The sequence below is a fragment of the Eptesicus fuscus genome, chromosome 1 (assembly GCF_027574615.1).
Source record: "Eptesicus fuscus isolate TK198812 chromosome 1, DD_ASM_mEF_20220401, whole genome shotgun sequence".
NCBI lineage: Eukaryota > Metazoa > Chordata > Mammalia > Chiroptera > Vespertilionidae > Eptesicus > Eptesicus fuscus.
Genome location: NC_072473.1, coordinates 53814829 through 53959007, shown reverse-complemented (window position 1 = coordinate 53959007; position 144179 = coordinate 53814829). Strand labels below are relative to the sequence as shown.

Here is a 144179-nt window from a genome sequence, read left to right as displayed (position 1 = left end):
GAGCATTATGCTAAGCGAAATAAGCCAGTCAGAGAAAGATAAATATCACATGATCTCACTCATTTGTGGAATATAATGAACAACATAAACTGATGAACAAAAACAGATCCAGAGACAGAGAAGCATCGATCAGACCATCAAACCTCAGAGGGAAGGCAGGGGAGGGTGAGGGTAAGGAGGAGAGATCAACCAAAGGACTTGTATGCATGCATATAAGCCTAACCAATGGACACAGACACCGGGGGGGGGGGGGTGAGGGCATATGCAGGGGGGAGGGGCAATGGGGAGATAAGGACATATATGTAAAACCTTAATCAATCCTATCTAATAAAAGAATAATATGCAAATTGACCGCCACTCCAAGACACAAGATGGCCACCCCCATGTGGTCAAAGATGGCTGCCCCCATGTGGACACAAGATGGCCACCACAAGATGGCTGGCAGGGGAGGGCAGTTGTGGGCAGTTGGGGGTGACCAGACTGGTAGAAGAGGGTATTGGGGGAGACCAGGCCAGCAGGGGAGGGCAGTTGGGGGAGACCAGACCAGCAAGAAAGGGCATTTGGGGGGGACCCAGGCCTGCAGGGGAGGGCAGTTGGGGGTGATCAGGCAAGCAGGGAGGGCAGTTACGGTGACCGGGCCGGCAGAGGAGGGCAGTTGGGGGAGACCAGGTCAGCAGGGGAGGGCAGTTGGAGGAGAACCAGACTGCAGGGAAGGGCAGTTAGGGGGAGCACCAGGCCTGCAGTGGAGGACAGTTCGGGGGAACCCAGGTCTGCAGGGGAGGGCAGTTGAAGGGGACCAGGCCTGCAGGTGAGGGCAGTTGTGAGCAATCAGGCCAGCAGACAGGGTAGTTAGGGGTGACTGATCCAGCAGAGGAGGGCAGTTGGGGGAGACCAGGTCTGCAGAGTAGGGAAGTTGTGGGTGATCAGGCCAGCAGGGAGGGCAGTTAGGGGTGACCAGACCATCAGGGGAGGGCAGTTGGGGGAGACCAGGCCAGCAGGGGTGGGCAGTTGGGGGGACCAGGCTTGCAGGGGAGGGCAGTTGGGGGGCACCAGGCCTGCAGGAGAGGGCAGTTGTGGGCAATCAGGCAAGCAGGGAGGGTAGTTAGGGGTGACCGGGCTGGCAGAGGATGGCAGTTAGGGGAGACCAGGTCTGCAGGGGAGGGCAGTTGGAGGGGAACAGGACAGCAGGGAAGGGCAGTTGGGGGGGTGCACCAGGCCTGCAGTGGAGGACAGTTGGGGGGGACCCAGGCCTGCAAGGGAGGACAGTTGGGGGGGACCCAGGCCTGCAGGGGAGGGCAGTTGGTGGGTATCAGGCCTGCAGGGGAGGGCAGTTGTGGGCAATTGGGCCAGCAGGGAGGGTAGTTAGGGGTGACCAGTCCGGCAGAGGAGGGCAGTTGGAGGAGACCAGGTCTGCAGGGTAGGGCAGTTGTGGGCGATCAGGCCAGCAGGGAGGGCAGTTAGGGGTGACCAGACCAGCAGAGGAGGAAAGTTGGGGGAGACCAGGCCAGCAGGAGAGAGCAGTTGGGAGCAGGGGGGCCAGGCCTGCAGGGAAGGACAGTTAGGGGGTCCAGGCCTGCAGGGGAGGGCACTTGGGGGGACCAGGCCTGCAGGGGAGGGCAGTTGGGGGGACCAGGACTGCAGAGGAGGGCAGTTGTGGGCGATCAGGCAAGCAGGGAGGGCAGTTAGGGGTGACCAGGCCGTCAGAGGAGGGCAGTTGGGGGAGACCAGGTCTCCAGGGGAGGGCAGTTGGAGGGGAACAGGACTGCTGGGAAGGGCAGTTGCGGGGCGGGGCACCAGGCCTGCAGTGGAGGACAGTTGGGGGGGGGACCTAGGCCTGCAGGGGAGGGCAGTTGGGGGGGACCAAGCCTGCAGGGGAGAGCATTTGGAGGGGTACAGGACTGCAGGCAAGGGCAGTTGGGGGGTGGGGTACCAGGCCTGCAGTGGAGGACAGTTGGGGGGGACCCAGGCCTGCAGATGAGGGCAGTTGGGGGGTACCAGGCCTGCAGTGGAGGACAGTTGGGGGGGGGGGGACCCGGGCCTGCAGGGGAGGGCAGTTGGGGGGACCAGGACTGCAGGGGAGGGCAGTTGTGGGCGATCAGGCAAGCAGGGAGGGCAGTTAGGGGAGACCGGGCCGTCAGAGGAGGGCAGTTGGGGGAGACCAGGTCTCCAGGGGAGGGCAGTTGGAGGGGAACAGGACTGCAGGGAAGGGCAGTTGGGGGCGGGGCACCAGGCCTGCAGTGGAGGACAGTTGGGGGGGACCCAGGCCTGCAGGGGAGGGCAGTTGGGGGGGACCAGGCCTGCCGGTGAGGGCAGTTGGGGGGACCCAGCCTGCAGGGGAGGGCAGTTGTGGGTGATCAGACCAGCAGGGAGGGCAGTTAGGGGTGACCCGGCCAGCAGAGGATGGCAGTTGGGGGGGGGGGACCAGGCCTGCAGGGGAGAGCAGTTGAGGGGTACCAGGCCTGCAGGGAAGGACAGGTGGAGGGGACCCAGGCCTGTAGGGGATGGCAGTTGGGAGCGATCAGACCAGCAGGGAGGTCAGTTAGGGGTGACCAGGCCAGCAGAGGATGGCAGTTGGGGGGGACCCAGGCCTGCAGGTGAGGGCAGTTGGGGAGGAACCAGGCCTGCAGGTGAGGGCAGTTGGGGAGGACCAGGCCTGCAGGGGAGGGCAGTTGTGGGCGATCAGACCAGCAGGGAGGGCAGTTGGGGGTGACCAGGTCAGCAGAGGATGGCAGTTGGGGGGGGACCAGGCCTGCAGGGGAGAGCAGTTGGGGAGGGCCAGGCCTGCAGGGGAGGGCAGTTAGGGGCAATCGGGCCGGATGGGGAGCAATTAGGTGTCATTCAGGCTGGCTGTGGAGTGGTTAGGGGGTGATCAGGCTGGCAGGAAGAGGCGGTTAGGGGCAATCAGGCAGAGGCAGGCGAGCGGTTGGGAGCCAGCAGTCCTGGATTGTGAGAGGGATGTCCTAGATTGGAGAGGGTGCAGGACTGAGGGACACCCACCCCCCGCACGAATTTCGTGCACCTGGCCTCTAGTAAAGAAAACAAAAAAATAATGAGTTTAAATTAAATGACTCGAAACAAAGGATCTGATTCCATGTTGACATATAGTTCCTACTCCACCCCATATATGTGGGGGAGAAGGATGAGAGTCAGACATAAAATGTAACGAATACTGTATTCTTCCTGATTTATAATTATTCTAAGTAATCTAGAACTTTAAAGTTTATACAAAACAGTTTCAAAGACATATCCCATTTTATCCTTTCAGTATATTGAAATGATTTGGGATTTTGAGGTTAATGTGATGTTCTATATGTGAAGAGTACATTGCCTATCATAAACATGTATCTATGATTCATTGTCACCAAAAAAATGGTTAAAATGGTAAGTTTTATCTTTTTTTTTCTTTTTTCTTTTTTTTGGAGCAGGTTTTTATTTATTTATTTATTTTTTACAATTGAGCCTTTAAAATATGCAATTCACTAGAATCTTACATGTATTTGCCAACATTTTTTAATGAGGAAAAAATAACAATAATGCCTGCCTGGCTTATCTCCCCAGGGAGCTAGGGGGCTTCAGGAGACATGGATAAGAAAGCCCTAGATAAGACCCCATAGAGAAAGGAAGGAGGATTCCTTTTTGGAAGCTCCAACCTCAAAAAAAGAAAAAGGTTTAGTGCACCCTTTGTGAAGAAATCTCATATCAGTTAGCTTGAACCTCACATGTACATTTAATACTTTGGCACTAAAAGCATTCAGCCCAGCCTAAAGGCCAACTACTCTATCCATCAGAGAGTCAGCAGAGTTCCAAAAACACCCCTCCCTCTGGCCACACTCTGGCATCAGCACTCATGGCAGGATTGTCCCATCCTGCTGGGCCAGAAGGGAGTAGATGCCACTGACCAATGGGCCAAGACCAATGGCTTTTCCCTCTTTTATTCAATGAACAACACCTTCTCTTTCTTCCTGGCAACTCTTGGCAGCTCTTTGCTGGTTCCCTATGTCCCCCCCAGCTCTGGCCCTGCAGCCTCCATCTGGGGGCTGAGGCTCTTGTACATCACTGGCTCCAGAGATGCTCTCTGCACCTCCCACTTGCTAAGCATCCCCCACCCCACCTCCTGTAGGTAATCAGTGTTCCTGACACTTCTACATTTATTTTCATCTCACTGAGTTGGTCAAGAGGGTTAATTATTGATGTCAGCATTATGAACTTTGTTGCTACTCTGAAAGAGAATGCTCATGCTGTATTTTGAAATTCTCACTGCCTCAACACTATTATCTAGTGGTTTTCCACTCTTACTATGCATTACAATTACCTGAAGAGCTCTTGAAAACCATCCATACCCAGACACCCTCTGTGGCCTAATTAAATGAGAAGCACAGAGCAGTCGCTACTCTCCATCAAGTGTAATTACCTCTCCATGTCTTTGTACCAGTGGGGCCCAGTCTTGACACAAAAAGAATCAGCAGGAGAGTTTAGTCAATATTCATCCCATCTTGAGGAGGGCCTGACAAATGTAGCACCTTTTAAATTTTCAAGAAGTTGTTTCTTTCTATACTCTACTCCCATGTCCACCCCCATTCTTTCTAAAAGCTCATTTTTCTCAAATCACCATTTTTCAAAGTATACTCTGTAGTGATAGTAGGGGGGCTGTGAAAAATAGAGTAGTAATTGTGGTTGGCTGATAATGGCTCCCAAAGATCTAGCCCAGTGGTCGGCAAACTCAGTCAACAGAGCCAAATATCAACAGTACAACGATTGAAATTTCTTTTGAGAGCCGAAAACCGACTTCTGCGCATGGGCCACGAAGTTTCAATCGCACTGTATGTGCGCGTCTGCACGTGGTATTTTGTGGAAGAGCCACACTCAAGGGGCCAAAGATCCGCATGTGGCTCGCGAGCCGCGGTTTGCCGACCACTGATCTAGCCGGTCCTAGACCCCAGAACCTGTGAATATTATCTTATTTGGAACACGGTCTTTACAGGTATGATTAACGTAAAGATCTTGAGCTGAGGAAACTACCCTGGATTACTTGGGGAGGGCCCCTAAATGCCATCACAAATATCCTTATAAGACAGAGACAGAAGGAGACTGGACACACAAAAGCAGGGGGAAGTCATATGAAGAAGGAGGCAGAAATTGGAGTGATATGGCCACAAGCCAAGGCATGCCAGCCAGCAGCCACCAAAAGCTGGAAGAGGCAAAGAATGGATTCTCCCCTAGAGTTCTGGAGGGAGTATGGCCCAGCCAACACCATGATTTTGGACTTTTGGCCTTCAGAACTGTGAGAGGATAAATTTCTGTTGTTTAAGCCACACAGCAAGTAATTTGTTATGGCAGCCTTAGGAAGCTGATACAGTGACCAAATGAGTTTGGTAACTGTTGTCTTTACAACAGAACTTCCCGAAACCTTTCCTATGCTGATGGACATTGTTTCCTAAACACAGGCCCTGAACAGTTACTCTCTAGAACCCATCCAATGCTAGGTCTATACGCTAGCCAACAGCTATGACCCAAACAGCATTGAAAGTTGTATGCATACAAAGCCTTTATGCGTGAAAGTTACATATGTGTGTGTGTGTGTGTGTGTGTGTGTATGTAACTCATATATATATATATATATATATATATATATATATGTCATGTATCTACCCCTTCAGAACTTACTATCAATTCATTTGTTAACTCATTCAGTAAATATTTATGAGTACCTACTATGTATCAAAAATTATTCAATGCATTGGGTATAGAGTGATTTAAAAAACTAAAATCATATTTCTTGTGAAAAGTATACTCTAATGGCATATTCAATAAACAAATAAGCAAATAAACAGCATACTCTGAAGAATATAAAACAAGCTAAAGGTATAGAGAAGGATGGGGGTGGCTACATTCAAGTGGGTGTCAGAGAAGGCCAAGCGTTGCACCAGGCGATTTACCTAAATTAATCTCATGTAATCCTTCCAATAACAATTTCATCCTTATCATATTTCCACTTGTCAGATGAGGAAACTGAGGCTCATAGAATCAAAGTGATTTTCCCAAATTATACAGCTATTAAGTGGCTAACATAGGATTGAAACCCAGCCCTGTCAGGCACCAAGCAAAGCCCATTTACTACCATACTACACAGTTCCTGCACTCAGTCACTCCCATTGAGGTCCTGCCTTGGCCTTTCTATACTTGTTTGATGATTCTCAGTGGAATGAATAGTTCCAAGGGTGAGAAGGTTGGAGGCAGGAGATCAGATGGCAAAAGATACTTGTAGGCAGAGACCTGCCCTGCAGAATTATTCCAACCTATTTGGGAAGGTAGGCATAGGGTACTGAAACTTTCTGCTTCCTCTTCTAGGTCTTCTCACATCTCCTTTCTGCCCTGCCCCATCTCCTTGGACCCTCAGTGCAGAGCCATGGTGTCTACCCAAAGGGACTTTTCTTTTTTTTTTTTAAATATTTTTATTGAGGTATTATATGTGTACATATCTTACTATTACCCCCCCACCCCACACCCACACATGCCCTCCCCCCCCAGAGTTTTGTGTCCATTGTTTATGCTTATATGCATGCATACAAGTCCTTCGTTTGATTTCATAACTCCCCCACCTTTCCCAAACTTTCCCCCTGTACTTTGAAAGTCTGTTTGATGCTTTACTGTCTCTGTATCTATCTTTTTGTTCACCACTTTATAATGTTCTTTACTATCCCTAAATGAGTGAGATCATGTGGTATTGTTCTTTCATTGACTGGCTTATTTCACTTAGCATAATGTTCTCCAATTCCATCCAGGTTGCTGCAAATGATGAGAATTCCTTCTTTTGTATGGCAGCATAGTATTCCATTGTGTAGATGTACCACAGTTTTCCGATCCAGTCATCTGCTGATGGGCACCTAGGCTGTTTCCAAATCTTAGCTATTGTAAATTGTGCTGCTATGAACATAGTGGTGCATATATCCTTTCTGATTGGTGTTTCTAGTTTCTTCGGATATATTCCCAGGAGTGGGATTACTGGGTCAAATGGGAGTTCCAGTTTCAGTTTTTTGAGGAAACTCCATACTGTTCTCCACAGTGGCTGCACCAGTCTGCATTCCCACCAGCAGTGCACGAGGGTTCCTTTTTCTCCGCATCCTCGCCAACACTTGTTGTTTGTTGATTTGTTGATGATAGCCATTCTGACAGGTGTGAGATGGTACCTCATTGTTGTTTTGATTTGCATCTCTCGGATAATAAGTGACTTTGAACATGTTTTCATGTGTCTCTTGGCCTTCCTTCTGTCTTCTTTTGAAAATATTCTGTTTAGGTCTGTTGCCCATTTTTTTATTGGATCATTTATCTTCCTCTTATTGAGTTGCATAAGCTGCCTGTAGATGTTGGAGATTAAACCTTTATCAGTGATAGCATTTGCAAATATGTTTTCCCATGCAGTGGGTTTTCTTGTTGTTTTGTTGATGGTTTCTTTTGCTGTAAAAAAGCTTTTTATTTTGATGTAGTCCCATTTGTTAATTTTCTCTTTAGCTTCCATTGCCCTAGGGGCAGTGTCAGTGAAGAAGTTCTTGTGGCATATGTCTGAGATTTTGTTGCCTGTGGATTCCTCTAGTATTTTTATGGTTTCCCGTCTTATGTTTAAGTCCTGTATCCATTTTGAGTTTATTTTTGTGTATGGTGTAAGTTGGTGATCTAGTTTCATTTTTTTGCATGTATCTGTCCAGTTTTCCCAACACCATTTATTGAAGAGACTGTCTTGACTCCATTGTATGTTCATGCCTCCTTTGTCAAATATTAATTGAGCATAGTGGTTTGGGTCGATATCTGGGTTCTCTATTCTGTTCCATTGATCAATATGTCTGTTCTTGTGCCAGTACCAGGCTGTTTTGAGAACAGTGGCATTGTAATACAGCTTGAAATCTGGTATTGATATCCCACCTACTTTATTCTTCTTTCTCAGGATTGCTGTGGCTATTCAGGGTCTTTTTTTATTCCAGATGTATTTTTGGAGAGTTCTTTCTAGGTCTGTGAAATATGCTGTTGGTATTTTGATGGGAAGTGCATTGAATCTGTAGATTGCTTTGGGTAGTATGGACATTTTAATGATGTTGATTCTACCAATCCATGAACATGGTATGTTCTTCCATCTGTTTACGTCTTCCTCTATCTCTTTTTTCAGTGTCCTGTAGTTTTCTGCGTATAGGTCTTTTACCTCCTTAGTTAAGTTTATTCCTAGGTATCTTAATTTTTTTGGTGCGATGGTAAATGGGATTGCTTTTTTAGTCTCTCTTTCTGTAAGTTCATTATTGGTGTATAGAAAAGCCATAGATTTCTTGGCGTTAATTTTGTATCCCGCTACATTGCCGAATTCATTTATTAAGTCTATTAGTTTTTTGATGGAATCTTTTGGGTTTTTTATGTACAATATCATGTCATCTGCAAATAAGGACAGCTTCACTTCTTCTTTTCCAATTTGGATGCCTCTTATTTCTTCTTCTTGCCTAATTGCGATAGCTAATACTTCCAGTACTATGTCAAACAGGAGTGGTGAGGGTGGGCATCCCTGTCTTGTTCCTGTTCTTAGGGGAAATGGTTTTAGTTTTTGCCCATTGAGTATGATGTTTGCTGTGGGTTTATCATATATAGCTTTTATTATGTTGAGGTATGATCCTTCTATTCCCACCTTGTTGAGAGTTTTTATCAAGAAAGGGTGTTGGATTTTGTCAAATGCTTTTTCTGCATCTATTGATATGACTATGTGATTTTTATCTCTCAGTTTGTTTATGTGATGTATCACGTTTATTGATTTGCGGATATTGTACCATCCTTGCATTCCTGGGATAAATCCTACTTGGTCATGGTGTATGATCTTTCTGATGTACTGCTGGAGCCAATTTGCTAGAATTTTGTTGAGGATTTTGGCATCTATGTTCATGAGGGATATTGGCCTGTAATTCTCTTTCATTGAGTTGTCTTTATCTGGTTTTGGTATTAGGGTGATGCTGGCTTCATAGAAGGAGCCTGGGAGTGTTCCTTCCTCTTGAATTTTTTGGAATAGTCTGAGGAGGATAGGTTTTAGTTCTTCCTTGAAAGTTTGGTAAAACTCTCCAGTGAAGCCATCTGGCCCCGGGCTTTTGTTTGCCGGAAGCTTTTTGATGACTGCTTCTATTTCTTCCATAGTTACTGGCATGTTGAGCTGCTTAGATTCTTCCTGATTGAGTTTTGGAAGGTTGTATTTTTCTAGGAATATGTCTATTTCCTCTAGGTTGTCCAGTTTGTTGGAATAGAGTTGTTCATAGTATTTTGTAACAATCCTTTGTATTTCGTCGGGGTCTGTTGTTATTTCACCTCTTTCATTTCTGATTTTGTTTATTTGGGTCCTCTCTCTTTGCTTCTTGGTGAGCCTGGCTAGAGGTTCATCAATCTTGTTTATCCTTTCAAAGAACCAGCTCTTGGTTTTGTTGATCTTTTGTATTGTTTCTTTGGTCTCTATGTCGTTTATCTCCGCTCTGATCTTTATTATTTCTTTCCTTCTGCTTACACTGGGCTTATCTTGTTGCTCTCTCTCTAACTCTTTGAGTTGTTGGGTTAGGTAATTTATTACCATTGTTTCTTGTTTTTTGCAGTAGGCTTGTAGAGCTATGAACTTCCCTCTCAGGACTGCTTTCGCTGTGTCCCATAGATTTTGGATTGTTGTGTTTTCATTGTCGTTTGTTGCCATGATGTTTTTTATTTCTTCCTTGATGTCTTTGGTAACCCAGTCATGGTTTAATAGCATGCTGTTTAGTCTCCAAGTGTTTGATTTCTTTGGGTTGTTTTTATTGTAGTTGATTTCCAGTTTTATGCCACTGTGATCTGAGAAGATACTTGATATGATTTCTATCTTCTTGAATTTGGAGAGACTTTGCCTATGTCCTAACATATGGTCTATCTTTGAAAATGACCCATGTGCACTTGAGAAGAATGTATATTCTGTGGCTTTGGGGTGAAATGTTCTGAAGATGTCAATGAATTCCATCTGTTCTAGTGAGTCATTTAGGATTGATGTTTCTTTGCTGATTTTTTGTTTAGAGGATTTGTCCAATGGTGATAGTGGGGTATTAAAGTCCCCTACTATGATTGTATTGCTGTCAATCTCTCCTTTGATATCTTCCAGGAGTTTTTTAATGTATCTTGGTGCTCCTGTATTGGGTGCATATATGTTTACCAGAGTTATTTCTTCCTGTTGGATTTCTCCCTTTAGTATTATGAAGTGGACTTCATTATCTCTTGTTATGTCCTTCACTTTGAGATCTAATTTGTCAGATATAAGTATTGCTACCCCAGCTTTTTTTTCATTTCCATTCGCCTGGAAAACCTTTTTCCATCCCTTTACTCTCAGTCTGTATGCATCCTTTTTTTTGAGGTGGTTTTCCTGTAGAAAATATATCTGGGTTTTGATATATTATATTAGCAGATATCTGGGTTTTGTTTTCTTATCCAGTCTGTTACCCTGTGTCTTTTGATTGGGGCATTCAATCCATTTACATTTAAAGTTATTATTGATAGGTACTTATTTGACGCAATTTTTATTCTATACCCCTGTGTTCCTTCTTTGCTTCCTATTTCTTTCTTTTTTTTTTTTTACAGCAGACCCTTTAGCATTTCTTTCATTGCTGGTTTGGTGGTGATAAACTCCCTTAGTCCTTTTTTGTCTGTGAAGCTCCTGATTTCACCTTCAATTTTAATTTATAGCCTTGCTGGGTACAGTATTCTTGGATTTAGACCCTTCCTTTGCATGACTTTGTATATTTCATTCCATTCCCTTCTGGCCTGATGAGTTTCTGTTGAGAAATCAGTTGCTAGTCTGATGGGGGTTCCTTTGTATGTAACTGTCTGTCTCTCTCTGGCCGCTTTTAAGATTCTTACTTTGTCGTTGGTGTTTGCCAACTTAATTATAATGTGCCTTGGCGTCGGTCTTTTGGGGTTCATTTTGCTTGGAACTCTGTGAGCTTCTTGGATTTGTATGGGTTTTTTCTTCCCTATATCAGGGAAGTTTTCTGTTATTATTTCTTCAAACAGGTTTTCTATTCCTTGCTCAGTTTCCTTTCCTTCTGGCACCCCTATTATCCTGATGTTGTTTTGTTTTGTGTTGTCCCGAAGTTCCCTTAGGCTCTCCTCAATCTTTCTAATTTTTGTTTCTAGAAGCTGTTGTACTTGGGTATTTTTTTCCATCTTGTCTTCTAGCTAACTTATGCGGTCCTCTGCTTCGTCTAGTCTACTCTTGATGCTTTCTATTGAGTTCTTTACAGCAGCGATGTCATTTTTCATTTCTTCTTTGTTCTTCTTCATTTCTTCTTGGTTCTTCTTCATTTCTTCTTGGTTCTTACTCATATTGTCGAATTTGTCTTCCATCCTTTTCAGCCACTTTATGACCATTTCTCTGAATTCTTTCTCTGATAGGTTGTTTGCCTCTAAATCGTTTACTTCCTTTTCTGGTGATGCCTGTTTCTCTTTCCTGTGGGGGCTGTTTCTTTGTCTCCCCATGGTCTCTCTTCTCCGGATGTCTGGTTATATAGATTTCTCTCTCTGGCGTTGATTTAAAGGTATAAAATACAACACAACCAGGCACAACAGACAAGGCACTGAACAGAATTGTATTCATGATATTAATAATCTCCAATAAAGGTAACCACCAGAGAAAGACAAATTAGTGAATAGGAGTGGAAGAGGGAGAGTAAAAAGAAAGAACAAAAAAAAAAAAACAAAGAGTGTGAATCTGAACTTGGGAAAAGAGCAGAAAGAAAGAAAAGAAAAGGAAAAAAAGAAAAGAAAAAGAAAAGAAAAAAAAGTAAGAGAGACAAGAACGATACTAAGAGAGAAAAGGGGAACAAACTATATATATGGGGAGTAAACTCCACTAGAACAACCACTATTCCCAGCAAATTCCAGCAACACGAGCCTGGAGATTAATACAAACTGCAACACCAGCTATTATCAAGTGAGGCAAAGGAAACAAAAGTAAAAAACAAACAAAAACAAAGCAAACAAAAGAACCAACCAAACCAACAAAAAGAATAATCAAAACAATCTCATAAAAAAGCATAAAAATTCAATCTAATCAACATTCAAGCAAACAACAACAAAAGGCCAGAGAGAAAAATAATTTTTTTTTTTTTTTTTTTTTTTTTTTTAGGTAGCGTAGAGAGAGGTTTGTATGGATTTGGAGCAGGGGGTTGGGAATTAGATATATAAGTAGGGTGAAGTTTTAGCAGAGAGTAAACTGAAAAAGTAGGGAAAATCTAAAGCCAGAAAGGGTTAAGATAAACTGGGGACCAAAAGGGGAAAGGTTAGGAGGAGAGTGATGGCATAATGTTAGCTTTGAGATAGGGTAAAACGATTGTAAGGGAAAGATGCAAATCGAATGTAGGACACTAATCCAAAAATAAAAGAAAGAGAAAATCAAATGACATTTAAAAAAAAAAGTAAAATAATAGTAATAATAATGCTGATTGAAAATAAAAATGTAATAATTAAAAAGGTGAAAATCGAGTGAGGAAAAAGAAAAAAATTTAGTTTCTTAAGTAAAAGATGCAAAAAATGAAAATAAAAAATATGAGAATAAAAAATTTAAAAAATTTAAAAAAGAATTGAAAATTAAAAAATAGGAAGACTAAAATGTGCAGTAGCGGCTGTCATTCACTTCCTCTATTATTCTGTTTGGTACGCCTGTTTCCCAGTCTGGACGGTATTTCAGTTCAGCTTCATTCCAGGGCTCCTCAGTGTTGGAAGCCAGTCCTGCTTTTTAAGCCAGCCGTGTCTTAATTTCTCATATTTATTTTTGATTACACCAGAGACAATTAGCGTTTCAGCCCCTGGGTGGCAGTGTTTCTGAATTGACTTCCTGGCCTCTCTAGCTCTTTTTTTTTTTCTCCCCTCTATGGCACTCACTACCGGTTTGTGGAGGTGTGTGCCTCAGAGCTTGTGGAGGTGTGCGCCTCAGAGCTGCCTCTCTGATGGTCACACGCAGCTCTGCTCCCCAGGTTCCGAAAAAACAACTTCCCCCCCCCCGCAGTCTTTCAGGGCCCCTCCACCTGGGTTTTTCTATGTATTGGGCTTAGCAATCAGAGTCGGAAAGAGCCCAAGTGTGCGGACAGTGGGTCTGGGCGCCAGACTGAGGATACTGCACTCCTTTGAAAATTCTTAGTCTGACCCTCCTCGTCAGATTAAAATGAGTTGCTTTCAAGCGGTCACTTCTGTTAGCAGCTCAGAAGACCCCCCTCCACATTCACGGATCACGGCAGTTCCAACTGCCGCCGATTTTTCTAGGCACAGACCTCCCGGCTCCTGCAGGTCCTGCGGCTGCCGTGCTTCCCTCACCCAGCGCTTCCCTCACCCACCGCGGGGATTAGAAACCGCACCTTATTTCAGGCGAAATCTGACCTTTCTGTGGTGCAGTGAAGAGTTCCTTTGAATCCGAATGTTTGCGCTGATAGGGGACCGGTGGTCTGGTGATCGCAGCAGTTCAGTGTTTGCAGTTGTCGCAGAAAGTCAGGTTTCCAATAAAATCATCCTTTCCTTGCAAGATGGCGAGGCGCCCGGTGAGCCCGCAGCTCCGGGAGGGGACCCAGCCCCTGTGGGTGCTGCGCGGTCAGGGGAACACTGCCCAGCACTCCCCCGCCTTCTCCTGGAGTTTAGCTGTCCCTTGGCTAGCCCACATACACTCCCTCTGCGAGCCTCTGTTTCTCCTACACTCCGCCCCAGGAACAGACTCCAAACCCGACTCTATTCCGTCGCCATTTTTTCCCCTCCCCCACCATGTGTGTTTTTCATGGGTGTCTTGCTGTTAGCATTACAAATGAAAGTTAATTTTCTAAAGTAAAAATTTTCTAGATGTAATTTACTTACAGGATATTTTTCCTTACATGATATTCTTCTACTATTCCCCCTTTTTTATTTAAATATTAGGAGGCTTTTGGAAATTTTATAATGCAGTCTTGATAACTTTTAAATTTTAATTTTTTGCACTTAAATATGACTGCTTTAGGTTCATTGCATGTTACGCAATTTTACCATGAGATGAACTACCAATAAAAATTTTAGGTAACATTTCAGGAACAGCTTTTTGTCCAGTACAATTAATTTTTCTAGAATATTCGCTTATTTCAATTAGCCAATTTAAATTAGTCTGAAAACTTGACTACTATTTTACTGTCAAAGTTAATACTCTAATAACAATCTTATTTTACCCTGTAAATATTAGTGGAAAGGATTATTTGCATTCTTGAGTAGGCCCTGAGCATTCCTGGTGCTAGGCTGGATTTAGATATCAAAAACCCACTTCCCCACCCCATGGGCATAAGACAACTCAAACAAGTCTTGTTGCAGTGAGAGGGCAGCTGCTGTCGGCCAAGTCTCTGTCTGTTACCTGGGTCCTGATTTGAGCTGGGCATTGGAAGCGAAGCAGCCATGGGGGCAGGAGACCTCCCTCAGAAGGGGTGAGGGTTCAGGCCCCTGCAAAGTTGGGGGGTGAGGGTCTGTGCCCCACCTCTGTTGATCCCCAAGTTCTCTCCTGATGGCCCCTCTGCGACTGTGCCTGCCAAAGGGACTTTTCTTGTCTTCATAGTTCTGAGCTGCACCTCTGAGTCCTGAAGGATATATAGAAGTCAGGCAGAGACCAGCCAAGCAGTGGAAACTTGGGTATGCTTGCAATAGCATGTGGCCCAGTTTGGCTGGAATATAAGATTTACAAAGCAGAATGGAGAATCAGGCTGGGCAGGAGGCTGGGCCAGACTTTGGAAGGCCTTGAAGGCAGACCAGGAAAACAGCCTCCGTCCTCTGAGCTGGTATTTGCCAAAGTGTGTCCTGAAAACAACTCGTGTTTTGGAATAATAATAGTAGTAATAGGAAGGCAGATTGTGTGAAAAGATAAAGGCTCCTTGTCAATAAGTTGGAGTTGAAAGAGGCTAAACAGAACCCTTTTATGCCGGACTTCCCAGACCTGACATGCGGGCAGAGGAAGACCCAAGAGGCCATGGTGGATGCCATTCTCACAGCGAAGATAGATGGAGACTCATTAGGGCTGGGGGTAGACCATCAGTGCTGTGAATTCCATCTCTAAGTCATCTTCTCTCTCCCCTCCCTACCATCCCAGCCACCCACACTTCAGCTAACACTGTCCCTCCTAACTTGTCTCCCTGTACCGACCTGCCCCCTAACTATCTGCCTTCTTCCAGCTCCTTCCCTAACTCCACTCGCCCCCCCCCATCCTCCTCAACCATCCCACCCTGTGCTTCTCCATATGCAAGCACTTCTCTAGCTACACTACAAGCTACAGTAATTTCTAAATACTTTGGATAGTTATGTGAAAGACCACTATTCACTAGCAAATATTCCCAAAACAAAATCATCTGAGTTCCACAGAGGGTTTGTCCTAAGCCATCCTTCGCAAAACTCTAGAATCTTTTAAAATATCATTTGGGGATTTTTTTAGACCCAGACAGGCTCAGCTTTGAGCTTTACTGCACTGTTGGTTTCCATGGTAACTACACCTAGTTCCTGACTCCTGTCCTCCCTCTTCTGTCCTGGCACCCAACTGAGCCTAAAGAGCTCCCTTGTTCCAGGAAGGGGCCAAGCCCCTGCACCTCAGCCCCTCTGAGCCTGGCTTGGGGATTTGAATAATGAGCAGCACCATGCCAGGGGTTGGAGGGGGACAGCTTCAGACTCCTCTGTTCCTCTTAAATTCACATGATGGCCTTTTCAAACCCACACAGTAGCGCAGGGTGGTTAAGAGTGTGGACTTTAAGCCAGACTGCTCAGTTTGAACCAGACTCTGTCACGTATTAGCTGTTTAACTGTGGGCAAGTTACTTAACATATTTAAGTCTGTCTCTTCACCTTTAAAATAGGAATAAAAATAAAACCTATCTCAAAGACTTGTTAGGGGGATAAGTATGTGTAAATGTGCTTCCAACGGCACCTGGCACATAGTGAGTGCTTACGTGTTACTGATTAAGATTATTGTTGTTGTTGCCCATCTGACAGATCATCAACAGACATTCTGGCTGAGTCAGCAGTCACTATAGCACTCTGTGAGTGAGGAACTTATGGGTATCACAGGGGAAAGCATGTTTTCAATTCGGAGTCTCCTCGAGCTTCTATTAGGCCCAGCTTCTAGGCCCAGACCCTTTGGCAACTGCAGCACAGAGGGCACAGCCCAGCCAGCTGAGCTCAGCATCCAGAAGGGACCCACACACACACACCCATTACCCCTGACCACCTGGCACAGGACTCAAACTGGCAGTCAGGCCCCACAGCCAAAGGCAGCAGTGCTTTAATGAATTCTGCCACTCAGGCAGGGCTCAGGCTCTCCAGTCAAGGTGTGCTCCCTCAGGGCCCAGCCTTGGAAGGACCTCGGCAGCCACAGTGAAGAGGGTAGCTGAACACCTTTACATATATGGTGTATTGACTCTTCATCCAGAGAGGGAGACATCACCTGGGCATGGTCAAACAGCTAGTGACATTTCAGAGTCATGGATGCTTTCTGGACAGCCTGCTGCAGATTTCATGTGCTTCTCCTCTGTGCTGCTGTTCTGCGTGGCCCGGCTCAACTCTGGCCAGACAAGCACCTCTGCCTGTGCCTGTGCAGTTGACACAGTGCCTAGTTGGGGAAATGTGGGCTCGACATGAACAGGAGGCAGACTGAGTCTGGTTCAAACTGAGCTAGCCATGGCAGCCCAGCACAAGACATGTGGACAAAGCCTCCAAAGCCAATCCAACACCCTTTCTTGATAAAAACTCTCAGCAAAGTGGGAATAGAGGGATCATACCTCAACATAATAAAAGCCATATATGACAAACCCACAGCCAACATCATACTCAATGGGCAAAAGCTAAAACCATTTCCCCTAAGAACAGAAACAAGACAGGGATGCCCACTCTCACCACTCCTGTTCAATATAGTAATGGAAGTGCTAGCCATAGCGATCAGACAAGAAGAAGAAATAAAAGGCATCCAAATTGGAAAAGAAGAAGTAAAACTGTCCTTATTCGCAGATGACATGATATTGTACATAGAAAACCCCAAAGACTCCATAAAAAAAACTACTAGAATTAATAAATGAACTCGGCAATGTAACAGGATACAAAATTAATGCCAAGAAATCTATGGCATTTCTATACACCAATAGTGAACTCACAGAAAGAGAAACTAAAAAAACAATCCCATTTACTATTGCACCAAAAAAAATTAAGATACCTAGGAATAAACTTAACTAAGGAGGTAAAAGACCTGTACTCAGAAAACTACAGGACACTGAAAAACGAGGTAGAGGAAGACATAAACAGATGGAAGAACATACTGTGTTCATGGATTGGTAGAATCAACAAAATTAAAATGTCCATACTACTCAAAGCAATCTATAGATTCAATGCACTCCCCATTAAAATACCAATGGCATATTTCACAGACATAGAACAAACTCTCCAAAAACTCATCTGGCATAAAAAAAGACCCCGAATAGCCACAGCAATCCTGAGAAAGAAGAACAAAGTTGGAGGGATCACAATACCAGATATCAAGCTACTATATTACAGAACCCAGAAATCGACCCAAGCCATTATGCTCAATTAATATTTGACAAAGGTGGCAAGAGACAATCTCTTCAATAAATAGTGCTGGGCCCTAACCAGTTTGGTTCAGTGGATAGAGCATCCGCCTGCGGACTAAAGGGTCCCAGGTTCGATTCCGGTCAAGGGCATATACCTTGGTTGCGGGCACATCCCCAGTAGGGAGTGTGCAGGAGGCAGCTGATAGATGTTTCTCTCTCATCGATGTTTCTAACTCTCTATCCCTCTCCCTTCCTCTCTGTAAAAAAATCAATAAAATATATTTTTAAAATAAATAAAAATAAATAAATAAATGGTGCTGGGAAAATTGGTCAGATACATGCAAAAAAAATGAAACTAGATCACCAACTTACACCATACAAAAAATAAACTCAAAATGGTTAAAGGATTTAAATGTAAGATGGGAAACCATAAAAAATCTTAGAAGACTCCATAGGCAGCAAAATATCAGACATATGTTGTAGCAATATCTTTACCAATACAGCTCCTAGAGCAATGGAAACTAAGGAGAAAATAAACAAATGGGACTACATCAAAATAAAAAGCTTCTGCACAGCAAAAGAAACCACCAACAAAACAACAAGAAAGCCCACTGCATGGGAGAACATATTTGCCAATGTTATCTCCGATAAGGGTTTAATCTCCAAAATTTACAGGGAACTCATACAACTTAACAAAAGGATGATAAACAATCCAATCCAAAAATGGGCAAAGGACCTAAATAGACACTTTTTGAAAGTGGACATACAGAAGGCCGAGAGACATATGAAAACATTCTCAAAGTTACTAATCACCTGAGAGATGCAAATCAAAACAACAATGTGGTAGCATCTCACACCTGTCAGAATGGCTATGATCAACAAATCAACAAATGACAAGTGCTGGCGAGGATGCGGAGAAAAAGGAACCCTCGTGCACTGCTGGTGGGAATGCAGACCGGTGCAGCCACTGTGTAGAACAGTATGGACTTTCCTCAAAAAACTAAAAATGGAACTCCCATTTGACCCAGTAATCCCACTTCTGGGAATATATCCCAAGAAACCAGAAACACCAATCAGAAAGGACATATGCACCGCTATGTTCATAGCAGTACAATTTACCATAGCTAAGATTTGGAAACAGCCTAAGTGCCCATCAGCAAATGAGTGGATTAAAAAACTGTGGTACATCTACACAATGAAATCTACGCTGCTATAAAAAAGAAGGAACTTTTACCATTTGCAACAGCATGGATGGATCTGGAGAGAATTATGCTAAGCAAAATAAGCCAGTCGGAGAAAGATAAATATCACATGACCTCACTCATATGTGGGATATAATGAACAACATAAACTGATGAACAAAAACAGATCCAGAGACTAAGAAACACTGATAAGACAGTCCAACCTCAGAGAGAAGGCAGGGGAGGGGGGCGGGGTAAGAGATCAAGCAAAGGACTTGTATGATTGCATATAAGCATAACCAATGGACATGGACACTGGGGCGGTGGGGGCTTGACCTGGGGGCAGGAGTGGTGGTGGGGCGGTCAATCAGGGAAAAAAAGGATACATGTAATACTTTAAACAATAAAATAAATAAATAAATAAATAAATAGCCCTCAAGGCCAACATCGCATGCTGGTAGGATTTTAGGCAATGTGTTTTGCTGGCAGAGAAATTTTCCAGAAGGCTGGAGAGTCCAGGAAGATGGACTGGAGTCAGGCCTATCATCACCAAGGGGCCTCATGCAGAATCCCTGGAGGGCACTTCCCAGCAGCTTTTGCTCAGTGGAGTGCCTTTGGGGTGGGTTTCCAGGATGTGCCTTTTCTTCTCCATGGGAACCCAGCTGCAGCCAAGGAACCCATTGCAAACTGCCTGCCTCCCCAGCTCTGCAGGCCCACTTCTGCTTGGGAAAAAAAAAACTCCAGGCTCTCAGCTGGTGACACCCTCTAAAGGACACAAGCCTCAATCTCTTCTCTTCAGCCAGTCTGGGCCAAGGATGGTGTCTTTCTGAGAGCCTCAGACACAGTCTATATTCTTTCAGGGGCTCAGAGTGGCTCTGAGAAGGAGCTCTTGGGCTGCTAATGCTTTCCACCTGGTGAGCAGGCGGCACTTTCCTTCCAGGTTCAAAGTCTGCAGGGAGTGAAATAAGCCAATCTGAGAAAGACAAATATATATGACCTCACTTATTTGTGGAATCTAATGAGCAGAATGAATTGACCAACAAAATAAGAACTAAAGCATAGAGGCATGGAACAGACAGACATACCTCAATGTGGGGTTTGGAGGATGAGAAGAGTTAAAGCCGAGAACTTATATACTTACTAGAGGCCTGGTGCATGAAACTCATGCATGGGTAGGGTCCCTAGGCCTGGCCGGAGATCAGGGACAATTGGGGCCTTCTGGCTGCTGGCCAGGGCCTTCCTTCGTTCAGCGCTGCCCCCTGGTGGTCAGCACACATCATAGCAAGTGATCGAACTCCCAGTCTCCCAGTCGAACTCCCGAGGGAACACTTTGCATATTAGCCTTTTATATATATACTAGAGGCCCGGTGCACGAAATTCGTGCACTGGGGGTGGGGGTGGGGGGGTGTGCCCCTCAGCCCAATCTGCACCCTCTTCAATCTGGGACCCCTCAGGGGATGTCCAACTTCCAGCAGTCGGACATCCCTCTCACAATCCGGAACCGCTGGCTCCTAACCACTCACCTGCCTGCCTGCGTGATTGTCCCTAACCCCACTGCCTGCCTGCCTGCTTGCCCCTACCTTGATCTCCTGCCAGCCTGATTGCCCCTACCTTGTCCTCCCCTATCAGCCTGATCACCCCAAACTGCCTGTGCCTTGGCCCCCAGTCTGGCCTCCCTCTGGAGGCACCACCCCCATAACCCCAATGCTGCTGCCACTGCAGCTGGTTATGGCTGCCTGAGCCTTGGCCTTTGTAGCCACTGCGGCTTTGTCTGGAAAGATGTACGGAAGACAACCACTCTAATTAGCATATTATCCTTTTATTAGTATAGATTTGGGGACCATTAAAACCACGCAGAACTTGAAGAAAACACATGGCCCTGGTCAGTTTGGCTTAATGGAGAGAGCATCGGCCTGTGGACTGAAGAGTCCAGGTTTGATTCTGATCAGGGGCACACATGCCTGGGTTTTGGGCTCAATCCCCAGTAGGGGGCCTGTGGGCGGCAGCTGATCAGTGATTCTTTTTTTTTTTTTTTAATATATTTTATTGATTTTTCACAGAGAGGAAGGGAGAGGGATAGAGAGCTAGAAACATCGATGAGAGAGAAACATCGACCAGCTGCTTCCTGCACACCCCCCACCAGGATATGGGCCAGCAACCAATGTACATGCCCTTAACCGGAATCGAACCTGGGACCTTCCAGTCCGCAGACCGACGCTCTATCCACTGAGCCAAACCAGTTTCGGCTGATCAGTGATTCTTATCATTGATGTTTCTATCTCTCTCTCCCTCTCCCTTTCTGACATTTTAAAAATATATATTTTTTAAAGAAAACACATGAGCTTCACTTTGGGCTTTGTCATCTTACAATATCCTTTGTGCAGTGTTTTAACTTCCCTCAACTTTCCTTTACCCACCTTTAAAGTGCAATCTATTTTGGGGAAGATGATCAGGAAAGTGATTCCAATGGGTAGAAGTTTTTTTTGGAGGGGATGGGTCATGAAGATATTTAAAAATTGAGCATGGTGATGGTTGTACCACTCTGAATTTACTTTAAAAAACCAGTTCATTGTACACTTTAGGTGACATGTACAGTATATGGATATTTCTCAACAAAGCTGTTCTTTTATTTCTTTTTAAATAAAGACCAGTCTTATAATCAATTGCAGATGTTTACAGAGGCCCCTCAAGATTTGCTCAACATGTCCCAAATCACGGCTGTGATTCCCAGTTGCCTCCAGTCCTGGTGGATCTGGATGGTGTGGTTTGCAAAGGAGAAGGTGGCAAGAGGCTTATGGAATTTCGGCAACCCCATTCCCCCGGTCTCCTCATAGGGCACCAGGGCCATTCCCACTGTGCCAGCTCTGCTCCCTTTAACCTGTTGGGCAAAAGAATCCTGCGTGCTCTGGCCAGAAAGTGCATTCTTTCTTAGGTGGCCCGGATGCTTTTTTTAAGGTCGTTTTATGGATTCAAAAGAATAAACAGAGATGTGGAAAGCTTTTGTCAAAATCCTTTTACATGGTTCTTCCAGTGTCATGGGAAATGAGATGTGGCTCTGAATTCATCCCAAAGTGTGTCTTTGGGCAAAAGCACCCAGAACGGCACAACTCCTGCAGAATGCCCCACACACTTTGCTGTCAGGACTCAGGGGGGCTTGAGGGTGAGCGAGGCGGCGGTGCCAGCACAGGACCTGGGAGAAGGTAGCGCTTTCTACACTGCCCAGGCCACGTGGACTACAGCAGTACCCGCCCAGGTGAGCAGGGTGTTTCTGCTGTTTTGTTTTGGTCTGGCCTCCACCCCGTCAGCCACAGACCTGTGCCTGCACTGAGACTGAATGCTTTGATGGCCCTACTTTTTGGTGGACAGTGGATGCACTCCCAGAGACTGGCAGTTAGACTCTGGTGGCTTCTGAGTCCCTTGTGGGGAGAGTCCGGCCCTAGGTCAAGAACAGACTCAGGCGTCCTCGGCCAGGAGGCCTCCTTGGGCTAGGGGCCGCCACAGTTTGAAGGCTGGCCATGACCCCAATCCTGGCAGGGGTCTCCTCTGGGGTGCTGGCAGGCCTGGGCTAGGGCTGCGGGAGGTTTAGAGGCTGGTCACGCCCCCGATCCTGGTGGGGATCTCCTCTGGGGGGCTGGCAGGCCTGGGTTAGGGTCACTGGCGGTTTGGAGGCCGGTCACGCCCCCGATCCTGGTGGGGGTCTTCTCTGGGGTGCTGGCAGGCCTAGGCTAATGGCCACCCTGGTTTAGAGACTGGTCACGCCCCCGATCCTGGTGGGGGTCTCCTCTGGGGTGCTGGCAGGCCTGAGCTCTGGCGCCGCAAAGGGAGAGGTTCCTGAATCTGCTTCCCACACACCTAGGCTAGGATACATCTTGTAGGAGGCGGCTTTAATGCCCGGGGTCGGTGACCAGATCCTCTGGAGCCTCGCTTTCTGGGCTGCAGTCCCACGTCTCCCAGTGCCCCAGCCTCGGATGCGCCCATGCAGTTGCCCCCACCACCAGCCACCTCAGCGCAGGCCACAGCAGCTGAAGCCAGCCTCTTGGAAGCCAGGCCACCACACCCACCACCTCTAGTAGCTCTCTGCTGCTTGCTCTCTGTGCCCTGTCCACTGGGGTGGGGGAGTGCTCCCAGCCCAGAGGCCCTCCCTCCCTCCGCAGCCTGGCTTGGGAAGCTGGCCTCATGCTGGGGCTACTATGCCAGCATGCCCACTCGGCTACTATGGGTGCGACTCGGGCCCCACGGAGGCCAACCTGGAGAACGTGGACCCCAGCTCTGCATCCGGCTGCTGCAGATGGCCTCGGTGGTCAACTACCACCTGCTCCTTCCACTGGCCCCATTGATCCCTCTCAGCACCAGCCATTTAGGCGAGGGTGGCGATTGCCCAGGGACATCACCCCTGGAGCGGCTGGCTGGGCCCGGCCACGCCCCCCGGGTCGCGATGGGTCCCGGTACCCCCGGGAGGCTGCTGGCCGTGCCCGGCCACACCCCCCCCACCCACGGGTCGCGATGGGTCCCGGGACCCCCGGGAGGCTGCTGGCCGTGCCCGGCCACGCCCCCCCGGTCGCGATGGGTCCCGGGAGGCTGCTGGCCGTGCACGGCCACACCCCCCCCACCCACGGGTCGCGATGGGTCCCGGGACCCCCGGGAGGCTGCTGGCCGTGCCCGGCCACGCCCCCCCGGTTCGCGATGGGTCCCGGCACCCCAGGGAGGCTGCTGGCCGTGCCCGGCCAAGCCCCCCCGGGTCGCGATGGGTCCCGGGACCCCCGGGAGGCTGCTGGCCGTGCCCGGCCACGCCCCCCCGGGTCGCGATGGGTCCCGGGACCCCCGGGAGGCTGCTGGCCATGCCCGGCCACGGCCCCCCGGGTCGCGATGGGTCCTGGGACCCCACGGAGGCTGCTGGCCGTGCCCGGCCACGCTCCCCGGGTCGCCATTGAACCTGGGACCCCCGGGAGGCTGCTGGCCGTGCCCGGCCACGCCCCCCCGGGTCACGATGGGTCCTGGGACCCCCGGGAGGCTGCTGGCTGTGCATACCACGCCCCTCTAGGGTTGCCATCACTCACCAGGACCCCCGGAACTAAGAGGATTTGGCGCCCCCATCTTGGTTTTCTCAATGGCCAGTTAGGCCACCCGGAGTCCCGCCCCCAGCCTCTGGCAGGCCCAATCATGGGCATAGCGGAGGTGCGATCAATTTGCATGTTTCTCTATTATAATGTAGGATATATATATATAAGATATGCATAGCCCATGGACACAGGAAATAGGGTAGTGAAGACATGGAGGGTGGGTAGGGCTGGGAGGAGGGGGGTAAAGGGGAGATAAAGGGGAGACATCTGTAATACTATCAACAATAAAAAGTATATTTTTTAAAAGAAAATTATAATTTGTCACTCAAAAAAAAACCACACACAAAATCTGCAGAGAGTCAGGAGGAACTCAAGGCTGAGAGGTTGGGGGTAGCTATAGAGTGGGAAAAGTAAATCAGCCCTGGAATCTAGAAACAAAGTGAGCCTGCTGGGAGGAGGGGTAGAGACTGAACTGTCCCCAGAGGCTACAGAGGGGACCATGTGTTCCAGGCAGCCTTGACCCCAGCTTCTTCTCACAAGGCCTCTAAGCTGGTCCTGGAAATAGCATCTGACAACAAATACATTGTGCTTGTGCATGAGAGATAGTCTTTCAGTAACTTTTATTTTTATATAATTTCAAATTCACAGAAAAGTTGCAAGAATAGTACAAAGAACTTTGTTATGCCCTTTTACCATATCATCAACTATTAGCATGTTTTCCCATTTACTTTATTCTTTGTACACCCTCCCACTGCAGATTTTCCTAGTCATATGAAAGTTGCCAATGTGATAGCCATTTACCCCTAAGTACCTCAGTGTGTATTTCCTACAAAGAAACACATTATTTTACGTTGTCAAAATTAGCAAAATACCGGGTGAAGCTGGATCCCGGGTCCGGGTGAGGCCGTGCACCCCTGGATCCGGGTGAGGCTGGGTCCCGGGTCCGGGGGAGACCACACCCCTGGGTCCGGGAGAGGCCACGCACCCCTGGGTCCGGGTGAGGCCGTGCGCCCCTGGATCCGGGTGAGGCTGGGTCCCGGGTCCGGGTGAGGCCACGCGCCCCTGAGTCCGGGTGAAGCCATGCCCCTGGGTCCGGGCGAGACCAAACCAGAGGGAGTCGGACCTGCATTACCACCATTTGTCCACCATCCAGAGCTGAAAAGTCAGTGCCGACATGTACACATAAGGAACTGGAGGACATTGAAATTGGGTCTCAAAAGAACTGTTGGTCCAGAAAGAAACTCACTACAGACTGATTCATTTGCCTGTCAGCATAACTATTATTGCTCGTCTCACATTCAGTTCTTATAAGTATATCTCTAGTGACATATGATCTCGCTCATCTAGGGGAAATGATGAACAACATAGACTGATGAACAAGAACAGACCCAGAAACAAGGAGGCATCGATCGGACTGTCGGGCCTCAGAGGGAGGGTAGGGGAAGGTGGGGGTAGGGGGGAGAGATCAACCAAAGGACTTGTGTGCATGCTTATGAGCCTATCCAATGGTTAAGGACAACAGGGGAGTGGGAGCATCCATGGGGAGGGGTGTGGGATGGGAATGAAAGGATGAGGACAAATATATGACACCTTAATCAATAATTTTTTTAAAAAAATTAGCAAAATAGCATGGATATAGGGTTTTTATCTAATTCCCAGGCTATACTCAAATTTCATCAGTTGTCACGGGGTTTTATTTTTAAGATTTTTAAATTGATTTTTAGAGAAAGAGGAAGGGAGAGGGAGAGAGAGAAATATTGATGTGAGAGTGAAACATCATGCATGCCTTCCCCCCACCACCACCGCCCCCCCCCCCCCCGACACACACACACATCAGGAATTCACCCCAGGCATGTGCCTTGACAAGGAATTTAACCAGTAACCTTTCGGTGCACCGGACAACGTCCAACCAACTGAGCAGTGGTCAGGGCTGTCCCAGTTTTTAGCTTAATTTTAATTTCCTTTTTGATGGCTTTTTAGTCATACAATGAATACATAAATACAGTCTCCATGTAAAATATTACACATAAGGCCAAACTAGTCCTCTCTGAACACCACCCTCCACCCTGGTCCCTCTAACCTTAACAGGCATTGCAGTGTACTGGGGAGAACATGAGGTCTCTGCCACTTGCTGTCTGTGTGGCTTTTAGCAAGTTCCTTAAACTTCCTGTGTTTCTGTCATCTATAAAATAGGAATAAATGATAATAGTAACAAGTCATAGCCACTACATAGTTGTGGGTATTAAATTAATTCATCCCAGTAAAGCTCTTAGAGTAGTGCCCAGCACATAGTTAAGTAATCAATGTCAGCTGTTATTATCCTCTTTGACTTCAGTTTGTGGAGCAACCCAAGGGAATGCAAGAAGCGAATGTTGGGCCTGATGATGACTTCATTTCAAGGGGTGGCCCAGCTGAGCAGTGCATGGGGGCAGCCTCCACCTGTTCACTGAGGGAGCAACTGGGAATCCTTCAAGGTCAGGCTTCCATAATCAGATTTTCATGCACTGGCAATGTTGCCACCTCCCCCTCTGGAGAGTCTGGACAGGCCTGAGCTGAGATGGAGTCCCAGGTGTAGGGTGGACTGGGAACAGATCCACCACCCCAGAGGTGGAGCAGCTCCCCAGTCAGGCCTGCAGGAGCCGGCCTGCGCTGGGCTGGAGATGGCTGGGCGCATTTACAGACTTTCCTGGGGGCATTGCAAAAGGGCTCTGGCGCTTGATAGATTTTTGCTTGATCCTCCAGGCCCCTCATTCTGGAGAAAAATGGGGATGTGGTGAGGTTTACCAAAGCTCCCGCTGTGGCATTAATGCTGGGTGAGCACCTGCCCTCACACAAGATGCCCGGTTGAGCCCTGTGGTGAGTCAGGCGTGGCTCCTGAAAGAACCAGTCCTTGGGCCACAGTATTTTTTGGGGGGGGGGGGGTGAGACAGGGGTCTCCCACCCTAACAGTGAGTATAGCACATTAGAAAGCAACCTGGATAGGAATCTTGGCAGAAATCCTACTGGCTGACTAGCCTGGGACAAGTCACTTTAGCACGCTGAACTTCTATTTCCATTCTGCAAAATGGATACAGTACCCTCTGCCTCCCCAGGTGGCTGAAGAGTTTAAAAGTGTACGAAAGTTAGGGCTTGCTGGATGAAAGCTATTTTTTATTTAGCAGTTTCTCAGCCCTTCTGGGGACAGAATTACAGGAAGGTCATTGTGCTTGGTGGCAGAGCTTGGGTCCTGAACTACTCTCCAACCCCCCCCCCTACCCTCCTGCTCTCACATGTACCTTCTTTTCCAACAAGACTGGCTGCCCCTGGGCTGACAAGCTATTCCATACTTCCTTGCCTTGACATCTGCTGGTCCCACAGCCTGAATTGCCTTGTTTCCCTTTGCCACCTGACATATGGCAGCAACATCCACCCTCCCTGGCCCCAAAAAGAATAAGTACCCCATAGCTTAGGAACTCACCCTCACAGGCCTGGACTAGCTAGGCCCACCCCATGGCCCCAGCACTTAGAAAGGGCTTGTCTCCCAGTAGGGCTCAGAGCTGCCAAAGGAGGGGCAGAGGAGGGAGAGGTCCCTGGCCCCTGGGCCTTCCTTCTCCTTCCCTTGGGAAATTCAGGACAAGTAGAAGGAGGCCTGCAGTCCCAGCATAGTGTGGGGCAGACCCCCGCTCCTTCTGGGGGCTAGGACTCTTGTTAATTTCATGAAAGAAAGGCTCTGCCTCAGCTGGGGTCACTGCCTGAGCCCACGGAAGCTTGGGCCTCACTGAGCTAGCTCCTCGGACAGCCTGGGGCTGGTGGCTGAGTCCCAGGGGTTTTAGAGCAGGCTCTGAGAGGCATTCTGAAGGGCTGTGAGGCAGCAGACACTGAGAGGGAGGAGGAGGAAATGGCCCCCTTCCCTGGCTGTTCTGACAGACAGCTGTGGAGGCCCTCCTTCCTGTGAGGGACTGGGCCCAGAGCTCAGACCTCTGAGCCTCCCATCTCCCCAAACCACAGCCCAAAGGTGTGAAAGAAAGAAAAAAAACAGGGGGAGGGGTGGCGGAGAAGAGACAGGTGCACATTTCACACCTTGACCACAGGCGGGGCCCAGAGCAGCTTCACTCTGACTAACTTCCTCCTCAAGCTTCCCCACTTGCTTGGGAGAGCAGAACTCAGAGCAAAGGCTCCCTGCTAGGGTGTCTCCCCAAGGGCTGGCCCTTCCTTTGACCTGGTCTGGAGGCTACTTGGGACAGGAAAGGACCAATTTAGAGGGCAAGACAAGGGCTTGGCTCAGTACCATGACTCAGGCACCTTCCAAGGCACCTGGGCTGTGAAAGACCATAGAAGCCCAGCACACACCTGCTGTTTTGAGGCCTGGGAAGGCAGGAAACTGCTGCTAACTGGGACCTACCCTGTGTCAGACGCATTCCACAGTAGCACTTGCAGTCCACAGAGCAAGCCAATCACACATGTACTATCTTTATCCCTTTTTTCAGATTGAGGAAACTGAGGCAGAGATGTGAAATGACTTGCCTGAGATTACAAGGCTGGGAAGCCAGAGCATTAGGCTAGGGCTGGCCAAACTTGCCCACCTAAGGGGAGGGGCAGCCTTTCTGGAGGATCCACCCTCTGACAAACACACGCCTGCCCACCCCATGTGGTAGCACACTGTCTCCGAGGGCTCCCCCAACACGAAGACTCACAGTAACTCTAGGTCTGTAGCCACTGCCTCCCACTCAGCATTCTCAACTGTGTGCCTACAAAGTGCGGGGCCCTGTGCCCAGGGCCTTACAGCCTTGGTTATCTCAGTTTATCTTGTAACAACCCTGCTGAGACCAGCTCAAAACAGTTACGTCATTTGTCTCAAGGTCATACAGCTCGAACAGGGTGGATTTAGGGCTGGAGCCAGACAAGTTCAATGTTCTTGACCACACAGGGAGCAGGGAGAGCAGCCTGCCCCCAGGCTGGCCTATCAGGATGTGACCCTGAAACTCAGAAAGGAAAGCTAGCTGCACTTTTGCAAAGCTCTTGTCTGACATGCTTGTGCTGTCATTTCTTCTTCCCAGCAGTCCAGGAAGGTGAGGATCATTGTCCCCATGTGACAGATTAGGAGACTGGGGCACAGGAAGGACACCAGGGTCCCTAGACTTTGAAATTCCACATGGACCAGTAACATTCCAACATATATTTAGAGGACCCACAGTGGGTTGTCAACTTCTGACAACAGGCGATACTTCCAAAACCATCAGCTATTTCTACTATCATCTCATAAAGAAAAAAATCATTTTAATACCACAAAGGTGATGGACAAACTTGCAGAATAGAAGACCTTCCATTAAGTTGAACAAATAGAGTGGACTGGCGATGCCACAAATTCGTGAGAGCAGTTGCTCCTGGGGCAAGCAGAAGTGGAATAGAGTTGGGGAAGAGTACCTGGGGATCTCCTGGTTTTAAAGAAAATCTGTAAACAGCGTTTTTGTTGTCCCTTTTCATTGTCCTCATTTCTCTCATGTGTAGAAGCCCACTGAATGGAAATTCTTCCTGCACCAGCATCACGAAACTGGTCCTGGCTCCCACTTCTCTTCCTCACCTGGCAGGCAGTTCCTTACCAAGTCAATCCTACTTCCATGTCTTCTAGAACCCTCCCAGTCCCCTCTACTTACACTGCTCCTGACCTCCTCCAGGCCCTCAGTTCCTTCTGGCCTGGAGCTTCCAGGTGACAAGCTGCTTGGAGCAGGGATAGTCACATCTTCTGTCCACAGGAGGCAAGGAAGGGCCTTGGGGCTTATCAAGTGTGCATCTTGTCAATCAGTGTGAACTGAATCCCAGGCCCTGGGCTGGAGGCTCTGGTGAAGTGCTCTGGCTGAAAACTGGACCCCAAGACCATGGGCTAGCATTGCCTATGTCTCTCCTTTTCATCTGGGGGGAGAGAGAAAAAGAGGAAATGCTTGGGAAAGGCAAGTTAATGGCCACCTTTGCCAGCTGCTAATGAGAACAAGGTGACAGGGAGGGGAGCAGAGGACAGGAGAGAGCTGAGGGCAGGGTGGGAGTGGAACTCCCCCACAGTGGGCAGCCGAAAAGGACTGATTGGCTCCACAAACGCTGTTTACAGATGTTCCTTAAAATCAGGAGACCCCCAGGTACTCTTCCACAACTCTATTCCCCTTCTGCTTGCCCCAGGAGCAACTGCTCTCACGAATTTGTGACATCTCCAGTCCCTCTTTCAAACTCTAGAACAAACAGCTGTATCCAGAGCAACACAGTGTTTTTTTTGTGTGTGTGTGGTTTTTAGAATTTACGTAAGTGGTGGCAAACTATACACATATTCTATAACTTGCCTCTTCCACCATGTGATCATTGGCTTTTCCAGATGCACCCACATTAAAATATAGAACTCTAGTTCACTTGGTTTTAACAGCATTAATATGTCATAGTTTCTCCATTTATAAAAACTGAAGGCGGTGTGATATGTGGCAAAAGGAGAGTCAACAGCCATGGGTCCAGCCTTAGCACGCACCCTTACTTGCTGTGTCTGCTGAAGACCTTTCTCCTTTCTGGGTTAGTCATAAGGATAACCCCCACCTGACGAGGGAGTTGTGTGGTTGGAATGAGGTGGTGACAGAGAAAGCACCTAAAACAACATCTGGCACATAGCAATTCCTTTTCCTTGCCCCCCCCCCCCCCGCCCCGTTGATTAGCACATAGGGGCAATAGTAAAGGATTAGATTTACTAGTAGTGTAGTCAATTTCTTTTTAAATATCTTGATTTTTAAAAGAAGTTTAATCTCCTTTTATAGACATAACATGTTTAGCGAACCAGTCTATAATCAGGCAAAAATTGACTCCCGCCCAGGACAGATGAGCACACGTTCTCATTTATTTGAGTGTCGACACACCAGTGCAAGAGAAGCAGTTCTTTCCCTGGCAGCAGGCACGGCTTCACTCCCCACCTGCCCTGCTTCTCCTTCAGGCCTCTCCCCTTGGAGGACCTGCCTCTACCCTTCCCTAGGACTCAGCCATTCTGGCCCCAGGCTTGTGTCAGATCCTTCAGAGCAGCTTCCCTGGCCAGGGGAATGGCATTGGGTCTAGGAACGTCTGGTGTAGATAACCCCATGGAAGAGGCAGCTGGCGAGAACCACATGAAACCCTTACTTCCTCTGTATAGTGCAGGTTCGCAACCACAAGCACCAAAGCAGAGGGGCAGGCAGCACGCGCCAGGCAGCCGGAGCACCAACCCAGCCATGCTCCCTGAGGTAAGTGTGCTGCCCAGCCAGGCCAGACCACTCTTTGAGTGGAGAGCCCAGGACACTAGGGGACCGGCAGGGCTGGCCCATGAGCCAGCACCACCAGAGGGTTGGGTGAGTACGTAGAGAATGCAGGGGTTGTGTAGAAGGGTCACTGGACGGGGAATTGAGAACCCACCTTGGCCATTGATTAGTGTGAATGACCACCGGCGACTCACTTCCCTTCTCTGGCTGGTGCCTCATCTGCAAAATGCAGGAGGTGGTGGCTCACCCCCAAGAGCTTGCAAGACTTGGAACTTTGGCTCCTCTGTGCCGGACTGAATTGGCACTGGGGAGGCCTGCAGCTCTGGGGTGGTTCATGGGAGAAGGCTGGAAGAACTATTTCTGCTAAAGCTTGGTGGAGGAGCCCCCAGTGGGTGGCAGTCCTTGGTGTAAGGGAGGAAAAGAATGGCAGAAAGCATGCACAGGGGCACAGTGATTTGTAGAGACACCCCATGGGGAGCAGAAAGTAGGGGTTCCCAGATAAGGGCTGAGGAGTGAAGAGAAGGGCCAGTAACTGGAAGAGGGGATGGTGAGGTGCTGCCTGGGGAGGAAGGTGGTAGAATTAAGTGTGGCCAGGACACAAAGAACAACAAGCCTTGAAGGAAGAGAAAGGTGAAAGGGGAGAGGGGCAGAGAAGGCTCTTGGCACAGGGCAAATTTCCTCCAGCCCATAATCCCTGGGCTGAAAGGATGGCCCCAAAGGGTGCGTGAGAATCAGCCTTTGAGAAGGAAAGTTACATACCAGCACCAAGGCTGGGCAGGTGCAGTTCAGGAAGTGTGGCCTTGGAAGAAAGGTGGGGACAATTACAGCGTGTGGCCCAGGCCTCAAGGCCTGCCTTACCGTGGAGGGGCTCCCAGAAAGGCTCCTCAGACTACATCTCTGAAGGAGTCTGTTTACAGGGTCTGTTCCTTCCTCTCCTCCCTCCCTCCACAGATCAGTGACCGCCTAGAGCTTCTAGGCTCTGACCCTGCCTATCTCCTGGAAAACTATAGCTCTTCCTTTGACTATGGAGGAGAAAACGAGAGTGACTTCTGCTGTAATTCCCCACCCTGCCCACAAGACGTCAGCCTGAACTTTGACCGAGCCTTCCTGCCAGCCCTCTATGGCCTCCTCTTTGTGCTGGGGCTGCTGGGCAATGGCGCTGTGGTGGCAGTGCTGCTGAGCCAACGAGCAGCCCTGAGTAGCACCGACACCTTCCTGCTTCACCTGGCCGTGGCTGATGCCCTTCTGGTGCTAACCCTCCCCCTCTGGGCAGTGGACGCTGCAATCCAGTGGGTTTTCGGCTCTGGGCTCTGCAAAGTGGCAGGTGCCCTCTTCAACATCAACTTCTATGCAGGGGCCCTCCTGCTGGCCTGCATCAGCTTTGACCGGTACCTGAGCATAGTGCATGCCACTCAGCTCTACCGCCGGGGCCCCCCGGCTCGTGTGACCCTCACTTGTGTAGTTGTCTGGGGGCAATGTCTACTCTTTGCCCTTCCTGACTTCATTTTCCTGTCGGCCCACCATGACGCACGCCTCAATGCCACCCACTGCCAGTACAACTTCCCACAGGTGGGCCGCACGGCACTGCGCCTACTGCAACTGGTGGCTGGCTTCCTGCTGCCCCTGATGGTCATGGCCTACTGCTATGTCCGCATCCTAGCTGTGCTGCTGGTCTCCAGGGGCCAGCGGCGACTGCGAGCCATGCGGCTGGTGGTAGTGGTAGTGGTGGCCTTTGCCCTCTGCTGGACCCCCTACCACCTGGTGGTGATGGTGGACACCCTCATGGACATGGGGGCTTTGGCCCGCAACTGTGGCCGAGAAAGCCATGTGGACGTGGCCAAGTCTGTCACCTCAGGCCTGGGCTATATGCACTGCTGCCTCAACCCGTTGCTCTATGCCTTCGTGGGTGTCAAGTTCCGAGAGCGGATGTGGACGCTACTTCTGCGCCTGGGCTGCCCTGGCCAGAGTGGGCACCAGCGGCAGCTGCCATCTTCCCGCCGGGATTCATCCTGGTCTGAGACCACAGAGGCCTCCTACTCGGGCTTGTGAGGCTGGGCTTGAGGGTGACGCCTTTGCCACGCAGCCTGACTCCCCCCCCCCCGCCCCCCACATTCCAGGTTCCTTTCTCCCTCGCTCTCCCCTGGTCCTGGCTCCCCAGATGCACACTCCTGGGATTTCCTGGGAGCCCCAGAACCACCAGGTCTACCATGGAGCCACCCTCCTGGCTCTTGGGACTTCGCCATTGCTGCTCCTTAGTTACCAAGCCCTATCCTGCTGATTCAGAGTTGGCTGCCTTCAGGCCTTTCTTTCTTTGGCTGCATGGAACCCCACCACCCTCTTAATTCAGTAACTAGACTGTGGCCCTCCCCATGTGCAAAGAGCATGAAGCAAGCAAGCATGGTGGAAGCTGTCCCTATGGGGTCTTAGCCCAGGCCTCCAGCCCAGCAGTGACTAGCTATTGTCCCCAACACCTCTCTATTTGCTCATTTTTATGTCTAAAATTCTGCTTGAAACTTTTCAATAAACAAGATAATGAGGACCAAGGTGTGGTAGTAGTGCCTCATTCCAGCCGGCCCTGCCCAGGCTCTAGGATGCACTTCCTGCTTCTCCTTGCCTGTCCCTGGGACTGGGCCAACCAGCGCTGCCTGTTCATGTTTATGTCTGGCCTCCTCTCTGTCCTCCTGGGCACTCCTGTCACTTGCAGGGAAGCACCTAGGTACATGGGTGCAGGATAAGCAGTCAACTGGCTGGCTGGACACTGTATAGGTATACTTTAGGGAAAGGGCCTACAGACATAAATAAGGCATAGTCCTGCACTCCAAAAGCTTAGGCCCGCACGGAAGATGTGATGAGAAGTAACAATACTAAACAGTCTAGGCCCGTGGTCGGCAAACTGCGGCTCGCGAGCCACATGCGGCTCTTTGGCCCCTTGAGTGTGGCTCTTCCACAAAATACCACGGCCTGGGCGAGTCTATTTTGAAGAAGTGGCGTTAGAAGAAGTTTAAGTTTAAAAAATTTGGCTCTCAAAAGAAATTTCAATCGTTGTACTGTTGATATTTGGCTCTGTTGACTAGTGAGTTTGCCGACCACTGGTCTAGGCCATGAAGCAAACATGTGGCTCACACGGTGAACCTGGGGCTCAAAGCACTGTGGCTGGAGCCATTTGGGATGGCTTCATGAAGACAGAAATGAGCAGACCTTAAAGGGCAAGTAGTATTTCCCAGGACAAGAAGGAAAAAGGGCATTTCCAGGAAGGGAGGGCCGAAGCAAAGCTGGGAAGGCTAAAAACAGCAATGCTTATTGGAGGAATTATAAGTGGTATTATCTGGCTAGAGTTAAGGATTCATGTAGAAGGGTTGAAAATAAGACCAAGTTAGTTTGGGGTCAGGTGATGGTATTCTAGAGACCAATGGAGAAGGCTGTCATGGTTAGTCAGGTGAGGCAGGCTTTTCCTTGGGAAATGGCAGTGGGATGGAAGACAAGCAATGCGATCAGATGATTAGCCGACAGTCATTAGCACAAAGGCCATCTGGAGGCACAGGTGGGCTGTGAGGAGCTTTGTCCCATGCTATAGCTAGGGCGGAAGTGAATGGGAGAAACGACCAGGGCTCCCCAAAATGGTGGCTGACTAGGTTACTGAGTTAAGGGAGAGGCCAGAACCCTCCCTTTGTAGGGGCAGAATCACCACAGTCAGCTCCTCCTAAATCCCCAGGGTGTCATGATCCAGTTTCACAGGCCAGCGGGGCCTTTCCTGAGACCACAGATATGGCTGGAGGTGGGACTGGAGAGAAGGGACTGAAGGATACAGCTGGGGAAGCTCATGCCATGCTTTGTGTAGTTGTGTAGTTGTCTGGGGGCAACCAATCCCATCTAGACTGGTGGCGAGGCTTCCGTCTATGGCCACTGAAAGAACACTAAGTACCTGCTGAATGAAGGAATGACAGAGCACATGCAGCCTCTAAACAGGAACAGTGATGCCAGACTAGTAAAGATGTGTGTGGCAGGCTGAATAATGAGTCCCCAGAGATGGCCACACTCCAATCCCCAGAATTTTGGAATATGTTACCTTACGTGGCAAAGGGAACTAAGGCTGTTAATCAGTTGACCTTAAAATAAGCTTCTCCTGGATTATCCAGGTGGGCCCACTGTCATCACCTGGGTCCTTAAAAGCGAAAGAGGGAGGCAAAAGGGGAGTCAGAAAAGCAGACACTGCCAGCTTTAAAGACTTAAAGTCGGAGGAAGACTTAAAGTTGGGATTGCAACAGCCTCCAGAAGCTGGGAAAAGACAAAGAAATGGTTCCCTGAGCCTCCAGAGAGGAATGCAGCCCCACCGACACCTGAATTACAGTTCAGTGAGGCCTGTGCCACACTTCCAACCCACAGAGTGGTAAGATAACAATGTCACTAAGCTTGTGGTAATTTGTTATAGCAGCAATCTGGAACAAATGCAACATTGGTTCCATCTACATCCCAGATAGCTCCCAGATGTGGGGAGGCTGCTGACATACTTGTGAGCAGTCACAAGAATCAGAGAAAAACCCAGAACAAAGAATGCTCTTCCCAGCACATCCAGGAGAGCTTCATGTATCCGGGGGCTTGTTCTGCTCTTGGCACAGGTTGTCAATAAACAGACTTTGCTAACAAGTGAATTTCAGAAAACATTTTATTTATTTTTATTTTATGAACAATTGGCAAGAGAAACTAAATTCATGAAACATGCTTTTTATTTCTGGGTAGGTATTACAGGTTACATCTGCCAGCAGTCCTTGCTGCCTTTAAAATCAGATGATTAGCATTACTCACATTCTCTTTCAGCATTACTCACATTCTCTCTGCTGACCACTCTCAAAAATGTATTTTGCTTTTGCATTTAATTCTACAAGTTACAACTCTGGAGTGTAAGTAAGACACAAGGTGGGCCCAAAGGGCTTCTGAGCACTGTCAAGGGCACAAAGTGCTGAGTAATATAATCTTTGGTTAAAGAACAATTATCAACAATAAAAGCTTTATAAAAAGGTTTTAAATTCCATTATTCATAACTTTATAGAAATAAAGATATTTTTCTAAAACTTCTTCACAGTAGAGGACTCGGCTCACACAGATACCTTCTCACATAACCTCAAAGTTTTTTCTTTTCTTTACAGATAAAGTAATCCTTGCTGAGCGTTCTCATCACATCCCCATGGGTGATGCCTGCCATCTGCTCCCTGACTAATCTGTAATGCAGCTTCACATATTTGGCAAAGGGTCTCACATGCGGCTTTATGGGGGTCCCATCTTTCCGAGTTAACGGCAGCAGGACCAAAGGTCCCTTGCATTCAGCACAGACAAAGCGCCCAACGTCCAACGATCTGGTGTAGCGGCCAACCCTAAGAAGAAAAGACATACCACACAACAAAGGGTTTGTTACTGTAACTCAGCCTCTTCTCTGTGCTGGCCTTGGGCCCAAAGCCAGATTTTCTGGGGATTCTCAGAGAGTGGGACACCAAGCAGCAGCAGTGGTCAGGCTGGCTCAAAGTAGGGAAGATTGGAGAAAAGAGGACACAGAAAGGAGTAAAGAGGTCTTACTCCTCAAGTCAGTCAGCCATGTACTTACTAATGTAATCACTGAAGAGCCACTTGGAGGCCTTAGTAAAAACATAATTGGAAAAAGTCTGAGGAGAAGGATCTTACCTGGTTTTGCATTGAGCACACTCATAATAAATCTTGTAGTTAATCTTGTAGTTATGGCAACGGGTGACCAAGGGCAGCTCTGGGTGCACCATATTACATTTTCTGGCATAATATCTCCATGCTTGGCCATGAGAATCACGGATGCCATCAAGCAGCCAGGAGGCTGCATGGCATAGCTCATGGATCAAAGTATCCCGGATTCGGTCTTAGAAAAGGAATAAAAAGAAACCATGAGCACTCAAACCGATTCCCTTCTGATCACTACCCAAGCAGCCCTGGACTCTCAACCCCACCACACAAAATACCACCTTATATAAACATGTGCAGGTGAGCATGAGTGTTATCTTCCCAGGGTTCTGAAAGGGAAATTTCTATCCACTTCAACCCAATATGGTAAATGGCAGAGCCTTGAGTGATGAATCTTTTGGAGCAGCTCAATCCTCCTTATCTTTCCGAGGGGCGCTGCCAGAAATACACCTGGCCAAGACCTGGTTTCCGCCCTCCAGGAATAGAAGTGGACAAGGTGGGGAACAATCACCAGAGCTGTGCCATTTGGTCAGAAGCAGCACCATGGAGAAACTGAGATCTGAGCTGGGCCCTTAACAATTGACTGGATTTGCAAAATTAGAAAAGCCATTCTAGGTGTGAAAACGTGTGAGCAAAGATTGAAGCCAGGAAAGCCTGTGGTCCATTCTGAAAGCCAATGGGAAACCAGCCTTGCTGGAGCACAGACTAGTGGTGGAGCAGTGGGAGCCAAGACAACGACAGCCTTGAAAGCCGGGCTCCAGGCACTGGCAAGCCCTAGGTTTCTTAGCAGAGAGAAGAGTGAGGTGATGAGGGCCCATACCTGGGCAGAAGCAAAGATAGAGAAGGAACAACAGGAGAGTGATTATGAAGATCTGGTGATTGGCTAGATGTAGGGAACCTTGACCCTCAGTTACGGGGAGAATAAAGATGCTGCTGCTGGATTCAGAGGCAGAGAAGCATCGAACAGACTGTCAAACTACAGCGGGAAGGCTGGGGAGGGTTGGGGGTGGTAAGAGATCAACCGAAGGACTTGTATGCATGCATATAAGCATAACCAATGGATGCAAGACACTGCGGTGGGGGGGTGAGGGCATGTGCTGGGGGATAGGGGAGGCCGGGGGAAGGTAAATGGGGAAAAAAGGAGACATATGTACTACTATTTGTAATACTTTAAACCATAAAAAATAAATAAATAAAAGAAAAAGATGCTGCTGCTGCCAACAGGAAGCTGCAGAGAGAAAGCTAGGCTTACTAGAAAGATGGACAAGTGGGACTCTCAAGGATGGTGAGACATCCAATAATAATGTCCTCTAAGCAACACACAGTAGCCCTGTCCACCCTGGAATGACAGGTAAGGCTGTGACACAGTATGCCAGAGAATATCAGCACCTAAAAGTAACTTAACAGGCACTGTGTCACAAGAAAAAAGCCCAGAGGGAAAGCTGCCAAGCTGCTGCTGTCACCTGCAGAATCGCAGACTTTCAGAGAAATCTCAATCTTAGTATAACGCTCCCTCGGGTAATGAAACAGGCCAGAGCTGCACAAGCCAGCAGTTCTCAGCATCTTATTATTCCAGCAGATATCCAGTCTCTCTGGCAGCTGAGAAAGACAAGCAAACAGTGAATCAGAAAGCAATTCTAAACAGACCGGAAAATATTATCTCAAAAGTTTTTGCAAATCTAAACATTCTGGGTAGAATAAAAGGCAAGTCAAAGCTCAGGCAAAGACCATTAACAGGCCATCAGGATGCAAGGGAGACTCTGAGAGCGTGGGAGTGCAGGGGCTGTGCTCCCTCGCATGGAGACCAAGTCAGGGGCGGCCAGGAGAGGACAAACCAGCTGAGGTAGATGTGACCTGTGTGAAAGGGTGAGGCACAAATGAAAATGCAACTCAGGACTTAAGGTTCCACTAATCAGTCATCTGATGTGGCATCAGGAAGGGCACCAAAGAATGGGGAACCTTTAGAATGACAGAACTTTCCCTGCAGAGACAATAAAGTCTGAAAAACCTAATGGCCAATGGGTCTGTCTCTCTGCCCCCAGATTCCTCCAAATCTAGTCTGCACCCCTGCTTCTGACAGATTTGTTTCTTTCAGCAGCTGCTTCATAGCACATCCCTGTGCAGTGGTGCCTACTGATTTCAATTTAAGCTCCCCCAACCTGATTCCCAAGGCTGTCCATTATCTAGTCCTACACTATCAAAAAATAGCTAACATGTATTACTGACTATGCTATAAGTCTTGTTCTAATACACTTCAGGTGTATTAACTTACCTAGGCCAAACAATAATTCCATGAAGTAGGAGGAACAGTACTATGATTGTCCCTATTTTATAGATGAGGAAAAAGAGGCAAAGAGAACTCAAGTAACTTGCCCGAGGTCACATTATTCTTCAACACAAACCCTCTCTTCCAGATAGTCCAACCCAAAATATGCCCTCTCTCCCATCACTGATTTATCTCCACTTACCATCCTTCATTAACCAGAACAAGTCTCACTTCCTCCAGGCAATCTTATTTCCTGACCATTGAGGTCTTAGTGATTTCTCCTTCTCTTGATCTCCTGTGGTAGTAACAGTCTGTACCGTATATTATAATCCACAAACATTCTCTATTTCTTTCACATAAGCATGTTTCATCTCCCCATCTAAATTGACACTTCTTAAGGACAGGAAATATACCATTAGCACATCTGCACACCTCACAGCACCCAAGAGTGCCAGGCATACATCAGATATTCAATCAGTGCTTCTTCATTGATTTTACCTTGTTTTCAAAGACAGTGTTGTTCATCAGGGTGTACAATTTCTGAACCAGTTCATCCTTATTTCTCTTGAATTTCCTTCCAGAATACTGCTTTAACTTTTCAATGTCACCCAAGAAACATCCAGGTATATTACAGTCAGTGTTCCTGCAAAAGGAAATTCAACTGAGTCTTGTATAGCTAAACAAATAAATAGAAGAAATACATACATGTCAAGAGAGACTTGGAAAACTTGCTGGTCCCTCCTCCTTCCAGCTCCTTATATGAGGGCATTTCCCAAGGTTCCATTCATAGCCTTTTCCTCTTCACTCCTTGCATATCCTCAGATATGTGAAGCCCACGGTTTCAATCTCAACAGGAGTGATCCTATACCTATATCTTCAGTCTCGATTTCTCTCCTAAGATGTAGTTCTACGTTTACTATTAATTGTCCAATGCAAATTACCAACTGGCTCGCATGAGCATGTCTCCAGCTCAATATGTTTAATTATCCAACTTCTGTTATATACAAGCTGAAAACCTCAAAGACATTTCTTGATTAATTTATCCCTTACCCTATATCCAATTAGACACAACGACAGACCGCTATCTCTTTCCCACCACCTCTTCTGTCCTTGCCACCTCACTGTCACCACCCTAGTTCCTCACCTCCCTTTTACACATTGATATTACAGCATCCCTTTGTGTTCCTTGCCTCCAAGCTCTTTTTTCTAATGTAACTCACAAACATACCTCCAGATTAATTTTCCTAGGCCATGTTCCAATTATGTCCCACTGACTTCTTGGCCGAGGTCAAGCTAGTCCTGACTGCTATTGCTTTTTTTAAAGATTTTTAAAACTGATTTTTAGAGAAAGAGGAAGGGAAAGAGAGAAACATCAATAAGCTGCTTCCTGCATGCCCCCTACTGGGGATCAAACCCACAAGCTGGGCATGTGCCCTGACCAGGAATCCAACTGGCAACCTTTCGGTGTATGGGATGGCTTTCAACCAACTGAGCCACACCAGCCAGGGCTCCTGACTTCTATTTCTAACTGCCATTCCCATTCTGGCCAAAGTGAGCAATTTAAATATTCCCTTGATGGGAACTGTGATTTCCCAGTTCATTCATGCCTCAGTATGACCTATTTGCCCATGGCTTAGAATGGCCACATCTCCACTGAAAACAACCTCCTGAGTAACACTTTATAATTTGCCAAGAACTTCCTTTTGCATTATCATAGCTCATTCACACAACTACCCTCCAAAAAAACTATTACCAGTCTTACGATCTCCACTTTGCAGATAAGAAAACTGAACCTCAAAGGTTTTAACTTACCCAAAATTCAGAGACCCAAATCAATGACCACTATTGCTGCCCCATCTTTCAAGGCCTAATTCAAATGTACAAACAACAGTGCTAAATACATAAAGGCCTCACACTTGTAATAACTATTTATTGAAACTAAAGCATTTTTATCTTGGCTGGAACAATCCACAAGTCCAAAGAGACAAGCCCACAGAGCTGGAAAGATAAAACAGGAGCAAACACAGGGAAGTGAGTTTCTGACTTAACAGGGCACTCGTTAACCCTAAAGTCACGTAATAAACCCTATGTGAGGTGGCTGGGGTTAGGGAGAGGGAAAAAAGTACCAGACCAGGCAAATGCAGCTAAAGTAAGGTTCTTCATCCCAAAGCCTGATATGACTAACATTCCTGCCTCAAATTACTTAGTTCTGAAAGCAAATTTACATCAGAAAAGGTGGCAGATGAAGACCAGAACCATCTGCAGACCTCAGCAGAGAATGTGACCCTGTTTGTATTTGTGCTCACAACAAGCAGGCCTTGTGGCTTAGCATACCTTCACCTCAATGCCTGTGCCATTTTACTGCAGGCTAGGTGTCTCCACATCAGAGGAGTCAACAAGACCCAAAATGGGTACATCAGACACCTTGACCAGTAAGCAGCATGCACAGGAACAATGCTAAGCACAATAGGAAGCCAACAGACTGAAACAGGAAGTACCAAGGCAACACTGAGGAGTCCAAACAGACTAGTCTCCTTTGCATGAAGCAGAAGACAATGACAAAGGGGCAGCTTCTTTCTTCTTTGGTCACACTGTCCAGCCAAGCAACCTTGGAGCAACCAAAAACACCCGTTCCTATAGGCAAAGCAGCTTGGATATTTATCTAGGAATCCAAAGAAGAAACTTTGCTGGGAGGGGGCCTTCTAGTACAGAACAAGCCAGACTGCTGTCAGCTGCCTCACCCAGTGAGAAGTGTGGAAACAGAATCTCTCTGCTCAGGCCCAAGTCACTGTGTTGCCCAATGCCTGATACATCACTCCTCTTCTCCCCTTAAGATGCACTTATTGCCCCAGAACACAAGTAAAAAAAATAAACATACAATCCTTCAAATATATGCCTTCTATCATAAGATAATTCAGATGTAAGTATATACTGTTCCTGAATGCAAGTAAAAACAAAGACATTATGCATACTGCATCATATTATTAAAGAAAAAAGTGAGAAGTCCCAGAATCTAAATGAGAAAATGTATTCATTCTTTGCTTCCTTTAAGTATTAGCATGTCTTTGGTCAGAATGGCCTATTGCTTTCAATGATCAATAAAAATAAAGGAACTATAAGCAATCTATTTAACCCCAATGTTTAATAAATATTGAAAATTATTCAAGAATATATAGAAGTAGTAAGAGTAACCGAGTTCATGAAAAACCTGGAAGACAATCCTGCCTGCCCTCCCCCTGATACCAGCAGACTGGAACATGTCAATACTGCCTTCTCACCATTTCCACTGCATTTGCTTTGGTTTAGTGCAAACTAGTGGCCATGAGGCTGGGGAAAAAAACAGTATCTTGTTTGGTTACATATAATTCTTTCATCTGAGTTAAAGGGCAAAGGAAACCTCAGAGGCCAGAGCTGCTACAGGGGCAAAAGGGTCCTAGTTGCCTGGAAACTGCAGGGGTCTTTGCAGAGTGCCAACCCCGTTCTGTTGGGGGAAAGGGAGGAGGGGAGCGGCCAGAACCTGGGCCTCTCCCTCCTGCTTATGCCTTCCCAGTTCAGGGATGGAAACTTTTGTCCCTCTCCTCCACCAGACTCCTTCACCCACCTTGAATTCTCCAACACGTGCCCAGTGAGCTGCTTAACATCTGACATTTATGCAATCAATTCCTGGTTGGTTGAACTTGAGCAGTACGTACCTAGGCTTACGCTTCTTAGGTCGCGCTGCTCTGCGTTTCTTCTTTGAAGGCTGTACCCACTTTTGTCCTCTAATAGCTGAAAAGATAATAGCTCATTTGTACCCCGAAAACTGGTACCATCAAGCAACTGGCAGAAACCTAGAAGGACCACCCCCCATAGTCATGCCCAGATCAACATCTATAAGCAACAACTGTCTGCCTGAAGGCTGCATACTGTTCCATCAGTCAGCATGAAATATTTACACACTGACTCAGAGCTGCCTGCAGAAAAAGCTGTGTAGGACTCTGTCACAAGCACTGAGACTTATAATGATGTCACAGGAGCAAGTGCTAAGGTTGGACTGTGAGGGCAACTGAGGTGTTAGCAGTACAAGGAGTGGCATGGCATATCTCACAACTTGCTCTAAGGAAAATGGCTCATATCTCAGGAAGCATCTTCACTCTATATGAAAGCCAAATCTTTCCACCATTGTCTAGCTCCCATACTGCTGGTGGCTCTAGCCAGAGACTTATGTATCAGGAGCGTCATTCATTCACTTAAAATATTTATTAAGCATCTGTTATGTGCCAAACACAAGGTTAGAACCTGGGAGAGACTGAAAGGTAAGAGTCCTCCAATAAATAGGCTCAGTGTCTACTGGGGGGACAGATTCAGATGTGAGTGCTTTAACAGAGGTGGGGTCTAAAAACCTGGGAACCCAGGAGGAGGAGCAACTATGACTTATAGCTTCCTGGAAGTGACAACTGGGCTGGGTCCTAAGAAATATTGGGTAGCCTCAGGACAAAAAGCTCAGGGACAGCTCTAGTTAGCTTGACTCAGGGGTTAGAGTGTTGGCCTTGGACGGAAGGGTCCCGGGTTTGATTCCGGTTGCAGGCTCGATCCCTGATCCCCGGCCCTGATGGGGCTGTGTGTGGAAGGAAACCAATCAATGTGTCTCTCTCATATAGATGTTTCTCTCTCTCTCTCTGTCTCTCCCGCTCCCTTCCACTCTCTTTAAAAATCAATGGTGGGGGGCAAGATAGCCTCAGGTGAGGATTAACAACAAAAAAGCTCAGGGAGAAAGCACTCCAGGCAGATAGGATTGTTAATACTAAGACTTGGGTACTCCTCCTGCATTCCTAGAAAGATCCTGTTCATTGGGATGGTGGCCTCCCTTGGCCACTAAGCAGCTGTTGAAATGGCACAGGGTTGATCAGAGAACCAAGATGGCGGCATAGATAAACACCTATATTTGCTGCCTCTTGCAACCACATCAAAATTACAACTAAAAGGCAGAACAACTACCACCAGGAACCGTGGGAAAGCTGGCTGACTGGTAGTTCCACAACTAGAGAGGTGAAGAAAGCACATTGAGACTGGTAAGAGGTACGGAGGCACGGAAAGTGCTGGCACCTGGATGTGCTGCTCTTTCAATCGGGAGGGAGATATAAGCTCCCGCTTGCTCTGAACTCCAGTTCCAGGTGAGACTCTGGGGGACCCAGACACATACGGGGAGAAACTGCACTGTCTGGCATCGGGACAGGAACACAAGGGTGGCTTTCTCTCAAAGGTGCTCGCAGCAATCATTGTTCCTGCACGGGGGTGCAGGACGCAGAGACCCGGGGACCACCCTGGTGCGGGGCTGACTGGCAGCCATTGCTGTTTGCTCCACCCTGGTGATTCCCAGAGACCCCGCCCCACCCAATTTACAACCCCACCCAAGCTGTGCACAGTGGCTTTTGCATATGAATGGCCTGTCCTTTCTCAGCCTAAAACCTGTCAAACAAGCTGCAGCTGGGTCAGGGAACCCCAAAGCTATCAATAAAAGGCCCAAGGCCTGGCAGCAGCAGCCTGCCTTGTGTCACAGCTGGGCTTTGTCTGGGCACTTCCAAACCCCTACAAAGAGGAGGAATCTGCAGATCTCTCTATAGCTCCTGCTGGGCAACCCCAGACAGTGGCTGACCTTGCACTTCCTTGGAGATCCAAAAGCCAATGTACCCAGTGTCAGAGTGAGACCATACCAGATTACAACTCTTCACATCCATAGGAGACACACTCAAGAGGCAGACTCAGTGAGCACCAAAGCCCCACTGAAGCAAGTCCTGCCCCATAAGGGTGTCTCCTGCACAACAGACCTTCCAGTGTAGACACAGCTGGTCATCACAGCCAGTTGGCCTGGAGATCAAATCCTCCCAGTGATACCAACAGCAATCAAGGGTTAACTAAAACAAGACTGTGCACACAGCCCACAAAGGGGTGCACCAAGAGCGTCCACTCAGGTGACTGGGGAGGCTGAGCCACTGGGCCCTATAGGACACCAACCACACAAGGCCACTCTATCAACTCAAGGAGACATAGCAGCTACCCAGTACATAGAAACAAACACAGGGAAGCAGCCAAAATGTGGAGACAAAGAAACAAATCACAATTGAAAGAAATGGATTAAAGCAAAATACCTGATATAGCATTCAAAACCATGGTTATAAGGACACTCAAGAATCTTCTAGAAACCTCCAAGAAATTTAGTGAGACCTTCAAGGATATGGAAAATGACCAATCAGAAATTAAGCATACACTGACTGAAATAAAGAATAATATACAGAGATCCAACAGCAGACTAGAGGATCCCAAGAATCAAGTCAAAGATTTGAAATACGAGGAAGCAAAAAACACCCAACTGGAAAAGAAAAAAGAATGCAAAAATATGAAGATGGTGTAAGGAGCCTCTGGGACAACTTCAAGCGTACCAACATCCGAATTATGGGGGTGCCAGAAGAAGAGAGAGAGCAAGATATTAAAAACCTATTTGAAGAAATAATGACAGAAAACTTCCCCTACCTGGTGAAAGAAATAGACTTACAAGTCCAGGAAGCGCAGAGATCCCCAAATAAAAGGAATCCAAAGAGGACCACACCAAGACACATCATAATTAAAATGCCAAGAGCAAAAGACAAAGAGAGAATATTAAAAGCAGCAAGAGAAAAACAGTTACTTACCTACAAGGGAGTACCCATACCACTGTCAGCTGATTTCTCAACAGAAATTATGCAGGCCAGAAGGGAGTGGCAAGAAATATTCAAAGTGATGAGTAGCAAGAACCTACAACCAAGATTTCTCTACCCAGCAAAGCTATCATTCAGAATTGAAGGTCAGATAAAGAGCTTCACAGACAAGAAAAAGCTCAAGGAGTTCATCACCACCAAACCAGTATTATATGAAATGCTGAAGTGTATTCTCTAAGAAGAGGAAGAAGAAGAAAAAGGTAAAGATAAAAATATTATGAACAACAAAGTGACAACAAATACATATCTATCAACAAGTGAATCAAATGAATAAAAAACCTGATGAACAGAACAGACTGGTGAATGTAATAGAATCAGGGGTATGGAAAGGGAGCAGACTGACAATTCTCATCGGGAAGGGGATGTGTGGGGTGCGGGAAGAGATTGGACAAAGAGCTTACACCTATAGACGAGGTCAGCAGTGGGGGGGTGGTGGCCTGGAGTGGGGTGAGAACTGGGTGGAGGGGCGCTATGGTGGGAAAAAAGAGGACCATCTGTAATAATCTGAACAATAAAGTTGTTGTTTTTTTTTTTTTAAAAAAAGAGTAGAGATCAAAAAAAAAAAAGAAGAAAGAAAAGAAATGGCACAGGGTTGGCAGGTAGGAAAGGCAGACCCAACAAGACACATATCTAGGGGAAAGGGCAAGGCAGGCATGGCTGGCACACTGGGAAGGCTACTTGGGGGAACAGGGGTACTTGGCTTGACTGGCTTACCAGGTGTCACACATATATTTTTGGTTTTACATTTCCTTTTCCTTGGTACAGGTACAAGCTCTCCATCAGTTGACATATTTATATCTGAAATCTCTACTTCAACCTCAGCAGCATTTGGTAGTTGGCAGAGATTTTCATGAGATGAATTGCATGGGGAGAGAGCACACTGCTCCATCTCCTTTTCAATTGAGGCCATTTGGCCCTCATCAGCTGCATCCTCTTCTGTTGTCACAGGGCCCTCCACATTACTATCATCATCATCACTGATAATTATTGGAAACTCCTGGATCATAATGTCATCAATATCAGATAACACTTCCAGAATCTCATCTGAAATTCAAGAGGCACATTCACATATAAGCAGACTTTCTCCACCCTATGCTCCCACCCTGAGACACTCAACTTCCGATTATTGAGCAGAAATTAAACAAGCAGGAAACTGTGACATTATGAATCACAGTTAAGAATCAGTTATTCTAAAAAAAAGAATCAGTTATTCTAGATTATTTCCCCTCTATTACTTTTTTATTTTACAGAGAACAGTTACAGATAAAACCAATCCAAGTCCAGTGGAAATCTTCAAATCACATTCTCTAAATAGCACGATGTAGGTGATCAGCGGTTCCCAAATACAGGTCTATAGACTTGTATATTCTCACTGGTCCATAGACAAATAAGAGACAATAGAATAATACAGTTGGTTTTTTCCCATCAAGTTCAATTTCTATAATTTAAAGGACTACCCTTTATTTTGAGATTATGTCCTCACTAAACTTTTGGGGCTCTTTACTTTATGAAATCATGGTGATAGCAGATAGTAGTTGGAGTGTATTTCCATCAACAGACAAATTAAAAATTGGCAATTCTATACTTGCCACCAAAATTTAATTTTCTAACCACTGATGTAAGAGTGAGGAGAAGTCCTGATGTCAGCACTGAGAGGCCTTGTGAGCATTCAGAATGTCATCACCCTCAGTTGAAAGAGCCCTTCACCTGATTAGAAGTGTGGCATGTCTAACACCACATGCGCTCTGCAGTCTGTTCAGAGCTCAGCTTCTAGGTTTCTGATTCTGGATGTAAAAATGTAAACCAGAGCAGAGGCAAGATGTGAAACATATCCATGGCACAAAAAATCTTTATCGTAAAATTTCAGATTTGGGAAAATGTATATTGAGACTCTCATCTATTATTTGAATTAATTACCAAACAACTTTAGATATGCAATAAGGAAAGAGAAAGGAGTGGACATTCCTATTGTAAAAAGCATGCTTCCCAGAAAATTTAAAGATTTCCCACTTCAACTGAAACTTTTAAAACAAAACAGTGGGGACGCACTGCTCACAATCCATAAAGCATGACCCCGTCCACTGACAAAGGTTAGAAGTGAGGTTGGAAGTGTGTTAAAATTCCTCGGGCCTCTTTTTCTGTAAAATTACCAAAATTCATGTGGAGAACAGTAAAGAGACAAAGACAGTCCTTTGGAGCCTTCTTCATCCCTCCATGACTAAAATGGATGCCCACAGTTACAGCCCACTGGTCAGACAGGTAAGAGCAGCCTGAGTTGGAAGTTCACCCTCAAAAGACTACGGATCTTCTGACTCAAGGAGTCAGCAGCTAGTGGCCTATGGGCTCTGTCACCCGTGCTCTACTCTGCAGCTACCTCCCAGGGACCCCTTTGCATTACAGCACCTGGACCCCTGTGGACAGGTGCTAGAACAGGAGACTAGGTTTCTAAGCCACCTCTCTTTTCCTTGCTCTCATATCCCAGGTTAGCTAGGAAATGCTAGCCAATGGTAGTTCTTGTGTAGTTACCAAAGAAGTAACCAGTACCTTAACTAAGCACCTATGTATCATGCCCTACACCTTGTACTAAGCGAACAAAAATAAATAAAATACTACCCCGAATGCTTAAGAAGCTCCTAGTCTTCCTACATTTCAGACCCACTGAGCAGGTTCTGACCTGGGAGTAAAGCTCCACGCCTCCCACAAGGTTAAAAGGTCCTCTGAGTCTAAAGAGGCAAGGTCATGCTGTAGGAAACAGGTGGTGAGAAAAACAGGAATCTCTAGAAAACATACAAAGAGTAGCAAAAGGCAAAGACAAAGAGCTAGATGAAGAAAGCATGGATTCCCCTGCAGGCCCATGATCATCACCCACTCAAGTCTCCATCAGGCAGAAAGAAGGAACCCATGCCTCTCTCACTCCTCTTTGTTACTCCCACACAGAGAGAAGGAAGAAGGGTGTCCTTGGCGTGCTTCCCTCTGCTCCCTTAAAGCAGTCCTACGTAGGTGAGAACTCCATTGAGAGAAATGCCCAGGGTCTCAGGCAGCAGCAGGAGCAGTTGCTGCTGTGTTAGGAAACCTACCAAGAGGTGTAGGGAATCCAGCCATATCCACATCCGGCACATACGAGGAAAGAAATGGTGGCACTCACTACTAAGTGACTCAGAATAGAACTTTGGATGACTTATCCTGCAACGCTTGTGTGTGATGAGCTTGCAGAGCTCGGCTGCTTCTCTAAGTTTATGGTATACTTGCCTCTGCCACCTTTGGAGTCCTTACTTCCATCTTCCTCAGGGAAGTATTCATCATCAGAATCCGAGTCAATCACTATGTAGCTGAGTGATAAGATAGGGAAACACCAAAGAAAAGTGTGAACACAACATTCTTTCCATGACATTTCCAATCTTTTCTACAATAAACAGGGTCACTTTGTTATCCCCTTGACCATTCCATCCTTAAAATTATCTTGTTTCTTGATTTCCAGGATACTGTTCTGTTTCCATTCTCTTCTCACTTTTCCATCCACTCCTCACTCACTTTTTAACCTCATAACAGCCCTTTCCTACCAATCTAATCAATTCCTTGGGATTGAGTAAGCATTATCTATCTGCCCACCCAATCTATCCTATCCAGTCCAATTTTGCCTCTGACTTCTGTCTCCTCAATTCCAAATTTCTGCCTGAATGTCCTGTGTGGCGAGACAATTTTTAGTCAGCATGCATAGGAATAGCTTTCCCAACTGCTGATTGATAGTGTCTGTTCCGACCACTCAGGCAGCCATGCTAATTCCTATCTGTACTCTATTGGTCATTAAATGTTTTGAATATCAGCCCTGGTCATTGGCCCCTTAATTTTAACATGCCCCAAACTGAACTCATCACTTCCCTCCCCAAATCCACCCTTCCTACAGTATCCCACAGAGAGAGACCACCTGGTACTGAACCAGGATCTGTGGGCACTCCTGACAGGCCCCTTAAAATGGATTTTCTTTACATATTTAGTCTATCAGAGGCAGGAAGAAACCAATTTTTCTATTTAAAAATTAAATAATTTTTAATTGATCAAATAAAGATTTTATTATGTATAATACTAGAGGCCCGGTGCATGAAATTTGTGCACAGAAGGGGGCATTCCCTCAGCCCAGCCTGCACCCTCTCCAATTGGGGACCCCTTGGGGGATGTCTGACTGCCAGTTTAGGCCCGATCCCACAATCTGGGACCGCTGGCTCCTAACTGCTCACCTGCCTGCCTGCCTGACCGCCCCTAACTGCCTCTGCCTGCCAGGCTGATCACCCCCAACTGCCCTCCCCTTCTGACCTGGTTGCCCCCAACTGCCCTCCCCTGCTGGCCTGATGTCGCCCCCAACTGCCCTCCCCTTCCAGCCTGATCTCGCCCCTAATGCCCTCCCCTGCCGGCCTGATCTTGCCCCCAACTGCCCTCCTCTGCTGGCCAATTTGGTTCTGATTGGTCAGTTTCTATGCCAGTCAGCATCAAAAGCTCTGCCTCCTAGGCAGCTCCCCACAGCACCCAGATTTGGTTCTGATTGGTCGGTTTCTATTCTAGTCAGCGTCAAAAGCTCTGCCTCCTAGGCAGCCATTGGCTCCCCACAGCACCAAGATTTGGTTCTGATTAGTCGGTTTCTATGCCAGTCAGCGTCAGAAGCTCCACCTCCCAGGCAGCCATTGGCTCCCCACAGCACCCATATTTGGTTCTGATTGGTCAGTTCCTATGCAAGTCAGCATCTCTGGGCCTATCAATGGGGCCTGATCAGAAAGGTGGGGCTGATGAGCAGCCCCGGTGGAGGCCTGGAGAGAAATGGAGGCGTGGCTGCTGGCCAGACTGGGAGAGAAAGGGAGAGGCAAGTGCTGATCAAAAGCTGCCACAGAGACAACGGATCAGTCCCTGCTTCTCTTCAGGCCTCTCTCTGGCCCTGATTCGCAGCCCCTGCAGCAGTCAGTGCTGGGGCACCACGCCTGCAGCTGAAGCAGTCAGCACTGGGTTGGTGGCAACCCAGCGCTGACTGCAGGATTGACTTCTGGTTGGTCGAGCCTTGGTCATTACTGGTCATTACAACCCAGGGTTTTTATATATTAGGATTATAAACCAGACTACTTTTAAGGATTCATGATAAACCATTTAAAATGAAAATGACAGTCATGGAAATATTCTGCATCTTTGATCGTGGTGATGGTTGCACCACCAGTATATGAGTTTTGTCAAAATTCATCAAACTGTACATTGAAAAAGTGTGAATTTTGCTGTGTGTAAATCAAACCTCAATAAACCTGCCTTAAGTATAAATAATAAAACTGATCATTTCCAATAAATAGCTTCATAGAATGCATTATTTGGTTCCAGAATTACAGCTGACTGCAACTGCTGACTTTAAATCACTTTTCACACACTGATGGCAGGCTTTATGGCTTACATGTTGCAAAATAATCAACAGAGATAAATCAGAGCTAACTAGAAAAAATTTTCCCACTTGACAAAACTATTTGGATTGGAGGGGGGGGAGGGCAGAAATGACCAATTAACATTTCTACAGAAATGTAAGGAGTATATGTGGAAACCATAGTCATCTAGCACAATATTTCAGATTTATTACAATAATTGTAACATCTCCTATAGTTTGGCACCTGGGCAGCACCTGTTCATCTAGCTCTGGCTAGAATAGAAGGCTCCTTAATAGAAATAGAAGATAATGCTGAAAGATGGAAGAGGGTGAGACCACAGAGGACTTTAACTACTGGACTAGACAGCTTGATTTTCCTATGACAAGCTATTGAAATAGGGGATCAATATGGCCAAAGCAGTCTCTCTGGAGATGAATCTGGAAGTGGGATGCAGACTGGATCAGAGGGATGAGCCACTTAAAAAACACTCTTACACTAACACAAGAGTGAAAACTGATCAAGGCCTGTGTAGTGGAGACTGGAAGTTAAGAGATGGTTCACAGCAACATTCTGAAAAAGAATCTGACTAATTAGATAATGGACCGGAATTAAGAAATCTAATATTTTGAACCTGGTTGTGAGATCAAGCACCCATTATGACCCTGAACATGGTGTTCACAGAGGAAAAGTGATGTCTATTCTGAAATCTTACCCAGAACATTGTTCCTTTAAAAATGTCAAATATGCCCTGGCTGGTGTTGCTCATTTGGTTGGAGCATCATCCTGTGTACCAAAAGATTGCGCGTTCAATTCTCAGTCAGGGCACATATCTAGATTGTGGGTTCGATACCCAGGTAGGGCACGTACAGAAGGAAACCAATTCATGTACTCTTTCACATCGATGTCTCTCTCTCTCTCTCTCTCTCTCTCTCTCTCTCTCTCTCTCTCTTTCTCTCTCTCTCTTTCTCTCTCTCTCTCTCTCTCTCCCTCTCTCTCTCTCTCTCTCTCTCTCTCTCTCTCTCTCTCTCTCCTCCTCCCCTTCCCTCCCCCTCTCTCTAAAATCTGTAAGGAGAGAGAAGAGAAAGATGGCTGCCGATGGGAAGGCAGACTGCAAGATAGTGTGTGAGTGAGAGAACAAACGGAGAGTGTGTGGAGTACGGCGAGTGTATATTTGTGGGTGAGGGTCGGCTATACTCCAAGGGACTGTTGGGAGTGCCGGACCGGGCTTCCCTGACCAGGCAGCCTACACTGCTGCAGAAATCTCTCCCAGAGCAACGGGCTCTACCGTGGAGACCGTGCCATCTTGAAGGGGAGAGTCCCTGTTATCAGAAGCCTATACATCCCGTGACGCTACAAACAGAACACCCAGGGACCAACTGCGAAGCCAGGAACACTGGATCTCAGGCTGCGCAAATACACTGATTCGGAGGAGCTCTGCACCTTCTCAAGGAAAGGTCAGATTACGCCAAGGAAAAGGAGAGAGAATTACATAACCAGACACCCGGAGAAGAGAGATCATGGGGAGACAAAGAAACAGCCCACATATGAAAGAAAAGCAGGCATCACCAGAAAAGGAAGTAAATGAAATGGAGGCAAGCAACCTGTCAGAGAAAGAATTCAGAGAAATGGTTATAAGATGGCTGAAAACAATGGAAGACAAATTCAACAATATGTGTAAGAACCAAGAGGAAATGAAGAAGAACCAAGAAGAAATGAAAAATGACATTGTTGCTATAAAGAAATCAACAGAAAGCATCAACAGTAGACTACAATAATCAGAGGACCGCATCAGTGAGCTAGAAGACAAGGTAGGAAAAAATACCTAAGCAGAGCAGCATCTAGAAAAAAAATTAAAAAACAGGAGAGCCTAAGGGAACTTTGAGACAACACGAAACGAAACAACATCCGCATAATAGGGGTTCCAGAAGGAGAGGAAACTGAGCAAGGAATAGAAAACCTGTTTGAAGAAATAATGACAGAAAACTTCCCTGATATAGTGAAGAAAAAACTCACACAAATCCAAGAAGCTCACAGAGTCCCAAACAAAATGAACCCCAAAAGACCAACATGAAGGCACATTATAATTAATTTGGCAAACACCAACAACAAAGTAAGAATCTTAAAAGCGGCCAGAGAGAGACAGAAAGTTATCTACAAAGGATGCCCCATCAGACTAGCAACTGATTTCTCAACAGAAACACATCAGGCCAGAAGGGAATGGAATGAAATATATAAAGTCATGCAAAGGAAGGGTCTGAATCCAAGAATACTGTACCCAGCAAAGCTATCAATCAAAATTGAGGGTGAAATCAGGAGCTTCACAGACAAAAAAGGACTAAGGGAGTTTATTATCACCAAACCAGCAATGCAAGAAATGCTAAAGGGTCTGCTGTAAAAAGAAGAAATAGGAAGCGAAGAAGGAACACAGGGGTATAGAATAAAAATGGCATCAAACAAGTACCAATCAATAATAACTTTAAATGTAAATGGAATAAATGCCCCAATCAAAAGACATAAGGTAACTGAGTGGATAAGAAAACATGACCCATATATCTGCTGTCTACAGGAAACCTACCTCAGAAAAAAAAGATGCACACAGACTGATGGTGAAGGGACGGAAAAAGGTCTTTCAGGCGAATGGAAATGAAAAAAAAGCTGGGGTAGCAATACTTATATCTGATAAATTAGATCTCAAAGAGAAGGACATAAAAAGAGATAAGGAAGGCCACTTCATAATACTAAAGGGAGGGATCCAACAAGAAGAAATAACTCTGGTAAACATATATGCACCCAATACAGGAGCACCCAAATACATTAAAAAAAAAAAAAACTTCTGAGGATATCAAGGGAGAGAGTGACAGCAATACAATCAGAGTAGGGGACTTTAATACCACACTATCATCATTGGACAAATCCTCTAAACAAAAAATCAGCAAAGAAACATCAATCCTAAATGACTCACTAGACCAGATGGAATTAATTGACATCTTCAGAACATTTCACCCCAAAGCCACAGAATATACATTCTTCGCAAGTGCACATGGGTCATTTTCAGAGATAGACCATATATTGGGTCACAGGAAAAGTCTCTTCAAATTCAAGAAGTTAGAAATCATATCAAGCATCTTCTCACATCACAGTGGCATAAAACTGGTAATCAACTACAATAAAAACATTCCAAAAAAATCAAACACATGGAGACTAAATAGCATGCTATTAGATATTGACTGGGTTACCAGAGAGATCAAAGAAGAAATAAAAAAACATCCTGGCAACAAATGAAAATGAAAACAAAACAATCCAAAAACTAAGGAACACAGCAAAAGCAGTCTTGAGAGGGAAGTTCATAGTTCTACAAGCCTACTGCAAAAACACAAGAAACAATGGTAATAAATTATCTAACTCTACAACTCAAAGAGTTAGAAATAGAGCAACGGGAAAAGCCCAGTGTAAGCAGAAGGAAGGAAATAATAAAGATCAGAGCGGAGATAAACAACCTAGAGACAAAAATAACAATACAAAAGATCAACAAAACCAAGAGCTGGTTCTTTAAAAGGATAAACAAGATTGATGAACCTCTAGCCAGGCTCACCAAGAAGCAAAGAGAGGACCCAAATAAACAAAATCAGAAATGAAAGAGGAGAAATAACAACAGACCCCACAGAAATAAAAAGGATTGTTAAAAAATATATATTATGAACAACTCTATTCCAACAAATTGGACAACCTAGAGGAAATGGACATATTCCTAGAAAAATACAACCTTCCAAAACTCAGTCAGGAAGAATCTAAACATCTCAATAGGCCAATAACTATGGAAGAAATTGAAGCAGTCATCAAAAAGCTTTCAGCAAACAAAAGCCTGGAGCCAGATGGCTTCACAGGGGAGTTTACAAAACATTCAAGGAGAACTAAAACCTATCCTCCTCAGACTATTTCAAAAAATTCAAGAGGAAGGAATACTTCCAAGCTCCTTCTATGAAGCCAGCATCACCCTAATACCAAAACTAGATAAAGACAACACAAAGAAAGAGAATTACAGGCCAATATCCCTCATGAACATAGATGCCAAAATCCTCAACAAAATTCTAGCAAATCGGATTCAGCAGTACATCAGAAAGATCATACACCATGACCAAGTAGGATTTATCCCAGGGATGCAAGGATGGTACGATATCCACAAATCAATAAACGGGATACATCACATAAACAAATTGAGAGATAAAAATCACATAGTCATATCAATTGATGCAGAAAAAGCACTGGACAAAATCCAACACCCTTTCTTGATAAAAACTCTCAGCAAGGTGGGAATAGAAGGATCATTCCTCAACATAATAAAAGCTATATATGACAAACCCACAACCAACATCATACTCAATGGGCAAAAACTAAAACCATTTCCCCTAAGAACAGGAACAAGACAGGGATGCCCACTCTCACCACTACTGTTTGACATAGTACTGGAAGTATAAGCCATTGCGATTACACAAGAAGAAGAAATAAAAGGCATTCAAATTGGAAAAGAAGAAGTAAAATTGTCCCTATTTGCATATGACATGATATTGTACATAAAAAACCCTAAAGACTCCATCAAAAAACTATTAGACTTAATAAATGAATTCAGCAATGTAGCAGGATAGAAATTAACGCCAAGAAATCTATGGCATTTCTATACCCCAATAGTGAACTTACAGAAAGAGAGACTAAAAAAGCAATCCCATTTACCATCGCACCAAAAAAATTAAGATACCTAGGAATAAACCTAATTAAGGAGGTAAAAACCTATACGCGGAAAACTACAGGACACTGAAAAAAGAGATAGAGGAAGACATAAACAGATGGAAGAACATACCACATTCATGGATTGGTAGAATCAACATCATTAAAATGTCCCTACTACCCAATGCAATCTATAGATTCAATGCACTCCCCATAAAATACCAATGGCATGTTTCACAGACCAAGAAAGAACTCTCCAAAAATTCATCTGGAATAAAAAAGGACCCCAAATAGCTGCAGGAATTCTGAGAAAGAATAACAAAGTAGGTGGGATCTCAATACCAGATTTCAAGCTGTATTACAAAGCCACTGTTCTCAAAACAGCCTGGTACTGGCACAAGAACAAACATATAGACCAATGGAATAGAATAGAGAACCCAGATATCGACCCAAACCACTATGCTCAATTAATATTTGACAAAGGAGGCATGAACATACAATGGAGTCAAGACAGTCTCTTCAACAAATGGTGTTGGGAAAATTGGACAGATACATGCAAAAAAATGAAACTAGACCACCAACTTACACCATACACAAAAATAAACTCAAAATGGATAAAGGACTTAAACATAAGACGGGAAACTATAAAAATACTAGAGGAATCCAAAGGCAGCAAAATCTCAGACATATGCCGAAGCAATTTCTTCACCGATACCGCTCCTAGGGCAATGGAAACTAAAGAGAAAATAAACAAATGGGACTACATCAAAATAAAAAGCTTTTGCACAGCAAAAGAAACCATCAACAAAACAACAAGAAAGCCCACTGTATGGGAGAACATATTTGCCAATGTTATCACCGATAAAGGTTTAATCTTCAACATTTACAGGGAACTCATACAACTTAACAAAAGGAAGATAAATGACCAATAAAAAAAATGGGCAATGGACCTAAATACTTTTTGAAAGAAGACAGAAGGAAGGCCAAGAGACATATGAAAACATGCTCAAAGTCCCTAATTATCCGAGAGATGCAAATCAAAACGACAATGCGGTACCATCTCACACCTGTCAGAATGGCTATCATCAACAAATCAACAAACGACAAGTGTTGGCGAGGATGCAGAGAAAAAGGGACCCTCATGCACTGCTGGTGGGAATGCAGACTGGTGCAGCCACTGTGGAGAACAGTATGGAGTTTCCTCAAAAAACTAAAAATGGAACTCCCATTTGACCCAGTGATCCCACTCCTAGGAATATATCCCAAGAAACTAGAAACACCAGTCAGAAGGGATATATGCACCCCTATGTTCATAGCAGCACAATTCACCATAGCTAAGCTTTGGAAACAGCCTAAATGCCCATCAGCAGATGAGTGGATTAGAAAACTATGGTACATCTACACAATGGAATACTATGCTGCTATAAAAAAGAATTAATTCTTACCATTTGCAGCAGCATGGATGGAACTGGAGAGCATTATGCTAAGTGAAATTTTCCAGGCAATGAAAGAAAAATACCACATGATTTCACTCATTTATGGAAAATAAAGAACATTATAACCTGATAAATAAAAAGATAGATACAGAGGCAGTGAAGCATTGAGCAGACTGTCAAACTACAGCGGGAAGGCTGGGGAGTGTTGGGGAGTGGGGGAAAGAGATCAACTGAAGGACTTGTATGCATGCGTATAAGCACAACCAATGGACACAAGACACTGGGGTGGGGGAGATGAGGGCATGTGCCAGGGGGTAGGGGAGCCTGGGGGAAGGTCAATGGGGGGGGGGAGGAGATATATGTACTACTATTTGTAGTACTTTAAACAATAAAGTAAAATTAGAAAAATAAATATAAATAAATAAATAAATAAAATCAGTAAGCATATCCTTGCGTGAGGATTTTTTAAAATGTCAAATTTCACTAATTCTCCTACTTACTCCACGTTCCTATTCTGTGTGCTCATTCTGGCCATACCTAAATTAGAGAAAGAAAGAGGGTATTAGAAAGCATCTGAATCATGACAAAATCTGGTGACCTGTGTTTTTAACTCCCTAAAACTAAAGTCCATAAATTGGAACTGGTTAAAAATTTATGGTGGACTCTTTTCTTACATTTCCCATGAGAGATAGAGAGGAAATAAAAGTAAGGAGACCTAGAATGAACGAGGTAAAAGCAGCAAATTAGAAAAGGAGCATAGCACAGGGAACTTCTTTTGCTCTTAGCAGCAAGGACATTAACTTTGCTTCCCCAATCTAGAGAGAGCCTAGAAGAGACAAACCCAGGACCAGCTCACACCAAATGTCCCAAATCACATTTCAGTCATCTCTACAAAGACATGGTTAAATTACTGCTTTGAATGGGCTGTACTTACAGGGCTCAAATTCTTCATCACTGCTTGAGTCCACAATAAGAATGCTATTGGAGAAATAAAATACATGTTGTTTTAAAGGAAGGCTACCAACATCATGTCAAAAATCTCCAATGAAGAGAACCCCCCAAATCATAGTTTCTGAAATGCAAATTGGTTTTAAAGGCTTATGAAATTAGGATCACAATAAGGGAGTGAAGGAAAATTAGAAGCAACTTAGTCTTTACTACAGAATCAAAGTTAGGGGAAGAATGTTAGTTGAGTATCATTAGCTATCAGGGCCTGTTTCCTGCCAAATGTTTTCTTTCTATTTAAAGATATAAAAGTGAATTCTGATAAAGGAGCCACAGGGGAAAAGACTGAAGGATGAAGAGAATACAGTTAAAATTAAAAAGGTCAAAACGGCAAAGGGGACATCCCTTGGGGCTTTACTGCTTGAAGAGGGCCTGTTTATAGGGACTGCTATCTAGATAAACAGACAAATGCTGGAGTCCATTTCTTGGGGAGCAAACAACAGATGATTTTAAAGCTGCAACTGGTCCCTGCCCTGAGCTATGATGTTAGGGCCTCTTGCTTCTCTGCCTCACAATTTCCTTGGGCACTCATATTCATTCCTCCCTGCCCCATGGCAGCCTGAGGTGAGGCCACAGCACATTCTGGCTCAGGATCCCTCAGCTCACCAGATAGCAGCTGACTGTCGTCAGCCATGCATGATACAGATCCCAAATGCAGCTTAGAGAAGTCATGCTGCAATAAGCATCACTTCAGCACTGAAACTAGCTACATCCTAGGACCTAATCATAGGTCATCTTACCATTAGTTATTGTGACAGAGCTCACAGAGGATACCACAGGTGCTAAAAAAGGTGGACGTTTAATAGCTGTAAGGGTTTACATATATTTATTTGGTTTTACATAATAGTTATAAGGTTTTACATATAAAAAAGGTAGCCTTAACCACTTCTTGAGGACTTTCATTTTAGCCTTGAGGTTGATTACTGGGAAGACATGCTGGCTCACTCCCTTGATTAAATTTCCTATACATTTATCCATCACTATACACTAGACTTACTGAGTAGTAGACTTCAAGTTGTTCTGTTTTGTCTTTTAAATCAAGAAAGAAAATTCTTGCTAGGTATAAGGTTTCTAAGGAATGGATCAAAATGTGACCTTGGTTATCTTGAAACTTATTATCAATAAATAGTACTGTATACAAACTAAACTATACTTCATCTATTTTCTTACATGTTTTTGTGTTAGATACAGAGAGCAGACTGATGGTTGCCAGAGGGGAGGGGGTTTGGGGGACTGGGTGAAAAAGGTGAAGGGATTAAGAAGTACAGACTGGTAGACACAAAATAGTCACAGGGGTGTGAGGTACAGCATAGGGAATATAGTCAATAATATTGTATTAACTATGTATGGTGCCAGGTGGGTACTGGAAATATTAAGGAGAACACTATCCTATCTAATAAAAGAGTAATATGCAAATTAACCACCACTCCGCTACACCCACAAGCCACGCCCACCAGCCAATCAGGAGCAAGTATGCAAATTAACCCAACCAAGATGGCTGCGGCCACGGAGCGAGCAGGAGGCTTGGGTTTCCCTGGCAATGGAGGAAGCCAAGCTTTCCGCACACCCTGGCCGGCCCAGGACTCCATTTAAGGCTACAAAGTTTCAATTATAGAAGATAAATAAATCCCAACAAAAATGGCTGCAGCCACGGAGCAAGCAGGAGGCTTGGCTCCGCTCAAGGCTACAAAGTTTCAATTATAGAAGATAAATAAATCCCAGATACCAGGGCCTCTGCTTGGGTCGCTGGGGGGCGTGGCCAGCCTGCAAACCACCACAGGCCTCTAGCCCAGGCTGCCCCACACCCCAAGGGAACCCCCACCCTGACCCAGGACACTCTTCAGGGCAAACCAGCTGGCCCCCACCCATGCACCAGGCCTCTATCCTATCTAATAAAAGAGTAATATGCAAATTGACCATCACTCCAACACACAAGATGGCTGCCCCCATGTGGTCAAAGATGGCTGCCCCCATGTGGACACAAGATGTCCACCACAAGATGGCCAGCAGGGGAGGGCAGTTGGGAGGGACCAGGTCTGCAAGGGAGGGTAGTTGTGGATGATCAGGCCAGCAGGGGAGGGCAGTTGGGAGGGACCAGGCCTACAAGGGATGGCAGTTGGGGGCAATCAAGCCTGCAGGGGAGGGCAGTTAGGGGTGACCAGGCCTGCAGGGGAGGGCAGTTAGGGGTGACCAGGCCTGCAGGGGAGGGTAGTTAGGGGCAAACAGTCTGGCAGGGGAGCAGTTAGGCATCAATCAGGCTGGCAGGGGAGTGGTTAGGGGATGATCAGGCTGGCAGGCAGAAGTGGTTAGGGGAAATCAGGAAGGCAGGCAGGCGAGCAGTTGGGAGCCAGCAGTTCTGGATTGTGAGAGGGATGTCCCAGAGTGGAGAGGGTGCAGGCTGGGCTGAGGGAACCCCCCCCCCATGCATGAATTTCGTGCACCGGGCCTCTAGTGTAAAGTATATGATTGTCTAACCACTGTGTACACCTGAAACTAACACAAAATAATATTGAATGTAAACTGTAATTGAAAAATGAAATTTAAACTTCTTTTTAAAAAAATAAAACAAAAAAATAAATAAAACAAAGAATCTTGGGCTAAAAAATTAAAGTTCTAATTAGGCTTTGATTGATCAATGAAAACCAGTCCCCTGCCCTTTGCATTATGTATTTCAGTAGCACTTCTGCCCAAACTGCCAAAAACCCCTTTACTCTTTTTTTATTGATTTTTTTACAGAGAGGAAGGGAGAGGGATAGAGAGTTAGAAACATCGATGAGAGAGAAACATCAATCAGCTGCCTCCTGCACACCTCCTACTGGACATATGCCCACAACCAAGGTACATGCCCTTGACCGGAATCGAACCTGGGACCTTCCAGTCCGCAGACCGACGCTCTATCCACTGAGCCAAACCGGTTTCGGCCTAAGATCCATTTTTATACTTCTCATTTTATAACTAACCAAGTTATACACTCTGCAGACTTTAAATAAAGCAAATGTACTTTTTGAGAAAGTTGTTTTGCCAACAAAGTAGGGCTAAACCAAGAGAAAATAGAATTTTTCAAATCTCACCAATCATCATCATGAATCTTCGATTGGCCAGCCTTTTCTTTGGACATGTCCTCACCTATAGTCAAGACAAAGATATGCATTTTAAGAAAACAAGAAGCCAGAACCAATAACACATTTCTATATTGTGCATTAATTTTTCAGCAGCTTCTTCACCCTAATTTAAAGGCAAAACTTCACTCTGTGAAATGAGAAGTATTTAAAATTCCTTATTGCAGACTGCCTCAATGTAGAAAACTATTCCCATTTGCCCTGATGAGTCAGAAAACCCAAAGCACCTTACTTCCACCTCACACCTCAAGGAAGTCTACCTATCAGGCTTCAAACCCTCTGTCTCCCCCGACCCCTCCACCTCCCTACTGCTGCTCCCAGCCAGTCTTACACAGACCAGGCCACCACATACCTCTATCCAACCACCACCCTCCCAATCCCCCTATCCCACCTCCTGCTGGTCTTACACCAATCAGGCTACCCTCCCTCCACACTTCCATCTTCCTACTACTGCCTTCTGCCCCAACCAATCTTGCAGCACTCAGGCCTCCACTCCTCCACTGACTCCACCCATGCACCCCCCTCCCCCCTCACGGCATCCCTCCACTCCTCCTCAGGTCTTTACACTGGCAAGCCTAGAGCCCTCCCCCTACTCCTGCTTCCTCCAGCCAGTCAGGCCACAACTCCTTCACTTACTGGGCCCATGCCACTCCCTCTCCCTCTGCCTCTCCTCAGGTCTTACACTGGGGGGCCTATACCCCTGCCCCCACTCCCACCTCCAGCCAGTCAGGCCTCAACTCCTCCACTCACATCGGCACCTAACATCCACCCCTTCCATGCCCCTGTGCCCCCCTCCCACCTCTTCTGCAGCCAATCAGGTCTTGGCTCCTCCACTCACCCCCCCTTCTCCTCAGGAGGTCTTATATTGGCTGGCCTCCAACCTCCCCCACACCCGCTTCCTACCTCCAGCAGGGTTATTCCACTCCCCCCACACCTGCTTCCCACCTCCAGGCAATCAGGCCTGGACTCCTCCACTCATACACATCCCCCATGTCCTGTGCCCCCAATCCCACCTCTTCTCCTCAGGAGATCTTATAGCCTCTTCTCAGGAGGTGTTATACCAGCAGGCATAAAGCCCTCCCTCTACTCCTGCTTCCCACCTCCAGCCAATCAGGCCTCAACTCCTCCATTCACCCTCCATCCCCCTCTCCTTTTCTCAGGAGGTCTTACTCAAGCAGGCCTATATCCCTCCCCGCACTCCTGCTTCCAACTCCAACCAATCAGGCCTGAACTCCTCCATTCACACACACACACACACACACACACACACACACACACACACACACGCCATGTCCTGTGGGCCCCACTCCTACCTCTTTTCCTCAGGAGATCTTACAGCTTCTTCTCCTTAGGAGGTCTTATACCAGCAGGCCTAAAGCCCTGCCCCCACTCACACTTTCCGCCTGCAGCCAATCAGGCCTCGACTCCTCCACTCACCCCCTCTTTTCCTCAGGATGTCTTACTCTAGCAGGCCTATACCCTTCCTCCCACTCCTGCTTCCTGCTTCCAGCCAATCAGGTCACCACTCCTCCACCCACCCTCCATTCCCCTTTCCCCCACTTCTCCTCAGGATGTCTTATTCTGTGGCAGGTCTACATCCCTCCACACACACCCACTTCCAGCCAATCAGGCCTCGAGGTCCCCATTCAACCCCCCTTCCCCCTCTTCTCCTCAGGTCTTAACACAAGCAGGCCTACACACCTTCCCCCACACCTACTTCCTGCCCCCTCTTCTCCTCAGGATATCCTTTTCTGGCAGGCCTACATCCCTCCCCCCACTCCGGCTTCCTGCCTCCAGGCCTATACCCCTCCCCCCATATCCACTTCCGGCCTCCAGCCAATCAGGCCTTGACTCCTCCATTAACCTGCTTATTATCCCCCTGCCCTCCCCCCCACCCGCACTTCTGAGGATGTCTTACTCCAGCAGGCCTACACCCTTCCCCCACACCCGCTTCCCGCCTCCAACCAATCAGGCCTCCATTCCTCTAATCATTGCCCCCCCTACTACCTCTTCTTAGGATGTCTTATTCCGGCAGGCCTCCCCCTCCCCCACTCCCACTTCCTGCCTCCAACCAATCAGGCTTTGAGTCCTCTACTCACCCCCCCCCCCACACCCCCGCCACTCCCTATTCTCCTCAGGATGTCTTATTCCGGCAGGCCTACACCCCTCCCCCACTCCCACTTCCTGCCTCCAACCAATCAGGTCTCGGCTCTACTCACTCTCCACCCCCCCACTCCCTCTTCTCCTCAGGATGTCTTATTCGGGCAGGCCTACACCCCTCCCCCACTCCCACTTCCTGCCTCCAACCAATCAGGTCTCGGCTCTACTCACTCTCCACCCCCCCAATCCCTCTTCTCCTCAGGATGTCTTATTCCGGCAGGCCTACATCCCTCCCCCACTCCCACTTCCTGCCTCCAACCAATCAGGCTTCGACTCCTCTACTCCCCGCCCCTCCCCGCCCCCCGCCACTCCCTATTCTCCTCAGGATGTCTTATTCCGGCAGGCCTACACCCCTCCCCCACTCCCACTTCCTGCCTCCAACCAATCAAGCCTCGGCTCTACTCACTCTCTACCTCCCACCCCCCACTCCCTCTTCTCCTCAGGATGTCTTATTCGGGCAGGCCTACACCCCTCCCCCACTTCCACTCTCTGCCTCCAACCAATCAGGCCTCAGCTCTACTCACTCTCCACCACCACCCCCCCTCAGGTCTTAACACAGGCAGGCCTACACCCCTCCCCCCATGCCCGCTTCCGCCTCCAGCCAATCAGGCTTTGACTCCTCTACTCACCTCCCACCCACCCCAATCCCTCTTCTCCTCAGAATGTCTTATTCCAGCAGGCCTACACCCCTTTCCCCCATACCCACTTCCCGCCTCCAGTCAATCAGGCCTTGATTCCAATACTCACACCCCTCCCCACCCCCTCTTCTCCTCAGGATGTCTTATTCTGGCAGGTCTACATCCTTCCCACCACACCTGCTTCCCGCCTCCAACCTGGCCTCCAGCCAATCAGGCCTCGACTCTTTCACTAACCCCCTCCCACGCCCCTCCTGCTCCTGCTGCCACCTGTTCTCAAGATGTCTTACTCCAGCAGGCCAACATCCCTTTCCCCCATACCCACATCCTGCCTCCAGCCTCCAGCTAGTCTTGCACCATTCAGGCCTTGACTCCTGCACTTATCCTCCTCCTCACACGCGCCTCTTACCCCCAACCAAATCAGGCATCGACACCCCCCCCCCATGCCTCCACTTCTATCCCCTATTCCCCTTAACCAGCCAGCCAGCCTTCCACAGATCAGGCATCAATCTTCCCCCACCCCCTACACACCCTCCACCTTCACCCTCACTCACACCTCACTCCCACAGTTGTTCTTCCACCATTCAGCCCTAGACCCTCCCACAAAACTCATGCCACCTCCCTAACCTCGACTCTCTCATACTCCCACTGCAACCTCCATGTCCCACCTTCATTCCCCATCTTTGATTTAGCAGTTAATATCACTAACAAAACAAAAAAAAATCCTTTCTTCTGAAAAGTCCATTTTGAAAAGTGGAAACAGGCAAAATATTTTACCAGAATCTCAGTCCCAAGGTTCGTGGACAATAAGTGTCCAGGGCATACAGCGTCCTGAATTAAGTCTGCTTAACTAAGAGGAGCTTTCAAAACTGTGCCCACTTCAGTACCCACCGCTGCGGTCACCTACCTGCTTCTGTAGTGGCTGAATGCCGCTCAGCTCCCACCTCGGTTGGAAGGCAAGATCCTGAGCAACTGTGAGGTTCGCCGGCAGGTGCGGACCAGCTTTTATAGAGTCCAGGATCAGCGGAAGGTAGGACCTAAAGTGTTCCCGCCCTCTCTATACCCACCTATCACAGCCCTCCCTGTGTCCACCTATCACAGCTTGGTTGTGAGGCGGATTTATACTTTGCGGGTATGAACTGAAATTTGGCGCCCGGCCTTAGTGCTTCTGGAATCAAATCGCTTCCACGGTGTATTGCTTATCTGTCCTGAAAGCACCATTTCCTGCAGAGTTCATAGTTTAGCAATCCCTAAATTAACTTTTTGGGTGACCGGGAAAAACTGAGCTGAATCCTCCCAAAGTTCCATCCTTGTAAGGACTTAGATAAGCGAGCTCTGTTCCCTGTTCATTCCTTGCTTTAAACTGCCCAAACCTCTAAGGCTATTTGCCTGCTCTCCAAAGTACTCCGAGCTGGAGGGAGGACACCTAGACCCCTAGATAAGAGCAAAGCAGCAACCCGACAGTGCTTGGCAACACTGACGTTCGCTTCCAAAACCCTTCGAACCAGGGAGATAAAAGGGGTTGGTTACTTGAAGCTTTTTGGCACTCCAAACACACTGAGAAAAACGAGGGAAACAAATGCTTTCTAGATTGTGCCCATTTCTCTATACATATCATAATTTAACCATTTGGCAAACAGAATACAAATAACACGTCCCTGCATGTAAATATATTAATAACACTGTTTATTTCATGCAAGGCACTGTTCCAATTGTTTTATGTAGGTTTAATCCTTATAACACTTTAAAAAGTAGGCAATGTTGGCACTCACTTAACAGCGATCACATACATGGCTAGAAAGTGGCAGAGCTGGGATTAAACTCCAGAAGCACTAGTTCCAAAACCTAAACTCTTAAGCACCAAACTGTCTACATACAAGGATAAGCAAAAGTAGGTTTACAGTTGTTCATATGAAAATACAATAATAATACAAGAATAAACTATTTTGAGTACTCACAACTGCAAACCTACTTTTTGCTCATCTGTCTATAAAGGTACTTTGAGTTGATAGGGAATTGGATAAAAGACATTATAGTCTTATCTCTATAACAAACTTGTAAGTTTACTGCTTTACAAGCCTCTTCTTTTAAAATGGGGGTGGGGTTATGGAACTGTGTGCCTCAGAGGTTTTGGGGAAGAACCTGAATGTTAGCTGTAGTTAATATGAAGAGCCATATGCTTCAAGTTGACAAGTGGGTTAGAATTGGAATCAAATGTTAAGTTACACCAGTTTATTCAAGGTGCACAAGCACTTCCTTTAATAACTGATGCAGATTTCTAACAAATAGGAAAGGGTGGGAATGAGAACTTTTATGAGTACGCTTCTTCCCCCACTATCTTTTAGGAAACAAACTAATCCACATTAGGGCTTTGAGGGTCACAACCCACAGAAGTTATGAGGTAAATTACCTGAAATTTTATTGCAAAAGATTCTCATTTATATCTCTGAGAAAGCAGGCAGCTAAGCAACGTGTTCTGGTCCCTGATGCATTGCTATTTGTTTTGGTCCCTCCCTCATACCACCCTTCAGAGCAGAAAGGAATAGTCCACATAAAGAATGAGACCACAAGTGTAGTGAAGCCACAGCAGTCCTAAGCAAAACAGGAACAAACATGAATGGATGTGCTGGGAGATGCAGGCTTTGTCATCTGTTCAAATGTAGGTTTCATCATTGGATGACCAAATTACTCTGTCCAACACTCAATCTAACAGAACACAAACTACATCAGCCATATTAAGGACAAATCATTCATTTATTAATTATTTTAAAGACCACAAGACAACATCTGATTTCTGTAGCACAATTTAAATGTTTTACTTTTTTGATAAAGCAGAGCATAATAGAAAAAAACAATTTGTTTCCAGTGATCTCTATATCTCTATTCATAATTAAGTCTTCCATAGACATATTACCTGGAAACCAAAGCCTGTTACAATAAGCAAAGCTTTAACCAGAGCGGCTACTTTCGTGCCAGGAAAAAGTTCATCCCTATAGGAGAAATGATGTGCTATGTAAAATGACTAAGGTCACAACCTTGAGGGCACTAGAAGTATATCATCTTATTCCACATTAAGTAGTTTGGTGAATTTCAAACATCAGTTTATCTGCAACCATGCTGGCAACCTTTAATATTTCAATCATGTAAAAAATAAATTAAGAAATCCCTAAACTGATGTTCCTTGATTTACACTGTTAAAAGATACAGTTCATTCACATGTAATTCTGGCTAAAAATTATATTTGAGACTCCTGCTCAGATTTTGGTTAACAGTAAGACTTTCAGAAATTCAAGTTCTTATTAATCAATAATTTGTCAGCTAGGACACATTCAAGCATCAGCTGCAACTACAGAATAGGTACACTGCCTTAGTGCTTTGAAAAGACACTATAATCTAGAACACTACTAGCAGACAAAAAAATTATCTGTTACTGTTACTGAATAGCATAAGTGCAGTATAGCAAGACAAAAACATATATTCATATGTTGGTTTGTTTGAGCCTCAAGTCCTCAATCATTTGTTGAAATTCAATAATTTTATTCCTATGGTTTTTAATACCAAGAACTCAAGCTCCAGGTGGCCTAAAGTCTAATTTGTAACTCCAAACCAAATAGCAGTACAGTTTGCTACTATGGCTGAACCCACAGAGACTTCAAGACCAAGTCCAGAAGACAGTTATTATATAATACCCTAGAAGGTCTGAAAAATAATTATTCATATACATAGCTGGTCCTTCAGAGCTTTTCACCCATAACATGTTTTTGATCAAAGATATTTAATGTATTTGTAATAACTTTAACTTAGTGATCAAATATTTGAATACTTATACTTACCTGGGATTTCATTTCTGCTGACAGAAATAGGAAGAACAGGACTCACTTAAAAAAAAAAAAACCTTAGAAAGGAAGGTAAAAATCTTATCACACACTATTACTTCGGGAAGCAGCATAGAGGGGCAGTTGAAGGTAAAACACTGATGAAATAGATGAAAACTAGGCCAAAAAAATCATTATCATCATCAATGATAGTATCACAACTGTGCCCTTCATAATTAATAATCATTCCTAAGAAGTTTCATTTGGCACTAGATGATGTGTTTTAGTGAAACACTCTGGGATGTTTTGAAACAGACTTGGTTTTGTTAGTTGAGTTACAGGAGAAATTTTAAAGTAGGGGGAGGGGAAGGAAATGGGCCAGAAAAAAAAAATTCTGAATCATCATCTAAATCAAAAAGCACTGATAGCTCCATTCATTAGGTCAGACACTCAAACGACTGATATAGGCTTAAGTGGTTTATAAAACCTATAAAAAGACTACACCAGCAAAGTTCCCATTAATCTGTAGAGTTCAGAAACTAAAACAAGAAGCAACATTTTAGTTTAAAACCTTATCACAAGAGAATCATATACACTTCACATGAATAAAATCACCTGAAACCAAACATTTTTAAAAGCTCCAATACCAAAAATATAAAGAAAAAATTAATTCAGAAGACTCTATCAAGCAATGGAATCACAAAACGGCTGGACAATCTAGATCTCCCCTCCACTAACCATCCCATGGAAGACCAAGGGAGAGCAGACCTTCCAGATCTATGCACCACCTGGTTGCTGCAAAATTCTAGAGAGATTCCTTGTAGAACAGCAGTTTCCCATCTCTTGTGTCTCTTCCTATCATGCACAAAGCAACCCTGGCTGTGCTATTCTATTATCATTATTTGTCACCCATCTGTAATATGACACTATACAGATAAGTAAAAAGTACATTATCTAGTTCCCTTTCCCCTGAAGGTTGAGGCTCAGGTAGAGGGGTAATCCTCCTGTGCAGAGTCTTTATTTAGGCTGACTCAGTGACTTCGACAGGCTTAATCATGTGATCAGGTTTGTTGCCAGCTGCATAATGCTCCCACATCTGTAGATAGAGCCGCTCTAGTTCCATTGTGTATTGTTTGGTGTTGAACAGAGGGCTAGATATTCTCTGCTTCCAGACTTTGCCACGAATTTTCTTCAAGCTAATTTAAAAAGAGAGAGAGAAAGGGAGCCAAGTTTACAAACAGAGCAGGAACTCAGAACTAGCCTCCCCCTAAATACCTAGTCATCTTTGATAAAATACAGGATGAAACTTCACCTTCCCTCAATGCTAAAAAAGGGAAAGATCACATCTAACATAATGCTAACACTTATAATCAAATTCACATCCTCTAAAAAAAAATTAGTTCTTAAACAAATATATCCAAGATACCATGCTTTCTCCATTCCATCTCATTATCACCTTTAAAATGATACCTGTCTATTCCTACATACCACTGGTTAGAACATAAACTGCTTACCCTTTTAGTAAGCAGTTTATGTTCTAACCAGTAATATGTACATTAAGAACTTTAAATGTTCATTACCCTCTGGCAATCAGAAACACTTTAAAATCTATTCAAAAGGAATTAATCAGAGATGCAGGCACACCTAGTCATGCAAAGATGTTCACTGAAGCACCATTTACAACAGCTAAGGCACGTACATAATACTAAATGTAAACTATAATTGAAAAAAAATTTTTTTTTTTTAAGAACCAACAGGCCCAGCCGGCTTGACTCAGTGGTTGAGTGTCAACCTAGGAACCAGGAGGTTTCAGTTCAATTCCCAGTCAGGGCGCATGCCTGGGTTGCAGGCTCAATTCCCAGCGCGGGGCGTGCAGGAGGCAGCCAATCAATGATTCTCTAACATTGATGTTTCTCTCTATATATATCCCTCTCTCTTCCTCTCTGAAATAAATACAAGTATTTAAGAAAAAGAAAAAAATAAGAAACATCAAACTGTAATTAATGATGTCCACATCTAAAGTGTTTAGGGAGAAGAGTACTGATATCTGCAATTTACTTCAAAATGTATCAAATAAGATGGATTGCTAGATGCTAGAGGAATAAACAGATGGACAGATAGCAAGCATAATAAATTTAGTGGTGGAATCTAGATGGCAGGTATATAAGTGTTCATTATAAAATTAATAGTTTTCATTACAAAACACTGTATGAAATCAACTAAGTTCCAAAGAGTAAAATAAAAAAAGACACTAAATTATTTGCTGTGGTTATCTCTGGGATGATGGACATGAATATTAATTTTTTAATGCCAAGACTAAAAATTTTCACTCATTTTCCTTAAATATATATGATATTCAATGGAGAAAATTATGAAAATACTTAACCTCTGTTGAATGCTTACTATATACCAAGAACTGTTGTGTTTTACACAGAACACCTTTTTTTCCTTTTTTTTAAAAATATATTTTTATTGATTTCAAAGGAGAAGGGAGAGGGAGAGATAAAAACATCAATGATGAGAGAGAATCATTGATTGGCTGCCTCCTGCACGCCCTACAGTGGGGACCTAGCCTGAAACCTGGGCATGTGTCCCAATCAGGAATCGAACCATGACCTCCTGGTTCATAGGTTGTCGCTCAACCACTGAGCCATGCCAGACAGGCCAGAACACCTTTTTTAATTGTCACAACATCTCTGCAAAGTAAGTACTATCAGTCATCCCTGTTTTTGCAGATGGAAAAACCAAGGCACATAGAAACTAATTTGCCTAAAGTCACAAGCTTGTAAGTGGGAGAGCCTGGATTCAAACCCAGGCAATCTGACTTAAAGAGGGAGCTTCTTTAAACTTCCATTTAATGCTACTTCTTAGAAAAATACAAAGGGAAAAAAATATCCCATAATGCACAAAGAAAAACCACAGTTAACAGATAAACACTTTTTCATTGTATGGATAAAGAATCACTTATCTAAGCATCACTCCTCTAATTCCCACCTACTTGGGGCATTTAAGTTATGGTTGTTGTTTTTTTCTTATGCTATAGTGAAGATGTGGCATTAGGGTCAAAGCTCTGTGTATTGTTGTTGTTTTTAAGGATCTTATAACTTTGAGGAAGGGTTGTACCAATTTACTCACCAATATATGAAAAGGCCAGCACCTCAATACTCCCTCATCATGGGTATCATATAAATCTTCTGTTTGCCCCACCTGCATGGCTCAGAGGTTGAGCATCGACCCATGAAACATGTCATGGTTCGATTCCCAGTCAGGGCACATGCCCAGCTTGTGAGCTCGATCCCCAGTGTGGGCTGTGCAGGAGGCAGCTGATCAATGATTGTTCACTCTCACCATTGATGTTTCTCTCTCTTCCTCTCCCTTCCTCTCTGAAATCAATAAAAATGTGTTTTAAAAATATTTTGTTTTAGCCCTAGCCGGTTTGCCTCAGTGGATAGAATGTTGGCCTGTAGACTGAAGGGTCCCAGGTTCCAAATCTGTTCAAGGGCACATGCCTGGGTTGTGGGCTCAATCCCCAGTAGGTGGCGTGCAGGAGGCAGCCAATCAGTGATCCTCTCTCATCATTGATGTTTCTATCTCTCTCCCTCTCCCTTTCCCTCTGAAATAAATAAAAAAATTTTTTTAAAAAAAGAAAGTAGAGTAAGGTTAAAAAAAGGTTTTTTGTTTTATAGGCAAAAAATGGTTATGCCTCAATGTTATTTTAATTTATATTTCTACTATGGAGGTTGAAACTTTGTCTTATTAACCATTTTATTTCTACTTCTGTGAGTTGTCTGGTCATTTCCCAGTTTATGTTCCTATTAAGGGACTTAAAATGTAAATGTGCTTCAGTCTTTATATAGCCAGGCTATTAATATTAGGATTTTTTCCCTCTTATTCGTCTTTTAATTTTTTTTACTTACTTTCATTCAGTCATTTACTCTTTGCACAGTAAAACCTATCAACCACTTCATTTATGAAAGTTTAGAAAGTTCCTCTCCAATCCAGAGATAATACAACTAATCCACCTATTTTATATTACCCTTATTTTATTATTTCATTTTATAGCACCTATACCAGTATTCTCTCTAAATTTTCCTCATTCCCTTCACTCTATCATGATTTATTCATGGAAAAGTTTACTTACTATTCTAGATCAGTTCCCAGTTTCACAGCTATATCTTCATATTCCTGTCTATTTTTAGCAATAAGCTCAAGACAACCTAAACAAGTGAGCTGGGAAGCCGCAACTCGAGAAGCAAGAGTCTCTCCTGTAATAAGAAAGATAACAATTACTCACGAGAATGCAACTAGCATATGGTTATTAATGTTATTTATGTTAAGTATCCACACTATGCAGATAGATTATAGAGATAAGTGCTCAGAACAAGTCTTGTTTTTTTACCATCCTCCCCTAAATGTTGCTTCTAGTATACACAATTTCACCTGGAATTATCTTCCATAAAAGGGATCCTAAAAAGAACAAGATTCCAATGATTTATCAGTAGCTTACCTGGCATAGTCACCATCGGTGTCCCAGCCCACAGGACATCCATTCCTGTGGTGTGCCCATTACAGAGCGGAGTGTCCAGGCAGACATCAGCCAGCTGGCCTCTCCTGACATGTTCTTCTTTAGGAGCAACAGGTGAAAAAATTATACGGTTCTGGGGAAGACCCATGTTTTGTGCATACTGTTGAATATTAGGTTCTCCTACTGCTGGAAAACGCAACAGCCACAGCACACTATTGGGAACACGCTTCAGAATCTAAAATAGGGAAAATAGTAATTATTAATAGCAGCTCTGCCCTTCTCCAGAAAGGTTCCTATAGAGCTCTAATAATTCAACCACACTCTACCCTTTTCACCCAGATAGCAGCCTACTGTGAACTTATAAGTCTTTCCTTCACATAGATGAATTAGATAAACTGAACTATAGGTTCCTGTTCTGCTCAGCTGTCCCCAAAGAGAGTTCAAAGAAAGAGGAGACTGATGTAAGAAGATACAAAACAAGATACTAACTGGCAAAATCTCAGGCAGTGATTTTGTAAAGGACATAGCAATTTCCCACTTCAAATTTTAAATCTCCCACCATGACACAACAGTTAGTTCACACTTTCCTAACTTTATTTACCTAATCTAGATCAGATGTCAGCAGACTTTTTGTAAAGGTCCAGAGAGCAAATATTTTGAACTTTGCAACCACATGGACTCTGTCCTAACTTTAGGCTCAATTCTCCCTTGTCACTGGAAAGCAGCCACAGACAATATGTAAACAAGTAGATATGGCTGTGTGTCAATAAAATTTTATTTGCAAAAGCAGGCAGTGGGCTGAATTTGACCCACAGTCCAATTTGCCAATGCCCGATTTAAATCTACATCTACTCAATGTACCTTACGAGTTGACCATCCCCTCTGAAAGCCATAGGAAGAGATGAGTTTCAGAAAACAGAGTATTTCAAATTTTTAAAAAGTGTACAATGCATGTATATTACATTAGAGTCTCAGCAGCAATTTCCTGTAAATAAACACATCAGCACCTCTGCATCGAGATGTCAGAATATGCACACTAAATGGAATAAGAGACCATTAATAGAGTAGTTCAGGTAAATGTGCTGCCAAATAAATTTACCACAAACATATGACAAAACTTATTAGTTATCAGATTTTTTTAATATTGGGAAATGAAGATTAAGGAATAGTAAACCTGTACTCATCTGCTTCCTCTTCTCCTCCACCCTCCCCTCTCCAAAGGGGGAAAAAAACAGATATTAATAAGAAAAGCAAGCAACCAAGAATCATCTCCATTTTAGCTCCATGGAATAAGAACAAATTACGAAGGGCCCTGATCAAGTAGCTCAGTTGGTTAGAACGTTGTCCAATATGCCAAGGTTGTGGGCTCCATCCCCAGTCAGAGCACATGCAAGAATCAACTAATGAATGCATAAATAAGTAGAACAACAAATCAGTATCTCTCTCTCTCTCTCTCTCTCTCTCTCTCTCTCTCTCTCTCTCTCTCTCCTCTCTCTAAGTTAATTTAAAAAAAAAATAAAATGCCCTAGCTGGTTTGACTCAGTGGATAAAACGTCAGCTGCAGACTGAAGGGTCCTGGGTTTGATTCCGGTCAAGGGCACATACCTTGGTTGGAGCCTTGACCCTCAGCCCTGGTCAGGGAGCATGCAGGAGGCAACCAATCGATGTATCTCTCTCACATCAATGTTTCTCTCTGTCTCTCCCTCTCCCTTATATCATCCTTGGGTGAGGATTAACAAAAAAATGAAAAAATATGAAATTATGGATAACAAAAGTTGGAACCTTCAGAAATCCTTCTTATGCAAACTGGTCTGATGAGCTGACTAAAAGGTAATGGCATAAACTGAATCCTTCCTGGTTATATCTCTACAATATTGCAAGAATGTTAAACATGGGTGAATAAGCATGACGTCTGCTATTCGTTTAGACAATAAAATTATTTTTGTTGCTATTTCATAACTGTAATTTTACTAATGTTATGCCTCATAATGTAAATATCTGTGTTTTCCGATGGTCTTAGGCTCTACAGCAGCGGTTCTCAACCTGTGGATTGCGACCCACAGGTTGAGAACTGCTAGCAGGGTCGCCTAAGACCATCGGAAAACACAGATATTTACATTACGAGTCATAACAGTAGCAAAATTACAGTTATGAAGTAGCAACGAAAATAATTTTATGGTTGGGGGTCACAACATGAGGAACTGTATTAAAGGGTCGCGGCATTAGAAAGGTTGAGAACCACTGGGCCAGATTATTATGATCTCTGAAGGCATAATAAGCAGGCCACTCAGTGTGTGTGTGTGTGTGTGTATGTATGTATGTATGTATGTGTGTGTGTGTGTGTGTGTTTGTGTGTGTATATATATATATATATATATATATATATATATATATATTAGAGGCCCAGTGCATGAATTCATGCATGGGTGGGGTCCAGCCAGCCTGGCCAGGGGGAGGGGACATGGGCGGTTGGCCAGCCTGCCTGCTGGTTGAACTCCTGGTGGAGGGGACAATTTGCATATTAGCCTTTTATTATATAGGACAGTGGTCAGCAAACTCATTAATCAACAGAGCCAAATATCAACAGTACAACGATTGAAATTTCTTTTGAGAGCCAAATTTTTTAAACTTAACCTTTTGCACTCGGATGTCGAGTGTAACTCGACCCGGTTAGCATTAGAATAAAGGAATCGAGAAAAAAGCAAGTGAGTGCAAAGGGTTAAACTTCTTCTAACGCCACTTCTTCAAAATAGACTCGCCCAGGCCGTGGTATTTTGTGGAAGAGCCACACTCAAGGTGCCAAAGAGCCGCATGTGGCTCGCGAGCTGCAGTTTGCCGACCACGGATATAGGATATACACTCAGTGGCCAGAGTATTATGCGTTCAGAGATCATAATAATCTGGCCACTCAGTGTATACGGCTTGTACACTCCCCACCCCTGGTTTAGACTATGGGTTGACAAACTACAGTCTGTAAGCCAAATCTCGCATGTTGCCTGTTTTTTTGTCAAATTTTTTTGAAACACACCTATGTTCATCCATTTACATAACCTTTTATGGTGTTGTCCTGATCCAATGGCAAAGATGAACAGAGGTGAGAGAGAGTATGGACTGTAAAACTAAAAATTTTAACCATACAAGCAGCAGCTGGCCTTGGCATAAATTGCAACTTCTGCCAAGCAGCCTGAAACCCTGCACAATGGCAGCCATCCTTGGCCTGAACCAGAGCCCCTTCCAATAGGCTCCAGTAATGTGCTGCCAAATAAATTTACATACTCAGTGTCCTGCTTCAGAGTGCCATTAAATTCCCACCCAACCAACTCCAGAACCAAAACACCCAAAGTGCGGACTCAGCTAGAATAAGACTCAGGCAAAAGCGACTCCCGCTCTCAGGGGTCAGTCCCCACAACAGCTCAACCAAGGTAGGCACAGCTAGCCCTCACAATCAGTCAGCCTGAGTGAAGGTCAATTCCACCTATTGACATGCCAGCACCAACCGAAGCATAACTACACAACCCACACAAGGGATACCCCTGGAGGACCCAGCTCAGGTGATTAGAGAGACTGTGCAACTGAGCCCTACAAGACACTTTCTGTATTATATAAGACCACTCTGTCACTATCAGGAGACAGAACAGATTGACCTCATAAATAGAAACAAACACAGGGAGGTGGCCAAAATGAGGGTTAAAGATAAAGAGAGAACCTTAAAAGTAGCAAGACAAAATCAGTTAATAACCTACAAGAGAGCTCCCATAAGCCTGTCAAGTGATTTTTCCACAGAAACTTTGTAGGCCAGACGACACTGGCACAAAATATTCAAAGTGATGAAAAGAGAATGATCCAAGATGTAAGTGGATGTTACACTGATCGCCTCCCACAACCAAACTGGAATTACAAATAAAATATAGAACAATCAGCCTGAATAACCAATTGGAGACTAGCTGAATCTTATAACCAAGGATTTACAGAAGAAGTAGTCACAGTGATACTGGGAGGAAGGGCAGAGACACGAAAAGGGTTGTCCCTGCTTCCACAGGCAGCAGCTGAGATTCAGGATGGATATTTCAGCTGCAAAGGTTCCCCCTGCAGAGATGGGTTTTCTGGGAATATATGTGAAGAAACCCAAAACACTATTGCAAAAGAATTTATGCAACTGTATGTTCACTGCAGCATTATTTACAATAGCCAAGATTTGGAAGAAGCCCAAGTGTCCATCAGTAGATGAGTGGCTAAAAAAGCTGTGGTACATTTACACAATGAAACACTACTCAGACATAAAAAAAGAAGGAAATCCTACCTTTCATGACAGCATGGATGGACCTGGAGAGTATTATGTAAGTGAACTAAGCCAGTCAGAGAAAGACAAATACCATATGATTTTACTTATATGTGGAATCTAATGAACAAAATAAACTAACAAAATAGAAACAGACTCATAATTACAGAGAATAGATTTACAGCTGTCAGAGGGGAAGGGGGATGGGAGGATGGTTGAAATTAGGTGCAGGAATTAAGCAAACATCAGTATGGTGATTACCAGAGGGAAAGAGGGGTGGGGAAATGTAGAAGAGGGTAAAGGGGACTAGATGATGGAAGGAGACTTGACTTTGGGTGGTGAACACATAATACAACATACAGATGATTATAGAATTGTACACTTTAAACCTATATAATTTCATTAACCAATATCACCCCAGTATATTCAATAATTTTTTTTAAAAAAAGAGAAAGTAGAGAGAACCAAGATGGCGGCATAGGTAAATACCTATACTTGCTGCCTCTCACAACCACATCAAAATTACAACTAAAAGGCAGAACAACTACCACCCAGAACCAAGGGAAAGCTGGCTGAGTGGAAGTTCCACATCTAGAGATGTGAAAAAAGAGCATTAAGACTGGTAAGAGGTACGGAGGCACTGAATGTGCTGCACCTGGATGTGCTGCTCTTTTAATCGGGAGGGAGATACAAGCTCCCACTTGCTCTGAACTCCAGTTCCAGGTGAGACTCTGGGGGACCCAGACATACGGGGAGAAACTGGACTGTCTGGCATCGGGACAGGAACACAAGGGTGGCTTTCTCTCAAAGGTGCTCACAGCAATCATTGTTCCTGCATGGGGGCGTGGGACGCAGAGACCCAGGGACCTCTCTGGTGCAGGGCTGACTGGCAGCCATTGCTGTTTGCTCCACCCTGGTGATTCCCAGAGACCCCGCCCCACCCAATTTACAACCCCACCCAAGTTATGCAGAGTGGCTTTTGCATATGAATGGCCTGTCCTTTCTCAGCCTAAAACCTGTCAAACAAGCTGCAGCTGGGTCAGGGAACCCCAAAGCTATCAATAAAAGGCCCAAGGCTGGCACCAGCAACCTGCCTTGATTCACAGCTGGGCCTCAGCTGGGCACTTCCAAACCCATACAAAGAGGAGGAATCTGCAGATCTCTTTGTAGCTCCTGCTGGGCGACCCCAGACAGTGCTGACCTTGCCACTTCCTTGGAGATCCAAGAGCCAGTGTACCCAGTGGTCAGAGTGAGACCATACCGGATTACAACTCTTCACATCCATAAGAGACACACTCAAGAGGCAGACTCAGCCGAACCAGTTTGGCTCAGTGGATAGAGCGTCAGCCTGCAGACTCAAGGGTCCCAGGCTTGATTCCGGTCAAGGGCATGTACCTTGGTTGCGGGCACATCCCCAGTAGGGGGTGTGCAAGAGGCAGCTGATCGATGTTTCTAACTCTCTATCCCTCTCTCTTCCTCTCTGTAAAAAATCAATAAAATACATTAAAAAAAAAAAAAGAGGCAAACTCAGTGAGCACCAAAGCCCCACTGAAGCAAGTCCTGCCCCATAAGGGTGTCTCCTGCACAACAGACCTTCCAGTGTAGACACAGATGGTCATCACAGCCAATTGGCCTGGAGGTCAATTCCTCCCAGTGATACCAACAGTAATCAAGGGTTAACTACAACAAGACTGTGCACCCAGCCCACAAAGGGGTGCACCAAGAGCATCCACCTCAGGTGACTGGGGAGGCTGAGCCACTGGGCCCTATAGGACACCTACCACACAAAGCCACTCTATCAACTCAAGGAGACATAGCAGCTACCCAGTACATAGAAACAAACACAGGGAAGCAGCCAAAATGCAGAGACAAAGAAACATGTCACAAATGAAAGAAATGGAGGAAAGCAAAATACTGGATATAGAGTTCAAAACCACAGTTATAAGGTTACTCAAGAATCTTCTAGAAACCTCCAAGAAATTTAGTGAGACCTTCAAGGATGTGGAAAAGGACCAATCAGAAATTAAGCATACACTAACTGAAATAAAGAATAATATACAGAGATTCAACAGTAGACTAGAGGACCCCAAGAATCAAGTCAATGATTTGAAATATGAAGAAGCAAAAACACCCAACTGGAAAAGAAAAAAGAATCCAAAAATATGAAGATAGTGTAAGGAGCCTCTGGGACTTCAAGCGTACCAACATTCGCATTATGGGGGTGCCAGAAGAAGAGAGAGAGCAAGATACTGAAAACTTATTTGAGGAAATAATGACAGAAAACTTCCCCTACCTGGTGAAAGAAATAGACTTACAAGTCCAGGAAGCACAGAGATCCCCAAACAAAAGGAATCCAAAGATGGCCACACCAAGACACATCATAATTAAAATGCCAATGGCAAAAGACAAAGAGAATCTTAAAAGCAGCAAGAGAAAAAGTTACCTACAAGAGAGTACCCATATGACTGTCAGCTGATTTCTCAACAGAAACTATGCAGGCCAGAAGGGAGTGGCAAGAAATATTCCAAGTGATGAATAGCAAGAATCTACAACCAAGATTACTCTACCCAGCAAAGCTATCATTTAGAATTGAAGGTCAGATAAAGAGCTTCACAGACAAGAAAAAGCTCAAGGAGTTCATCACCACCAAATCAGTATTATATGAAATGCTGAAGGACATTCTTTAAGAAGAGGAAGAAGAAAAAGGTAAAGATAAAAATGTTATGAACCAAGTGACAACAAATACATATCTATCAACAAGTGAACCTAAAAATCAAATGAATAAAAAACCTGATGAACAGAACAGACTGGTGAATGTAATAGAAACAGGGGCATGGAAAGTGAGCAGTCTGATAATTCTCAGAGGGAAGGCGTTGTGGGGTGTGCGGGAATTGGACAAAGAGCTTATACCTATGGACGAGGTGGGGGGGGGGGGGGCTGGAGTGGGGTGGGAACCGGGTGGAGGGGAGCAAGGCAGGAGAGGAACATCTGTAATAATCTGAATAAAGACTTTTTTTTAAAAAAAGAGAAATTTAAAAAAGAGAGAAAGTAAAATACATGACACTAAAAAAAAATGTTTTTGAAATAAAGGACCTACAATCAAGTCTATTCTACCCAGCAAGGCTATAATTTAGAACTGAAGGTGAGAGAAAACAGTTTTCCTACAAGAAAAAGCTAAAGGAGTTCATCACCACTAAACAAGTATTACAAGAAAAGTTAGAGACTTCAAGTAGAAAATAAGAGATCAAATAAGAAAACATAGAAAAGAAAAAAATCTTACTGACAAAGGCAAACACTTAGTAAAAGCAGTGCATTAACCAATTATCAAGTTAGTACCAAGGTTAAAAGACAAAAGAAGAAAGATCACGTGTAATTACAATAAATTAAGATACACATAAACACAGACATACAAAAAAAAAAAGTAAAAAAAAAATGACAAAAGCATAAAAGGGGTGGAAGGGGTGAGTAAAAATTGCAGTGAGTTTACAATGTGTTGGAAATTACCCATCAACTTAAAATAGACTGCTATAAGCACAGCTTGCTATATTATCAAGAGCATGGTAACCACAAACCAAAAATCTGTTAAGATTTTAAAAAATTTAAGAGAAAGGAATCCAAACATAAACTATTTAAAGTCATCAACACTGCCCTAGCCAATCTGACTCAATGAATAGAACGTCAGCCTGCAGACTGAAGGGTCCCAGGTTCGATTCTGGTCAAGGGCACATGTCCAGGTTGCGGGCTCGATCTCCAGTAGGGCGTGTGCAGGAAGACAGCTGATCAATTATTCTCTCTCATAATTGATGTTTCTATCTCTCTCTCCCTCTCCCTTCCTCTCTGAAATCAATAAAAATATTAAAAATAATAATAGTAAGGTCATCAACATCAAAGAGAGCAAGAGAATTACAAAAACAATCCAAAAACAATATACCATTTGCAACAGCATCAATGGACCTAGAGCATATTATACTAAGTGAAATAAGTCTGTCAAAGAAAGACAAATACCATATGATTTCACTTATATGTGGAATCTAAAGCAGACCTAGATGCAGAGAACAGAGGGGAGAGTTTAGGGGACTGGGTGAAAATAGGTGAAGAGATTAAGAAGTACAAATTGGTAGTTACAGAATAGTCACAAAGATGTAAATTACACGATAGGGAATACAGTCAATAATATTGCAATAATTATGTATGGGGCCAGGTGGGTATTTGAAATACCAGGGGATCACTCTATAAAGTACATGATTGTCTAACATAATATTGAATGTATACTGAAACTCAAAAATGAAAACAATAAAATGACAACTACTATATACTTGTCAATAATTACTTTATATGTAAATAGATAAATGATCCAATAAAAAGACATAGGGTGGCTGAGTAAAAAAATAAGACCTGTATATATGCTCCCCCCAAAAAACCAACATTTCAGACTGAAAGACACACAGATTAAAAATAAAGATATGACCCTGGCCAGTGTGGCTCGGCTGGTTGGTCATCCTGTGCAACAAAAGGTTGCTGATTCAATACCCAGGGAGGGTACATGCCCAGGTTGCAGGCTCAATTCCCAGTACAGAGTGTGCAGAAGGCAGCCGATCAATGTTTCACTCTCATATCTCTCTCTCTCTCTCTCTCTCTCTCTCTCTCTCTCTCTCTCTCTCTGTAAAAGCCAATAAAAGCATATCCTCAAGTGAGGAGCATTAAAAAAAAAAAAGTGAAGGGATGGGAAAAATAATTCATGTAAACTGAAATTAAAAAAAGTTGGGATAACAATACTTATAGCAGATAAAATAGACTTTAAAACAAGGAATGTAATAAATAAGACACAAAGAAAGGCATTTCATAATGATAAATGGATCAACCCAACAACAGGACAGAACTCTCATAAACATCTGTGCACCCAATGTAGGAGGACCTAAATATATAAAGCAAACATTGATGGAAATAGAGATTGACATTAACATGGCATTAGTAGGGGACTTGAACATCCCATTGACATCAATGGATCGATCATGCAGACAGAAAATGACACATTAGACCAGATGAACATAATTGTTATTTTTAGGACATTTCACCCCAAAGAATAGTATAGGATGTCCCCAAAAATGTATGAATAATTATAAAGACAGTGTTTATTAAAATACATTTCATTTTCAAAACTGAACTATCAGCTGTTAAAAATCTGTATACATTTTTGGGGAATATCCTGTACATTCTTTTCAAGTGAACATGGAACATTTTCCAGGATAGACCATATGTTAGGTCATAAAAATGTCTCAATACGTTTAAGAAGATTTAAATCATCTCAAGCATCTTCTGTGATCACAACAGTATGAAACTAGAAATCAATTACAAGAAGAAAACTGAAAAATACACAAGGCTAAATAACATGCTACTAAACAATGATTGGGTTAACAATGAGATCAAGGAGGAAATCACAAAAAACCTCGTCAAATGTAAATAAAAACACAAGAACCCCAAATCTATGGGACACAGCCAAAGCAATTCTATGAGGGAAGTTCACAGAAATACAGGCCTACCTCAAGAAATAAAAATCTCAAATAAACAATCTAACCTTCACCCCTGGGTCTGGGAGAGGCCACGCGCCCCCGGGTCCGGGTGAGGCCACGCGCACCTAGCTCCGGGTGAGGCCACGCGCCCCTGGGTCTGGGAGAGGCCACGCGCCCCCGGGTCCGGGTGAGGCCATGTGTCCCTGGATCCGGGTGAGGTCTCGCGCACCTAGGTCCGGGTGAGGCCACGCGCCCCTGGGTCTGGGAGAGGCCACGTGCCCCTGAGTCCGGGTGAAGCTGTGCCCCTGGGTCCGGCCGAGACCAAACCAGAGGGAGTTGGACCTCCATTACCACCATTTGTCCACCATCCAGAGCTGAGGGGTCAGTGCTGACATGTACACATAAGGAACTGGTGGACATTGAAATTGGGTCTCTAAAGAACTGTTGGTCCAGAAAGAAACTCACTACAGACTGATTCATTTGCCTGTCAGCATAACTATTATTGCTCGTCTCACATTCAGTTCTTATATCTCTAGTGACACATGATCTCGCTCATCTAGGGGAAATGATGAACAACATAGACTGATGAACAAGAACAGAACCAGAAACAAGGAGGCATCGATCGGACTATCGGGCCTCAGAGGGAGGATAGGGGAGGTTGGGGGGAGGGGGGAGAGATCAACCAAAGGACTTGTGTGCATGCATATGAGCCTATCCAACGGTTAAGTTCAACAGGGGGTTGGGGCATCCGTGGGGAGGGGTGTGGGATGGGAATGGGGGGATGAGGACAAATATGTGACACCTTAATCAATAAAGAAATTTAAAAAATTTAAAAAAATTAAAAATAAATAAATAAATAAATAAACAATCTAACCTTACACCTACCAAAACCAGAAAAAGAACTGAGGCCAAAGTGGGTAATGGAAGAAAATAATAAAGATCAGAGAGGAAATAAACAAAATACAGTAAAAAACAAAACAAAAAACGATCAGCAAAACCAAAAGCTGGTTGTTTGAAAAGATAAAAAGATGGATATACCTTTAAACAGACTCATCAAGAAAAAGAAGAACCAAATAAATGGACAAGATGAACAAGGGAGATAAACTGTAAAGAAACTAGCAGCATCGATCAGACCCTCAAACCTCAGAGGGAAGGTAGGGGAGGGTGGGGGTAAGGGGGAAAGGTTAACCAAAGGACTTTTATGCCTGTATATAAGCCTAACCAATGGACACAGACACCAGGGGGGGTGAGGGCATGAGTGGGGAGGGGGTGGGGGGGGAAATGGGGGGGATAAGGACACATATGTAATACCTTAATCAATAAAGAAAAAAAGAGAAACTAGCAAAAGTGATTATATAAAAGCCAGGTGAAATGGTTACTTTTGGGAGGAGGGTGACAGGGGGTTGTGATTGGGATGGGACACATGGAAAGACTTCTATGCTGGCTAGCAGAGTTCTAGTCGTTGACCTGGGTGGTGACTGCAAGGATGTTTGCCTCGTAATAATTCACCAGTCTATATATTTGTTTTGTGTGGTTTCCTGTACCTGTTTTATTTTACAATAAAAAGCATGACAAGCCCGGCCAGTGTGGCTCAGCAGCTGAGAATCAACCTAGGAACCAAGAGTTCGCTGGTTTGATTCCTGCTCAGGGCACATGCCCAGGTTGAGGGCTCAATCCCCAGTAGGGGGCCTACAGGAGGCAGCCGATCCATGATGTTCGTCTCTCATTGATGTTTCTATATATTGATCCCTCCCTCTTTCTCTCTCTCTAAAAATCAATTAAAAATATTTTTAAAAAAGTATGACAAGTACTCCTTTACCTGGAATAAACAGCAAAAAAAAAAAAAAGAAAGAAAGAAAAGTGACAACCGACACCACAGAAATACAAAAGATTATAAGAATACTAGAGGCCCAGTGCACGGATTTGTGCACCAGTGGGGTCCCGCCTGACCTGTGCCCTCTCGCAATCCAGGACCCCTCAGGGGATCTTGGACTGCCAGTTTCAGCCCAATTCTCATAGCCCAGGATGAGGGACCCTACCGGTGCAAGAATCCATGCACTGGGCCGGTTTCAGTCCAATCCCCACAGGCCAGGCGAGGGATTCCACCGGTGCACGGGCCTCTAGTATGCATATAAGATCTTTGGTTAATCTTTTCCCGCCCTCCCCCTGAGATTCATTAGTCTGTCCCATGTTTCCATGCCTGTGGGTTGAGCATCTGCCCCCTGGTGGTCAGTGCACGTTATAGCTACCGGTCAAACAGTCAGACAGTCGCTTAGGCTTTTAAATATATAGATGCCAACAAATTGGATAACCTGGAAGAAATGGATAAATTCCTAGAAACATACAGTCTTCCAAGGCTGAATCCAGAAGAAACAGAAAATCTGAACATACCAATAACTACTAACAAAACGAAGTAAGTGTCAAAAAACTCCCCGCAAACAAAACCCTGGACCAGATAGATGACTTTGGATGTAAATTTTACTAAACATTTCTTAACACCTATGCTTCTCAAACTATTCTAAAGAAGGGATGGCTCCCCCCAAATTTTACAAGGCCAGCATTACTCTAATATCAAAACCAGACAAAGACACTACAAAAAAAAAAAAAGGAAATTATGGGCCAATATCCCTGATGAACATAGATGTAAAAATCTTTGACAGAATATTAGCAACTGAATTCAATGATCCATTAAAAAGATCAGAGTCCATGATCAAGTGGGATTTATTCTCAGTACACAAAGTTGGTTCAATACTACAAATCAATTGTGACACAACACATAAAATAAAGATAAAAATTATATGATCATATCAATAGATACAAGGTGGGAATAGAGTGAACATTCCTCAACATAACAAAGGCATATATGACAAAACCACAGATAACATCATACTCAATGGTAAAAAGCTGAAAGCTTTTTCTTTTAAGATTAAGAACAAGCCGAAACCGGTTTGGCTCAGTGGATAGAGCATCAGCCTGCAGACTGAAAGGTCCCGGGTTCGATTCCGGTCAAGGGCATGTACCTTGGTTGTGGGCACATCCCCAGTAGGGGGTGTGCAGGAGGCAGCTGATTGATGTTTCTAACTCTCTATCCCTCTCTCTTCCTATCTGTAAAAAGTCAATAAAATATATTTAAAAAAAAAAAAAGATTAAGAACAAGACAAGGATGCCCAATTTCACCACTTTTATTCAATACTAGAGGCCCAGTGCACAAAATTCATGCACGGAGGGGGGGGTGTCCCTCAGGCCGGCCTGCACCCTCTTGCAGTCCAGGGGCCCTCCAGGGATGTCCAACTGCTGCGGAGGCAGGAGAGGCTCCCGCTACCACCGCTGCACTTTCCAGCCATGAGCCCGGCTTCTGGCTGAGTGGCGCTCCCCCTGTGGGAGTACAATGACCACCAGGGGGCAGCTCCTGCATTGAGCATCTGCCCCCTGGTGGTCAGTGCATGTCATAGAACCGGTCATTCCGCCATTTGGTCGATTTGCATATTAGCCTTTTATTATGTAGGATAGTATTGGAAGACCTAGGCATAACAATAAGAAAAAAATAAAAGCATCCGAATTGCAAAGGAAGACACAAAACTGTCATTATTTTCAGATGAGATGATACTATATGGAGAGATCCCTAAAGAGTCCACCAAAAAAACTATTGGAATTGATGAATGAATTCAGTAAAATAGCAGGATACAAAGTTAATATTCAGCAATCAGTTGCATTTTCATGCACCAATAACAAACTATCAGAAGGAGAAATTAAGAAGATAATCCCATTTACAATTGCATAAAGAATAAAATACCTAGGAATAAATTTTTTTGTTGCATTTTTTTGTTCTGTTTTGTTTTTTTGTTAATCCTCACCCAAGGATATGTTTCCCATTGATTTTTAGAGCGAGTGGGAGGGAGAGGGAGAGACAGAGAGATACATCGATATGAGAGAGACACAATGATTGGTTGTCCCCCACACCCACCCCAACAAGGGCCGGGGAACCTGCAACCAAGGTACGTGCCCTTGACCGGAATCGAACCTGGTACCTGTCAGTCTGCGAGCTGACGCTCTATCCACTGAGCCAAACCAGGTAAGGCTTGTATTTTTTTATCTTTTTTGTTCTTGTATTTTTAAAATTTATCTTTATCTTTAATTTATCTTTATTACAGATGTCCCATTTTTTCCTCATTGACCCCCTTCACCCTGTACCTGGAACCCCCCCCCCACCCACAGGCCTTCACCACACTATTGTCTGTGTCCATGGGTTATGCATATCTATAACAAAAGCATAATATGCTAATTAGACCAGATGACATTCCGGAGGAAGCCCGGGTGCCAGGTGCCAGAGGGAAGCCGGTGCCAGCAGCCAGGGGAAGGAAGGCCTACTCTTTCACGAATTTCATGCAACGGGCCTCTAATATGCATGTGAGTTCTTTGGTTAATCTCTCTCCACCCAACCTTGCTTTCCCTCTGAGATTCATCAGTCGGTTCCATACTTCTATGTCTCTGGATCTATTTTGTTCATCAGTTTATTTTGTTCATTGGTTCCACATATGAGTTAGATCATGTGATACTTGTCTTTCTCTGACTGGCTTATTTCACTTAGCATAATACACTCCAGGTCCCTCCATGCTGTCTCAAAGGGTAAGAGATCCTTCTTTCTCATAGCCTAGGAATAAATTTAACCTAGGAGGTGAAGAACCTATCCTTGTGCCCTAGCTAATTTGGCTCTGTGGAGAGAGCATCGACCAGCAGACTGAAGAGTCCCAAGTTCGATTCGGGCAAAGGGCACATACCTTGGCTTGCAGGCTCAATGCCCGGCCCTGGTAGGGTACATATACAGGAGGCAACAAATCCAATGTGTCTCTCTCACATCAATGTTTCTGTCTCTTCCCCCTCCCTTTCACTATCTTTAAAAATCAATGGAAAAATAATATCCTCGGGTGAGGATTAACAACAACAAAAAAGAACCTATACTCGGAAAACTGTGTCATTGAAGAAAGGTACTGAAGAAGACAAATAAATTGAAGCATATACCGTGCTCATGGATAGGAACATTTCACATTATTAAAATGTCCATATTTCCCAAAGCATCCTACAGAGCCAAAGCAATACTTACAGGGTAAAGAAAGTTTCTTAAAAAATGGTGTGGGGGGCACTGCACAGATACATGCACAAAAAAAAAAAAATGAAACTACATCACCTGCTATACAAGATACAAGAATAAACTCAAAATGGATTAAAGACTTAAATGAGCCCTGACCTGTTTGGCTCAGTGGACAGAGCATCAGCCTGCGGACTGAAGGGTCCCAGGTTCGATTCCAGTCAAGGGCATGTACCTAGGTTGCGGGCACATCCCCACTAGGAGGTGTGCAAGAGGCAGCTGATCGATGTTTCTCTCTCATCGATGTTTCTAACTCTCTATCCCTCTCCCTTCCTCTCTGTAAAAAAATCAATAAAATATATATTTTTTAAAAAGACTTAAATGAAACAATAAAACTCCTAGAGGAAAACACATGCAGTCAATCCCATGACACTGCTTGTAGCAATGTTTTTTAATGTCTCCTTAGGCACAGGAAACAAAGGAAAAAATAAACATGGGACCACATCAAATTAAAAGGTTTTTGCATAGAGAAGGAAACCATCAACAAAAATACAATGTACTGAATGAGAGATATTTACCAATGATACATCCAATAAGAAGTTAATATCTAGCCCTAGCAGATTTGGCTCAGTATACAGAGCATCAGCCTGTGGACTAAAGGGTCCCGGGTTCGATTCCAGTCAAGGGCACATGCCCAGGTTGTGGGCTCAATCCCCAATATGGGGCATGCAGGAGGCAGCGATCAATGATTCTCTCTCATCATCGATGTTTTTAATCTCTCTTTCCCTCTCCCTTCCTCTCTGAAATCAATAAAAATATATTTTTTAAAAAGAAGTTAATATCTAAAATATGTAAGGAACTCATATAACTTAACACCAAAAAACAAGAAATCCAATTGAAAACTGGGCAAAGGACCTAAACAGCTATTTCTTCAAAGAGAACATACAGATGGCCAACAAACATATAAAAAGATGCTCAATATCACTAATCATTGGGGAAATGCAAATTAAAACCACAATGAGTTATCACCTTACACCTGTTATAATGGCTATATCAATAAATCAACTAACAACAAGTGCTGGCAAGGATGTGGAGAAAAGGGAACCCTCATGCACTGTGGTGGGATTACAAATTGGTACGCAGTTATTATAAAAAATAGTATGGAGGGTCCTTAAAATTTTTAAAATAGAATTACCATATGACTCAGCAATTCCACTTCTGGGTATTTATCAGAAGAAATCCAAAACACTAACTTGAAAATATATATGTACCCCTATGTTCACTGCAGCACTAATAGCCAAGATATGGAAGCAGCCTAAGTGGCCATCAATAGGAGACTGGATAAAGATACCATACATATCTAAAATGGAATATTACCTGGCCATTAAAAAGGAATGCAATCTTACCATTTGTGACAACATTGCTAGACCTAGAGAGTATTATGCTAAGTAAAATAAGTCAGAGAAAGAGAATTTCATGACTTCACTTATATGTGGAATCTAAATAACAAAATAAATGAAAACAGAAACAAACTCATAGATACAGAGAACAAGCTGATGGTCACCAGATCGGAAGGGGATGGGGGAATGGGTGAAAAAATTATGAAAGGGGTTAAGTAGTACAAATTGCCAGTTACAAAAATAGCCATGTGGGTGTAAATCACAACACAGGGAATATAGTCAATAGATGAGTACTCAACTTATTGGGGCAATCGCTTTGTAAGGTATATAAACGACTAATTACTATGTTTTACACCTGAAATAATATAATATTGCATGCCAACTGTAACTGGAAATAAATTTTTTTTAAGAAGAAGAAATGAGCACAGCCACCCATGAATGGGGGTCAGAGGCAGTCTCAGCAAGATGACCTGTATACCAAATCTTTCCCAGTCTCTACATATTAATAACGAATTTACATAAACTCACATTTGCCCACATTTGCAAAGTAGAAGGGTCAATTTTATATAACTGATTGAAGTTACAATAGACAATGGCATCTTCTGGTAAACCATATTGAGAACGTGTAGTTACAATAATGGTACGGGGAACCTCCTCTCCAGTGGCAGCCTTATTGTTGATCTAGAACAAGAAAAAGAATACAATGATTATACTTAAAGTCAACACAGTCCGATATTTTTTTAATCAGTGAAGAATGTGAAAAATGGTATAGCCGTCAAGAACTATAAAATATTCATGACATATTAAGTTAAAAAGAAAAAAGTTATAACATTATCTTAATTTGGTGTGTGTGTGTGTGGGGGGTAATGCACTATAAAAACTTTTCATTCTGGTCAAAAAGTTACCTTCAAAACCCTATTAATCCAACAGCCATGTTTTGCTTACTCTTTTCTTCATGAATGAAATGTCCTTTTCTAAATGAAACACACCTTTAAGACTAAACTTATTCCTCCATTCTCTACTAAGACTGCCTCTCCCCACAGTGATCATTACTGGGTATCTATATACCCAATTATAACCTTATCTTGTAATTCCCACATGTGAGTACTGCCTTACATTGTTATGTAACTTATTCCTTGTGTGTAAGGTCATTTCATAGATATGGGCATTGTGTTCTACACTCAAAATTCTGTCTCTGTGCATTTCAACTATATTTTAGTGTGGTGATTGCAAGGGGGGTGGAGATGGAAGAGGGATTAGAAGGGATAAATGGGCCAAAACCGGTTTGGCTCAGTGGATAGAGCGTCGGCCTGCGGACTGAAAGGTCCCAGGTTCGATTCCGGTCAAAGGCATGTACCTTGGTTGCGGGCACATCCCCAGTAGGGGGTGTGCAAGAGGCAGCTGATCGATGTTTCTCTATCATCGATGTTTCTAACTCTCTATCCCTCTCTCTTCCTCTCTGTGAAAAATCAATAAAATATATATATATTTTTTTTAAAAAAAAAAAAAGAAGGGATAAATGGTTATGGGAAAAAAATGAAATACAAAAAAAAAAAAAAAAAAACAAAAAAAAAACCCAACTATACTTTAAGTCAAACATGTCTGCTCTAGTGTTTCCAATACCAGGTAACCAGAGGGGAAAAGAACACAACACTGTCTTTTTAGCCCAATAGACACAGTGAGTGATTATTAATTCCTTTACCTCCTATTAAGGAGCTGGCCTGTGAGCAAAGAGTTCATTTTGAGCACCCTTAGTATAAAATGATGTACAAGTAAAAATTTTTAACTCCTAAGAGGTCAGAGATCTTTGCCTTATGATCTTGTGACAGAGCTCCATATTCACTTATTCAAGTATGCATTATATATTTATTGAGCATATTTTGCATTATTGTTGCTAAAACACAAGTCTTCAATTCAGTGGAGAATACAAAACTAGGGAATTATGTCACACTGGATATAAAGATATATCCAAATATTACAGAAGTTACAGTATACAATGGGGTCAGGGAAGTACAAATTAAAACCAAAATGAGAGATCACGTCACACCTGCCAGAAGGGCTATTATCAATAAATCAACAAACAAGTGTTGGTGAAGATGTAGAGAAAAGGGAACACACATGCACTGTTGGTAGAATTGGAAATTTGTGTACCCACTGTGGAAAACAGTATAGAGGCTCCTCAAAAAATTAAAAATAGAACTACCATATGACCCAGCAATCCCTCTTCTGGATATTTATCCAAAGAAATCTGAGGATAAAGACAGGAACAGATTCTTGGAGGAGCTCTTTGAACTGAAAGTCTTAAAGATGAGTAAGAATTAACTAGGTAAAGGATAAGTTAGTTACTCAAGTTCATCATTGTTAAGAGTAAAGCCACAGAAGGAAATAACAAGATATGAACACAATAGACTCTCACTAGTATAACCTACTGGCTGAATCCAGGCAATTTTAAAATTGAACAAACCTATTTAAGATGCCAATTTCCACTGGTTTCATTTCCTCATCTATAAAACAGGGATAATTATGCTTACCTGCTAGAGTTATTATGAGATTTCAATGAGGTGAATGTATACCTGGTGGAACATATTATGCACTATTATTCTCTTCTCACCTGGGTAGTTGCCAGTCCATTGCTAATACTGAATCCATTAATTGTTATCTGAATTTGTCCTCTGTTAATCATTTCAATAACTGCTTCTGCAATAGTATTCATTGGAATAACTGGCATATTAAGAGCTGTATTACTGCTGTCTGCATTATCTCCTCCATCAGGACATTTCATCTTTAAAAAAAATGGCACAAAATGTATCATTAGGGAAAAGATCCCAAATGCAGATAAGTTTATTTCAATGACAATATTGACCAGGTTCTGACCTTGACAATTTTCACATCCGGTAAACTATCAAGAAATGCTTTCAGGTCGATGCCATTCAGAACAATCCGATTGTCATAAATGTGCCCATTGGACTTAAAATCGATGACTGCCTTTTTCTAATCAGAAAAAAAAAGTTTCAGACATGTCTTTTAGGATGCATAGGGACACTAGCAAGAAAATAAATTACTACAGTTCTTTGCAATTCCCCAGAGCACTGTTTTTCTACCTACCTTCAGATGAGGAAACATATTAGCATGATCACCAATAAAGAAAGTATGTGGCATATAAGCCAGTTTTTCAGAATACTGTTCAGCAACTTCAGCTGGTGAAGTTTCCTGATCAGTGATGATATAATCCATGAAAAGCGCCCCACTAGTCCCAGGGTATCCGAGCCACATTGCCTAAGGGGGGAAAAAACAGACTAAGAACCTTCCTCCAAAGGGTCCAAAATTAAGTAAACAAACAAACAGGGAGGATTGACTCAGCCAAGAGCAATCAAATAGTATTTTAGACTAACGTAAGTGATAAAGTGTTTTTCCAATTTACAAGACAAAAGAACTATTTATACCCAACTATGAAATGCATGTCTCTGTATACATGTACTGTGGGCACTGTGTTCTACACTCAAAATTCATTGTCCCTGTGCCTTTCGAGAACTATACTTTTTTCCCCTTAAGTCAGGTATGTCTGCTCTATTGTTTCCAATGCCAGGTAACCAGAGGGAAAAAGCACATTACTATTTTTTTAGCCCAATAAACATTGTGAGCAATTATTAATTCCTTTACCTGAATAGGAGCTGGCCTGAGAGCAAAGAGTTCATTTCGAGCACCCTTGGTATAACCGTTCATATTTACAAGGATGTGTATACCATCCTGATGGATGCGATCAGCTGCTTTTCCATTGCATGGAATCTGTGGAATAAAAAAATAAGGACTCATTAGGTACAATCTCAGGTTAATTCAATTAGTTTTACTGGCATTAAATACAATTCAGATTCCTAGATGCAAAAGTAAGAACACATATTAATGCAGGGTAAAAATATGATTAAGTGCCATTAAAATGGGCCCAAAGCATTACAGAAACAGAATATATTTAACTCTTGCACAATACAGGTTTGACAGTGCAGTTTTTTTCCAATAAATATACTACAAAAATTTTTGGAGACCTGTGAGAGTTTGAAAATACTCACAAATGAATTACATAGCCTAGAACTATTGGGGAAAAAAAACATGCCACAAAAAAGTTATGCTGTGAATTCATAAAACATATACAGATACTAACTATTCTATTTCATCATTTACTACCATAAAAATGTACAAAAATCTAGTATAAAAGTTAAAATTGATCAAAACTGTAATACTTCCAGACCATACACTGAGTGGCCAGATTATTATGATCTCTGAATGCATAATAATCTGGCCACTGAGAGAGAGAGAGAGAGAGAGAGAGAGAGAGAGAGAGAGAGAGAGAGAGAGTGTGAGAGTGTGTGTGTGTGTGTGTGTGTGTGTGTGTATTAGAGGCCCGGTGCATGAATTCGTGCATGGGTGGGGTCCGGCCAGCCTGGCCAGGGGGAGGGGACATGGGCAGTTGGCCGGCCTGCCTGCTGGTCGAACTCCTGGTCGAGGGGACAATTTGCATATTAGCCTTTTATTATATAGGATATACACTGAGTGGGCAGATTATTATGTGTTCAGAGATCATAATAACCTGGCCACTCCATTTGCAGTTGAGAGAAATGTAAATAAACATAAAAATGTGGTATTATATCATAACTTCATAAAATTAACTGTAGTACATACTGTACTACTGTAATAATTTCATAGCCCCCTCCTGTTGCTATTGCAGTGAGCTCAACTGCTGAATCTGCTTAAAACGCCATGTGATGCTAATCATCTCCGTGCAAGCAATTCATCTCTCCAGTAAATAGTGTATGGCAGTCAAAGTGATCTCTCACGGTTCTCCCATACTTTTCATGGTGTTTAGTGCAATGCCATAAACCTTGAATAACACATGGGACCCACAGAAAGTGCCACTTAGTGATACTGAAAGTGCTCCCAAGAAGCAAAGACATGACACTACAAGAAAAAGTTGAATTGCTTGGTATATTCCACCATATTTTGAGGTTTACAGCGGTAGTTTCAAGATAAATGAATCCAGTTAAGTACCATTATAAAAAAAAGGAAATTTGTGAAGCATCTCTGCAGCTATACCAGCAGACTCAAAAATCTTGCACTTTTGTGAAGTACCTTTCTATTTTGTACTGCAAATGCAGCTTTGATGTGGGTGCCAAACTGCTGTAAGAAAGGCATACTTATAGACTCATATGACTCGAGAAAAAGCAGTCATTCTATGACAACTTAAAGCAAAAGGAAAGTGAAGGGTCTAAAGTTGAAGAAAGTAATGCTAACAAAGGATGGTTTGATAATTTTAGAAAGAGGTTTGGCTTAAAAATGTCAAAACAGCCCGGCCGGTGTTGCTCAGTGGTTGAGCACTGACCTATGAACCAAGAGGTCACAGTTCAATTTCCAGTCCGGGCACATGCCTGGGTTGAGAACTCGATCCCCAGTGTGGGGTGTGCAGGAGGCAGCCGATCAATGGTTCTTTCTCATCATTGATGTTTCTATGTCTCTCTCCCTCTCCTTTTCTCTCTGAAATCAATAAAAATATTTTTAAAATTGTCAAAACAACGGCAGAAGTAGCTTCTGTCAACCAAGAGGCAACAGATAAGTTCCCAGGTGCCATTAAGATCATTGGGGAAAAAAAGATCGCTACCTGAACAGATTTATAAAGCAAATGAAGGTACCCTTATTTTTTTTTTTTTTGGGGGGGGGGGGGGGGGAAATACCACAAAGGACATTTATTAGTAAGGAAGAGAAGCAAGTACCAGAATTTAAAAAGCAGGAAGGGATAGGCTAACTCTGTTTTGTGCAAATGCAGTTGTGTATATGATCAGGAATGCCCTTATCTATAAAGCTAATACCCTCCCACCCATCCCCACCCCTTTACCCCCAGCCCTGAAGGGAAAAGATAAACACCAGCTGCCAGTCTTTTGGTTTTACAACAAGACCTGAACAACTGCTCAGTATGGGATTCCCTTTTAGGTTCTTTTGATATGGACAATGCCCCTTGCCACCCAGAACCCCATAAATTCAATACCAAAGGCATCAAAATGGACTACTTGCCCCCAAACATAATGTCTCTAATTCAGCCTCTAAATAAGGGAGTCAGAAAGACCTTTAAGGCTCATTAAACATGGTACTCTATGGAAAAATTTGTCAACTCTATGGAAGAGATCCCTGATTGAGAGAACATTGTGAATGTCTGGAAGGATTACATCATTGAAAATGCCATTGTCACAGAAAAAGCCATAAAAGCCATCAAGCCTGAAACAATAAATTCCTGCTGGAGAAAACTGTGTTCAGATGTTGTGCATGATTTCACAGGATTCATGACAGAGCCAATCAAGGAAAACATGAAAGATTGTGAATATGGCACAAAAAACATTGGGGGCAGGGGGCTGAAAGATTTCAAGATATGGATATTAGAGAAATTAAACAGCTAATAGGCACCAAACCAGAAGAATTAACAAAAGATGACCTGATAGAGATGAGTGCTTCCGAACCAGTGCCAGAAAACAAATTGACATTAGGCAATCTGGGTTCTAATTATTCAAGACTACTTTTGACTTCTTTTACAACATGAGCCCTTTTATGATACGGGCACTAAAACTAAAGCAAACAGTGGAAGGGTTGGGCACCATTTAAATGTAACACATTTTTAGCAAAATGAAAAAGAAAAACTGCAGATAGAAATTACAAATGTATTTCTGAAAAATTACAAGTATGCCTGCCTCTCCTACTACCCTTTCTACCTCTACCACTAGAGACAAGAGAAACCAACCCATCCTGTTCCTCCTCCACCAGTACCTACTCAATGTGAATATGAGGATGAAGGCCTTTATGGTTCCACTTCCATTTAATGAATACTTGCCATACAGTTAATAATGGCAAGAACTGCATGAGATATTTGTGTGTCATTATCGCCTACATATTCATCAACGTAGAACATGGTGTGCAAGATTTGTATGGAAGTGGATAGTCTATCCACAAATAGGTATAAGGTGTGTGTATAATATTTTTAATATTAATTAAGAATGTATGTTTTCTTTTTTTATATATATATTTTTTATTGAGGTATTATATGTGTACATATCTTACCATTACCCCCCACCCCACACCATACATGCCCTCACCCCCCAGAGTTTTGCGTCCATTGTTTATGCTTATATGCATGCATACAAGTCCTTCGTTTGATTTCATAACTCCCCCACCTCTCCCTAACTTTCCCCCTGTAATTTGAAAGTCTGTTTGATGCTCGTCTCTGTATCTATCTTTTGTTCATCACTTTATAATGTTCTTTACTATCCATAAATGAGTGAGATCATGTGGTATTTTTCTTTCATTGACTGGCTTATTTCACTTAGCATAATGTTCTCCAATTCCTAATTAAGAATGTATGTTTTCTTACTGTTTTATAACTTTGCTTTCAAAGAATTACATTACCATATGCCTATCAGCCTATAATTAAGGTAAGTGGTTTTTTAATAATGTAACTATGTTTCCAATATTGATATGAATATGACTGTAATACTGCATGCCACAAAAAATTTGTAACTATTCATTTATGAGCATATATATATATATATATATATATATATATATATATATATATATAGGCTAAGCTACCATGAAGCAATCGTATTGATTACACTAAGCTAAAATAAAGCAATCACACTGCTACTTCTTCATTATCAATGCATGAATCATTATACCTGTAAATAAGTGTATATTTCTTTTTCACATTATCTTTTCATTTTTGATGTCTAGTGTTAGTAATACATAGAACAGTGTTTTCCATCATGTCAAACAATACTGATGTAGGTTCTGACAGATGATTCACCTTGTAAACAGACAATGTTATGGTACTGATATACAGTACAGTACTATAAATGTATTGTCTCCATTATGACGTTAACATTTTATTTTCTCTAGCTTAGTTATTGAAAGAATACAGTATATAATACATATGACATACAAAATATGTTAACTGCCATGTTTGTTATCAGTAACACTTCCCGTCAACAGTAGGCTATTAGGAATTAAGTTTTGAGGGAGTCAAAAGTTACACATGGGTTTCAACTGCATGAGGTCAGCATCCCTAACCCCTGCATTGTTCAAAAGTCAACTGTACAGAGGAAAAAAAGAGTTTACTTATAGATTGAATGTATGAATAACAAGGCTCCATAAAGAAGATGGTATTTAAAATGGGACTTAAAAGTTGGATAGGAGTTTGAGGGAGTTGGATAGAATACAATCTCGATAGAGAACAGGATGAATTAAGAACCAGAGTAAAGTGTATGGCAGGGTTAAAAAATGGTAAGCCCTGGCCGGTGCTGCTCAGTAGTCAGAGTATCGGCCGCACACCGAAAGGTCACAGGTTCAATTCTCAGTCAAGGGCATATACCTGGGTTGCAGTTACATTCCCAGCCAAGGTCAGGATCCAGCAGGAGGCAACCAATCGATGTGTCTCTCTCACATTGATGTTTCTCTCTCTCCCCCCACACACACTCTCTAAAAAGCAATGGGGGGGGGGAAATAGCCTCGGATGAGGGGAAAAAATTTTTAATAGTGAGTAGATCACTTCCAATTGGTATAGGGCAGTGGTCGGCAAACTCATTAGTCAACAGAGCCAAATATCAACAGTACAACGATTGAAATTTCTTTTGAAAGCCAAATGTTTTAAGCTTAAACTTCTTCTAATGCCACTTCTTCAAAATGGACTCGCCCAGGCCATGGTATTTTGTGGAAGAGCAACACTCAAGGTGCCAAAGAGCCGCATGTGGCTCGCGAGCCGCAGTTTGCCGACCACGGGTATAGGGTGAATGGTGAATGAAAAGTATTGTTAAACAAGGTTGTGAAGGCCACGTTGAAGAGTTTCGACTTCAGTCAATAAGCAGTGAGTCTCTAGAACTCAGAGGTGGAGGGCAGTATGATTCTCAGTCACTTTCAAAACAGCTATCTTTCAAAAGATGTTGGTAAATATTATGTATTAAATGACAAGTCTCACAACCCTCCTGCTAAGACTTCAAAGACTCATATACAAATTACTACATATACTATATATTGGGTATCACTATTAGTCACCAAAGTGGTCAATAAAGTCTATAAAAAAATAACTCTTGTCTACACCCTCAGTAAATTAATTCCCTCACAGGTTTCAATCTTTTTTTGTGGTTGTTAATCCTCACCTGAGGATAAGGATATTTTTTCCATTGATTTTAGAGAATAGAAGGGAGGGGGAAGGGGAAGGGAGAAAAAGAGAAGAAAGAAACAACAATGTGAGAGTTGCTTCCCATATGATTCCTACCTGGGGGGCCCAGAAATCTAACCTGCAACCCAGGTACTTGCCCTTGTTTGGGAATTGAACCTGTGATCCTTTGGTACGAGGGCCGATGCTCTAACCACTAAGCACACTGGCCAAGGCCAAATGAACCATTTTTAAAATGACCTATTTAATCTTCTTCCAAGCCACCATTTTGTTCAATTCATTCAGTTATTAAGTATTTACTGTCACAAGTGCTGATTGAATCCCCAGAAAAGTTTTATGTCCAAGCACAAACATCCTACATTTCATTTGCAACCTCAGCAAAATCCATGCTGATTATAAGGAAACTAGTAGCCCATTTGCAGGAAGAATCCTGCAAGCGGCCGCTGCGGCCACGTGCGCTGCCGCTGCCACCACCGCTGCGGCCACCACGCCTGCACCCGCGCGCCACTGCCGCCCGCCCCGCCCTGCTCCGCCCCGCCCCGCTCCGCCCCGCCCGGGCTTTCCCTCTGGCAGCCACCTTGCTTTCCGCTTTTCCTCCCTCTTCCTTCTAAGTTGTCTTCAGTCTTCACTCCTCCGCATATGCAAATTAACCGCCATCTTTGTTGGGTAATTTGCATACTCACCCTGATTGGCTGGTGGGCATGGTTTTGGCTGGTGGGCGTGGCTTGGGCGTAGCGAAGGTGCGGTCAATTTGCATATTACTATTTTATTAGGTAGGATAAGATTAAGGAAATAAAATCAAAGCAATTGCCCATAGGTAGTAGCTGGGGTTAAATACTTGTCATGAAAAATACAAGCTATATGCCAATAGTTATATTCATTATTTGCTCAAGACAAAAAGAAGTGTAAGCATTTCACCTACCTGAGAAAGGTCAATGAAATGATTGGCTTCTGCCATCACCTTCACTCGGAAGTTTGTGCCATCATCAGGGCTCAGGGCATAACAGAATACCTGAAAGACAGCACACAGCATATTTAATAACTTTGTGTCCAATCTTTCCAATAAACACTGGGCTTAACATCTAATGGTAACAATAAAGCCCACTGTGAGGTTTGTTTGGTTTATTTTATAAACAAACTAGAGGCCCGGTGCACGGATTCTGCACTGGTGGGGGCCGTGGCCTGCGGGGATCGGCCCACTGTGGGAGCGCCGCTCAGCTCATCCCAGTCAGCTGTCGACACGCACTGACCACCAGGGGGGCAGCTCCTGCGTTGAGCATCTGCCCCTTGGTGGTCAGCGCACATCATAGCGACTGGTCAACCAGTCGTTCTGGTTGTTACGCCGTTCGGTCGCTGGGCTTTTATATATATAGGTAGTGACACTAGGGAAACACTAATCTTACCTCAAATTTATCAGGATTGTGCATGCCTGGAATAGACTGCATAAGGTGAGAAGTAGGATGATTCCCAAAGTCAGAACTCACATATCCTACACGCAGTCGACCATCACTGAGCTTCAAATCCTTTGGATGTTCATATGGTGGTTTATGAAGGACATTAATCTACCAATGGAATCCAATACTTGTTAGAAATTTTCATCTAGAAAAAATGACTAAAAACACACCAAATCTGCACCTCACTCCTTTTGGGAATGGTTTACACACAGTACTTCATTTAATTCCTATAGCTAGTTCAATGCAACCTTAGCCGTTTATATAATATGCTTCATACTTTCACCTGTTCCCTCAGAAACAGCCCGAGCAAATCTAAAATTTATAGTAAGGAGGCAGTGTAGACAGAGCATGACAAACCCTGCATTTTAGAAAATTGTGTAGGGAAGCATTTTAAAAAACAAACAGAATTATACTTTGCAGTCCAATGTATTCTGCCAAGCAAATTCTCACCTTTGATCAAGTATGTAGTGCTCTAATTCTCAAAAGTGAGTATAAAATATCAACACTTTATTAAACATTATGGCTTTTTCTTTTATTACTGAAATATTTGGGTGACATTTAATAAATTTATATAGGTCTCAGGTGTACAATTCTTTAATACATCAAGTGTATATTGTATTGTGTGTTCACCACCCAAAGTCAAGTCTCCTTCTGTCACCATTTATCCCCCCTTTTACCTTCTTCTACCTTCCCCACCCCCCTTACCCTCTGGTAATCACCATACTGTTGCCTATTAGTTTGGGTTTCTTTTGCTTAATCCCTTCACCTGTTTCACCCATCCCCCCAATCTCCCTCCTGACACCTGTCAATCAGTTCTCTGTATCTATAAGCTTGTTTCTATTTTGCTTGTTTATTTTGTTCATTGGATGGACTTCGAGAATATCATGCTAAGTGAAATCTAATGAACATTACGGTTTTCAAATTAAAGGAAAACACCAACAATTTATTGTACATATTTCATTTAAGAATTCCACCTTGTGGGATGGACTGAGTTCTAACTGAAACAGGACACAATAGAAGGGGCTTCTGGGGTGGCTGACAAAGTTTCATTTCTCAACTTGGGTAGTGTTCACCTTATGGTAACTCACCAAGCAACACGTTACTGATGTAGTTTCTGTATGTGTTTTACAACAAAAAGATTAAAACAAAAGAGGCGCACCTTATCCAAGCAGAGGTTCCCATGCCTCTCAGCAATGGCCTTCCTAAAGCCATGAGAAAGAGGATATAGCATACTATGATGAGGATGCACAGAAGGCAACCTATTCTTCTCTAACTGGTCAGCCACAATGCTGACCAACTTCTTCATTCGCTCATCATAGTCTGTCCAATCACAGACAATCTAGAGGAGGCAAAAAAATAAGTTATACAGAAAACCCTTTCCAAGATTTAACATTTTATATGTCTTTGGCCTAATGTCAAATAACCTTTTTAAAAAAACAATGTCTCCAGGCAGGCTTTGATTAATATGGTCCACAACAATACAAAAGTGATTACAACACAGAAAGCCAATTACTGGTTTGTTATTCTTTACCTGCAGGCAATGAGCCAAGTTGCAATAAGCATCAGGAAAATCAGGTTTAAGTTTCAGAGCAGTGCGGTAAGAAGCTATTGCTTCTGGAATATTTCCCGAATCCTGGAAATAGAGTGAAATGGCTAAATTTTGTCCTAAAATCAAACATTACGTGCTAAGATGTACATCCTACCTAATAATAGAGTAAAATGCAAATTGACCATACCTTTGCTACACCCACCAGCCACGCCCACCAGGAAACCGTTGCAGGGACGTTGGGGTGCGGCGGAGCCCAAGGCCGGGAAAGCCTCGGATGGAGGCTTTCCCGGCCTTGGGCACCAGTGGGGAGCCTGCACGGATCGCAGGCAACGACCAGGGGGTCGGCTCCTGCGATCCTTAGCAGGGACGCTGGGTGCGGCCGAGCCCAAGGCCGCCACCCGGGGCCAAGCCCTGACCCTGAAAGAAGGCAGAAGGCGGTCTGGGTCCCCAGTGCCGGCAGAAAACTGGTGCAGGCAGCCAGGTGAATGAAGGTCTATTGCACGAATCTTCGTGCAAACAGGCTGCTAGTATTATAATAAACAGGAGTACCTTGTGAATGGAAGCCAGATTGCTGTGGGCATCTGCAAATGCAGGGTTAATCTGAATGGCACGGGTGTAACACTGCAAGGCTCCCTGGACATCCTGCATCTCCTTTAGGGTGTTTCCCATGTTAGAGTAGGCATCGGCAAAGGTAGGACTGATTCTAAAGAAGAGGATACAGGTTTTATCAGGTACAAACATCTTTAACCCCCTGTAATGTGAATTTAGTCTGTTATCATTTTAGCACAAGCCAAATGCCAAAAATTTAAAAGAAAAAAAAAAAAAGGCTGTATCTTACCGAATAGCTTCCTTATAATGCATCAGAGCTTCCTGCAGTTTTCCCTGCTGCTGCAGTACACTTGCTAAATTTGAATGGGCAGCAGCAAACTCTGGGAAGACCTATAAAGAGTCAAGAAAATTGAGGTTCAAAAAACCTGCTAAAACAACAGTGATGACTTACCACAGGAACTTTGTTCAAGTCTATATCCCTGCACTTCTCTCCAGCTTCTCCAAGCCTAGTCATACTCTAAAGTCATACTCTAAAGCTCAAATTCTACCTCTTCCTTTATTTTATACCTCTCCTTGTTTCAAAACATAATGAGATAGACCTTTCTTCATCTTAGTTTATGATAATCACTCCAGCATCTCTCTCTTCTATAATCTCTCAGCTCCAAACTCCTACCACACATACTAACCACCATTACAGCAATCAGGCACTGAAATTATATACTTAAGTGGTAACGTCTCTTGAAATATAACTTACTCTTCTATTTTTCTGTGCAGATTTCATCTAAAATAAACTCAATGTAGGGATTTTCTTAAATGTCACACAGGACCTCACTCATACCTTAAGTTTTCAAGTACTGGTTCAATGAATGATTCAACCACTATTTTTAAAAAAGAGGTGTTTAACATGGCAAACTTAACAGCCCTCCCCCTCTACTATCACATTGACAAAATACCCAGCCACACCACCCTCAACATACTTCTAATGCTTTACGATACAAGCGAACTGCCTCTTCGATATTTCCCTGTTCTCGTTTGATATTGGCTAAATTATTCAGTGAGTCTGCATGGGTGGGACACAGCCGGAGAGCTGTATTATAACAATCTTCTGCTTCAGCAACCTAGAAAACAAATCAAACTATTCAAAACAAATACAGAGGAATCATAGAACTACCAATGATATTATTCTAACAATTGCTTAGTTAAGCCTAATGGCTGGTAAAGATTCCAGAAAATATTTTTGTCCTTCTTCCTCTCAACCAAAACTCTGAATGAAAACAATTTATCACCACAATACTTAATACAATGTACAAAAAAAGACTTTTTTAATCATACCACATAACAAAGAAATAGACTGAATAAAAATCCTTACACTGCCCTTCTCTTTGAGAGCATTGGCTAGGTTGCAGTAAGCATCAGGGAAATGTGGTTGCAGTTCAATAGCTCGCCTGTAGGTGTCTATTGCCAGATCTATTAGGCCTTGCTCATAGTATACACAAGCCAGGTTGCCGTGCACCACTGCATGATTTGGACTCAAGCTTAGAGCACGAAGGTAAGCTGCCACAGCTCTGTAAATAAAAAAACACACACACACAAAATGCGACTAACTTTTAATGGATGCTTTGTTACAATTAATTCATGCTATACTATACATAAGTATATCAATTAATTGTAATTAGTTACAATTCATTCATGCTATACTATAATTAACCTCAAATCAAAATTGCACCTTTATAAAATATATTTTTACACTGAAAAGTTTTCTATAACCACCTAAGAAATAGGCTTTCCTTTGACAACCAAAAAAGTCAGGATTTACTTAGCTTTCTGAATCAGATCAAAGGACTAAGTTAGTCTAAAAGATAACCATTTCAATATTTTTACAATAAATAAAATTTCAACTGAACTCTAAAGTGAGGATAATGGCTTTGTGGAAAGCCAACAATGAAGTCAGGCAACAATACCTATAAATGAAAGGTAACCAGCAGACCTGATCAGGCAAAAGCATTATACTAGAAAAGGAAAATGTCTTTCAATGGAAGACTGTCATAATTTCAGTCTAAACTCTCAAGTGTCAATACTACAAAGACTCAAGAAAATTATCAAATAGAACATACTCTAACCTGTCAAAAATCCGTGCCTCTTTCAAGACATTTCCTAAATTGATATAAGCATCCAGAAAATTGGGATCGAGGGTGACAGCCTGAAAGTTACAAGACAGTAGTTACTTAGAGCAAGTTAGGATTTCAGATTCACTTCCCAATTAAGAATTTTTATTGAGAACATTTGAGACCTCTAATTATATTTTCTAGTGCATTAAATCTTATTTATTTTTAAAACCCAATTATTTTAGTACCTACTCATTATTCACTACTCACAAATCTCAATGTTATCAAATAACTTCTCATGTAATATAAAAAATATACTAGTATATCCTGAAGGGAAAATTTTTTAATTGGGACTACTCCAATTTCATTTTTCTGAATACTTCTAATGGTTGGCCCTATTTTATTAATGATTAATCAGCCTAAATCTTCTAAAAAAATAAAGGCAGGAAGAAGCAGCGAACTCTAACTGAAAAAGAATATATGTCAGTAACTGCAATTATATACTCAGTAAGACCTTAGCAAGCTATGTAATTAGAGTTGTATACTCAATAAGATACACTACTTAAAGAAGAAACTAACCATTAAATGGTTTCATCCAGATAGTTCTGAAGTTGTCTTAAAATATGCCCGATATATCTAGAGCAGTGATTCTCAACCTGGGCAGTATATTAAGAATTCACCTAAATGGTGCCTGGAGTTCATCACAGGCCAGTTAAATCAGACCCTCTGAGGACAGGGCCAGGACATCCATATCTTTTATAAGCTCCTCATGTGCAACCAATGTAGGGAATCACTGAGCAAGAGGTGTAATTAATTGCAAACCTTAACTGAAACACTGAATAGGTAAAGGTAGTAAGTTAACTGTGAATACATTAAAGATTCATAAAGAACACTTCCTTTTCACTTAGATGCCAACTATATAGTAAAGTGATGCACTTAACTTAGATTGTCTCTAGTGATAGATGTTCACCCCCAAAATTCTTAACTTTTTACTATGAAAAATTTCAAACATATACAAAAGCAGAGGAATATAACAAACTACCAGGTCTCTATTACCCAGCTTCAACAATTAATCATGTCCAATCTTCTTTTTAAATTTATTTTAGAGAGGGGGGAGAGAAACATCAATTTGTTGTTCCACTTATTTATGCATTCATTGGTTACTTCTTGTATGTACTGGCTAAAGATGGGACTTGAGTATCAGTAGGAAAAATAACTGAAATATATACCCACAACCTTGGTGTATCAGGACGATGCTCTAACAACTGAGCTATCTAGCCACGGCTAATCATGTTCAATCTTATTTAGTCTAAATTCCAACCTACCTCTCCCTCTTCCCAGATCACTTTGAAGCTAACCCAAGACATATCAGTCCATCTGAAAATATTCCAAAATGTACCTCAGGGACTAGATGGAATATTTTTTCCTCCCAACATAACTGTAATACCAATATCACAACTACAAAACTAACAGTAATTCCTTAATATCAAATATCAATTCATTGGTACAATTCCTTATCAGTTTTGATTCAGGATCCAAATAAGACCCATCTAATTTGGCAACATGACTTTGTCAGGTTCTTTTAATCTTTTAAATTAAAGGTTTAATTTAAATATCCATTTTTATTCCTGTAATTGGTTCAAGAAATCAGATCACTGTCCTATACAGCTTCTCGTGGATTGGATTTTGCTGATTGCACCCCTACAGTGTCCTTTAACATGTTTCTCTGTCCCATGTATTTCCTATAAATTGGTAGTTAAAACTACAAGCTTAATCAGATTTGGGTTCTTTTCTCATTTTGCAAGGCTACTTCCCTAGCGCAATTATTTACTTCCATCACAAGGTACACAATCTCTGATTGTTTGTCTCTTTTATGCCATTGATAAATTCCTAAATCTATTAATGGTGATACTCTGATTCTATCATTCCTTCTTCACTAATTAGCTGAAATATTTCTATAAACAGAAACTTTCCTGTATCAACTACTGGGTTACCCTGAGGTCCAGTTCACACAATGGAGAAAGGATATATGTTTCATTCTTCCCTTATCAACCAGTTTTCAAAATGAGTTGCTCCTTATCTTCCAAAGGTGACCAATGAATTTCTTCTGAGTAGAATTATGAATTCATGGATTTAAACATATCTGACAAGTTTTAATATATTTCAGTTATTTTTCCTACTGATGCTCAAGTCCCATCTTTAGCCAATAAGAGCCTCTTCCAGTTGCCTCCTGAGTCTTTTTAGACACAAATATATCAAAGCTTCCTTGCTTTCTGGTATGACAAGGCACTCCAGGTTAATTTGTACATTTCTTGCCCTGGATCTGGAATCAGCCTTTTCACCAAGAAGCCCTGCTTCTTTACAGTAAATCTGCTTGTATTATTAAAGGATTTTTTATTACTAAAAATATTTTTTCAATGCAAAACTGGAAACTACCATATCACATACCATCCAGCAAATGCTATAATACTGTCAGGGAACAAAGATATTGCGTGATTGGTTAAGTAAAGGCATATTATGTAGTTCTATTAAAAACACCTTGTGCACATGAGCACATCATAAATACCAATTATTAATTTAAAGACTAACCTTTTCAAAGTGATGAATTGCAAGCCAAATTTCCCCTTGTGCATTGAAAACACAGCCAAGATTACTCCAAGCTACTGCAAAGTTCGGTTGCGTCTCAATTGCTTTCAAATAACATGCCTTAGGAGGGGTTAATGAAAGAAGATGGGAGGGAAAGGAGGTAAAGGGAAAGGGGAAATTTTGTACAGGGAAAAAAAAGATTGGGGGGGGAGGGAAGAAGGTGATATCATTATTCCTTCTCTGACCAGCCAAAAGTGACCCTGCAGCATAGGCTCGCTTGCGCCAAAACTAATGCGCTGCCACAGCTGGCTGCTCCTGCGCCTGCGCCACCAGAACCCAAGTGCAAACCACCATGTTCAGTTCTGCCAACCAATGACCAACCCTTACAATGGGACTTATCTGGGAAGTCAGTTGCCTTAAGAATCTATGCTAGACTTCTCTTAACTGAGCACCTAAGGGCTTGTTATCTTTTCAAGTGATGTCTAGAGGGTGCCTTTAATTAAGGCCAAGCCCCCTGACCCCACCCGTTTCCCAAAGTATGTTCTCTGAGGTGTTAATAGGTTTCAATGGAAAAAAGTATTTCATGATCAAATAAATTAGAAAAACAGGTTTCTTTACTACAGGACTTCCCTAAGCCTTTAATAGTACATATACAGGGTTTCCTGATCTCAGCTGATCCTAGACCTCTTCTTTCATTTTATTAGTATACTATAAAACACAATTTGGGAAATGCTTCTCTAAACAATAATGTTCTTCTCTAACATCAAAACTATGCTACTGGGGAGAAAAAAGGTTTTTCTGCCAAGTTAGACATAAACCCAGGGTATAAGTTACATCCTTGCAATGTCCCTATCTCCCAAGGGGAACTGAAGCTGAAACCTCATATGACAGGATTGCACCTAGGTTGAGGTCCCTGTAATGCGAGCGCAAACATCGCTTGCGCAACCTAACAGCATCGCACTGCGCAATCGCTGCGAACTGCTGCGCTACATAGAACACCCCTAGACGCAGCAAACGGCCAACCAGATCCATTAATCTACTAGACAGGCCCATAGAGAATATTTGTTTAATGAGATTAGTTGGACTTGAGGTATGTTAAAACCCAATTTTATCCAAAAAGGCTACAGAATAGGACTGAGGGAGCCAGTCAATCAGATTACTCATCTAGTCAACCGTTCACAGGGGCTCATTTGCACGCATTGCGCATTAACGCTGCGCAGCCTTTGCGCTACTGCAGGGTCACAGCGCATCATCAGAAGAGCAGAATGCTGCAATCCAAACAAAGAAGAAAAAAGGAAAAAAATGAACAACAAGAAGAGTTAGAAGCTTTTACTAGTAAATTATCTAATAATTTTTAATATCAATTAACTTTTATTTATCTTTGACAGAATTGTGGCTATAATTTAAAACATTCTCTTACATAACTTGCTTGTAAATAAAATTATTTTAAGCTGTTTCTGAAGCCACAAGACAGAAGATTCAGGCATGGAGGCAAATTGTTTTGCTGTGGCAGTTACAAACCCGTTACCATATTTCTCATCATGTGACTTTTCGGTGCGTTCCTTGCTGGAAGAGGAGGAGGTGTGTGTCTGCCCTAGATCCAGGCCTCGAGCTCCCTTCAGCGAGGCACCTTACGCATGGAATAGGAGGTTTCACCCACCTGAAACCTTCTAAATACAATATCAATGGTGAAAAACCAAAAACAAGAGAGAAAATAAAAACAAGATCATTAGTAAAAGTTCAACAAAGCAATTGAAATTCTTTGGATGTCTATTACATATGGGAATGAGGACAGTCTCAAGTCTGTAACATGGGAAACATGCAGAAGGGAGAGGGTTAATCAGGGCTATTGCATACAGCAGGGATTTTTACTGGAAGAAAGGCTCTTCATTTTCTACAAAGACACTTAAATTTGCTTCCATCTACTAGGAATATGCTGGCTTGAATTTTCAAATGCACTGATTACAAAAGAAATACATTGCATTTCACTCAAGAGTATTTTCTTGTTCACTAGTTCTCACAAAAACAGAATAACATTTTTCAAACTAGGTGTCTCCAGAGCTCTGAAATAAAGAAGTCAGCAACCTAAGGCAGGCGCAATGTCTCAGCCTAAACCGATCTCTAAAGCTGCAGTGAAGTGCAATTCATGTTAGCTGTCCGCTTGGTGGGGTAACAATTAATAGGAGCTTATCAAATATTTGTTCTATAAATTACCAATTGGATTTATCAGCTAAGATTGAAATCAATTATAATTCATTTATTAACCTACATAAGGTTAATCCAAAGTGTCAGCAGAATTTATGAGCTATGCACTTAAAACTAGTGCCTTTGAACATGAGATACTAAAAAGCCTTCTCCCTCCCTGGATAAAGCAGGCAAACAGACAGCTACGCTGCGCATACACTCCACGCATTAGCATGCGCGTGGGGCTCAGAGCAACAGGTGGGAGTTTCAGAAGCATTCTGGTTTCTCCCCACTCCTCACCCCTGCAGCGCGGTTGCGTAAGGTGGCTTGTAACAAGACAATTTCATTTATAAATTTAATTTAAAATTATACCAAATGCTTTAATAACCCAACCTGGTGTTCAAATTCATTATTTGGTAACACAGAATGCTAAAAGCCACCTTTCCACTTCGGCAAGTTTTCTTTCGATCAGTCCATTTCCCAAACAAACCAGCTTTGTCCTGACTTTTTTTTTTTAAGGAGGTGAGGTAAGGAGGAATAAAAGAAGGAAGAGGGAAAAAAGGTAGACAACTAGGATTGGAAAAGAGGGAAAAGGAACTTGGAGGAAGGAGTGGGGACAAGAAGGGGCAGGATGTTCCAATTATTAATTTGCATTCATTTTAACAGCCTTTCTTCCACTGTAAAAAGGGTGAGGAAGATGAAGGGAGGAAGGTTAAATAAGATTTTAAATGCCAGTATTACAGGGTAACATTTGGATGAAGTTCTTCTCCACTTACAAGCCACAAAGGACTTAGAAGAGCAGCATTTTCAATGGCACCTGCATCATAAGGAGTCTTGAGCCAAATCACAGGCGCTCTGCTTGTCACCAGCAGGCAAGCCTCAGATTTGAAGGAATGTTATTTATTCCCACAAAAGATCATGTCGGAGCCCATTGTTACAAAGATGATCTAGCTCAGCAGAAAGGCTCCAAGATGTTCAGGTTCTTGCTTTACCCCCAGATTTAGAACAGATATGCCAAAGCCTGGCCCTGCTCTAGTCTGAGGCGATTCATGCCGTCAGTTTTCCTCAGTTTCTTAGGACTGTTTTGTGAAGACAGCTCAATGAAGAGTTGAAGACTTGGCAAAAAGTACAAGTTTTCATAACACTGATGTTTAAATGTGCTCTATCAAACACCTACCTTGGCTTCTTCCAAGCGACCCAGGGCTTTGAGCAGGTTCCCCAGGTCACTGCGAACACAGTACAAATCCTAGAAACCCAGAGACAGTCATTAATTATACTCTTTCTCAACTAAAAAATATCTTGAAATAACTTTTATGCATCTAGCTTCCAATTTATTGTCAACTAAAGCTACTGCTTGACAAATATAAGTACAGAACCACAATCCCTCATCCTCAATTTCAAATTCCAGAACGTTCCAAAACTCATTTGATGATTAAGCCTGACAAAAACTGGCACAAATTTATTTACAGAATTTATTGATCCCACTTAAGTGTGAATACTCATATCTTTTGCTGCAGAAATATAAATGTGTTTTACTAGAAGATGCTATTCCAGACCCACCTAGGAGTTTTATGTATGGTATTATCTTTCTAAAATCCTAAAAATTCTGATTTTTGAAATACATTTGATCCCAACAGTTTCAGATAAAAAACTATGGGCCTCACTATAGCTTCTCCTCTCCCCAAATGTCAGACATGTTAAAAAGAAAATCAGCCTGGTCCGTGTGGCTCAGTGGTTGAGTGTTGACCTATAAACCAGGAGGTTATGGTTTGATTCCCGGTCAGAGCACATGCACATGCCTGGGCTGTAGGCTCTATCCCCAGGAGGGGAGTTCAGGAGGCAGCCAATTCTCTCTCATTTTTGATGTTTCTCTCTCTCTCCCCCTTCTCCCTTCCTCTCTCTGAAATCAATAAAAACATTTTTTTAATCAAATGTTTGCTCAACTATTTTATTCACAGTTATAATGAATCACTCCTATACACTGAGTGGCCAGATTATTATGACCATCCCACAGTACTTCGTTGAACCACCTTTTGCCTTCAATACTGCAGCAATTCTTAGCATTGACTCCATGAGATGTTGAAAAGTGATGCGAGGAATCTGACACCATGCCTGATGAATAGCCCTGTCCAGTTCTGTGAGATTTGATGGTTTGTGGAACCAGCTGCCTGATGGCTCTTTTAACTTCGTCCCACAAATGCTCAATTGGATTGAGATCTGGTGATTGTGGGGGCCACCTAAGCAAGGTAAAGTCTCCCTCATGTTCTTGAAACCACTCCTGCACAATACGAGCACTGTGGCATGGCGCATTGTCTTGTTGGAAGAAGCCATCTCCATTGGGATCCGCCATCAACATGATAGGATGAACTTGATCAGCAATGATACTTAGGTATGTTGTGCTATTCAGATGTTGTTCCACATGAATTAAAGGGCCCAAATCATGCCAGGAAAACATGCCCCAAACCATAACACTGCCCCCACCAGCTTGAAGGGTTGTACTCATGCATGTGGGGTGCATGCTTTCATGCTGTTTCTGCCAAATTCTCACTCTGCCATCTGCATGATGCAACTGGAAACGTGATTCATCGGACCACAAGACTTTTTTCCAATGCTCGACTGTCCAATCCTTGTGTTCCTGTGCGAATTGGAGACTTTTATCTTGGTAACTGCAGACAGCAAAGGTGTTCGAACAGGCCTTTAGCTTCCATATCCCATACGATGCAGTGTACGGCAAACAGTGCATTCAGAGATCATTTGAGAGGATCCCTGATTAAGATCTGCAGTAATCTGATGCACTGTTGCCCTTCTGTTGTCTTGTACCAGTCTTGCCACTCTCCATTCTGCCCTAACATTGACTAGTCGCTGACGGCCACAATTCGCACGTTCAGACCCAGATTTTCGGCTGACAGTCCAGTCTTGAAACACTTTAACAACAGCTGCTCTTGAACATTTAACGCAGTGGTTCTCAACCTTGCTAATGCCGCGACCCTTTAATACAGTTCCTCATGTTGTGGTGACCCCCAACCATAAAATTATTTTCGTTGCTACTTCATAACTGTAATTTTGCTACTGTTATGAATCGTAATGTAAATATGTGTTTTCCGATGGTCTTAGGTGACCCTGCTAGCGGTTCTTAATCTGTGGGTCGCGACCCACAGGTTGAAGAACCGCTGCTGTAGAGCCTAAGACCATCGGAAAACACAGATATTTACATTATGAGTCATAACATTAGCAGAATTAGTTATGAAATAGCAACAAAAATAATTTTATGGTTGGAGGTCACCACAACATGAGGAACTGTATTAAAGGGTCGTGGCATTAGAAAGGTTGAGAACCACTGATAATGAATTCAGCTGTTTTGCTGATACTCGCTCCATGGCTCTGAGCGTCAACAATCATCCCATGTTCAAAGGCTGTTAAATCGCGTTGTTTACCCATATCTTCAGAAAAAAACTCACTTCTACTGCTGTGGTAAACAACCTGCTTCCCTATTTATAATGGTCTGGCGCTCTAGCAACTTAATCATGAAATTAGAGCTAATTTGCCTACAAACGTCAGGTGGTCATAATAATCTGGCCACTCAGTGTATATTAAAGACCAAAAATGTCCCTAGTAAAAAAAGAGTCTTTAGCCATGATTAGCTATCAGCTAACCTACCCCTATGCTATCAGGCAATTTTGAAACCCTGCCTTCATTTCACTGTTAGAAAAAAGGATTATCATCCAATCAAAGCTTCAATCCTGACACCTGACACTAGATTACTCATTAGTATTAAGTGCCATTAGAGTTGAATGTGTGAATTAATGAAAAGCAGTTGACTCTGCTTTTTATTAGCAGCATAATTGTGTTGCTAGTCATCTGCCTCACCAGTCCATTCATTGTATGAAAAGAAACATTAGAACAGTGAGTTTAAATTTCTATATGTCCTTGTTTGTCTTTGTCAATCAAATCTATCCATCAACAAGCAGAGACACTGGCAATAGGAAGTAGGTTTATCATTCCAAACTGTTCCACGGGTGGAAGAGCCTTAAATTAAATCCTAGAAAGTGAAATTTTGTCAACTGTGTTAAATCATCACATATATCATTCTATATGCAAATGATTAGAATCAGGTGATTAATTTTACTGATACAGTTATTATCATCCAACAGTTGTTTGTTATCATCCATCAGGTGAACCAAAAATCAGCCAGCAAAGAACAGCTTGCTACACAACACCCTTATGGTTGGCCATACTGGGTCAGTCCCCTGACCCAGTGGTCGGCAAACTCATTAGTCAACAGAGCCAAATATCAACAATACAACGATTGAAATTTCTTTTCAGAGCCAAATTTTTTAAACTTAAACTTCTTCTAACGCCACTTCTTCAAAATACTCGCCCAGGCCATGGTATTTTGTGGAAGAGCCACACTCAAGGGGCCAAAGAGCCGCATGTGGCTCGCGAGCCGCAGTTTGCCGACCACGGCCCTGACCCATCTGTCTGCCCATCAAGCAATGATTGGTGTTTGGGGAAAGAATTGTCTTCAGTGACCTCAAGCACAAAAGGCAGATACTAATTCTCAAAACATTATACATATCATTGATCTTATTACAGACTTATCCTCCCCTAATGAGTTTAAGCACTTTTTTTAAATCCTCACCCAAGGACATGTTTTTACTGATTTGAGGGGGGGGGGGGGGAGGGAGAGGGGGAGAGGGGGAGGAAGAGGGTAAGGGAGAGGGAGAGAGACATTAATGTGAGAAACACAGATCAGTTGCCACTCACAAGTGCCCTGACCAGGGCTCAAACCTACAAACTAGGTATGTGCCCTGGCCAGAAATCAAACCCACAATATTTTTTTTTCCTGTAGGGGACGATGTTCCATCCAACTGAGCCACCTGACCAGGGCAGTCTAAGAACATTTTTTTTTAAATATATTTTACTGATTGTTTACAGAGAGGAAGGGAGAGGGAGAGTTAGAAACATCAATGAGAGAGAAACATTGATCAGCTGCCTCCTGCACACCCCCTACTGGGGATGTGCCCGCAACCAAGGTACATGCCCTTGACCGGAATCGAACCTGGGACCTTTCAGTCCACAGGCTGACGCTCTATCCAATGAGCCAAACTGGTTAGGGCCAGTCTAAGAACTTTTAACCCTATTTACTAGTATATTCTCAGAAGTAACGAATTCTATAACTCCCTATCTACTTTGTATGATTTTCCCCCTAAACTTTAAGGTTATCCTATTTTTGCAAACCATGACTGAACAATCTGATCTGTTCATACAGGTTCCTACTACACCAGATTATTGTGCTTATATATAGCTTTGGACTTTTACCAATTCCTATGTCTTTTCTGAGTAATAATACTAAATCTTGCAATAATTCTCTAACAATGGCCCTAATGGGCTGTATATTATAGCCAACTGTTGCATAATTTTACCCTCTAGTTTCTATTAACTCTTGGATAACTGCCATCCAAGTCTTGAAAGTGTATCTATCTATATTTAGTTATATCATCTAGATCCATTGCAGCATACTAAATCATTAGCACAATAACCATAGTTAAAAATAGATTATCTTCGAGAAACCAAGATGGCGGCATAGGTAAACACCTAAACTGCTGCCTCGTACAATATCAAAACTACAACTAAAAGACAAAACGGACATCATCCAGAACCACAGGAAAGCTGGCTGAGTGGAAATCCTACAACTAGAAGGAAAGAGAAAAGCACACTGAGACTCAGAGGAGCTTCAAAAGGCTGAGGTATGGAGACTCGCACGCGGAGAGGACGGGGCGGCTGTGTGCATGGGCAGCTGAGTGCGCGGCTGGTTTTCTAAAGCGGGAGGGAGACGGAAGCTCCCGACTGTGCTGAACTCCAGTCCTGGGTGAGACGCTGGGAAACCAGACTCATTCAGGAGGAATCTGGACTGTCAGGAAAAGAGAAAGTACACTGAGACTCGGGAGCTGCGGACATAGAGGTCCGGAGGCGCGCACAGAGAGGACTGACTGCTGAATGCACAGGAGGCTGAGTGCGCGGCTGGCTTTCTAAAGCGGGAGGGAGACGGAAGCTCCCGATTGTGCTGAACTCCAGTTCCAGGCAAGTTTCCAGGAATGCCGACTCATTCGGGGAGAAACTGGACTGTCTGGCAGCGGGCGAAACTCGAGGGCGGCTTTCTCTCAGAGGTGCTTGCAGCAATTACTGAGGGACACTGAGACCCAGGGGCCTCATATGGCAGGGCTGACAGGAAACCAAGGCTGTCTGCTCCGCCCTGAAACTCTGCCCCATCCAAGCTGAGCACAGAGGCTTTTGCAATTTTGCAAGTCTTGTCTCAGAAGAGTGTCTCCAGCACAGAAGTTCTCCCAGTGTAGACACAGCTAATCCTCACAGCCAATTGGCCTGGAGGTCAATTCCTCCCAGTGATACCAACAACAATCAAGACTTAACTACAACAAGGCTGAGCACACACAGTCCACAAAGGGGTGTACCAAGAGTGTCCACCTCAGTTAACTGGGGAGGCTGAGCCACTGTACCCTAGAGGACACCTACCACACAAAGCTACTCTACCAACTCAGGGAAGCAGCCAAAATGCGGAGACAAAGAAACAGATCACAAATGAAAGAAATGGAGGAAAGCAAACGACTGGATATAGAGTTCAAAACCACGGTTATAAGGTTTTTCAAGAATTTTCTAGAAAAGGCCAATAAATTTAGCGAGACCCTCGAGGATATGAAAAAGGACCAACTAGAAATTAAACATACACTGACTGAAATAAAAAATATTATACAGAGACCTAACAGCAAACTAGAGGACCGCAAGAATTAAGTCAAAGATTTGAAATACAAAGAAGCAAAAAACACCCAACCGGAAAAGCAAAAAGCAAAAAGAATCCAAAAATTTGAAGATAGTGTAAGGAGCCTCTGGGACAACCTCAAGCGTACCAATATCCAAATTATGGGGATGCCAGAAGAAGAGAGAGAGCAAGATACTGAAAACCTATTTGAAGAAATAATGACCAAAAACTTCCCCCACCTGGTGAAAGAAATAGACTTACAAGTCCAGGAAGCACAGAGAACCCCAAACAAAAAGGAATCCAAAGAGGACCACACCAAGATACATCATAATTAAAATGCCAAGAGCAAAAGACAAAGAGAGAATATTAAAAGCAGCAAGAGAAAAGCAGTTAATTACCTACAAGGGAGCACCCATACAATTGTCAGCTGATTTTTCAACAGAAACTATGCAGGCCAGATGGGAGTGGCAAGAAATATTCAAAGTGATGAATAGCAAGAACCTACAACCAAGACTACTCTACCCAGCAAAGTTATCATTCAGAATTGAAGGGCAGATAAAGAGCTTCACAGATAAGAAAAAGCTAAAGGAGTTCATCACCACCAAACCAGTATTATATGAAATGCTGAAAGGTATTCTTTAAGAAGAGGAGGAAGAAAAAAAAGGTAAAGATAAAAATTATGAACAACAATTACATGTCTATCAACAAGTGAATCTAAAAATCAAGTGAATAAAAAATTTGAATAAACTGGTGAATATAATAGAATCAGGGGCATAGAAAGGGAGTGGACTGACAATTCTCGGGGGGAAAGGGGTGTGGGAGGTGTGGGAATAGACTGGACAAAAAGCATACACCTATGGATGAGGACAGTGGGGGGGGAGGTAAGGGCAGAGGGTGGGGTGGGAACCAGGTGGAGGGGAGCTATGGGGGGTAAAAAGAAAAAATTGTAATAATCTAAACAATAAAGATTTATTAAATTTTAAAAAATAGATTATCTTCAAGATTACTGTAAGATAATAAGGCAGTTTTAGAAAAAGGTAAAACATATCGAATTAAATATAACAGTGAAATCTGATTCTCCTACTTGAGGATCTAAACCTTATGCATGAACAGTTAATTTCTAGAAAAGTCAAGGATACCACTATTCTCCGAAATGTTTAAAACCTAAGACATCAATTCTGTTTCATTTATTAAATCAAAAGTGTCTGCTAAGAGAATACATTTCTCAAACCCAGCCAATTCTATCCATTCCCAGGTTATTATCTCTTATGCAAACATTTATTCAATTCAATAATATGCCTGGAATTGTAGGGAAAAGAAAACAAAATCTTTACCCTAGACAGGATTGCAATCTTATATGGAAAGACAAGGCATATTAAACACCCACAAGATGGTAAAGAATTTTAGAGAAGTAAATGAATTCAAAAAGAAATCTAAGCTGGGCCTTAAAGGATGAGTAGGACTTTAATGGACAAAGGAGGAGAGCATTGTATCAAGGGAAAATAGTATGAATGTTAAGGAGATGAAAATGAGTAAAAATGTCCTGCATATCCACCCCTCCTAAGATAGCATCTATTTCCTCCTAGGACCCCACTCCACCCCCACCATTTATATACACATATACACATGAAGTAAAATCAGGCTGATAAAAACCTACAGTTCTCAACTGCCTATCAAATTAAATTCAAACTCAGCCTCTCTACTCATTCTAAATCTTCCAATTGACTTTCCTCTACCTCACTCACTTTGTAATATTTGAATCACCACTTCAGCTAAGGAAGTCTACTGCTATTTACCTTCCTTCCTACAGAATGCTTAGGTTTAAGCACCCACTCAAGAAAATCTTCTGATTAGTACTCTCTAACGATAATCATCCAAGGAGCTCACACCTTTTATCTTTTATGGGTCAGATATTCTCTTGTAGTATAATCCACAACTTTCCCCCCAACACATCTCCCCAATTCCTAACAAAGCATTGTACAAACAATAAGCACTCAAATATTTACTTAATTTTTAAATTAAATTTATTGCAGTGACATTGGTTAATAGGATCATATACGTTTCAGGTGCAGATTTCTATATTACAAAATCTGTGTTCTGCACACCACCCAAGTCAAATCATCTTCCATCACCATATATTAGTTCCCCTTCACCCCCCCCCCCCATCCTCTGGCAATGCACCACACTGTTTAAATATGACACTTGCATGGCAAATTTAAACAGCAGAGCAGAGAGGAATAGAAATATATAGTTTGCTACAGTATAGGTAGCAACAATAAAACATGATAGTAACATTTAACATGATAGTAACACATGATGGTCAGGATGCCTGTAGCTCTCTTATTTGATCCACAATCAAATAAGAAGCAATGGTTTAACAACCAATAGACTCAGAAACAGCTACTTAGAGCAACTCAGGATTATAGATAGCCATGTTACAAAGGACAATTTTACACATAATTCATAAAAGGGATCACAAGGTATGGGCAGCTTTAGTGAGCCATCATGTGAAAAATCATCAGCTACAATAGCACCTTCATATACAATGGACTAAAATTTTAGTGAAATTATTAAATCATCCAACATTACAAGAGATAATTCAAACTGTAAAAATATAAAACAGCTCTCTTAAAAGTAATTTCTATAATTAAGTCACATAATAACTTCTAAACTGACATACCATTAACTTAAAAAGATAAACACTGCCCTGGCCAGTGTTTTCAGTGGTTAGAGCGTCAACCCTTATAACAAAGGATTTGGGGTTCGATTCCAGGTCAAGGGCACATACCTGGGTTGCAAGTTCAATCCCAGGCCGGGTCTCAGAGCTTCATGTGGTAGGCAACCAATTGATGTGTCTCCCTCACATCGATGTTTCTCTGTTTCATTCTCTCATTCTCATTCTCTCTCTCTCTCTCTCTTCTCTCTCTCTCTCCCTCCCTCCCTCCCCCCCAACCCTCTCTCTCTCTTCCCCTCTCCCTCTCCCCATCCCTTCCTCCATTTCTCCCTCCCTTCTACTCTCTCTAATAAAAGCAATGAAGCCCTAGCTGGTTTGGCTCAGTGTATAGAACAGTTGGTTCAATTCCAATCACGTGCACATGCCCTGCTTGTGGGCTCAATCCCCATTAGGGGGCATGCAGAAGGCAACCAATCAATGATTCTCTTTCATCATTGATGTTTGTATCTCTCTCTCCCTCTCCCTTCCTCTCTGAAATAAAAATATTTTTAAATAAAATTTAAATTTAAAAAGCAATGGAAAAAATACCCTCAGGTGTGGATTAACCAAAAAAAAAAAAAAAAAGGTAAACACTGCTGAAAACAAGTTACCAAGATTACTACTTTTTAACATTTTACTTTTGCAAAACCAAAATAACCTGAGTTTCTTCAAATATTTTTCATAGAATGCCAAATACATCTATGATTCAGGCCAACAATGCACTGCCAACAAGAACACAATTTAGGAACAGACTCAAGATTCTGTCAGTACTGAAATGACAAAGGCATTTGACAGTAAATCTAGCTGAGACTAGATATCTTGAAATGCATTAAAACATGATCACTATGGTGTATTTAGGTGAAATCAAGGCAGTTTGCACAATCCCTTTTTCATTCTTACTGGCAAAGACAGAGAAATAAAGCAGCACTTTCCACTAGTAGAAACTGGACCAGATGGGAATGCTTAACTATTCAATGCCTTCCCTCAATGCCTTCAATGGGCAGTCCCATGATTTATTTTAATGCTATATCTTACTTCTTTGGAAGGGCATAATGATAAGCTTCCTATTAACAAGTTAGATATTGAAAAGCATGGTTCTGTCTCCCACTTCAGTTTTCCCTCCTCATCATACTCCAGTCTAGTATTCTGTGAGCAGCAAAGCTCTGCTACACACGTAACTGGAAACCGGAGCCAAGGAGATCAAAGTTCAAGATGTTTGGAGCCACAGCTGTGTAAGAGGGCACACGTGAGCTTACACTCAATAAACAAGTGAAGGGTGAAACCAACCCTGATTAATAAAGAACTTAACTGTGACAATGAGGTGCACAAGTGAGCTCTGAGCCTTGGCAAGAACAGGGTCCAAGCCTCAGTGGCAGCATATACAACAGGGTTCTCCAACATTTTTGGTGGGTAACTAGCTGCATAGTATTGTAATAAAAATTACAAAATGCAGGGGGTGGGGGCTTAGTTTTTGTACATGTCAAAGGCAGATACAAATAAAATGCGAATTATCCTTTTAAAAAATTACAAAATGCACTCAAATTTACATATATATGTGTTGAATAACTCTGAAAGAATACATAAGAAATTGGTTTCATTGGCTACCTCCAAGAAGGGTAGGCTGAGAGACTTTTCACTGTATCCATACAAAAAGCAATGAATTTTTAAGACATATTTTTATTGATTTCAGAGAGGAAGGGAAAGGGGGAGAGAAAAACATCAATAAGAGAGAATCATTGACCAGCAGACTCCTGAAAGACACTGAGCCTGCAACCCCAGCATGGCCCTGACTGAACTGTGACCTCCTGGTTCATAGGTCAACGCTCAACCACTAACACCAGCGGGGCTGAATTAAAAAAAAAATGTAATTTTACACTCTCAAAATTAACTGAAAAAATAACTTAATAGATGTCATGAGAAGAAGTGATTTCAGATCTTTGTGCAAACTACTAAATCAAGCTTCAGTTTCCTAACCTGTAAAATAGGGGTTAAGGGAGAGCAGGATACAATCAATGGATTTCAAACTGTGCTCAACTGGGGCTGCCTTGAGGGGCGCATGCCCTCTGGGCACATCATCCCCTTTTAATCTTTTATTTCTTCTCTCTTGAATGTTTGCTTTATTCAGGCTCAGGTTTTAATATCCCCTTCACCACTACTAGCTGTGTAATCCCCCCAAAATTACATAACCCAAGTCTGGATTTTTTAAATTGGTAAAATTGAACATAACCTATTTTGAACACTCACTGTGAGCATTATGTAAGATCAACAACGTCTGATGTCTGAAGTAATTGGCAGTGTCTTGAGCACAGAGTAGAATTTCAATAAATGGTAGCTATAACAGTTCATTATAAACCAGGCGTCCTCAAACTACGGCCCTCGGGCCACATGCGGGTGTTTTTGCCGTTTTGTTTTTTTACTTCAAAATAAGATATGTGCAGTGTGCATAGGAATTTGTTCATAGTTTTTTTTTTTTAACTATAGTCCGGCTCTCCAACGGTCTGAGGGACAGTGAACTGGCCCCCTGTTTAAAAAGTTTGAGGACCCCTGATTATAAACCATTCCCAGGGTTGCTGCAAAACTAAATGTTGACAACATAGCTTGGAAATGTATTCTTAAAATTTTCTGGATTCCTTCCATGCCTCTCTTTATCACTTACCTCTTTAAGTTTCTATCTATCTTCTATCCCTAACCACATCAAAAGTTCTGAGGGCAAGTCTTACTCTTGTGTCCCCAGAAAACATCTGCAATTTTCACCAAAAAGAATTTAAGAACTATCCAAAAGCCTGGGGTATACAGTATCACCTCAACTCTACCACTTCTTATTATGCTGAAAGAAAAGAGTATAGGATATTGAGGAACGAATTTTGCAGCCTAGTTTTCATGTCACTGATCCATATATTGGCATCTTGTTGTAACTATTTTATATTACAGATTAAGGCCCTTCATCCACTATTCCTTGAAAACCAATTAACTGTTGCAAACACCTATCAGAATTTATCCAAATTTAATCAAAACAACCCCAAAAACAATGTCATATGTTCTGTACTATTACAGGCACTATAAAAATAGAGTTTCTTGCAATAAGGATAATTTTATGCTTTTTAATATAACTTGCTAGATAAAACAAATTTTTAAAAACATGATGCAGATCTGATCAAAGCAATTTCACCATTTTGAGTAGACACATTTCTAAACTCTTGACTTTATTCCACACAAAAACCTATTTTAGTGTCTGAGGTATCAAACTATACTTCTTTCTGGGCTTTTGTGAAGGGAAAATAATAACCATTAAAATTGTACTCACAGGATTGTACTGAAGAGCAGATACATAAGCTTGTACTGCCCCTTCCATGTCACCTGCTGCTACCAATGCGGCTGCCAGGTTAATATAACCATCGATGAAATCGGGCTTGAGGCGCAATGCATGCCGGTAATGCTCAATTGCTTCCTGCAACTGTCCTCTTTCCTTGTACACATTTCCCAAATTCGAATAGGCTTCAGCCAGAAGGGGGTTCTGTTTAATTGCCAGAGTGCTAAAGTGAGCAGATCTGAAAAAGGCGAAAAGTGTTGATGCAGGGGTATGCATGTTAGAGAAAGAAGGTATGGCCCATACACAACTCAAAACAGTTTTTGAAGACCCTGTGCTATTGCTAGTTATGTAACAATAACATTATCTTTCAACTAGCGCACAGGAAAATTTTTGGAAATCAACTTTTTTCAAAAGTGGAGGTATTCCAGGTTTCAAATTGCAATGCTGTTTTTCCTTATAAGATAAAATTCTTACTAGAGTCTTATTACCAAACTGCCGCATTGTAAACCATGATCATTAAGATCAAGAATGAAAATGCTATGTGCATGAGTCTCACTTTCCATTTGTTGGTACACATCTTTTAATGTCTAAATATACCAGAATGACAATTTATTAAAAGGATATAAGAACTGATTAATTCAACTGATTATCTAAAATAGCATATCATAACTTAATGACTGTCTTTACAACTAATAACCTCCTACCACAACATATACACCATCATTTCTGAGTATTCTGTCCCTCAAGATGATACCTCATAAAGTTGAGACTGGAAGGTCAGATGTATACTAAGAATATTTATTACCTGAACAGAGTTAAGAAAGCAGCAGAGTTAGGTGGAAAAATCTAGAAAAGGTCTGTAGTCATACTGATAATATAACCACCACCACAAAAGGAGGGAGAAAAACTGGCAGCTGAGCATGTCACAAGTGGACAAGACAGATGTGCGTTGGTGGCTCAGTTGAAACCCAGTATTGGAAACATTTCAAGTTCAAATATTTAAGTATTATTTTTCAAGCTCAGCACCTAGAGGCAGCAATCACCAGAAGGTACCCCCACATCTCCTACCTGTCCAGCCTTCGACACTGGAAGTGTATAGACGAAAGTAATAAAAGCACACCAGTATTGTCTGGCTCTTGTCTCCAGAGCTGCATGCAGTGTCTCTCAGCTGCCTCAAAATCTCCTGCCTGATATTCTCGATGTGCCAACTCAGCTAACCCTTGGAAGGAAAGCATACGTTTCGTTGGTTCTGGAGAATCATCAAAACATTTGAGGGAAGGAGGGGGGAAAACAAAAAGTTAGAAATGCAAACAAAAAATGTAAAAATATGGTCTATTAAACTTAAAGATGAAAACGCTTGAAACTATGTAAAGCACTAGAGTGTTCTGCACATTATTTATACTCCCAAATTAACATCAGGTGCAGAAGTGACATTTTAGAATTGATCTATTAACTTTCTTTCCCAGAGTGCATAGAAATATTTGCTTCCAAATAAGATTAAATTTTATGCCTATAAATACTTTGCATTTTTAAGTTACAAATCAGAAGTAGCATCTAAAGATTCACTAAACATTATTCCTTACAGTTAACATATAGAAACAAAATACAAAACATGGTATGCAAGGTCACAACGGTTTAATAATGTCAGAATAACATACTGGGAAACTTAATACTTTCTCCTATGTTTTAGGTGGGATTTCAGAGAAGGGGGGAGTATTGGTAACAATCTATCTCTTAACTTGGTGGGGACACAAGATGCGTTTTAAACTCAAAATTTTATTGACATTTTTGTATACTTCACAACTTAATTTGTTTAAATTAAGGGCAATACCAGAAACAAGCATAAGGGGGGGGGGGGGACTAAAAGTCAAGGTGCTATTTTTAAAACAGCTGATAAAAAGATGAATTCATCTGTCAAGAGCAAATATATTTAAAGGGGTCAAACATTTTAAATAAAGAAACCAAGATTATATTGCTCCTCTACCATCCCATACTCATGATGAAAGCAAATTAGCTAAATCCCATCCACGCTGTTTTAACACTGACATTTTCCAAAGAGCCCTGACATTAAAGGATTAAGACATTGCAAACAACCCTATATAAATCAAGTAGTTACCTAACACTGCAATGATTTTTTTTAAAGAATGGGAAAACAAAATATAAAACCATTTGACGAAGTGCAACAGAATGAATAATAAATTAAAGTACTTTGCTGTGTCTAAGTGACTTAATTCAGATACATAATGATAAAGCCCAGAGGGGGGGAAAAAAAACAAAACAAAACAAAAAACACCTAAGTCTAAGTCTCAACTTAATATTTTAATTTAAACAGTAATACATCGCTGGAATTTCACTAGATGGTTACAATGGGAAACCATGTACAAATTCTTTAAATTCTACCAAGGTCACAGTAACCAGATCAAATTAGAGACAAGCTCCCCCAATCATTAGAGCTGACAAGTGATCTGTATTACAGGAAAGCAAAGTCAATTTCCTGAAGAGAATATACAGCTGACCACAACACAAAGCAGAAAGACTTGCATCCAAATCTGGGGGAGGATATAGCTCTGACAAAACTAGAAAATTACATTTCAGACAAGTCTCTAGACCTTCTCAGCTCCTTATTTCAACAATTATCAACTTTTCAAAGCCACTTATTTAACACTTGAAATGACAACTCCCTCAAATAAAATAACACAAATTAAAAAGGGCAAACTAGTACAAACCTTAAATCTTAAAAATCCCTGGGAGGGAGGGGAACACTAGTTATTAATTTCACTACCTACAAACACAATAAATAAAATCCTGGACAGATCTCAATTGAGAAACAAAACAGAAAACCACAAAAAAGAACCTCATGGGAAAGCTTAGAACTGTAGCCCAATCCCCACACCCTCCCCCGCCCGCCCCAAACAGCCTCACTAGGGAAAGGCAGCTGAAGGACACTCCTATAATTTGGTTGTTTTCTTATTTTTAGTACCAAATGCCCTCGACTGAATTGTCGAAAAGGGCAACCGCCTTGCACTTGTGCAGCTAACACTCCAGTTGCTTTACAAACTCTTCAAGCAGGATGAAAACTTAAAAAAAAAAAAAAAAACACGCATCCTATGAATAAAGAGATACCGAGCTCAAGAATGGGGATGGAAGACCCAGAGGCGGCGGCGGAGGAATACAGGGAGAAAGTAACACAAAGCAAGAATTCGGCCCGCAGGGTGGTCAACGCCAAAGAACCAGCACCAGGGTGGTTTCTCCCCAAGGGTAGGAAGCGGGCGTAGGGCTGGCCCAGGCACGAAGGAAAGGGTGTGGTTCCCCGCGGGAGGGGAGGGAGCGCGGGGTGGGAAATCCAGGCTGGGGCAGCTGGTGGAATTGCGCGCTGGCAAAAGGAACCCCTGGAAATTTCCAATCTAAATTGGGGCTGCTCGACTGAAAGAACACCAGTAAGGCACTGCCCAGCGGGGTGCTTCTCAATGTCCCTCTTCTTGAGGTGACTTGCAGCACACCAAGGAGCTTTTGCTCATCCTTGGGTGATGCAAAGTGAGGATATGATTACATAGAATAGCACCCCCGCCATAGATTGACAAGAGAACCAAATCGGGCTAAGGAGAAAGGGCAGTGGGGGGGGGGGGAGGAGGACGAGGGATGTGAAAAGGGGGAAGAGGAAGGGCCATGAGCTAAATTTGGAGAGAAAACGGTAGCGACGGGGAGTGAAAGGACGGGGATTCCAACGCAGTCCATTCCGAAATATTCTAAGCGTGCACGGGTGACAGAAGCGTCCCGAGAGGGTGGAAAGCTAGGACCTTTGTGAGACTGAAAAGCAAGAAAGGAAGCAAAGAGCAGGGGAAGCAAGAGGCAACGTTAGCGGAGCAGACGACAGCGGAAAACCCATTAGGTGCCGGTAGACGATGGTAAGCTCAGCAATGCACTGATGTCATGGGGATGGCTGGAGGGAAGGTAGGGGATGAGAGGCAGAGAACGGCGCAAGACAACAACAGGGCGTCTGCCAAGGTAGTACGGACACCGGTACCTGTGCTGTCGGCCACGTTGCCCACGGAAGACGCCATCTGGAGCTTCTAGAGAGCGAGAAGGGTGTGACTGAGTCCCGCAATGCCACCACTACTTGCAACGTTTCTAGAGGTAGGAGTGAGAGAGCAGCTCCCGCACCAGTGCTTTGGGAGGCTTGAGCGGAGGCAGCACTTACAGTCTCCGAACCTTAGGAACTCTGGTTAGCCATCTACTCTCACGGTCTTGAAATGGCGGCGACGGCTCCTCCACCGAAACAACACGGACCGGAACTACTTTCTGGTTACAATCAAGTACCAGCGCGGAAGGAGCGGGACCATACCGCACCTACATAATGACTATGAGATCTCGGGTAACCTTCCGCGCCGAGTCCATTGCGACAAACGAGATTGTGTCGAGGGCGCAATGGAGTAACCCTTTCGTTTTGGCTATAGGTTAGGGCACTGTCTACTGCAGGAATGCCCAAGTTTTTTAACAGTGAGGCGGAAGGTTAAAAAGAAACTCACGTGACTAATACATTTTTGCCAAAGTGGTATAGTCTATTACTTAGCCAAGAATGTAGACGATAACATAAATGCCAAAGGAATCTACAAAAGTTTAATCAACTTTATTCTTACAAAAGCCTGAGAGAGCAAGTAAATATAAAATTGATTATATTTCAAAGATTGAACTGTTCAAAACGATGGGGATTAAAGGTTCAAATTTGAACACGTCTTAATTCTGACTTCAGCCATTGATTTAAGTACTTTGATGAAAAAAGACTGGTCCTTTCACAGGCCAAACGAAGGCAAACATCTCGGATTTCGGTCATTCAGCCCAAAACTTCAAAATCATTTTGGTATATAGATAATTTTGCCCACAGTATTAAGGCAGACTGCTTCTTAACTCACTGACATGCTGAGAATTTGCACTCCAAACGCAGCCATAACAATATTAAGGGTGATTCATATTCCTCAAAATTCATGACTTTTTTCTGAGTTGTGACTTCATTTCCATCAAATAGCTTTGCAAATCCTCACAATTGATGATTTCATTTAGCTCAAGGCAGTGCAACAATGATAAATGAATTCACTTGCTTATCTACCTAAACCACACCTCTAGGTTGAATTGGAATTGCCTTTACAAGTTCCTTGAACAAATTAGCTCTTAAGTCCACTGTGTAGACATTTTGTCAGATTAGTATTTATACCTCATCTCTTGTTCTGGTAACTTGCCAGATCAGCAAGAAATTATTATAAACCACCCTAGCTGGTTTGGCTCAGTGGATAGAGTGTCAGCCTGTGGACTGAAGGGTCCCAGGTTCAATTCCGGTCAAGGGCACAGGCCCTGGTTGTGGGCTCAGTCCCCAGTGTGGGGTGTGCAGGAGGCAGCCAACCAAAGATTCTCATCATTGATGTTTCTATCTCTCTCGCTCCTTCTTCCTTCCTCTCTGAAATCAATAAACACGTATTTTTTTAAAAGAAATTATTATAAACCAAGGGACGCAACAACTTGGATTTCTCAGAGCCTTTTTATTACAAAAAAATCCTTGATTAGGAAACCAAGCCAGTTACGTTATTCAAAACGTTTATATTACCTAGCCATGTGACCACGTTAAAAAAATACCTAAGCCCTTAAGTTCAGCTTCAGTTTCTCTGAGACAGTTCACAAACTGTTAATAATGGATATGAGCACAGAGAAAATTCCTAATAATATTTTTTCAATCACATACAGTACACAAACTCTGCTGGAAATTGGGCACCAGCCTCTTCTCTTAATTTTACTTAACTGTTAAAGCATTCCCTCTCTCACCTCACAAGTGCCCCATCTGTGGTGAATAAACTCAGCTTTTCTTTTAGAACAGACTTCTCAGATTCCACTGGCAGATGTTTAGGCCATATTGATTAATGGGTGCTAGCTAATTAAGTTAAACTGTTGTTTAATGCCAGGTCATGTTCCCAGTCAGGCAGGCTATTTGGGCTATCCATATTTGTGGTCCTTATCCTGAGAGAAGAGTTGGAGAATGTTATGACACATTTTGCTATTGTGGAAATCTGGGTGGTGGAGCTCACAGTGGATAATAAGGAAAAGCCCCTGTTGGAGTCTCAAGAACCATATCCAGTTTCCTTCCAGGCATAGCACCTAGAGTGTGTAGTTTGAAGAACTTACTCATCAGACAAATTCACCTTCTTTAGCCAATCAGTAATATTCACATCTGTATGTGCAAGGTACTGTGGAGGACACAAAATCAATGAGATTTTTGTCCTCAAGGAACTTGAAGCCCAATTAGGTTCAAAAAGCCACTAGAGCATAAAATAGAAGAACATCATTTAGGTGATAAAGTACATTACTGTCTATTAATATCTGGGGAGGGAAGAGTCCCTTCAGGCTGGAGGACTATGACAAAGAAGGCCTGACCTGAGCATTGAAGGAGATGCTTTTGTGCAGGTGTCCTCAAACTACGGCCCGCGGGCCACATGCGGGTGTTTTTGCCATTTTGTTTTTTTACTTCAAAATAAGATATGTGCAGTGTGCATAGGAATTTGTTCATAGTTTTTTTTTTTAACTATAGTCCGGCCCTCCAACGGTCTGAGGGACAGTGAACTGGCCCCCTTTTTAAAAAGTTTGAGGACCCCTGCTTTTGTGTGTTCTCTTTACCACCTATTCTGTTCCCCCACGCCAGCCCCTTTTACGTACAACAATTCTAAATTCAGACTCATCTGAAATAAATTAGCCACTGCTTCAACCGCAGTCCCAAAGTTTGCCACCGCAGTGGTGTATTCACTTTCAGTTACTGTATAACGAATTACCACAAATGTAGTGGCTTAAAACAACCCAGATTGGTCAGTAGTCAGCCCTGCTGGGCAAGCCAGGGAGCAGAGACAAGCTCCGGCCGCTGTCACCACCACCACCGCCTGAAAATGGCTCCGAAGGTTAAATGAAGCTGGAAAAAATACGTGCATGTAGCACCACAGTCTCTCCAGATGTTTGGAGACAGTATCCTAGAGAGAGATTCATGCCTCTGGATTAGGTAACTAGGCTTAACGAAGGAATTTAGTGTTCAAACATTCCAGAAATCTTTGAACCTGAATAAAAGTGAAGAGGAAACGGATTTTGAGATTAAAAATGGTGGCCATGGAATAAGTGGATGCTGCCCAGACATGCTCCCAGGAACCAACTGGAATTACAACTAAAATACAGAAACACTTCCTGAGCTGGAGAGAAACCTGATAACCTAGGACCAAAAGTGAAGACCACATAGAGACTGGTAGGAGGGACAGAGGCACAAAAGGTCTGGCCAGGCTTCCACAGACAGCAACTGAAGTTCTGGAGAGATATCTCAGCTGTGGGGGGGGATGCCACTGAGAACTCTGGGGTCTAATCCCCAAGCTGGGCCCCCAAGCAGAGAGCACCAGAACTGAGAAGGATACCCACATAACACCTGGCTTTGAAAAGCAGCAGGGTTGCTGTCTGCCAGGGAGAGACAGTTGGAAATGCGGGTCCTCTCTACAAGGGCCAATGCACAAAATTCCCTATGAAGCTACCCACCTGTGCTCCTGCAGAGGGAGAGCAGAGTGGACTGGAGCTGTGTGAGCAGAAGGCATGATCAGGGCTTCTGGGGTTAGAGCTCAGAAGGCAGAAACCCAGGTATCCTGTGCTGAGGCATTCCCCCATGCTGAGAGGTCATCTTTCTCATGCAGGCATTTGCTATCCAGGCGACCTTACTTGGAGGGGAGACAATTGATCCACCCAATTGGAAAACCCCTTGCCACACTGTGCAGAGTTGCTCAGGCCCAATAAGAGACTGAGAATAAGAATTCCAGGCAGAAGTAATTGCACCACCCTACTGAAGAACTCTTGCCACACCTGTGGATGATTGGTTGAGTGCAATTCAAGACAAATCCTATCAGTCTGTAGACAGAGGTGGTATCTGGAGGCTTTGAATCTTTGCCTGATCTGATTAATCAGAAACAGCATTTGACACTGCCCTGCACTAGAGATTGAGAGGCATAGTAGATCTACCTAATACAGTCACAAACCCAAATAGGCAGCCAAAATGAGGAGACAAAGAAACAACCCACAAATGAAATAACAAGAGAATTCTTCAGAAGAAGAAATAAATGAAATGGAGATAAGAAATTTATCTGATACAGAGTTCAGAATAATGATGGTAAAGATGCTCAACAGCATGAGAAAAGATATAGTAACTATGAAAACAGAAATAAAGAATGGCATAGCACAAATAAAGAATACATTGGAAGGAATACACCACAGATTAGGGGAAGCTGAGGATCGAATCAGTAAATTAGAAGACAGGGTTGAGAAAAATCACTCAATCAGAGAACCAAAAAGAAAAAACAATTAAAAAACAGGAGGACAGCTTAAGGGAGCTGTGGGACAATGCGAAACGTAACAATATTTGAATAGCAGGTGTGACAGGAGAGGCAGAAAGGGAGAAAGGCATAGAGAACGTGTTTGTAGAAATAATGGCAGAAAACTTACCTAACCTGGTAAAGGAAAAAGTCACACAAGTTCAGGAGGCACAGAGAACCCCAAGCAAGAAGAATCCAAACAGGTGCACTCCCAGACATATCATAATTAAAATGCTAAGAATTAAAGTCAAAGAGAGAATCTTAAAGATGGCTAAAGAAAAGCACTTTACCTACACAGGAGCTCCAATAAGGCTCATACTTGATTTCTCAGCAGAAACTCTACAGGACAGAAGGGAATGGCAAGAAGTACTCAAGGTAATGGAAAGCAAGGATCTGAAACCAAGATTACTATATCCAGCAAGGCTATAATTCAAAATAGACGGTCAAATAAAGAGCTTCCTGGACAAAAAAAAAAAAAAAAAGGCTAAAGGAGTACATTACCACCAAACCAGCATTACAAGAAATGCTAAAGGGACTGCTGTAATGAGAAGAATAAATAGAGAAAACTAGGCATACAGAATTTAAATGGCAAGAGATAAGTACCTATCCTATATAATAAAAGGCTAATATGCAAATCGACTGAACAGCGGAACAACCAGTCACTATGAAGTGCACTGACCACCAGGGGCAGACAGTCAACACAGGAGCTGCCCCCTGGTGGTCAGTGTGCTCCCACAGGGGCAGCGCCACTCAGCCACAAGCCAGGCTGATAGCTGGCAAGTGCAATGGCCCATCTCTGCAGCAGCACTAAGGATGTCCGCCGGGAGCGGGCCTAAGCCGTCTGTCGGACATCCCCCCAGGGCTTCCTGACTGTGAGAGGGCACAGGCCAGACTGAGGGATGTCCGCCTCCCCTCCACCAAGTGCATGAAAGTCATGCACCAGGCCTCTAGTCAATTATAACCTTAAGCCTAGCTGGTTTGCCTCAGTGGATAGAGTGTTGGACTGTGGAATGAAGGGTCCCAGCCTCCATTTCCAACAAGGGCACATGCCCAAGTTCCGGGCTCCATCCCCAGTAGGGGGCAGGAAGCAGCCAATCAATGATCTCTCTCATCATTGATGTTTCTATCTCTCTCTCTCCCTCGCATTCCTTTCTGAAATAAAAAAATGTATATATTTTTTTCAAAGATTTTTGCCCTAGCTAATTTGGCACAGTGGACAGAGTGTCTGCCTGTGGACTGAAGGGTCCTAGGTTTGATTCCAGTCAAGGGCACATGCCTTGGTTGCGGGCTCCATCCCCAGTAGGAGGCAGCCAATCAATGATTCACATCATTGATATTTCTATCTCTCTCTCCCTTTCCCTTCCTCTCTGAAATCAATAAAAATATATTTAAAATAACCTTAAATGTAAATAACCTAAAAATTAAATGCTCCCATTAAAAAGCATAGGGTAGCTGAATGGATACAAAAACATGACCCAACTATATGCTGTCTACAAGAGACACACCTCAGAACAAAACACACACACAGGATGAGAGTGAAGGGATGGGGAAAATTTTTCCATGCAAATGGCAAGGAAAAAAAAGCTGAAGTAGCAATACCCATATCTGACAAAATAAGACTTCAAAATGAAGGCCATCACAAGAGACAACAAAAGTCACTGCATAATACTAAAGGGATCAATCCAACAAGAGGATATAAACCCTGGTAAACATATATGCACCCAATATAGAAGTAGATATAGATATAGATATAGATATAGATATAGATATAGATATAGATATATTATTTTTTTCCTAGAGGACTTTAATGGAGAGATCAACAACAATACAGTCATAGTAGGGGACTTTAACACCACGCTGACTTCACTGGATAGATCTTCCAGCAAAAACTTAAGAAGGAAACAGTGACTCTAAAGGACACAGTGGATCAGATGGATTTAATTGACATTTATAGAAGATTTCACCCCAAAGCCTCAGAATATACATTCTTCTCAAGTGCACATGGATCCTTCACAAAGATAGACCACATGTTAGGACACAAAACAAGTCTCTACAAGTTTAAGAAGATTGAAATCATATCAAGCATCTTCTCAGTTCACAGTGGAATGAAATTAGAAATCAACTACAGTAAAAACACCCAAAACCATTCAAGCACATGGAGGCTAAATAGTATGTTATTAAACAATGAATGTGTCACCAATGAGATCAAGAAAGAAATAAAAAACTTCCTGAAAACAAATGAAAATGAACACACAACAATCAATATCTCTGGGACACAGTAAAAGCAGTACTGAGAGGGAAGTTCATAGCACTGCAGCATACCTCAAAACACAAGAAAAATCAAAAATAAATTATTTAACCCTTCAACTTAAAGAACTAGAACGAGAACAAGAAAAGCCCAGAGTAAGGAGAAGGAAGGAAATAATAAAGATTAGAGAAGAAATTAATGACAGAGAAACTAAAAAAAAAAAAATACAAAAAAATCAATGAAACCAAGAACTGGTTCTTTGAAAAGATAAACAAAATTGATGAACCATTAGCCAGACTATTCAAGAAACAAAGAGAGAGGACCCAAATAAATAAAATCAGAAAGTAAAACAGAGAAGTAACCACTGACACCACAGAAATACAAAGGATTGTAAGGAAATACTATGAACAGCTATATGCCAACAAGCTGGACAATGTGGATGAAATGGACAAATTCCTATAAAAATACAATCTCCAAAAACTGAATCAGGAAGAATCAGAAAACGTGAATAGGCCAATAACAACTGATGAAATTGAAGCAGTAATCAAAAAAATCCCAGAAACCAAAAGCCCTGGTCCAGATGGCTTCATCGGGGAGTTCTACCAAATATTCAAAGAAGAATTAACACCTATGCTCAAATTATTCTAAAAAATCCAAGAGGAATAAACACTTCCAAGGTTGTTTTATGAGGCCAGCATTACCCTAATTCTAAAACCAGATAAAGACACTACAGAGAAAGAGAATTACAGGCCTATGTATCTAATGAACATAGATGCTAAAATCCTCAACAAAATATTAGCAAATCGGATCCAGCAATATATTAAAAAGATCAAGGAGAAACCAAGATGACGGCATAGGTAAACACCTAAACTGCTGCCTCACACAACAATTTCAAAACTACAACTAAAAGACAAAATGGACATCATCCAGAACCACAGGAAGGCTGGCTGAGTGGAAATTCTACAACTAGAAGGAAAGAGAAAAGCACACTGAGACTCACAGGAGCTGCGGAAGGCAGAGGTACAGAGGCGCGCACGCGGAGAGGGCTGGGAACTGAGTACATGGCTGGCTTTTTCAAGCTGGAAGGAGACACAAGCTCCCGACTGCTCTGAACTCCAGTTCCGGGTGAGACTCTGGGGACCCAGACTCATACGGGGAGAAACTGGACTGTCTGGCAGTGGGTGAAACTCGAGGGCGGCTTTCTCTCAGAGGTGCTTGCAGTGATTACTGTGGGACACTGAGAACCAGGGTCCTCTTAGGGCAGGGCTGACGGGAAGCCATTGCTGTTTGCTCTGCCCTGGGATCCCGCCCCATGAAGCCATTGCTCTGCCCTGAGACTCAGCCCCATCCAAGCTGAGCGCAGAGGCTTTTGCATATGAATGGCCTGGTCCTTTGAGACCCAGGGGCCTCTCAAGACCGGGCTGACAGGAAGCCATTACTGTTTGCTCTGCCCTGAGATCCTGCCCCATGAAGCCATTGCTGTTTGCTCTGCCCTAAGACTCTGCCCATCCAAGCTGAGTGCAGAGGCTTTTGCATATGAATGACCTAGTCTTTTGAATTCTAAATTTACCTAACAAACTGCAGCTGAGTCAGTAAGACCCAGAACATCCAAAAGAAGGTCCAAGGCTCCGAAGCATCTTGCATTGCTTCAAAGCGGGGCCTCATCTGGGCACCTCCAAAACTCAAACAAAGAAGAGAAATCTGCAGATCTCTCCGTAGCTCCTGCTGGGTGGCCTCAGGCAGAGGTTAAATTAGCACCTCCTTGGAGATCCAAGAGCCAGTGTACCAGGGGTCAGAGTGGGACCATCCAGATTACAACTCCTCAGATCCATAAAGGACACACTCAGGGGGCAGACTCAGTGAGCACCAAAGCCCCACTGAAGCAAGCCTTGTCTCATAAGGGTGTCTCCAGCACAGAAGTTCTCCCAGCGTAGACACAGCTGATCCTCACAGCTAATCGGTCTGGAGGTCAATTCCCCCCAGTGATACCAACAACAATCAAGACTTAACTACAACAAGACTGTGCACACAGTCCACAAAGGGGTGCACCAAGAGTGTCCACCTCAGGTAACTGGGGAGGCTGAGCCACTGGGCCCTATAGGACACCTAGCACACAAAGCCACTCTATCAACTCAAGGAAGCCACCAAAATGCAAAGACAAAGAAACAGTTCACAAATGAAAGAAATGGAGGAAAGCAAATGACTGGATATAGAGTTCAAAACCACGGTTATAAGGTTTTTCAAGAATTTTCTAGAAAAGGCTGATAAATTTAGCGAGACCCTCGAGGATATGAAAATGGACCAACTAGAAATTGAGCATACACTGACTGAAATAAAAAATAATATACAGAGATCCAACAGCAGACTAGAGGATAGAAAGAATCAAGTCAAAAATTTGAAATACAAAGAAGCAAAAAACACCCAACCGGAAAAGCAAAAAGAAAAAAGAATCCAAAAATATGAAGGTAGTGTAAGGAGCCTCTGGGACAACTTCAAGGGTACCAACATCCAAATCATGGGGGTGCCAGAAGAAGAGAGAGAGCAAGATACTGAAAACCTATTTGAAGAAATAATGACCAAAAACTTCCCCCACCTGGTGAAAGAAATAGACTTACAAGTCCAGGAAGCGCAGAGAACCCCAAACAAAAGGAATCCAAAGATGACCACACCAAGACACATCATAATTAAAATGCCAAGAGCAAAAGACAAAGAGAGAATATTAAAAGCAGCAAGAGAAAAACAGTTACTTACCTACAAGGGAGCACCCATATGATTGTCAGCTGATTTTTCAACAGAAACTATGCAGGCCAGATGGGGGTGGCAAGAAATATTCAAAGTGATGAATAGCAAGAACGTACAACCAAGATTACTCTACCCAGCAAAGCTATCATTCAGAATTGAAGGTCAGATAAAGAGCTTCACAGATAAGAAAAAGCTCAAGGAGTTCATCACCGCCAAACCAGTATTATATGAAATGCTGAAAGGTATTCTTTAAGAAGAGGAAGAAGAAGAAAAAGGTAAAGATAAAAATTATGAACAACAAATACATATCTATCAACAAGTGAACCCAAAAATCAAGTGAATTAGAAATCTGATGAACAGAATAAACTGGTGAATATAATAGAATCAGGGGCATAGAAAGGGAGTGGACTGATAATTCTCAGGGGGAATGGGGTATGGGGAGTGCAGGAAGAGACTGGACAAAAATTGTACACCTATGGATGAGGACAGTGGGGGGAGGTAAGGGCAGAGGATGGGGTGGGAACCGAGTGAAGGGGAGCTATGGGGAGGAAAAGGAGAAACTATTGTAATAATCTGAACAATAAGGATTTATTAAATAAAAAAAACATAGAATATTATGAACACCAAATACATATCTATCAACAAGTGAATCTAAAAATCAAGTGAATCAAAAATCTGAACAGAATAAACTGGTGAATATAATAGAATCAGGGGCATAGAAAGGGAGTGGACTGACAATTCTTGGGGGGAAAGGGGTGTGCTGGATGCGGGAAGAGACTGGACAAAATCATACACCTATGGATGAGGACAGTGGGGGGGTAAGGGCTGAGGGTGGGGGGGGAACCGGGTGGAGGGGAGCTACGGGGAGAAAAAAGAGGAACAATTGTAATAATCTGAACAATAAAGATTTATTATATATATATATTAAAAAGGTCATACACCATGACCAAGTCAGATTTATTCCAGGGTTGCAAGGCTGGTACAACATTTGCAAATCAATAAACGTGGTACATCACATAAACAAACTGAAAGACAAAAACCACATGATCACATCAATAGGCACAGAAAAAGCATGAGACAAAATCCAACACCCATTTTTTAATAAAAAATCTCAGCAAAGTGGGAATAGAGGGAACATATCTCAACATGACAAAGGCCATATATGACAAACCTAAGAACAGGAACAAGACAGGGATGTCCGCTTTCACTACTCTTATTCAACATAGTACTGGAAGTCCTAGCCACAGTGATCAGACAAGAAGAAGAAATAAAAGGCATCCAAATTGGAAAGGAGAAAGTAAAATTCTCATTATTTGCAGATGACATGATATTGTACATAGAAAACCCTAGCCGAAACCGGTTTGGCTCAATGGATAGAGCGTCGGTCTGCGGACTGAAAGGTCCCAGGTTCGATTCCGGTCAAGAGCATGTACATTGGCTGTGGGCACATCCCTGGTAGGGGGTGTGCAGGAGGCAGCTGGTCGATAATTCTCTCTCATCGATGTTTCTAGCTCTCTATCCCTCTCCCTTCTTCTCTGTAAAAAATCAATAAAATATATTTAAAAAAAAAAAGAAAACCCTAAAGACTCCACCAAAAAACGACTAGATTTAATAAATGAATTTGGCAATGTAACAGGAAACAAAATCAACACCCAAAATTGGATGGATTTTTTACACACCAATAATGAATTCTCAGAAAGAGAAACTAAACAAATAATCCAATTTACCATTGCAACAAAAAAATTAAGATACTTAGGACTAAACTTAATCAAGGAGGCAAAAGACCTGTACTTGGAAAATTATAGAACATTGAAAAAAGAGATCAAAGAAGGTATAAACAAGTGGAAGAATATACCATGTTCATGGATTCTACCAATCTACAGATTGGTAGAATCTACAGATTCAATGCAAACCCTATTAAAATAGCAATGGCATATTTCACAGATCTAGAACAAAAACTCCAAAAATGTATATGGAATCAAAAAGACACTGAATAGCTGCAGCAATTTTGAGAAAGAAAAACAAAGTTGGAGGAATCACAATACCAGTATGAGATTTCAAATTATACTACAAAGCCACCGTAATCAAAACAGACTGGTACTGGCGCAAGAACAGGCATGTAGATCAATGGAACAGAACAGAGAACCCAGAAATTGACCCAAGCCATTAAGCTCAATTAATATTTGACAAAGGAGGCAAGAGCATACAATGGAGTCAAGACAGTCTCTTGAATAAATGCTGCTGGGAAGATTTGACAGATACATGCAAAAAAAATGAAACTAGACCACCAACTTACACCATATACAAGAATAAACTTAAAATGGATAAAATCTTAAATGCAAGTTGTGAAAACATAAACCTAGAAGAAACCATAGGCAGCAAAATTTCAGAAATCCCTCATAGCAATATGTTTACAGATACATCTCATAAGGCAAAGGAAACTAAGGAGAAAATAAACGAATGGGAATACCTGAATATAAAAAGCTTCTGCACAGCAAAAGAAACCATCAACAAAATGAAAGGAGAGTCCACTGTAGGGGAGAACATATTTGGCAAGGATACATCTGATAAAGGGTTAATGTCCAAAATACATAAGGAACAAATACAACTTAACAAAAGGAAGACAAACAATCCAATTTAAAAATGGGCAAAGGACCTAAATAGACACTTATCCAAAGAGGACATACAGATGGCCAGGAGATCTATGAAAAAATGCTCAAAGTCACTAAACACCAGAGAGATGCAAATTAAAATGACAATGAGGTATCACCTCACACCTTTTCAGAATGACTACCATCAGCAAATCAATAAATGACAAATGCTGGCGAGGATGTGGAGAAAGGGAACCCTAGTACACTGCTGGTGGGAATGCAGACTGGTGCAGCCATTGTGGAAAACAGTATGGAGGTTCCTCAAATTTTAAATATGGAGCCCTAGCTGGTGTGACTCAGTGGATAGAGTATCAACCTGTGGACTGAAGGGTCCTGAGTTTGATTCCAGTCAAGGGCACATGCGGGTTGTGAGCTCGATCCCCAGTAGGGGGCGTGCAGGAGGCAGCCTATCAATGATTCTCTCTCATCATTGATGTTTCTATCTCTCTCTCCCTCTCCTTTCCTCTCTGAAATCAATAAATATATATTTTTAAATTAAATATGAAACTATTTAACCCAGTGATCCCACTTCTAGGAATATATCCTAAGAAACCCGAAATACCAATCAGAAAGAATGTATGTACCCATATGTTCATAGCAGCACAATTTACAATAGCTAAGATCTGGAAACAGCCCAAGTGCCCATCAGTAGATGAATGGATAAAAATTATGTGGTACATTTATACCATGAAATACTATGCAGCAGTAAAAAAAGAGGGATCTCTTACCCTTTGAGACAGCACGGATTGGCCTGGAGAGTATCATGCTAAGTGAAATAAAGTCAGTCAGAGAAAGACAAGTATTACATGATCTCACTCATATGTGGAATCTAAGTAACAAAATAAACTAATGAACGGAGTGGATCCAGAGAATGGGAGCATGGAACAGAGTGCAGAATCTCAGAGGGAAGGCATGAGAGGGTGGGTGGGTGGTAGGTAATCAATCAAGAACCTTGTATGCATATATGCATGGCCCATGGACACAGACAATGGGGCGGTGAGGGCCTGGGTGGGGTGAGGGAGTGGGCTGGAGGGAGTCAATGAGGTGGGGGGGAAATGGGGACATATATGCAATACTTTCAACAATAACATATGATTTAGTAAAAGAAATGATTTCATGGTAGTACAACAGCCATCACTAGCACATGCATCTGGGGAGAATTATTTCTTATTTGGTAGCTGCTGTGGTAAAGATATGGCCAGCTGTGACATTCACAGTGAAGATTAAAAAGGTGGAAAATAAGATCAAAGAGTGAAAGCCTAACGGGTGTGTTTAAAAGGAAGCTTTGTGCAGAACAAAAGCAGAAAGGCAAGGGGAGCGCACCCTCTGGGGCTCTGCCAGCTGGAGATAGCTTTACTCTCCCGGCACCAATATTTCAAGATGTGAGAGCTCAAATCTCAATAAGATCCACTTTCATTGCAGTCATCACCAACCCTTTGGCTTCTTGACCTACAAACTCTGAGGAGACGTGTATCAAATTGGAGGAGGTCAGAGTCAAAGCCTTGCTTCATTCTTCCAATCAAAATCCAATACAGAATGATGTTAGAAAAGATTGTCACCGTCTTCCGCCTAAAACTGTGTGCCAAGAACAAAAATTCATTAAGGAGTTGAAAATATCAGAATGGAGACTTGAATCTTCACCTCATTGAACGAGTGCTGGAGTTTTTGTACTTCCACCTCAAGACTGCCTTTGGTACTCTGTGCCTGCAAATGAGGGGATGTATCTTCTGGAAGGATCGCCTAGCTATTTCTGGACAGCTGCTCCCATGAAAGTTTCTGCAGTTCCTTCTCAAGTTGGAGAGAACTCTTTCTCTGAAACAATAATCTGGTAGACCAAGACCTATTCTTCCCAGAGATCTCTTTGGACCACTGAATGACTTGTTCATTGGCACCACAGGTGTCACATTACAGAGTCCGTGAGCCAGTCATGATGATGTCCCTCCACGCTGGCCATTACTACCTCCAATGCAGAATGATAAAATCCAAAGGAACCTCTGTGGGCTCAGCAGCACAGATGTCCATGTGGCAGAAAGCATGTGCTGTCATTTAAATTTTCATCCTGACTCTGCTCCTGGGGTTGCAAGAGTTTATGATTCAAAGGAAAATAGTGGTCTTGGGGTTGTGACAGGCCTTACAGGGGAGCTGGAAAAAAATGTGCAAAATAAGGGTGGTACTGGAGACCAATCACATGCTGGGAGGCATAAGGGTAGCTAGTAAATGTACCAGATGGCTCTTTTCTTGTTTGGGATAGTTCTAATGACATCTTTATAAGCTCAAGTTTTCACTCCCATGGTAAAACACTTCACACTACGATTAAGCACTCAAATGGTAGGTTTCACTTTTATGAACAACCAGATGTGGCTGGGAAATTCACTAATCTAATTAAACATTCAACCAGAAAATGAAACTTTTTGTTATTCATGGTGTCCATCGCTTGGATCTGCAATATACCAATCAAGTACCAACACCATTCATGCAGGTGTGATCTTTGCAGTACCTGTGTCGTTTTACTGTATGTCCGTGTACCAGAATAGACATTTCCAAAATGGCCTTTGCCAAACAAAATGAAGGATTACTGACAGGAGAAACATTACTGAAAGATTTGGAGAACCTTGGGTTCAAGATAAAGAGATTGAAATATAGTTTACAAACTTTCATTGCTATGAAAATCTTTTGCTGCCATAACTGATTTAGTTTTAGGTGAAAAGAGTAATCAGCTTAGGAGTGGGGGGAGTGTCAGCAAGGTGTCTTGAGTTTATTTTCGGTTCTTTAAAGAGGAAAGTCTTCAGATTTTAGAAATGTGAATTGTCTTCCATCAAGCACAAAATAATCACAATGTGAATTTCATCAGATTCTCCTTAATCTGCCCCTCCAGGTCCTTTTTTGCTATGCACTATGATTTCTATGCATTGAGAGCACATTTCATGTGTATTCAACTTAAAGTTAAACGAAACTTTTAGAATAAAAATTGCTGTATTTTAAAAAAGCATATTATTGATTTCAGAGAGGAAGGGAGAGGGAGAGAGAATTAGAAACATCAATGATGAGAGAGAATCATTGATCAGCTGCCTCCTGCACACCCCCTTCTGGGGATTGAGCTCTCAACCTGGGCATGTGCCCTTGACCGGAATCGAACCCGGGACCCTTCAGTCTGTGGGAGGATGCTCTAGCCTCTGAGCCAAACCAGCTAGGGCAAAAATTGCTGTCTTTTTAAATGGCTTATTTTCAAAGATCGTGTTGAAGAAACATACCCGTATGATAAATGCTGAATTTACATATACACTAACAATATTTTAAAAATGATTTGTACTCTCACTGATAACTTTAGAAATATTTAGAATTATGAATTGACATAATCTTTTTGAAATTTTTTATTGATTGACTGATTTTTTAGCAAGAATACAAGGGGGAGAGAGGAGATAGGAGATCGAGAAACACTGATCTGTTGACCCACTTACTTATGCATTCATTGGTTGATTCTTATATGTGCCCTGACTGAGTATCAAACCCACAACGATGGTGTATCAGGATGATGCTCCAACCAAATGAGCTACCTGGCCAGGGCCTAAATTATTTTTAAGGTTGTGCTGATATTTTGGTTGTAACAAGTTGAGTTTTTCTGTTGCCTTCATTTGTGTGTATGTGCGCGCGCGCGCGCGCGCGCATGTGTGGGTGTGTGTGTGTGTGTATTTTGTTAATCCTCACCTGAGGATATGTTTTCCATTGATTTTTAGAGAGTGGAAGGGAAGAGGAGAGACAGAAAGAGAGAGAGAGAAGCATACATGTGAGAGAGACACATCAATTGGTTGCCTACCACCTGCACCTTGACCATGGAGGGGGATCTAGCCTACGACCGAGGTACATACCCTTGACTGGAATGAAACCCACAACCTTCAGTCCATGGGCCTATGCTCTATCCACTAAGCAAAACTGGCTAGGGCTGTATATATTTTATAATAAAGAGGTAATATGCAAGTTGACCCTCACACCATAATACTGTCACAAGATGGTGGTGCACACGGGGGGGGGGGCAGCTGGGGCGGGGCTGGCGGCCGCTCTGTGCGGCTTCCATCGGGGTTCCTGCGGCCCTGCAGGGGCACAGAGGTCCCAGCGGCCGCTTCCCGTGGCTTCTGCCAGGATTCCCGCGGTCCCAGCAGCTGCTTCACATGACTTCTGCTGGGGTTTCTGCAGCCCTGGCGGCCGGTCCACATGGCCTGGAGGCAGGGCATCAGGGCGGCACTCCAGGACTCGGGGCCATCCCACAGCGCACGGGCCATGCGAGGCGGGACTGTGGGACTTGGGGTGGCCCCATGGCACAGGGCGGGGGGGCAGGGAGAGGAGTCCCAGGTCTTGCGCGTTTTCGCGCAACAGGTCACTAGTCTTAAATAATTGTATACCACCAATTTAGAAATTTTTGCCTTTTATGTCATTAAACTCCGATACAAATTGGCATCCTATATAATAAAAGCCTAATATGCTAAGTGTCCGGTCGTCCAGTCATCTGTTCAGTCAATCAAAGCATAATATGCTAATAGTATGCTAAGCCTGCTCAACCGCTCTCTATGACGTGCACTGACCACCAGGGGACAGATGCTCCGACTGGTAGTTTAGCTTGCTGCTGGGGTCCGGCTGATTGGGACTGAGCGAGATGGGCCAGACAAGCCCTGGAGCCCTCCCACTGTCCCTCCGCAGCTGGTCAATCTCTCGCATCCCTATCCAGCCCTGATCATGCACCAGTGGGGGTCCCTCGGCCTGGCCTGTGCCCTCTCACAATCCGAGACCCCTCAGGGGATGTCGGAGAGCTGGTTTTGGCCTGATCCCCACTTTTTTCTGTTGTTTTTTTTTCCCCTCAAGATTGAGCTTGTTTTACGGGTGATGTGCTGGCTTCACTTGGGAACAAGATAGAGATAGGCTGAACTTTTCAAGGGACTGAGGGGCTTGGGATCCTGGTTGGTGACAGGCCTCCACAGTGTCAACTGAGGTCAACTTCACTAGGGATGAGAGGCAATGGGGAGATGAGGTAGGGAGGAGAGGTAAAAATGTGGGGAGAGGAAAGGGAAATGGTAGAAATGGGAGAAGGAAGGGGTGGGGATGGAGGGAAGGGAAGGAGAGAAGAGGAAAAGGAGGGCCTGGCTGGAACTGAAGCCAAGCCAGAGGTGGTCAGGTTGGCAGAAGGAGAGGCTCAAAAGGGAGCCTCCTGGGAAGTGCAGGCAGCCATGAGGGCCCATTTCAGTTCCTCATAGGTGACAAACATCACCATGTTCCAGGAACCCAAACAGAGGAAGGAGGGCATGAACCCTTTATAGAAGGCTTGGGGACCCTCCTTCTGGAGCATGGTGAGGGCACAGTGGCCAGCGCTGCTGTACTGGCCAAGGGCAGAGTTCATGTATCTCGTCTTGACTACGTTGACAGGGGAGGCAATGATGGTGGTGCAGAAACCTGCCCCGAAGGCAGAAGTGAAGTGGCAAGGAAGGTCATCTGTCATGAGATTGGCCTTCAGGAGGGCATCCTTGATTAGGCTGTACGTCACCAATTCAGCACAGTTCACAATAGCATTATGGGCAATATTGGGAGAGGTCCCTTTCCAGAGTCCCCGGAACCCTTCCTCTCTGGCAATGGTCTTGTAGGCATCAACAGTACTTTGGTATCTCTGGCCACCTCCAGCCAGGGCCTGAGCCTGGAACCGGACCTTTACCACATCCGTGGGCTGGGCCACAGCCACAGCCAGGGCACCTGTGGTGCTGCCTGCCAGAAGGCGGCTCTCGATGTCGGCATGCTCAGAGCCCTTGGTGTAGAACTGCTTGACAGAGTCATAGAGGCCAATGCGGACAGATGCAAAGCTCATCTGGCGCTGCAGGCCTGCGACTAACCCATTGTAGAGGCTGCGGGGACCCTCAGTGCGCGCCATGGTCAGGATGGTGCCCAGCACACCGCGGTACTGGACACTGGCTGCAGATCGCACTGCCCCCTGCTTTTCTCCTTGGATCTGCAGCTGGACTTTAGCAGTATCCAGGGGAAAGGTGATGAGATCTGCAATGCAGGCAGCTGTGCCAGCCCCCAGGAACTTCACTGTGGCAGTAGGGGGCACATCTGTGGCCTTAAACCCAACCATGATGCCGATTTTCTGCTGTCTTCTAGGAGATGAAGAAAAGTTGGAGAAGGGGGCACCTTCAACCAGCAACAAGACGAGATAGAGGAACTCTGCCAGAAACCAGCTTTGCGAAGTCTCACGCTGAGGCCTCCAAGATCAAGCTTCTCTAAAGGTGTCCTGTTCTTCAAAGCTGCCAGTAGCTTTCATGTTCCGATCCTGTTGGTTTTCCATAGAAAATGGCCAGGAGACGAAATACCTAAAGGTCATACTATGTGTCCGGGCCGCAGGGAGACATGAGACAAGAGTGCGGGTGGCTCTGTCGGTCAGTGGTCAGAGGGAGCCAAGAGGGAACGCAGACTATATGCGAGGGCGCGGTCGGCTTGCAGTCTCTTTGTTGTTGTTTTTTAAGGCCAGAATTGAGATATTACCAAGAAAAGGCACAAAGCCATAATATTATGGTATGATGTATTTTGAATTAAAGGGGAACAGGAACTTAGTTTTTGGTGGAACATTGATTGTACCTTATTGTGGAGATTCCTCTTTCACTTTCTGATGTTTCACCTGCTAAGATGGCATATGGAGAATATTGTAATAATATAATTTAAGCGTTTACTATAAACTATTTGGATTAATAATTATGACAGTGTTATAAACTTATTATTAAATTAATGTAAGACATTTAACCCTGGCCAGGTGGCTCAGTTAGTTAGAGCGTCATCCCATACACCAAAAGGTTTCAGGTTGCATTCCTGGTCAGGGCACATATAAGAAGCAACCAATGAGAGATGGAACCAAGATGGCAGCTTAGGTAAACACCTGTA

The 144179-nt window shown here is 43.3% G+C and overlaps 4 protein-coding genes and 1 pseudogene across 6 annotated transcripts; 2 read left to right on the top strand and 3 right to left on the bottom strand.

Moving 5' to 3' along the window:
- Positions 1-30850: 30850 nt before the first annotated feature.
- On the top strand, positions 30851-33094 carry CXCR3 (C-X-C motif chemokine receptor 3). The gene is made up of 2 exons (XM_008157610.3): positions 30851-31030; positions 31997-33094. The coding sequence occupies exons 1-2, from the start codon at positions 30851-30853 to the stop codon at positions 33092-33094; spliced, it is 1278 nt and encodes a 425-aa protein (XP_008155832.2).
- A 2596-nt stretch (positions 33095-35690) lies between these two features.
- On the bottom strand, positions 35691-46775 carry GCNA (germ cell nuclear acidic peptidase). Its single transcript, XM_028134050.2, has 6 exons — positions 46460-46775; positions 42704-42779; positions 39510-39654; positions 38209-38344; positions 36719-36923; positions 35691-36414 (listed from the first exon to the last, which is right to left on the bottom strand). The coding sequence occupies exons 1-6, from the start codon at positions 46749-46751 to the stop codon at positions 36165-36167; spliced, it is 1104 nt and encodes a 367-aa protein (XP_027989851.2). The 5' UTR covers positions 46752-46775; the 3' UTR covers positions 35691-36164.
- Positions 46776-66947: 20172 nt separating this feature from the next.
- OGT (O-linked N-acetylglucosamine (GlcNAc) transferase) lies at positions 66948-125512 on the bottom strand. Of its 3 annotated transcripts, none has more exons than XM_054718236.1 (23): positions 125453-125510; positions 125279-125324; positions 122323-122503; positions 121249-121492; positions 109634-109702; positions 106276-106392; positions 103702-103781; positions 102951-103146; positions 102559-102699; positions 101871-101971; positions 101582-101735; positions 101015-101116; positions 100643-100822; positions 99433-99591; positions 98952-99041; positions 92488-92613; positions 91933-92103; positions 91702-91818; positions 91439-91609; positions 89356-89508; positions 72535-72787; positions 72169-72292; positions 66948-69223 (listed from the first exon to the last, which is right to left on the bottom strand). In XM_054718236.1, exons 2-23 carry the CDS (start codon positions 125313-125315, stop codon positions 69049-69051), a joined length of 3141 nt encoding a protein of 1046 aa, XP_054574211.1. In that variant the 5' UTR covers positions 125316-125324; positions 125453-125510; the 3' UTR covers positions 66948-69048. The 3 variants fall into 3 exon arrangements, with proteins under 3 accessions (XP_054574211.1, XP_054574262.1, XP_008155830.1); XM_054718287.1 differs by having other exon boundaries at positions 125464-125510; XM_008157608.3 differs by having other exon boundaries at positions 122323-122473; positions 125279-125512.
- Positions 125513-125679: 167 nt separating this feature from the next.
- Positions 125680-139864, top strand: LOC103300728 (suppressor of cytokine signaling 6-like; annotated as a pseudogene).
- Positions 139865-142449: 2585 nt separating this feature from the next.
- On the bottom strand, positions 142450-143481 carry LOC129149176 (dicarboxylate carrier SLC25A8-like). The gene has a single exon (XM_054716565.1). The coding sequence runs from the start codon at positions 143377-143379 to the stop codon at positions 142450-142452; it is 930 nt and encodes a 309-aa protein (XP_054572540.1). The 5' UTR covers positions 143380-143481.
- Between the last annotated feature and the right edge of the window lie 698 nt (positions 143482-144179).

Coding starts and splice junctions, on each gene's coding strand:
- CXCR3 (XM_008157610.3), top strand. CDS start 30,851: ATGGCATTGGGTCTAGGAACGTCTGGTGTAGATAACCCCATGGAAGAG. Junction 31,031..31,996: donor ACCCAGCCATGCTCCCTGAG/GTAAGTGTGCTG, acceptor CTCCCTCCACAG/ATCAGTGACCGCCTAGAGCT.
- OGT (XM_054718236.1), bottom strand. CDS start 125,315: ATGGCGTCTTCCGTGGGCAACGTGGCCGACAGCACAG. Junction 122,504..125,278: donor CAACGTGGCCGACAGCACAG/GTACCGGTGTCC, acceptor ATGATTCTCCAG/AACCAACGAAACGTATGCTT. Junction 101,736..101,870: donor CATTATAAGGAAGCTATTCG/GTAAGATACAGC, acceptor CCTCTTCTTTAG/AATCAGTCCTACCTTTGCCG.
- LOC129149176 (XM_054716565.1), bottom strand. CDS start 143,379: ATGGTTGGGTTTAAGGCCACAGATGTGCCCCCTACTGCCACAGTGAAG.
- GCNA (XM_028134050.2), bottom strand. CDS start 46,751: ATGATCCAGGAGTTTCCAATAATTATCAGTGATGATGATGATAGTAAT. Junction 38,345..39,509: donor ACACTGTCTTTGAAAACAAG/GTAAAATCAATG, acceptor TGTCTTTCTCAG/CTGCCAGAGAGACTGGATAT. Junction 36,415..36,718: donor TGTGCTCAATGCAAAACCAG/GTAAGATCCTTC, acceptor TTTTCTTCTTAG/GGTTGGCCGCTACACCAGAT.